This window comes from Oncorhynchus gorbuscha, linkage group LG24 (genome assembly GCF_021184085.1).
Source record: "Oncorhynchus gorbuscha isolate QuinsamMale2020 ecotype Even-year linkage group LG24, OgorEven_v1.0, whole genome shotgun sequence".
Lineage (NCBI taxonomy): Eukaryota > Metazoa > Chordata > Actinopteri > Salmoniformes > Salmonidae > Oncorhynchus > Oncorhynchus gorbuscha.
Window position 1 is genome coordinate 28,500,652 of NC_060196.1, and position 119,306 is coordinate 28,619,957.

Consider the following 119,306-nt stretch of genomic DNA (forward strand, 5'->3'; position numbering starts at 1 on the left):
GGCCGTCATTGTAAATAAGTGATTTGTTCTTAACTGACTTGCCTAGTTAAATAAAGGTTTAAAAAATATATATAAATAAAATCTAGAGTTGTGTTAACTCCAAGCTAAAGTTACTGCTGAATTGCTGTCAAGTGTTCCCCAAATGGGCAAAGGCTTGAATGAATCTGTCTTTAATTTCCCCATGCCTTCCAGTGGGGTTGGAAAAAAAGACAATGCCAGCCCAGAGTTCTATTCAGTGAGTTTTGAAAACTAGATTGTAATATTGCTTTAGACTGATGGCAACATCTTTTATTTCAGTCATGTAGGTAGGCCATTTGATTAATGAAAGACAGCATTCATATAGCACTGTAATTAATAATCTACACATGGCAGTCTACACTTGGACTATTTACAGTTCATATTATCAATAGATTTTCTGTCGACTCAGTTTATCAGTGTTACTGGTTAGGGACATGGATCAAAACATAAGGGGGGCGAGGTTTGAGAACTCATGTTTACCTTTCACCTTTCAAAGTTAACCAATCATAGTGCGACCTGTGCGGAAGTTGTCAATCTGTCCCACTAGACGGGCAGACAGTCTAGCCAGTGGAAGGCAAAAATGAGGATGAAGATCCAATCGCTTGCAAGGGAGGCGGGCCTCCAGTCCATCAGGGCAACAGCGGAGGAGGTGTTCCTGGTAGCCATCTTGGATGTGCGGAGTGATTGTTTGGCGAAAATAATTCATACAATTTAGAAAAATAGCGTGAGGACTTGGGAAAATACGATTTAAAAGAGTGGGGTCAACTAATAAAAGAAAAGCTTAATCGGAAAATCCAGGTAAATGAATCGTACACTAAAACAGAACTAGTTTATATGCCATTTTTTTCTCCCCTCCAATTTGTCTTACACTAATAGCTTAGCCGGTGGTTCTCCATTAGCTGGCTATCATATCCGCTACAGAGACAAATTGACATGGGTTCAGCTGATATGTTTTCCAAGGAAATTCAAGCTTTGCAATAATGCACGGCAATTTTGTAGCCGACAAGTTCTTGTTACTCAGGTGTTGAAGTGGTCTACTTGTTTGCTTATCTCTGACAAATAGAAACAGCTTATAAAGTAATCTATGTTGCTTGTAAACATGTGTTTCTTTAATGCTCACGTTATTAAATAAGCGATCGTTGCCCCCCAAGCCAGATGTGGAGACTAGTCTAGCTCACTTGCTAGATCTGTTAATTAAGAAAGTCTAGTGTGGGTAAGATTTTGGCGAATGTACTTCAAATACACCCTCAACTCACTGGCTGAAGTGATGGTAAAATTGCCTTATCGAACCGTAGTTGCGCGGAGCTGCGTGGACGTTTAACATTGTCGCAAAAAAAGTAGCAAGTGATGCTCAGCAAAGTAACCTCCCTCGCCCATTACATCTTTGAACTCACGTGCACTGTCTGAATGTCAAAGTATCCAGACGCCACTCAGTGGCTACAATTCATGTAGCTAGGCTAGCTAAATCAGTTAGCTGCAATCCACTGCCACTTGTGATATTTACTCTTGTGTTATGGTATCGATTGACAGACACATTCAAAACGAGTCTTGTACTGTACAATAAAACAAACATACACTGAACAAAAATATAAACGCAACATGCAACAATTTCAAGGAAATCAGTCAATTGAAATCAATTCATTAGGCCCTACTCTGGATTTCACATTACTGGGAATACAGATATGCACCTTTTGGTCACATACCTTAAAAGAAAAAGGTAGGGGCATCAATCATAAAAACTAGTCAGTATCTGGTGTGACCACCATGTCTCATGCAGAGACACATCTCCTTCGGATAGAGTTGATCAGGCTGTTGATAGTGGCCTGTGGAATGTTGTCCCACTTCTCTTCAATGGCTGTGTGAAGTTGTTGGATATTGGGGGAACTGGAACACGCTGTCATACGTTGATCCAGAACATCCTAAACATGCTCAATGGGTGACATGGCTGGTGATTATGCAGGTCATGGAAGTACTGGGACATTTTCAGCTTCCAGGAATTGTGTATAGATCCTTGCTATATGGGGCTGTGCATTATCATGCTGAAACATGAGTTGATGGTGGCAGATGAATGGCACAACAATGGGCAGAAGGATCTCACAGTATCTCTGTGCATTCAAATTGCCATTGATAAAATGCAATTGTGTTTGTTGTCTGTAGCTTATGCCATCCCATAGTCCGTAGCTAATGCCTGCCCATACCATAACCCCACCTCCACCATGGGGCACTCTGTTCAAACCGTTGACATCAGCAAACTGCTCGCCCACACGACACCATACACGCTGTCTGCCATCTGCCAAGTAAAGTTGAAACTGGGATTAATCCGTGAAGAGCACACTTCTCCAGCGTGTGCCAGTGGCCATCGAAGGTGAGCATTTGCCCATTGAAGTCCGTTACGACGCCAAACTGCAGTCAGGTCAAGACCCTGGTGAGGATGACGAGCATGCAGATGAACTTCCTTGACAGGTTCTGAACGTTTGTACAGAAATTCTTCAGTTGTGCAAACCCACAGTTTCATCAGTTGGCTGGTCTCAGACCGTACAGCAGGTGAAGAAGCCGGATGTGGAGGTCCTGGGCTGGTGTGGTTACATGTTGTCTGCGGTTGTGAGGTCATTTGGAGCATACTGCCAAATTCTCTAAAATGACGGAGATGGATCATGGTAGAGAAATGAACATTAGATTATCTGGCAACAACTCTGGTTTACATTCCTGCAGTCAGCATGGCCAATTGGGTGCTCCCCTAAATCTTGTGACATCTGTGGCATTGTGTTGTGTGACAAAACTGCACATTTTAGAGTGGCCTTTTATTGTCCCTAGCACAAGGTGCACCTGTGTAATGATCATGCTGTTTAATCAGTTTCTTGATATGCCACACCTCTCAGGTGAATGGATTATCTTGGTAATGAGAAATGCTCACTAACAGGGATGGAACATTTGAGAGAAATTATATTTTTGTGCGTATGGAACATTTGAGGTCTTATTTCAGCTCATGAAACATGGGACCAACACTTCACATGTTGGGTTTTATATTTTTGTTCAATATATGTTTCTGTGAGGCCCCCCTCAGTCATTTTCCCTTTCTTGGAATGGTCAGAAATGCCTTGTTAAAGGACCCATGTCTAAACCCAATTACATGCACCATTCAACCAGGAGATGACAATGTGTAAGATGTCAACAAGTCAGACTGTCAACTATGGTCTATCTACTAAGCCTTAATAACTAGACACTTTGATACAATGTAATGGTGATGCCCCCAGGGTGTACATCAGAGTGTGTCTCATTCAAAATGCTTTTTAATGTATTTAATTTGAGTTGAAAGTCGAATACTGTACCATTAGAAATTAATCTGAGTTATCAAAACTTTGTTCTGTATGCTGGCCGTTTTGAAGCGGTAGCCTAATGTGAAAACCATGTACCTGCGCCGTGCATGCTCTCACTATACATCTTCATCACATTGAGACGTGAGAAACATTCTCCCCAGGTGGAAAGCTGGGTCGTATTCATTAGGCAGCAAACGGTAGAAAGCGGATCGAAACAGGCAGGTCTACCTGAACTTGTCCAATAACAAACGCTCTTTTTAATTTTCTGTTGCTAAACGTTTCACTGTGGTGTGCCTGTGCCCTAACGAATACGACCCAGGATTTCACACTGCTAACTTCACTGCCGAGTTAACATGCTATGAAAAAGTAATGTAGTGTAAAAGGGTTGCCAGAGATGACTGTAATCACACCGTAAGACTTCTTTTTCTCTACAGTGAAAGAAGTAAGGCATGAAGAAAACATCCTAGTCAACAGTCATGGCTGATAAAAGGAAACTTCAAGGTGAGGTTACTAAATGGTCGATCAGAATGGTACTACCTGCCAATCACCCACCACCCAGTCCATCACTACATTCCCTCCCTGCATGCATGTTCTCTCTATGAAGCAAGTCTAGCCAACAAATGAAATGTCACTTTTAATCTCTATCCATTCAGGTAGAGATTTACCTCTTCATTCTAAACCTGTCACTCTACAACGCAGTATAGTGCACTCTGCTTACTGTGATCAAATTGTCCTGCGCGGATGTGATCGCAGTAAGAAAAGTGCTGCACTGTATTACTGAAAAGGGTTGTGACGCCAAAAATAAGAAGCCAGAAGCAACGTTTAGGAGCAAGGCTGCGCAAGGCCAAAGTCAGACTTACTCTGCGAAGACAACCTTCTTAAATGAAGACTACCGTGGCCAGTGCCTGTGGCACTGCATTTTTAACCAGGTTTGGGGTGACACATGTAGCTTTTACTGCATCTATCATTGATGAGCCCGCCAGCCATAGTTGTAAAAGCGGTGTTGCTTTATGGGGAGAGGGAGAGCTTCGCTTTTTGGACTTTACATTATTCATCCTGACGTGATGCGTCGTGAAGTATTTCTTTTTTTTTGAAGCCGTGGCTCTCTTTCCCAAACCCTCCCTGTTATTCTATGCCCTTCCCCAGGTGAAATAGATCGATGTTTGAAAAAAGTTACGGAAGGCGTGGAACAGTTTGAAGACATTTGGCAAAAGGTAACAGCCATATCTCATTTTGAATTTTGAAAGAATGTTTGTGTGATGATCTGAAAATGTGTGCTAACTTGGGCACAGATATGGAAGTTGAACTCTACCTCCCTGGGCGCTTTGCTTGTTGGAATGTTTTGTGCTGACCGTACGAAGGTCCACCAAATTATTCAACGTTTAACATCCATTGTATATTCAGGGCCTTAAATACTGCATCACACCTCGTTTGGTAGGGTTGTAGACATTGTTCACGGGCCGCGGGGACAGAGAAGTAACAGTTTGTTAGTGTGTAAAGCAAAGAAGAACACGTTTTAACGCCACACTCCTGAGTCGGGTGTTTCGGCCCAGTGGCAACCCCGCCACTTGAATTGGTGTAAAGTTGAGGGATGATGAGACTGGAAGGGAATGTAGACTAGTCACTCAAAATGTATAGACAGAGGGCTAAGCTATGGATGCTAGGCTCGACACTCTATGAGATTGAATTTGCCATGCTAGTTTTAGACGTATTGTGAAGCTCTAGGCTACATTGTTTAAAGACTTGATATGAAATATGTTTGGGAAGAGATACTGTTTTGTCTGAGTGTACTCTGTGTGACTGTGCCCCTCCAAACCACAGCTTCACAATGCAGCCAATGCTAACCAGAAGGAGAAGTATGAAGCCGACCTCAAGAAAGAGATTAAAAAACTACAGGTGGGACACAGACAACGCTAGAGTTCTCAACTGTTATGTGGCTTGAGGACACATGGGTTTTGGGATGTTCCTCAAATGTCAAAACAATGTTTACTAGTGTTATATGGTTTAGCCTGCCCACAGGTGTTTGTGTGTGCACACGTGGGTGCGTGCAGACATGCATGTGTTGATTACATCTGATGAGGGTCAGCTCTCCTTAAAACCCAAGCGAAAGCATCTGGGTGTCCACTTTGTGTTTTTGTTTCTGAACGTGTCCATGTGGACCAAACTTATGTGCGTGCGTGTCAACCATACTTGATCTCACAGGGCAAGCCACAGCATGCTTTCACTAAGATAACTTATGTCTCTTTCTCTCCCGCTCTGTCCCCCCCCCCCCCCCCAGCGTCTTCGAGACCAAATCAAGACGTGGGTGGCCTCCAACGAGATCAAAGACAAAAGGCAGCTAGTGGAGAATCGCAAACTCATTGAGACGGTGAGTGTGTGGAACACATGTTCATTAGCCGCATACTGTGGAAACCGTTGGTATAAACACCTGTGCTTAGCACGGCCTACCAAACCACAATGCATTGATGAGGTTATTCAGACAAGCTTCAATGACCGCACCTGCTAACACAATGAGATGTGTCATCTTAACCTCTGGATCTAGGGTCTTGTATCGAAGTGTGTGAGCATCTGAGGTTTTGGTTGACCTGAAATGTGGTGCTACTAAGGCAAAAAATATACATGCGATGGTGTTGAAAAGGACACTTGTATCAGGACTCTTGATGTGACCTTTGTATTGTGGTGATCAGCCAATACAAACTGACAAACAATGGTGACTTTTGATAATATTACCTTTGTGTATGTATTCAAAGCCATGTTCATTGTGAATACTAGATCTCTGTTAGCAGTAAGGTTTATCAGAGGAAGGCAACTAGATTCAGGCGCGAGGGGCGATTTATGTCAGAGCGGGTGGTCAGGAACATAATTACTAGAATTTGTACACTGCAAAATGACCACAACTAAGCCCCAAAAGATTTGATTTGAAAATAACAATTTCATACCTTGATTACATTGAGACACGGTCACATAAAAAAAAATGTCTTTGTGTGAATACTTGGGAACAGACCCCCCCCCCAAACGTTTTTCTTTGGAGGGCCAAATAAAATCACTTGCGGGACGGTCTAGGCCCGCTGGCCACCTATTGCCATCCCCTGGTTTATATTGAGTCTACTGCAGATCTTTAAATCATCTGCATTTCGCACCGGTGAAACTTTGTTTAGCCGAGGGCAATTCCACAGTAACAGATTTACACCATTTCCCCCCCTCCCTTAAAATGTATGCCAAACAAAAACCATTGATATCCAAGTTTAACAAACCACACACCTCTATGCACAAGGACTACTTTGAACAATTTCCAATTAAAAATCTCAGGTTATGCGACCACATTTTTCAAAAACTCTTGAAATACCTGCTCCGAATTAAGATTCAAAAGATGTCTGCAAAAAGAATGGGGTGTCAGCTATGCCATTGAACTACAGTAAGTGAAGTGGCTTTACACCCGGTAACTGAATCACATCATGGGTCCTTGTTCTACACAGAAATGCATAATTCTGGATATGAATGTCATTCTCTTCATGCTTTACAAGTTTGGACAGCACAATAGAGCGGAATTCAGTACAGTACAATACACCTCAGGCTACTTCTCTTTACTGCATTTTACTGTACTGTCCAAACTTGTTAAACGTAAGTCTATGATGGGTTCAGATTTGGTCCAGTCCATCTGTAGGCTTTAACATCAAGGCCAGGGTGGACTGATCAAATTTCAACTACTTTTTAGACGTTCCGGTATTGGCTGATGCTCAGTGGGTGAGGATGCTGGTTAAAGTCAATGGAAAGAGGGGGCTCGTCGGTAGGTGTCAGTAAGATCTGGGAGAGGTGAAATGAACCTGGAGAGGGAGGGGTTGTCTAGGCTTAGACTGTTTTAACCACCAGCCAACAGAGACAGAAAACAGTTATGAGCTGAACATAATTCCATTACATATTTTTTGGGGGTTAATTCCGTTACCAATTTGGTAACAGAATTATGAGTTTTAATCACTTAATTCATAAACAAAAGGGATATCAGTAAAATGACTATACAAAAATGGGTAGGTCTACCATTAAAGGTTACTTCTGTGAACTTTATCTTCACTCGTGAAAATATCTTTAAGAAATTAGTATGTGGTAACATTTCTTAAACTTACAGATGGTAAACAATTTCTCCCAAACAAAAATATAGACTCTTGGCTTTCATTTGAATTTCAATCTATTTAGAATTCTAGGTAGAAATGTTCCTAATTGAAGAGAATTGGAATCAGTGTACTTTCTGAATTGACTGCAAATGAAATGGAATTGACTCCAACCCTGCTATGAATTTCACATGTTGGCGCTCATGGGTCCTTTGATGGAAATGCCTCTAAGCATAATGTGCTTCTCCCCCCCCCCACTTACTGTAATGGGGCGACACCTGTTCAAGGCAGGCAGTTTGCCCCCTTTGTCTCAGTCCCAAATGACAATGGTGTACTATTTAGAATGTCCCCGTCAGGTTCCAGTTCCACAGAGCCCTACCCTGATCTATTTGAAGGCTTTGTCAGTCCACTCTTGAGCTGAGGTGGATTAAATAACCAGGCGGAGATTCCATCCACAGCCAGGCCCCCCTCAGGAGAACAGTTAGCCACATGAATAACATTTAGCAAATAGTCACCGCTCTGCTAAGCGTTCACAGGCTTCATGCCAGGGTTTTAATTTAGCTTCTTGTTATACTGTTAACAGATTAACACAGGGGGGGCTATCAATCTTATATACAAAGGTGCTGCTGGCATGCTCTTGTGTGGATGACGCATATTACTACACTTACTGGGGCTGCTGACTTCTAGGGAAATGCATTGAAGCAATGTTTCCGTGTTAGGCTGGGTTTACGCGCCTCCAAGCATTCTCCTTAGCCAAAACGTCATACAAATTCTGCACCGAACTCTGATTGTGGAAGTCAGAGGTTGTGGATGGAGTCTCTTCTGAGAACACCTAGTGGAGAATATCCAGCATTACTGGTCAAGGAAAGCACACAGGTGTCAAAACTTAGTAATCACTGGTCTAATTGGGAGATCTGTACACCTGCTGCAGTCACTCTGAACCATTCTATTGGAGGATGGCTTTAATTGGTGAGGACTCTGTGTTAATCTCCACCCACAGTGCCCAGCAGGCACATGTTCAGTAGGTCTGAAACGGCAAGGTGTTATCTGAACTTGCCCCCCCACAAAAAAAAAAAAAAAATGCTTCCTTTGGGTGTCCGTTGAATAGCATTTCAAAAAGTTTTGCTATGGTATGCCCTAACACGACCTTATTTTGCTCGCCAACTAGTCCAATGCTTTGATGTGAGCAGTTGGAAACATCTGCTTTCGCAAGCCAATAGTTTTTATTTATTTTTTAAATCTTTGGCATAGCTAGCATGTGGTATGCTAATGGATTCTCAAAGAGAACTTATCACCTGTAGTGATTTATAAACCATTTCCTGCTATCGCCCCCTTTAGCAAATGGAGCGGTTCAAGATCGTGGAACGAGAGACCAAGACAAAGGCTTACTCGAAGGAGGGGCTGGGCCTGGCACAGAAGGTGGACCCAGCCCAAAGGGAGAAGGAGGAGGTTGGCAATTGGCTAACGGTGAGCATTACTTTTGATTGAAAACCTTTGTTTCACAAAACATGAGCTAAATTCTATTGCCATTAATATGGTCTGATGAAATGACATAAATGACTTGGATTTCATCATGCTATCTATGCCTATTCATTGCAGTGCACTTGGATTTCAAAGTACATAAGACTTGTTAAATGTCCAAATCTGAATTTGCTTTACTGCGTAATTTCTAGGGCCAGGACGGTACCAGTGTTCTAATATTTTCTCCATGGCAAAAATGAAAACACCAAGCAGACCAAACTCTTTAGTTCTTTAAAACTTGCTGTATGTAAAATAGTGTGCTTTTAGCTTGGGAAATGTCCGTTTCCCTAAAGAACTTAAATCCGCTTTGTGTTTTGTTTCCTTGCCACGGTAGTGGTATCGTCCCAGCCCTAATAGTTTCACCTATGAATTAGGTTTTGGTGGGGTTTTTTAAAAGTGTTTGCATAGACCACACTGCATAACGACTGGTTCTGGTGTGATCATGTTTAAATCATTTGAATGACGTCACGCCTGTCGTCCATCAGAATACGATAGACACTCTGAACATGCAGGTGGATCAGTTTGAGAGCGAAGTGGAGTCCCTCTCAGTCCAGACTCGAAAGAAGAAGGGAGACAAAGAGGTCAGTAGTCGCAGCATATGTTATCTACACTACATGACCAAAAGTATGTGGACACTGCTCGTCAAACATCTGATACCAAAATCATGGAATATTTAATATGGAATTGGTCCCCCTTTTGCTGCTATAACAGCCTCCACTCTTCTGGGAAGGCTTTCCACTAGATGTAGAAACATTGCTGCTATAACAGCCTCCACTCTTCTGGGATGGCTTTCCACTAGATGTAGAAACATTGCTGCTATAACAGCCTCCACTCTTCTGGGAAGGCTTTCCACTAGATGTTGGAACATTTAGCTGCAGGGACTTGCTTCCATTCAGCCACAACAGCATTAGTGAGGTCAGGAACTGATTTTGGGCGATTAGGCCTGGCTCGCAGTCAGCTTTCCAATTCAGCCCAAAGGTGTTCAATGGGGTTGAGGTCAAGGCTCTGTGCAGGCCAGTCAAGTTCTTCCACACCGATCTCGACAAACCATTTCTGTATGGACCTCGCTTTGATCATAGGGGCATTGTCATGCTGAAACAGGAAAAAGCCTTTCACAAAGTTGGAAGCACAGAATTGGCTAGAATGGCATTGTACGCTGTAGCGTTAAGATTCAACTTCACTAGAACTAAGGGCCTAGCCCGAACCACGAAAACAGCCCAGACTATTGTTCCTCCACCACTAAACTTTACAGTTGACACTATGCATTGGGGCAGGTAGTATTCTCCTGGCAAACCTAGATTTGTCGTCGGACTGCCAGATGGTGACACATCACTCTAGAGAACACGTTTCTACTGCGCCAGAGTCCAATTGCTGCGAGTTTTACACCACTCCAGCCGACGCTTGGCATTGGCAGTCCCGTTCTGTGAGCTTGTGTAGCCTACCACTTAACGGCTGACTCCTTGTTGCTCCTAGGCGTTTCCACTTCACAATAACAGCATTTATAGTTGCCCGGGGCAGCTCTAGCAGGGCAGAAATTTGACGTACTGACTTGTTGGAAAGGTGGCGTCTCATGACGGTGCCATGTTGAAAGTCAGAGTTCTTCAGTAAGGCCATTCTACTGCCAACGTTTGTCTATGGAGATTGCATGGCTTTGTGCTCAATGTTCTACACCTGTCAGCATTTGGTGTGGCTGAAATAGCCCCCCTCCACTCATTTGAAGGGGTGTCCACATACTTTTGTGTGTCTATAGTGCACCTTCTCCATATCTTCCCCTCCATCTCTCCCTCTCTCTCTCTGTTTTCTTCCATACCAAAGTAATTTCTCGTTAGATGATGCCATTCTAACTCTAAATTCATCTCTCATCCTATATATGTCTCTTATTTTCTCGGCACGCTGCATTACCCAATGCACCTAATGTAAAGTAGGTACCATCTGTTTTCCACTTCCATGCCTCCACACATGCATATAGCACATTCTGCGCTGAATGCGTACAACTGAGTTTGAGGCATCAACTTACACGCGCGTCTCTGCTATAGAAACAGGATCGCATCGAAGAGCTGAAGCGCTTCATCGAGAAGCACCGGTACCACATCCGGATGCTGGAGACCATCCTGCGCATGCTGGACAACGACACCTTGCCGGTGGACTCCATCCGCAAGATCAAGGACGACGTGGAGTACTACATGGACTCGTCGCAGGACCCCGACTTCGAGGAGAACGAGTTCCTCTACGACGACCTGGATCTGGAGGAGCTCCGTAAGTGCTGCTTCGCGGTGGTGTTGTCTCGACACTCAGTATCACGCTACTGATAACAACAAAAGGACGGTAATCACGGCAAGGAAACAAAACAGGAAGCAGATAATTTCCTGAGGAAACAGTCCTGAAACGGCCACCCCAAAGTCACATTTTGTAGTAAAATACAAATCTATAGCACACACTATTTTACCTAAAGCCGTTAAAGGACCATAGAGTATTTCCATGGCAAAAGCCATGGAAAGAGTATCGATACTGTGTCAAGACATCACTATTCCATGTATGTGACTATTCCTGAGCGTGTGTGTGTACTGCATATCTTAGACTCCATGTGTGTATAATTTACGATGGCTTGGTTATTGCAATACTGTACGTTCCATTTCTGTACCTGTTGTCTCTGTATAACTGCCCACTTAACGTTTTTCCTTATGCAACTTTTGTTTTTGTTTTTATGTAGCTACCTCTCCCTCTGTCTCCCCCCATCCATCTCTTGTGTCTCTAGCGGGGTCGCTGGTGGCCACGTCCCCGCCGGGCCAATCGCTCCTGGACGACGATCTCTTCCATCAGATCTCCAGCGGCACGCCTACCTCCACCACTTCCTCCTCACCCATTCCCGCCACGTACACTACGGTGAGGAAACCCCTGGTTCTGTCTACTTCTCACCTCAGTCTCCGTTGTGTCCCCTACTTGCTCGCCCATTCTTTAGAACCGCCCACTCTCATGCTGTACTGTTAGAGGATAGTAATTAGGTGTTGTGAATGTTGACTTGTTCCTGGGTTGGAGTGGGTGCTCCGTGGTCCCTCTCTCTCAGATCAGAGGGGGTTTAGAGAAACAAGGATGAAAGCGAGCAGATGAAGTTTGTATTGAGCCTCAATATGAACAGCACTTGATTTAATTTAGTTACAAAACATGTTTTGCGCTGAATTAGAACCGGTGGTCATGGCTCGGTGCTGATTGGGAGATCTTTTGGGGGGGGTTTTTTCTCCAGGAGAACTCTGAAGATGACAAGAAAAGGGGACGTTCGACAGACAGTGAAATCAGTCAGGTAAGATGCATTGCAAAGTAAACCGTGCTGTCTGAGTCACTTTCTTTTTGTTGCTGTGCTGCACCAGAAGTGGTTTTGAAGTATGTATTTTATTCCATTTCAGTCACCTGTCAAGAATGGCAACCCCTCTTCGTCGTTGTCTTCATCGTCCTCATCCTCCTCGTCCTCCTCTTCATCATCTGCCTCTGGCGCCTCCTCGGGAGCAGCCTCTTCCTCGCTGGTCTCTATGGTGAACATCGCCGGAGGTGGCCAGGCCAACGCTGTGGGCAACAACAACAGCCTTCTGGGCAACATGGGGGGTCTCCTCTCCAACTCTGGCAGCTACAGCGACGCTACCCAGCAGCAACTTCAGCAGCATCACCAAACGCAGCAGGCCAGAAACTCAATCCTCTCCTCCAGCCCGTCGAACAACATCCTTCTCCCCAGCCCCTCTGCCTCCTCGCCCGCCATCTCTAGCACAGCCCTCACACCCAACACCCAGCCGCAGGCTCTGTCAAGGCCCTCTCCGGGCTCCACCTTGGGGCTCGGGTTGGGCTTGGGCCTTGGTAAAGGCGGCATGAGTGGGTCACCGGCTGTCAGCCAGATGTCGGGCCTTGGCCTGTCAGGGATGCCGGCGTCCTTAAACACCATGGCCGGACTCCTGGCGGGCTCCACTTCGGCCCCCTACGCCATGGCAGCAGCAGGCTCCGGGACCATAGGAAGCCCCCTTGCAGGGAAAATCAGCAGCCTGAGCACTAGCAGCACTAACTCCAGCGCAGTGGGACCGGTGAGCGGATTCAGCGACAGGTCCACGGGCCTTTTGGGCTCTGTGCCCGGTGCAGTTGGTGTCAGTGGTGGGATCCTAGGCCTTGGCTCAGGACAGTCGACAGTCCAGGGCCCTCCACTGGTGTCCCCCAGTCCCATAGGAGGGGGCCTGGCCCCTGGAAGCAGCCTGGGAGCTATAGGAAGCATTGGAGGGAACTCTGGATCAGGAGCGCCAAACAGCTTGGGCATCGGAGGTGGAAATGCGGCGATCGCAAGGCCACCCAGTGGACAGAAGCAGAATGGTAGCACTAGTAAGCTTGAATTACCATTCGCTTATATCGTTGTTGCTCGGGTTTTATCCATCCATGGCATTTTTTTGTGAATTGTTTGTTTATAGTAGTTGTTCAACCCAGAATTGGGGTGTACAGATTATAAGGTCGACCAAACCAAATGAATATCGCCTATGTACAGTATTGTCAGAGTTCTGTTTTAGTTTGAGAGGGAGGTTTACAATCTCCTCTGTCCCAGGTTACAGTGCTGTAGTAGCAGACAGCACACCAGATTCTGCCCTCAACATTGCCAGCCAATTACAAAGCAGCCAACCCTCGTCTTTGATCTCCACCACCAATCAGCTGTGAGTAAATTCTACTTTTTTGAAGTCCTATGGTATCGTGTATTGTGAATCTCACTGTATGGTCATAATTTATTCAAACTCACTTAAAAACATATCAACCAATGTCTCTCTTACCCACCCAGTAAAGACAGTGGCCCCAGCCTTTTAGGGTCCATGACCCTACCCACCAGCACTCCCTCGCCATCCTACATTGAGAGTAAACCTTCAGGCAGCAGTATGCTCAACGGGCCGCTCTCCTACACACAGGCCTCTGAAAGCATGAAGGTGAGAAACACAAGGAGCTTCGTGTAACAAAATGACCCTGGCCGTAGACATTGATCTAGGATCAACCCCAAATACTAAACTGAGCCATAACGGGGAGGACTTCTTGGGACTCACCCGATGTCAGATTTCCTGATCTCTCTCACACAGTTGGTTTAACTCCTTTCGCACTTTCAGCCCCAGGAGACTCTGAGCACTGTGAAGTCCATGGCCGAACAAGCGGGCCTGGGCTCAGCAATGGAGGGAGAGTTGCCCCCTCTGCACCTCACCACAGGTGAGCAACCAACGGGACATCATGTAGTGTTTCAAGTGATGCTGACTGGGAGACTGTCTTAACACCTTTCAATTATTTACGGTATTGTTACTGGGCGTCAGGTAGCCTAGTGGTTAGAGCGTTGGGCCAATAACCGAAAGGTCGCTGGTTCAAATACCCGAGCCGACAAGGTGAAAAATCCGTCTTCCCTTGAGCAATTTGGTTCCCGGGGCTCCTACTACGGCTGACCCTGTAAAACAACACATTTCACTGCACCTATGTAACAGTAAAACAACCTTTTTGGGGGGGGGAGCCTTCAGACCAGACTCCTTTTTTTTTTCAAATTCTCTTTTCTCTCTCTGTGGCTTCAGACATTTTCCCCAGCACTACAGTGCCTCCAGGGCCTCCCTCGGCCCCCCAGCAGCCCTCGCTCTCGGAGGTCAGCATCCCCCCATCGCTGGGTGTGTGCCCGCTGGGGCCCGTACCCCTGTCCAAAGACCAGCTGTACCAGCAGGCCATGCAGGAGTCGGCCTGGACGCACATGCCCCACCCCTCCGACTCAGAGCGGATCAGGTACGAACATGGAGGCAATCTGAAGCCACAAAGATTCTCCAGGGTTGAATCTCAAGTCTTCTTGCTTCCCCCTCACATTTTGGAGAGGACATGAGTACTCAAGGAAAATACTTTTGAGATTCACCCCAGGCTTACATTTTGGGGGATATCTGTGTCACTTCTCTGCACTGTTGCTTTGGAGACTAAATTGCATGTATTTAATCCCCTATTGTGATTGTTTTGGTCCTCCAGGCAGTACCTGATGAGGAACCCGTGTCCCACCCTGCCTTTCCACAACCAGGTGCCACCCCCCCACTCCGACTCTGTGGAGTTCTACCAGAGACTGTCCACGGAGACACTGTTCTTCATATTCTACTACCTAGAGGTGTGTGTGTGTGTACATGTGACAAAACCAAGCTTTACTGTGTGACTGAGACGCTGATTATTTTTGATGGTTTTACTTTTGATGAGAAAGATGTAACGACACACACCGCCAATCTTCAGGCCGTGTCATGTTTTGGACATGGTTGTGTACATAGAAGTAGCATATTCCCTTCTGTGTTCTCTCCGCAGGGCACCAAGGCCCAGTATCTGGCAGCCAAGGCCTTGAAGAAGCAGTCGTGGCGGTTCCACACCAAGTACATGATGTGGTTCCAGAGGCACGAGGAGCCCAAGACCATCACAGATGAGTTTGAGCAGGTGAGCTCGCGTCCCCCCCCCACACACACACACACTGCAGACTCCTTGGATTGCAATCTTTGTCGTGTTCATTGGGCACCAAACGGAAGAGAACTGATTGAAACAGGAAGAGACTACCTTGACTTGTCCAGTAATGAACACTTGTGTTTTCTGTTGCACGCCCTGTCAAAATATAACCGTTATTTAAAGATTAAGATTTTTGTCAAATTTTAAAGATTAAGGATTTTCACCAACATTGCTGTGCTTTTTCCAATGTCTTTTAAAGGGGACGTACATTTACTTCGACTACGAGAAGTGGGGACAACGGAAGAAGGAAGGATTCACGTTTGAGTACAGGTACCTTGAAGACCGAGACCTCCAGTGACATAAGGCGAATAAAAGAAGGGTGGACTACTGTCGACATTCCTGGATTGAACTGAACACACTGGGAAGAGGGACGGATGCAGACGCGAGACTGAGCCAGTCTGAGAACAACAGAATGCATTTGGAGCTCCTCCCTCTTTGCCTTGCGACGCCACACCCCTACAGTGATAAACCCCTCCCTCTTTTCCCATCAGGCCGTTTTTGATTTAGATTGAAGCTTTTAATCTCTTACCTGAACTGGATCCCTTTCTTTTTCTTTTTTTTTTTGTTGGCAGATAAGAAATCATGATTTCATATGTTCGGTTGATAACGCACTCTGTATTGTTTTTTTTTTTGTGTTTTTCTTCAAAACTCACCTACCACTCATTGACAACCAAAGATGATTGGTCAAATCCGTCTTAATTCTCAGCAGTATGGCAGTCCAATTTAATTAATAAATAAATTAATAAATAAAAATGTTTAAAAAAAAGTGACAAGGCACAGAGAAAGGCCAATCAAATGAGCCCTTGAGGGATGTTGGGTCCGGGGTGGTTCCAAAGCGTTTCACAGCAGTCAGGTCATCGCTGGGTTGTACACAAGCTAAAGACTAGATGGGGAAACGGTAGCAATTCCATGGGGTGACTCCATGTTTTATCCCTAATGAATACTCTCTTCAGGGTCACCAGCCCCGCCCTAATACTAAACTAATAGCTGCCTCTTGGGTACACCCAGCATTGACCACACTGCCATAAAGACTGCTGTAGTACAACATGGTAACCAATTCATTCTTGTCCCACGTTACAACATTACGTTTATATTGCTGTGGTCAACGGCAACAGAAACCACACCAGCACTGAAGTGTCTCGTCTGTAGAGAAAGTTTACAGGTGTTTTTCCACCCCAGAGGCGGGCTTTTACAATAAAACGCAAGACTGCCCTAGTAATAACAAGTCATTATTTTTGTTCCCGTCACTTTGATGATAATGTACAAATCAATTGTGATTGCACTTCCAAATTCACTTCAACCACCAGGTAGATATTTCCTTTTCTCAGGAAGTGTTTGATGGATCATTATGTGAGGAAATATACCGCGTCAGAAGCTCCATCATAGCAGCACAAAAAAAACACACAAATCAGACTGACACCTCCGGGCAATTTTGTTTTGTCTGCCCCAATAAGGCTTTCTATTCCCATTTAATGGCCATTTGTTTCATTTCTATAAGGCTTTTTAAAAATAGTATCCTCCAATGTTTGGAGTGCAATCTTAAGTTTGTCATTTTCATTTGCCTGTGTCATCTCAAGAGATGGAAAGCGTTTAAATTCTAAGGAGTTGAGACCCTTTTATTTTATTTTTTTAAAGAAAATAACTTGTCGGAGCACCATTCACTGACAAGCCTGCTGTTTTTAATGTTATCTTTACCTATTGGGTGAGCGGAAGGGAAGAGAAGTCATCCAGAGGTGAAATGTGAATCTCTCCCCCTCTGAAAGGGTGTTGTATAGACTGTCACGTTCATCCTTTCCGTCGTTGTCTTCTGGACAGCATGACACTTGCAAAGTGGAGCTGAGAAAATTAAGTAAATATGAAGCATAACCATGAATAAAGGATTGTAAAATATTAATAAAATAATTACTTTTCAGAAGTATTGTTTTTTTTAAATCATGTTCATAAACCTTTTGAGCGCCTTAACTTTGGGTAGCAGACAAGTACATTGTGTTATTACTTGTTTATAACAGTAGTTTTACTACAGTTCCTTTTTAGGACCGTACATAGTCTTAAGTGTACTGTACACTGAATACTACATGGGATTTACATTTACCACATGCAAATATTTTAAGGGGCAAACAATAACAAAGCGGTTTCCACGCCACTTTTTGCCCCACAGCTGAGGGGTGGGGCTGGAAAGATTGAGCCACTCTCAAATTCCTAGAGTAATTGATGCCAGAACTGACGAGCCATGAGATCAAATGTATAGTTCTGACCATGTTTGTTTACAATAACATTGTTCACAAACATTGTTGTAAAACAAGCTTGTATTTTGGGTTCTGGTGGAACAGGACCGAACTAAACTCGATGAATCATAAGTTACATTCATATGCAATGGGTAGATAAGTACAAAAACGGATGGAGCAACTGCAGTTTGCCCCGTTTAAAGAGCTTGTTCTTACAAGGTAGTGTGAGTTAAGTGCATGAGCCTAGAGTTAGCATGTCGTGTTCCTACGTCTGGAACAGCAGGTAACTGATCCATGCACACTTATGATAAGTCTTTCAATGCATTATAACTGCACCATAACGCATCATACCTGCTGGTTTTAAGTCAAATGTTACCACTTTGACCATATCATTTTGTCTGGCCCCTCCCTTTCATTGTGATTGCCTACGTTTTCCTCTCCCTGTCTCTACATACCTTATGGTATACGCAACACAACACATGGTTGCTAATGTGTTCAACAACAAGATGGCCGCTGAGGCTCTCTCGGGAGACTGGCTCTGCGTATGCTACTTGATGAAACGATTTCACCTGGTCATGGACTACCGCCTAGAGATGTTTGGGAGCCAGAGGTGCTTGGCCCTGTGTATCTGAAGGTGCTGTGTGTCAAAGTGTGTTTGTGACGCACACCGACTCCATCCTGGCCAGGGGACACTTTGAGTCACCCTGCACTGTTGACTGAGTAGAGGTCTGGCAGGTCTACTACTGAGAGGCCTGCATAGCGATGGCGACAATGCTTCTCTTTTGCCCCTCAAGACATGGAATGGAGGAAGTGACGCAAATGGCGAGGAAGGGCTCCTCATGCCTTAACTTTCTCCCACGTGCGCACACACAAGCACGTCACATCTGGGAGCTTGTCGTTATCGCTGTCGTCATGTGACCCAGATTTGATCCTTGAATGCTAATTTGTTCAACAGTTCATATTGGGGCTGCAGGTAGCCTAGTGGTTTAGAGCATTGGACCTGTAATCAAAATAGTTGCTAGATTGAATCCCCAAGCTGACAAGGTAAATAAAATCTGTTCTGCCCCTGAGCAAGGCAGTTAACCCACTGTTCCTAGGCCGTCATTGTAAATAAGAATGTGTTCTTTAACTGACTTGCCTAGTGAAATAAAGATACGAAAAATATACTGTATACATCCATATGCTTTGTAGTTATGCCATAAAAGGGGATGGGGCCAAAGCCCCTTGAATAATAGGTCAGCCATTACTATCTTCCATTACAATACCTTTTTGACCAACATACTCATTATATCAGTATGTTTTGGCGTAGCCACCAACAGGCTTGTATGCCCTCATGGACTTGCCGAACATTTCTCTTTCTTTGGATCTAAGACTACCAGACAACACATATTAAGAAATTGCCCAAAGTCTACACATTGTCATTGTGAGGTGCAGTCCTGCAACACCGGACACCCTGTCTACTTCATGTGGGTGGACTTACCCATTGACTATAGATACCCCTGAGAATTCTCCATTTCCTGTTCAGGGGGGAGTATTTCCTGTGGCTGGTTCACAAGGGTTCTCTTTTAGCCTGTCCTCAAATGGCTATTATGGAGTGAAACGTGAGTCTCTGGACATTTCATTCAGATGCAATTTCAGAGTTTTCATTTGCGAAGCGTCCGGTCAGCACTTACCTTTGAGGTTAAAATGACTATTGCCATGTTTGTTAGCCTCCTGGAGACAATATTGATCATGTGTTTGGTTAATTCATTGATATACTGACGTTCAGAGTAATCACTGGTGAGAAGTGATGATTTGGACAGTTGCCTAACCGTGGCTCTAAGGGCCACCGTGTACCAAGTTATAGAAGACCATCTGTGGGGCCACAGACCCCATACAGTCCTTCAGTGTGCCTCTGTTCTGCTACACTAATCAATATTGCTGCCCCTGTCACATAATAATGCTTCCACCAATGGTGGACTTTATGGTAGAGTTTGATGCATATTATTTTCTATTCTGCTCTGTTCGGTTCTATTTTATGTAGCCTACAGGGTACTGTAATGTATCTGTCACTGAGGGAAGGCATGCCTGAGAGGATTTGGGAACAGTTTGTGCAACGAATTGAAGTTTTTTTATTTTATATATTTGCATATTTCCTTTTTTTCTTGTGATGACGTCATTTAGTGAATGGGGCAGTGACTGGGACGAAGGAAACAAGCATCTACTAATTTCCATCAAATTCACAATTAGCTGAAATACATGGACATGGTTGTCAAGGCAACTAATGACACTGCATTATCCTAGACTCTTCCCTCTCTATCTATTTACCCATGAAACGCTGTAAAGCAGTGTCAATTTTCCCCCATCACTTTGCTAGTGTTTTAGATGTTTGCATTCCACTGTTATTTGCAGTGAGCTTTGTTGTTTACATAGAACAGAAACATTTGGCTTTTTTGAAGGCGTATGCGTGTTCGCTCCTGGTGCATGCGTTTAAACCATTCCATTCCATCCCCGTTTGTAAACCAATGTTTCCGCGAAAGAGATAGCTCATTGGGAATAAAGCGTGTCACCGATTGGTAGATACTTTTGCTCATTTAACAAATGGAAACGTGAACAAGTAGGCCTACCATATTGTCCTATCAATGAGTGAGCATCGAGTGTGGCGGACCTTTGTGAAAGCAATTACTTTTTATGAATTTCATCAACGCGGTGGAACCTCTATAGCAAAGGGGGGAGCGCAGTGAGGATTATAGTCGCCGCTAAAAGGAAATAGCAATATGTGATTGAAAATATATGTTCTGATATAATTTAGTTAGACGACCTCCCCCTCGTTTAAAAAAAATGTTTTATTATTGTGCGATTTTCTATGTCTATTCGGAGAGAAACATGTCCTTCGAGACAAATTCATTTCATCCTCACCTGGAATTACAATGGAAAATGTAGGCATGATCAGTTATTTTCCGGGAATCACAATTAAGATCCAATGTTGGTGAATGGACTACTATACATCTGGTAAAGCTACCTTTTGAACACTTTTTAATGAACAAAATCTGATTAATGTTCTCCTGTTTGCATAACTTCAAAAGCTTGAAAACGGATTTCCACAGCCTCATTCGAGTGGATAGATAAACACGACTCTCTCAATTTAGGATGGAAGTTAATTATTAATTGAGTGCTGATTTTTCTATTTTTCTAACAATTATTTTTGACCATATGACACACACACAATTTTGGTGTAGTTATTTAATATTTGGAAGAGACCAGCGCATCCGCGTGTGAACTCCAATCTATGGGCTTTCATTGTGATGTGGCATAGTGTAGGGCCATTTTTTACTCAATTTATATTGGAATTATTGTATTGGCAACAATTGATGTGCTACAATATTTTCCCTCCTTGTTTAATTTCAAGGAAACATGGTGACGGGCCCGACGACCGCATCTAAAAATGGACCATCATCTTATTGCCCTTTGAATACAATCAGCGACACGCAGGTAAGTCGTTCCTTCATTTTGTTTCTGATTAGTGCTGCAACGTTGCCCAACGAAACGCGCACGTGAACAGGTCTCGCTCTTTGCGCCTCGACCACGATAACTACCCTCCCATTTTGTGTCTATCTTGTCCGTTTCCCCCCCACAAACGAAGTCATCTAGCAGCAATAGAAAATGGAAGTGTGTGAATTGGCCTAAGCACACAATGACTGTATGACTTGGTCCCGACATGAGCAACGCCACATCAATGCAAATGTCGACACACTAACCGTGCCATCATGCTCATGGCCAGCAAGCCTGCCTAACTTCAATGTGTATGGATATGGTTTTGCTTTGATAACATTGTCACGTAGAGGCACCTGTTTGCTGCCCAAAAACTCAGCCGCGGGAGGCTTATCGATATATAATCTCCCACAAAGAGCCTATAGACTAAGCTCAATGTATGCTACATGATATGGCACATTAGGAAACAGCCACAATAGTTCAATAATGGTCAAAAATACTACAGCGTTTCCCAGTATTAAAGGTAATTAATCGTTAACTTATCAAGGGAGTCGGTAATGGGTCTACAGTAATTAATGATGCCTCTTCTTCGGAGGCCTATGCACGCTGACACCTAATTACAAAGGGCGCTGTTGCTCACTGTCCTAGTGCACTGCCTTTTTGAACCAGCATGCCTCAGTCCAGAGAGAGATGGGGAGAAAAGGTGGGGTAGGGTGGACGAACAAGAGGGGTGGTGGGGTGGACAAACATCTGACACTGAGCCGCATGGGAGGAGGGCGAGATGGAGAGATCCTTGGGAAAGGAGGAGAGGTGACACAAAGCCCATTGCACAACGGAGGGCATCGCTAAGACAGTGGATAGACGGATATGTGTTGATATGGGAGGTGGAGGACGGTGTTGCTCCTTCCCTTTCGTTCCCTCTCTCACTCTTCCTCTCGTTCGATGCTGCAGTGCTATTCTGAGAGAGCCTGCTCCAGCCCACTCACTGGCAGAGAGAGAGAGCGGGAGGGAGGGAGGGAGGTGGGGGGGTCGGTGTAGCGCTAACACGCTGTGTGCCAGCATGTGCGCTGTCTCTTTAAGACCTGTGTGCTCGCGGTAGGGGCCAGGCATATGCAGATGCTCAGACAGCGTACATGTTCGGAATTCTCTGTTCCATATGGAGCCGAACAGACTCATAACATCTCCATATTTGTGGCCAGGCCGAGTGGTGTGTCTGTCGAAACCGATGGGTCTGTAGAAAGCATCACATTAGAGGAGATCAGCTGTTGTCAATACCTTCTTAATTGCTGCATCCAGGAAACGGAATGCAAATGCCCCCCCCCCCCCAGGGCAGTCAGTGATTTTTAAAGGCACCCTTAACTTTTCAGCACAAGAGACTCCACTGTTCGGGCCTCCAACCCAGCTTTGACCCCTTTTCTTCCCCCTCCCATTTCGGAAGGTTACTCCCATTCCGGGCAACCCCCCCCCACTCTGCTCACATCTGTGGCTTCTCCCCTCCTTTCTCTCCTCTCGAGGCCCAGTCTTCACTATGAGACCTACTCTTCTCCCCTGACACTCGTCTCTCGGTGTCAGTACTATCCATATGGTGTGTCTCATCACCACGTCCCATCTAGCTGCTTTTTTTTTGTGTTGAAGTCAAAACATGTCTATTCTCTCGAAGTTGATGTTAACGTAGTGTGATCTCGCAGGTCCTTACCTAACGAAGGACTATAGGAGACTGTAGTCCTCGGGAGTCTATGACTGTGACATTCAAGGTCTGGTGTGAAAGGATGAGCTTTTCCGAATTGTGTTTCATGTTACAGATTTGCTGACCGTATGATGATTAGATTCAATTAAATCGTTGCTTTTAAATGAATGCAACATGCATTGTCATTTTTACACCGTGGATATCACCCAATCTGAAATATGAATCGATTCAGCCAAACAGAGTGAATGTATGCACTTGTTAATTACTGCTTATACCAATCATTAGCCAACTGTTTATGTAGGAGTAATCATGCATGCTTGTTAAGTGCAAAACATTAAGGACACCTTCCTAATATTGAGTTGTACCACCCCACCCCCCCCACCCCACTTTTGCCCTCAGAACAGCCTAATTTTGTATGGGCATGGACTCTACAAGGTGTCAAAAGTGTTCCACAGGGATGCTGGCCCATATTTACTCCAATGCTTCCCACAGTTGTGTCAAATTGGCTGGATGTCCTTTGGGTGGTGGACCATTCTTGATACACACAGGAAACGGTTGAACATGAAAAACCCAGCAGAGCCTGGCACCTACCATACCCCTTTCAAAGGCACTTAAATATTTTGTCTTTCACATTCACCCTCTGAATGGCACACGTACACAATCCATGACTTAAAAATCCTTATTTAACCTGTCTCCTCCCTTTCATCTACACTGATTTTTAAAGTGGATTTAACAAGTGACATCAATAAGGGATCATAGCTTTCACCTGGATTCACCTGGTCAGTCTATGTCATGGAAAAAGCAGGTGTCCTTAATGTTTTGCACACTCAGTTTACATCTTGTACCTAAACTCTCCTAGAATAGAAACACGATGGCTAAACTGTGGACGAGGAAAAGGTCATCCATTGATCAACTTGCTGTCTTCTTCTTTTTGCAGTGTCAATTTAGAATAAGTAAAGACGTGGAAGTTTAAAGAGAACCTCAAACCTGGATTACGTCATCATCACTGTCTTGGCCAGGTGGAACAACTAAGGGGACGTTCCCCCCCCTCTTTAGATCCAGAGGCTGTTTGCTAATTACAACGGACTTTCTACATCCCTTTTTTCTTTTCACAGTATTTTTTTGTTTTTGTGGGGGGGTGGGGTGGGTGGGGGGGGGACCTTAATTTGGACCTTAATTTGCGCTGACTGTTTTTCTTTCTTCCCCTGTTTTGTTTCGAGCGAGACCTAAACCAGTGCCATACGAACTGTGCAAGAAAAATGAAAAAGAACGACAACAACGAAACTACCAAAGTCACGCTTACCATTCATACCTCATGTTTCACTTAGTGTTACCTTGAGTTCACACAGCGTTCAGATTCAATATCAGAATAGTCGTTTTTTCATTTGTCTCCCTAACACATAAAATACACATTTCATATCCTTATTACGTCAAAATAGCATTGAAGCTCAAAGCGTACATAAAGTTATAACATTCTATCAATTAAAAAGTAGTTAGAACCACATTGTGGAGAGTTAGCCTAATGCCTGTAGTTAAATGTACATTTACTGTCCTTCGTCAGTTAAAAAAATATATATAATTTTCTGCTCCTAAAATCTTCCAGATTTGGATGAATAGTGCATTATTGGTTCATTCAACTAATCTTTAATGGTGACCTGTATTTGTTTGTAGTACATTAGTTGGAGAGTGGTAAGCAGTGATAACTCACAAACTTGCTCAGGCTCTGAAAGCTCGGCCCCAGATCGATCAATCGAACTAGGCGTCGACTGACTGAAGGGCAAGACGAGTCACATATAACGTGATACATTGACCTCGCTGCTATTTTTGTCGCTACTTTGCTTATCTCCCTCAATTATATACCTCACATTTTTCTTCTTCTTCTCTCTCAGCTTCCCTCTAGCATTCTCCCATACAGCACATGTAGGCACACCACATCTAACCGTCTGAAAATCCCCCGTTTCCTTTTAACCCGGATGATATTCAAACCCTTGTGTTCCTCTTTTCTTCCTCTCCAAACATGCAACACAGCCCCCCCCTCAGTGTATTGATGGCGTCTGTCAAAGGAGATAACACTTCATAAGCCGTGTCACACCAGCCATTCTATGACCCAACATTTAGATCTACCATCTTACCCTGTTTTAAGACTTCTTTGCATCAACAACATCTCGTATAGTCACTTTCAAATATAGGCGCGCTCAAACATTCAGGGATACAGTGAAGAGCTTATATGACACGAGGATACCATTTCCCACATTCATTTTCAGAAGAAAATCGCTTAGAAAGCTATTCATATTAGATTGTTCTACTTTGTTTTTGTTTAGGTCCCAATGACCATGTATCTGTAGTCATCAGCCCAGGTTAGGTTAGGCTGTAAAGGGACCATATCATAGTGTACATTTTCTCCACATATTCTGCATTGAACCAATGAATCCAGACATTTTCATGTCTGTTCTGTGGGCGGAGCCGCGCTGTCCTGCCAGAACCGGGCCCAAGCCCACCTTCGTTCTATTCTGTTGGGCCGAGTTAAACTCGGAGCAGAGACACTCCCGCAAGGGGATCAAACGCACATAGATCCTTAGCCTCCTTTCGTCCCTCCACCTCCCATTCACCAGTCCCTCCTTCCCTCTCTCACCTTTTCCTAATTCACCAACAAACGGAAATTACTATCTCTGGCTGCCTTTATTCATTTGGTCCATCACTCGCTGTGTTACATCTTAGTTTTCCCTTTCTCACTAAGTTAGGCGTGAATTGTGTGGTCCCAGTTTGTCTCAACTATATATGCTGCTTGGTACATTTCTTCAGTACCCATTTTCACCGGACCTTGTTGACAAGCTTTTGTGATTGGTCCTTTTCTCAAAGCGCAAACTTTTTTTGTGTGTGTGTGGCTTTTCCAACCACTGCATTTAAGTCCGAAATGTAGAATCCCAAGTCTCTCTGAAGGATATTTCCTCAATTGACCACCCCACCTCTATTTCCTTTCTCTCAATATTCAAAGTTTGTGAACAAATAGAACATTCAGTGCAGAATGACACTATCAAGTTAATACTGATAATAAACCAATCTGTTCGAGCACATGTATGGACATGGGGAATTAGAGGCACCTAAAGCTGCCAACACCATTGTTTATAATTCACACAAAGTTTTACATTAAGATTTGCGGGTCAAACGCAGAAAACGGAAGTGCCAATTCCAAGTGATAATACAATTAAGTGTAGGTGGAAAAGTACTCAAATAAAGAAAATGAAGTTTACATGCAACCCTTAATGTTTACAGACTACACCTTCCCTTCAAATAGGATTCGCTTGCTACCTTATCCATAACTTCGTGGGACAGTTCAAAAGAGTCCGACGGGTACGAAACGTTTACACATTGATTTTGTTTACAAGATAATACTGCCTCTCATAAAGAAAGACAACCCACGCTTGCCATTTTAGTGAGGTCTGCACAGTAGAGACCACAAACATTATCATTACTCTTACCATTCCATTAAATAACACTTTATTGACTGATGTTTACAATATTTACATTTTCCAGCATCCTCCTCATCTATTTTGTTTTTGTGTGCTCAGTGGAAGTTGTCGAGACAAACTTCAAATTGTCCTTTCACAAGTATAGCCATAATATAGGCCAGTACATGCTAAGGTCTAGAACGTAGGAATATAGGAATATATATAAAACCTCAACGTTTACATGAGCTGCTTACGAACGAGAATAGATTTGTATTGACAGCTTGAGAGAGATGTTTACATAAATACGTACAAGTTACACGCCACACGCATTGCTTGAACAAGCAAAAAAAAATCACTTTTAAACAACGTAAAAACACCCACCCTAGTGTGTGTTCTGTACACGGAAGCACTAACAAAGGATTAGTTCATCGTATTCCAATTGAAACCTTGAGTAGAAGAGTAGCTTCTAGAGTAGCTTTTTATATTTTTTAGACTTACACGCCAGTGAAATTCAAAGACACTTTCCCTCTTGGAAGAGGACCTCGATATTTGAACACCCGGCGGCGGGCCTTTTAAAAAATACAACTTTGGCTCAGAAACACTGAAACGTTGAATAATGAGGCCAAGAACCTACAGAAGGATGTTCAGCAGCTCCCTCATATTTTCCATTGTGTCCGGCCTCGTCCTTTCCGCCGTCACCATCACCACAGAGCGCCGCTCATCCAACGGCGGCACCACCCTGTTCCTCCTCACCGGCTTTGGGAACAAACCGATGCCGCCGCCCCCGGGGGGGGCGAAGGTGGCGCCTAAAGCGGCTGAGATGGAGGACGCTCACGACGGCGAGCCGAAAGAACCCGAAACGCTCCCCAAGCCCCTCCCCCAGATCAAGCTCCCTCAGAACATGACGGCAGCGGACGCCCTCAAGCCCCCTCTGGGTGCTGCCCAGGTGGCTCCGCCCCCCCGGCGCCTGGTGGATGTGGACGTGTGTCGGGCCTACTACGATGTCATGGGCCAGTTAGACAGCACTTTCAACTGCTCCAAGGGCACCTACATCTACTGCTGCGGCACCTGCCACTACCGCTACTGTTGTGATCACCAGCGTAGCCGCTTGGACCAGGAGTCGTGCAACAACTACAACTCGCCCGGTTGGCTCGACACACCGCAGACGAACCCCCCGCTGTCGGGGAACCGGGGTGACCCAGACTCGGAGCAGCTGCAGCAGCAGAGCAACAGCACGGCGTACGTGATCGGAGGGGTGATCTCCGTCACCCTGGTGGTGGCCGTGGGCATCAAGGTGGCCTTCCACAAGATGTCCCGACGGCCCCGGAACAGAGACATCAACATGCCCAGGTGAGAAAGGAACGGAGAATTGTCTTTGAGCAAACGACCAGTAAACACTGTCTGAATAAATGGCCGTGTGGGTGTATGTGGGTCTGTCAGTGGGTTTTAGTCTTTTTTTAAATCCATTGAGGCCACAAGCCACAGGGGTGATGAAACTGAACCCACGATCAATGAACAAGTAGCACATTTAGGTTGGTGGCCAGCTAAGTCGAATGCTCTACTTTTGAACGGAAAGTGGTTTGTTCTACTCTCTCGCCCTTGTCCGTGATCTTTTTCCGCTCCCCTCCCCTTCTCTCCTCCTTCTCCCAGAGCCCTGGTGGACATCCTACGCAGCCAGGCCAGCCCAGTCCAACAGGGGGAGAGGAACGACAGCAGCGTCCTGACCAACGCCACCGTGGGAGACGGCCTCGGTCGTCCCCCCAAGAGCCCCTACGCCCCGGTGCTCCAGAGCAAAGACAACCGCAGTGAGTGACGCAACAGAACGCATTTGGACAACACTGTCATAGCAATGTTAGTGTCATGACACTAACGCTGTTATTACATTGTAATAACACAGTAATAGCCTGTTTTCAGATGCACACGAACCCTTACAGTGATGATCGCGGACACCGGAGGTGGACGCAGTAGCCTGGTAACGCTGACTGTATGGAGTCGCGCTCAACAATGCTTGCACTCTAAACACGCTCACATAATCCCACCGCACACACTCCACCACACGCGCAAACAATGCTCATGATTCACGCGTACACGCACGAGTGGCTGTACCGTCAGTGTTCGCTGTGCTCTCTTGCAGTTGGCAACTTGCACCACAATTTTATCCAGGTGTCTGGTTCCAGTCCCAAACGCTCGGCTGCTAAGGGTAAGCCTAACTAGCTGACACAGGCGGCGGGGTGTGTGAGTTGGCCTCGTGACCCGTCTGTCTGGTGTTGTACATGTCCCATCGGGTGTTTTTCCCCTCAGCACAGTCGCTGTTTCCTTAACCCTGTGTGTGCGTCTCCCTCGTAAGTGTCTCAGTATGCGCTGTATACATACTGTATCCGTTTGTGGTGTAAGTGTGCTTACTTACACTATGGGCCTTGGCTTGAGTGAAGTCAGTGACCTGAAGCCTGCACGTGTTACTCCACAGTGGTCAATGTCTCCCGTGTGCTCCCTCAGTGGTTATAAAGATATTCTTGGCAGTTATTGCCCATTATTGTACATGGTCAATGGCCAAAGTGTCAGACAATCATATTGGCTTGTTTTATATGTTACCTCATACTAGTCGCCTTAGAATGACTTGAAAATGTACAAATTACAAATGGCAGCAATTCTCTAAGACTAGTAATTTGTAAGGAATTGGCACGTTTCGTCAATGTATATGTACCTTTAAGTTAATTTTAAATACATCTTGGCCCGTTATAAATGTAGCTACCCACCATATAGGTGTTAGGTCCTTATAAATATATGTGTGTATATTAGGTCCTTATAAACGTACTCATATGGTATATATTATGTTAATAAACATGCTAGGTCATTCTAAATGTATCCCTGTGTGTTAGGGCCCTGATTAATGCTCCCGTGTGTGTCGGGTCTTTGAAAATTTCTTCCTCTTCCTCCTCCAGAGCGCGTGCCCCGCATGAACAACGCCCAGCTGGCCTCCACGGGGACCCTCCTCACCAGCAAGCACAGCAGCTCCGGCCTGCACCCGCAACCCCCTTTCTCGCACTCCTTCCACAACCTGGCCCAGCTTCCCCCCTCCTACGAGGCGGCCATGAAACCTGAGATTAGCCGCTACAGCTCCCTGAAGAGGCTCGGTGAGGAGGGGAGCAGTGGGGGAGGGGCTGGAGTGAGGTCTGGGTGGCAGCCGCTGCTGGGGGGGGGTATTGTTAGAGAGAGAGCTCCAGAGATATGTGTGTGGAAGAAGCAATGGCAGGCGAGATGCAGCCGGCCGACGGTGTGTGTCAGACGTATTCCCTTTTGTTGTGCCTTTAATGTAGGCTGTTAGTCTATAGAATGGGAGTTGATAAAAGCTTGTTCGTTCAGAGTAGGTGCCCCAGAAAACTATGTAATAGGGAGGATGTATAGGTGGATTGTAGAATACACAGAGCGAGAGAGAGAGAGGAACCAACGGTTGGCTAATGGTCACATTTCAGTTTGCTTTCAGGGAGCTCAGTCCAGGAAAAGTCTTTAAAGATGAAAGACTTCTTAGGACGAGAAATGTTGGAACACTTTGTTTCACCCGATAATGAATGAATTTCACTAACTGTTATTTCTACATTTGTTTCTTTCATCATCTTTCTTTAAAAACTCAAAACCCCCCCCCTCAAAAAAAACAGAGAAAGATTTGGAGGACTACTCTGGCTACTACTCATCGAAGCGACGACCTAACAACGCCCCTCTGTCGTTCCACTCCTCCCAGCACCACCTCCACTGGGGCGGTGACTACACTCTCGGAGCCAGGGGTACCCTCCCCCTCCACTCCTCCCGGACACATATCCACGTGCCCACATCCACCCCCAACCCCTACCCTCTGCCAGCCCAGTCGTCGGGGTACCAGGCTGCCTTCGACAAGGCCCCGCGGAGGGTCATGTCCCAGGACCAGCTCCTAGCGCTTGGCGAGGGCAACACCCTCTCCAGACTCTCCAAGAACCAGCAGCACCAGTACTACAAGGCCATGACCACCAGCAAGAGCTCCACCTCACAGACGCTTCGCAAGTCCCACGAGAGACTCCTAGTCTCGCCTGACCGTCTGGAGGAGAGGATGGTGGGCATGGGCATGCCAGGGGTAGGCGGTATGGTGGGTATGAGCGGGATGGGGGAATTTGGGGGGATGGGGGTCCCGACAATGGGATGCCTCAGCCACAAGGCCCAATCACAGCAGAACATCTGCGTCACACCCTCGCTGGAACGCCATCACATGATCAAGATGAACTCCCACCCCACATCGGGCCACGAGCTGGAGATGAGTGTGGCGGGCCACCCGGTAGGAAGCTGGGGGGACCCTCATGGACACGGACCAGGGGCCGGGGTAGGGCAAGGGAGCGGGGCGGGGACCATCGGGGGCCACAACGTGCGGAGGATGGCATTCGCCGCCAAGAGGCAGAACACCATCGAACAGCTCCAATATATCCCCGGTGGTGGGGGAGGGGGCCAGACATTGAGGACGGCTAGTAAGAACGAGGTGACCGTGTGAGAGAGTAAAGCCAACAGTGAAGGAGAGATGAAGGTTGTGTTGAGAATGTTCAAGCTGAACGTCTTCACGCAGAAAGGAAAGGGAGAGAAAGATAGAAGAATAGAAGAAGAAACAAGAGAGGCAAGAGCAAGCTGATGAGAGAGAGAAGGATATGACGGGGATACTACGTCCCAACAAGAATGAAAGATGTGATAGAAGAGTGGATGCCATTGTTACCTGTTGCCAGGAAACACAGAAAAGGGCAATGATAGAAAGAAACCTTTGAGAAAATGGAATTATTAGAGGGAATTTTGAATGAAGCCTATTGATTTGATTCATGTTATTGTGAGTCTTGGGAAAGAGTATATTCAACCATATTGTTGAGGAGGGAGAAAGAAAAGGGGCCATGTATAGAGCAAAAAGGAACAATTTCACAAAGTTTTTTGTGCTATTATCCGAGCACATGATGACTTTTACTAGTGGATTAAATGGTTATTGGGTTTCTTGTTGCTCTGACAGAGAGAATGAAACTGTCTTTGAATCTGAACAGACACTGAGATGGAATGCAGAACAATGTGATGGTGGTTTAACTTTTGTACAAAAAAAATATACAAGACTATAAATTGTTGTTTTTTTCGTAAAGAATAAAGCCCTGTTAGACAGTATGTGTATTATGGGGGGGTATCACACAGCTATAGCCTGATGACTTAATGGCTGACAATGAGTGGACATTTGAGTTGCCCAGTGTCACTGTCCTAATTTTTGATTGGACGACTTGAAAATAGACACATTTGGAGTACTGTTGCTAGCTACCACAATCTCACACTACAGCCATAACTTAGTCTGCAGACGTCTTGTATAAGGTCATGTAAGGGTTGAACCTCTTGATTATGGCTGGATTTCTTCAGTTATTATTAGCATGATTTGACACAAATATAACTTTGCTGCATGACCTTTGCACCCTGATTGGCTGGCTGGTCGACGTGATGGCTGTCATTCCCATAGAGACGCAAGTCTCGAATGAGGTCCGTTTCCAAACTGTGGAGCGCTGATTCCAGTTATGTTTATAGTCACACAGAAATGCTTTGACACTGTTATTCGATACACAATGTCAGTCACATTTTTTAAGGAGTTAAAAGACCACCTGAAAGGGGAAAAAAAATAAACAAAATGGTTGACCACATGAGAATGAAAGCTCAGTGAAGATGTGTTCATTTTGAGGGACACTGCCATGCAGAGGATTTATCTCGTGGCTAATGCAAGGGCTTTGTTTAGCCATACCTGCCCATGGGTCTGTCCCTTAAAACAATCTCCAAAACCAGTCAAGCTCCTGCTCCATTGATAATCCTTTCTGAGCTGTTTACCAGGATCGTGAGGTAAAGCATCGATTTGTTAGTAGTTAATATACCAATCACTACTCCGACTTCGCTGAATTCCACATGACTGTTTCTGAAACTCAAGCCGTTCACAATATTTTGAGGAATGGAGGGAAAGGGAGAACAGTAGACAATGGACACAACACCAAGGGCTATTCTGAAAACTCTTTATGTGTGTCTGTGGTCTGTACTATGTTGGCTTTTTCTGTGTCAGTATTGGAGAAGGTTTGTGCAACACTGCAGAAATGACTGACACATTTTGTAAGTTTGAAGAAAACCGAGTCAATGCTGCAAAGCTACTTTGTGCCCTCGTGAGGTTGACATTGAGTGTGACAAAAAGCCATCATACTATTGTCTTTTTTACATTGCAGGGGTGGGGGTGGACCTAATGTCGTATTTTGTACATTTACAAAAGTTTATTTTTTTGTGGGTTTGACAGATTATAAAATGGAAGATGTGGTCATTTTTGGCCAATTTTGAAAGGGTTGAACTCTCAACTTTGACTGAAGGGATAATGAGACCATAGTATTTACAAAATCTTTGTATAGTATTTTGGCTCGCCCCTTTAACTGTGACTGGATAAAGACAAAAATGTATTACTTTCAGCCAGGCAATGTTTTTAAAGCTCTATGATATGTGTTTGTGTTTATGGTCATGATTATGATTACTATAGATTTACTCTTTGACTATTATTATCATCATCACCATGATTATTAGTTCCCTTATTATTATTATTTATTCTCTGTGAAGCTCAATGTTTCCTGGATTTTGAATATTCATCGTTCTAGTGGATTTTAACCTTTTTGTATTCTTGATTTAAAAAATTTTAAAAACCAGATGCAATCAAAGTGAAAAGACAAGCCGCATGAAGATGTCAAAGCCAGTGTTTGCGATGTCATAGTGCTGACTTATGATGTCATGGCGTGTATGTGTAATGTACATGCGTCTGTATTTGTGTGCCCTGGTGGGTATTTTAATTTATTTTAAGGATTACTGAAACTCACATTTGATCTGACATGGGATATGGCAAGTAAGACAATTTTGTGTTTCTCAGAGAATCCACAAACTATTCCAAACCCAAAGCTATGATATTATTATTCATATTGGCTTTTTGGATTCAAAAGCCTAGTATCAGAAAGGACATCAATCAAAGCTGTCCTTGTAAAGTGACATTCACCAAAGCAAATGTAACTAAATCTACTTTTCTCACATTTCAAGGTGTAGAGCAAAAGCTATACAATTCCATTGTTTACTTTTTTTGTGAAAATTTGTGCATTTCATTATAAGATTACATTTGTGTGACCGGAATCTTTACTATTTATTGTAAAGAATGAGGATTTTGCTAGAATAGTTTGGAGAATGTATTGTGACTTGCCTTGTTGTCTAACATGATTATGGATCACCAATTATAGGACTAGAATGGTCCAATGATTTTTACAGCAAGAACTTCAGATTCCATAATTGGAATCTTGTTAAACTTAAACGAAGAGAGGCAAAATATATTTATGTCACAGGAAGATTCAGTTATTTTAAATGTATGTTTTTATTGTACTTTGAGGTATACTGATGTTGTGATTATGTTTTTGTTGAGTACGCCCTCATTAATCTGTGTGCCTGTAAATGTACTGTTGATTAATGTGTGTGTGTGTGTGCCTGCATGCGTGTGTGTGTGGTCTGAGGAAATTATTCCAGGTGTGTGTGTGGGTGGGGGTAAGAGGGAGGTTGTGGTATAAAATGGTTGTTTTGGTGTGTGGCTCGTGGGGTGACATTTCGTGGCGTGAGGTTTTCCAGATAGAAGGAAGTGGAAGTAAACATGAGATAGCTTTATTGGCCCCTAATTGTATTGCGGGACAATGAGGCAGGGGTGTACTCTATTACCTCAGAAAAATGTATAGGGATTAATCTAATAGATAAACCCCATGTCTGTTTCCAAGACTATTAAGTGAAGATCTCACAAGCGTGCAACCCTTATTTTGGTTATTGGTGAATTCTCGCATTTGTAGAATCATACTGTTCAATTGATAATAACAATAATAAAAATCCCAACAATTACAAATGTTTTCTTTCACTGGGTTATTGGTGTTCATCAGATCAACACAAATTATGATTGTGATTATTCTATGTAAATCACTTTGGCTCATTGTTTTATGGGTGGACAGACTGATCAATTATGGATAGGAAACTGTCATTCACTTGTCCCGAATTTAGGTCAGAAATCATGTGAGAGAATGCATTTTCAACAGAATTTTTAATTCATTTTATGTATCTATTGTTTCTTAAATAATACAATTTATCAGATGAATTGAGCAGCCAACAATTGACTTACCCCATCATAACCAAAAATACAAATGTTGTACTCTGTGTTTTGTATCAATGCCTTTTTTTTAAACAAGCATGTATTGCTTAAAAATATGTTGATTTCATGGCCTGTAAAAGTTTGCATCCATATCTCCATGAATTTGACAGTGGTTACACTTCTCCAGCCCAATCCCTCAGCATTATAGCAAATCAAGTGGCGGGGCTGCCATTTGGATGAAAAATGTATTGTGCTTTTGAACTCACTTAGGTAATACCTTTGATGATACAGTGGTAGCAATACATGGTTATAAAATATACAGAAAATACAGAAATGCCAATGGTGGAGGTGCTGCTGTTTATATCAAGAACCACATTCCTATAAAGCTTAGAGATGATCTCATGTTAAATACATTTGAAGTAATATGGCTACAGGTTCCTCTGCCTCACCTAAAGCCTTTTCTTGTGGGAAGCTCTTTTTCTTGTGGGATGCTGCTATAGACCACCAAGTGCTAACAGTCAGTATCTGGATAATGTGTGAAATGCTTGATAATGTATGCGATATCAACAGAGAGGTATATTGTCTGGGTGATTTAAATATTGACTGGCTTTCATCAAGCTGCCCACTCAAGAAAAAGCTTCAAACTGTAACTAGTGCCTGCAACCTGGCTTAGGTTATCAGTCAACCTACCAGCGTAGTTAAAAACCGCACAGGAATGATATCATCAACATGTATTAGTCAAATCTTTACTAATGCTGCAGAAATTCTCTTTAAAGCAGTATCCAAATCCATCGGCTGTAGTGATCACAATATACTAGCCATATCTAGGAAAAGTTCCAGTGGTCATACAAGAATTGTTTTTTTGTGATTCCTATGTTGTTGATGTAAAGAATATTTTTTTGCCCTGTGGTGTGTAATGAGGTGCAACCAGGGGCTGCACTTGACACATTAATGAAATAGCTTATTCCAGCTACTAATAAGCTTGCACCCATGAAGAAAATGTCTGCAAAAAACGGTTAAATCCACGTGGATTGATGGGGAGGCAAAAGGAATGGAAAATAAGTCTGCCTGCACAACCGATTGGCAAACGTACTGCAAATTGAGAAATCATGTGACTAAACTGAATAAAAAGAAGAAGAAACTATACAATGGAACAAAGAGAAATGACATGAAGAATGATAGTAAGAAGCTTTGGAACACCTTAAATGATATTTGGTGCAAAAGGGTCGACTCAGCTCCATCATTCATTGAATCAGATGGCTCATTCATCACAAAACCCACTGATATTGCCAATTACTTTAATGATTTTTTCGTTGGCAAGATTAGCAAATTTAGGCATGACAGCAACAAATGCTGACACTAAACATCCAAGCATAACTGATCAAATTATGAAAGACAAGCATTGTGATTTTGAAATCTGTAAAGTGAGAGTGGATGAGGTGAAAAAAAATATTGTTGTCTATCAATAATGACAAGCCACTGAGGTCTGACAACTTGGATGGAAAATGACTGAGGATAACAGTGGACGATATTGCCACTCCTATTTGCCATATCTTCAATCAAAGCCTACTAGAAAGTGTGTGCCCTCAGGCCTGGAGGGAAGCAAAAGTAATTTCACCACCCAAGAATAGTAAAGCACCCTTTACTGGCTCAAATAGTCAACCAATCAGCCTGTTACCAACCCTTAGTAAACTTTTGGCAAAAATTGTGCTTGACCAGATTCAATGCTATTTTACTGTAAACAAATTAACCAGAGACTTTCAGCATGCTTATAGGGAAGGAAATTCAACAAGCATGGCACTTACACAAATGACTGATGGTTGGCTGAGAGAAATTGATGATAAAAAGATTGTGGGAGCTTTTTTGTTAGACTTCAGTGTGGCTTTTGACATTATTGATCGTAGTCTGCTGATGGAAAAACCTATATGTTATGCAGTGGTGTAAAGTACTTAAGTAAAAATACTTGAATGTACTACTTAAGTAGTTGTTCGGGGTATCTGTACTTTACTATTTATATTTTTGACAGCTTTTACTTTTACTTCACTACATTCCTAAAGAAAATAATGTTAGTTTTTCTCCATACATTTTCTCTGACACCCAAAAGTACTTGTTACATTTAGACAGGAAAATGGTCAAATTAACACACTTATCAAGAGAGCATCCCTGGTCATCCCTACTGCCGCTGATCTGGCGGACTCAGATCAGTGCATTACAGTGCATTCGAAAAGTATTCAGACCCCTTGACTTTTTACACATTTTATAATGCTACAGCCTTATCCTAAAATGGATCAAATAGTTTTTTTCCCCTCATCAATCTATACACAATAACCCATAATGTCAAAGAAAAACAGGTTTTTATACATTTTTGCAAATGTATAAAAAATGTACAACTATCAAAATATCACATTTACACAAGTATTCAGACCCTTTGCTCAGTACTTTGTTGAAGCACCTTTGGCAGCGATTACAACCTCGAGTCTCCTTGGATGTGAAGCTACAAAATTGGCACACCTGTATTTGTCATGTTTTGTCATAGATTGTCATGTCTTGTCCCTGTGCTTTCTCTTCTATTCGTTTCCCCCTGCTGGTCTTATTAGGTTCTTTCCCTCTCTCTCTCTCTCTCTCTCTCTCTCTCTCTCTCTCTCTCTCTCTCTCTCTCTCTCTCTCTCTCTCTCTCTCTCTCTCTCTCTATCGTTCCGTTCCTGCTCCCAGCTGTTCCTCATTCTCCTAACTACCTCGTTTACTCTTTCACACCTGTCCCCTATTTTGCCCTCTGATTAGAGTCCCTATTTCTCCCTCTGTTTCCGCTTCTGTCCTTGTCGGATCCTTGTTTGCTGTACTGTGTTCTTGTTCCGTCCTGTCGTGTTTTGTCTTCATCAGATGCTGCGTGTGAGCAGGTGTCTCTATCAGCTACGGCCTGCGCCAACCCGAAGCGACCTGCAGTCTGTGGCCGCTTCTCCTGTTGTTCCCCTCTACAGACTAGAGGATTTCAGTTATTCCTGTTTGGACATTACCTGTGAAAGAATTCAGGATTAGTCGTTTTCTGTTAAGACTGGAATAAACTCTGTTTCTGTTAAGTCGCTTTTGGGTCCTCATTCACCTGCATAACAGAAGGATCCGACCAAGAATGGACCCAGCGACTACGGATCCTCGCAACTCAGCCGTCGAGATCCAGGGAGCGATGCACGGCAGACACGAGCAGGAATTGTCTGCTGCTCGTCATGCCGTTGAGACCCTGGCCGCTCAGGTCTCCGACCTCTCAAGACAGTTTCAGAATCTCCGTCTCGAGCCACCAGCTACTTCCTGGTCTTCAGAGTCTCCGGAACCAAGAGTTAATAACCCACCGTGTTACTCTGGGCAGCCCACTGAGTGCCGCTCCTTTCTCACCCAGTGTGATATTGTGTTCTCTCTCCAGCCCAACACATACTCAAGAGATAGAGCTCGTATCGCCTACGTCATATCACTCCTTACTGGACGGGCTCGGGAGTGGGGCACAGCTATCTGGGAGGCAAGGGCTGAGTGTACTAACGAGTATCAGAACTTTAAAGAGGAGATGATACGGGTTTTTGATCATTCAGTTTTTGGGCAGGAGGCTTCCAGGGCCCTGGCTTCCCTATGTCAAGGTGATCGATCCATAACGGATTACTCTATAGAGTTTCGCACTCTTGCTGCCTCCAGTGACTGGAACGAGCCGGCGTTGCTCGCTCGTTTTCTGGAGGGACTCCACGCTGAGGTTAAGGATGAGATTCTCTCCCGGGAGGTTCCTTCCAGCGTGGATTCTTTGATTGAACTCGCCATCCGCATAGAACGACGGGTAGATCTTCGTCACCGAGCTCGTGGAAGAGAGCTCGCGTTAACGGTGTCCCCCCTCTCCGCATCTCAACCATCTCCTCCCACTGGCTCAGGTATTGAGCCCATGCAGCTGGGAGGTATTCGCATCTCGACTAAGGAGAGGGAACGGAGAATCACCAACCGCCTCTGCCTCTATTGCGGTTCTGCTGGACATTTTGTCATTTCATGTCCAGTAAAAGCCAGAGCTCATCAGTAAGCGGAGGGCTACTGGTGAGCGCTACTACTCAGGTCTCTCCATCAAGATCCTGTACTACCTTGTCGGTCCATCTACGCTGGACCGGTTCGGCAGCTTCCTGCAGTGCCTTGATAGACTCTGGGGCTGAGGGCTGTTTTATGGACGAAGCATGGGCTCGGAAACATGACATTCCTCTCAGACAGTTAGGGGAGCCCACGCCCATGTTCGCCTTGGATGGTAGTCTCCTCCCCAGTATCATTTGTGAGACACTACCTTTAACCCTCACAGTATCTGGTGAGACCATTTCCTTTTTGATTTTTCGTTCACCTTTTACACCTGTTGTTTTGGGTCATCCCTGGCTAGTATGTCATAATCCTTCTATTAATTGGTCTAGTAATTCTATCCTATCCTGGAACGTTTCTTGTCATGTGAAATGTTTAATGTCTGCTATCCCTCCTGTTTCTTCTGTCCCCTCTTCTCATGAGGAACCTGGTGATTTGACAGGGGTCCCGGAGGAATATCATGATCTGCGCACGGTCTTCAGTCGGTCCAGAGCCACCTCCCTTCCTCCTCACCGGTCGTATGATTGTTGTATTGATCTCCTTCCGGGGACCACTGCCCCCCGGGGTAGACTATACTCTCTGTCGGCTCCCGAACGTAAGGCTCTCGAAGATTATCTGTCTGTTTCTCTCGACGCCGGTACCGTTGTGCCTTCTTCCTCTCCCGCCGGAGCGGGGTTTTTTTTTGTTAAGAAGAAGGACGGTACCCTGCGCCCCTGCGTGGATTATCGAGGGCTGAATGACATAACGGTTAAGAATCGTTATCCGCTTCCCCTTATGTCGTCAGCCTTCGAGATTCTGCAGGGAGCCAGGTTCTTTACTAAGTTGGACCTTCGTAACGCTTACCATCTCGTACGCATCAGGGAGGGGGACGAGTGGAAAACGGCGTTTAACACTCCGTTAGGGCATTTTGAATACCGGGTTCTGCCGTTCGGTCTCGCTAATGCTCCAGCTGTCTTTCAGGCATTAGTGAATGATGTACTGAGAGACATGCTGAACATCTTTGTTTTTGTTTACCTTGACGATATCCTGATTTTTTTCACCGTCACTCCAGATTCATGTTCAGCACGTTCGACGTGTCCTCCAGCGCCTTTTAGAGAATTGTCTCTATGTGAAGGCTGAGAAGTGCCTTTCATGTCTCCTCCGTCACATTTCTCGGTTCTGTTATTTCCGCTGAAGGCATTCAGATGGATCCCGCTAAGGTCCATGCTGTCAGCGATTGGCCCGTCCCTAAGTCACGTGTCGAGTTGCAGCGCTTTCTCGGTTTCGCGAATTTCTATCGGCGTTTCATTCGTAATTTCGGTCAAGTTGCAGCTCCTCTCACAGCCCTTACTTCTGTTAAGACGTGCTTTAAGTGGTCCGGTTCCGCCCAGGGAGCTTTTGATCTCCTCAAGAAGCGTTTTACATCCGCTCCTATCCTTGTTACTCCTGACGTCACTAAACAATTCATTGTCGAGGTTGACGCATCAGAGGTGGGCGTGGGAGCCATTCTGTCCCAGCGCTCCCATTCTGACGATAAGGTCCATACTTGCGCGTATTTTTCTCATCGCCTGTCGCCGTCGGAACGCAACTATGATGTGGGTAACCGCGAACTGCTCGCCATCCGCTTAGCCCTAGGCGAATGGCGACAGTGGTTGGAGGGGGCGACCGTTCCTTTTGTCGTTTGGACTGACCATAAGAACCTGGAGTACATCCGTTCTGCCAAACGACTCAATGCGCGTCAAGCTCGTTGGGTGTTGTTTTTCGCTCGTTTCGAGTTCGTGATTTCTTATCGCCCGGGTACTAAGAACACCAAGCCTGATGCTTTATCCCGTCTCTTCAGTTCTTCTGTAGCTTCTACCGACCCCGAGGGGATTCTCCCTGAAGGGCGTGTTGTCGGGTTGACTGTCTGGGGAATTGAGAGACAGGTAAAGCAAGCACTCACTCACACTCCGTCGCCGCTTGTCCTAGTAACCTTCTTTTCGTTCCTGTTTCTACTCGTCTGGCTGTTCTTCAGTGGGCTCACTCTGCCAAGTTAGCTGGCCACCCCGGCGTTCGGGGTACGCTTGCTTCTATTCGCCAGCGGTTTTGGTGGCCTACTCAGGAGCGTGACACGCGCCGTTTCGTGGCTGCTTGTTCGGACTGCGCGCAGACTAAGTCAGGTAACTCTCCTCCTGCCGGTCGTCTCAGACCGCTTCCCATTCCTTCTCGACCATGGTCTCACATCGCCTTAGACTTTATTACCGGTCTGCCTTCGTCAGCGGGGAAGACTGTGATTCTAACGGTTGTCGATAGGTTCTCTAAAGCGGCTCATTTTATTCCCCTCGCTAAGCTTCCTTCCGCTAAGGAGACGGCACAAATCATCATTGAGAACGTGTTCAGAATTCATGGCCTCCCGTTAGACGCCGTTTCGGACAGAGGTCCGCAATTCACGTCTCAGTTTTGGAGGGAGTTCTGTCGTTTGATTGGTGCTTCCGTCAGTCTCTCTTCCGGTTTTCATCCCCAGTCTAACGGTCAAGCAGAACGGGCCAATCAGACGATTGGTCGCATATTACGCAGTCTTTCTTTTCGAAACCCTGCGTCTTGGGCAGAACAGCTCCCCTGGGCAGAATACGCTCACAACTCGCTTCCTTCGTCTGCTACCGGGCTATCTCCTTTTCAGAGTAGTCTTGGGTACCAGCCTCCTCTGTTCTCGTCCCAGCTCGCCGAGTCCAGCGTTCCCTCCGCTCAGGCTTTTGTCCAACGTTGTGAGCGCACCTGGAGGAGGGTCAGGTCCGCACTTTGCCGTTATAGGGCGCAGACTGTGAGAGCCGCCAATAAACGTAGGATTAAGAGTCCTAGGTATTGTCGCGGTCAGAGAGTGTGGCTTTCCACTCGTAACCTTCCCCTTACGACAGCTTCTCGCAAGTTGACTCCGCGGTTCATTGGTCCGTTCCGTATTTCTCAGGTCGTTAATCCTGTCGCAGTGCGACTTCTTCTTCCGCGACATCTTCGTCGCGTCCACCCAGTCTTCCATGTCTCCTGTGTCAAGCCTTTTCTTCGCGCCCCCGTTCGTCTCCCCCCGTCCTTGTCGAGGGCGCACCTATTTACAGGGTACGGAAGATCATGGACATGCGTTCTCGGGGACGTGGTCACCAGTACTTAGTGGATTGGGAGGGGTACGGTCCTGAGGAGAGGAGTTGGGTTCCATCTCGGGACGTGCTGGACCGTTCGTTGATCGATGATTTCCTCCGTTGCCGCCAGGGTTCCTCCTCGAGTGCGCCAGGAGGCGCTCGGTGAGTGGGGGGGTACTGTCATGTTTTGTCATAGATTGTCATGTCTTGTCCCTGTGCTTTCTCTTCTATTCGTTTCCCCCTGCTGGTCTTATTAGGTTCTTTCCCTCTCTCTATCTCTCTCTCTCTCTCTCTCTCTCTCTCTCTCTCTCTCTCTCTCTCTCTCTCTCTCTCTCTCTCTCTCTCTCTCTCTCTCTCTCTCTCTATCGTTCCGTTCCTGCTCCCAGCTGTTCCTCATTCTCCTAACTACCTCGTTTACTCTTTCACACCTGTCCCCTATTTTGCCCTCTGATTAGAGTCCCTATTTCTCCCTCTGTTTCCGCTTCTGTCCTTGTCGGATCCTTGTTTGCTGTACTGTGTTCTTGTTCCGTCCTGTCGTGTTTTTGTCTTCATCAGATGCTGCGTGTGAGCAGGTGTCTCTATCAGCTACGGCCTGCGCCAACCCGAAGCGACCTGCAGTCTGTGGCCGCTTCTCCTGTTGTTCCCCTCTACAGACTAGAGGATTTCAGTTATTCCTGTTTGGACATTACCTGTGAAAGAATTCAGGATTAGTCGTTTTCTGTTAAGACTGGAATAAACTCTGTTTCTGTTAAGTCGCTTTTGGGTCCTCATTCACCTGCATAACAGTATTTGGGGAGTTTCTCCCATTCTTCTCTGTAGATCCTCTCAAGCTCTGTCAGGTTGGATGGGGAGCGTTGCAGCACAGCTATTGTCAGGTCTCTCCAGAGATGCTTGATCGAGTTCAAGTCTGTGCTCTGGCTGGGCCACTCAAGCACATTCAGAGACTTGTCCCGAAGGCCCTCCTGACTAGTCTCCATGCCTCTGAAAAACATCCCCACAGCAGGATGCTGCCACCACCATGCTTCACCAACATACCTGCTCCTAACTAACCTGCCCCTGATACATGCCAACATACCTGCTCCTAATTTACCTACCCCTGATACATGCCAACATACCTGCTCCTAATTTACCTGCCCCTGATACATGCCAACATACCTGCTCCTAACTTACCTGCCCCTGATACATGCCAACATACCTGCTCCTAACTTACCTGCCCCTGATACATGCCAACATACCTGCTCCTAACTTACCTGCCCCTGATACATGCCAACATACCTGCTCCTAACTTACCTGCCCCTGATACATGCCAACATACCTGCTCCTAACTTACCTGCCCCTGATACATGCCAACATACCTGCTCCTAACTTACCTGCCGCTGATGCACTGCATGGGACCCCTTCCGCGTTGTCTGCAACAGGAATGAGAAGTTTAATACTTGCTGGAAGGGAAAAGGTTGGATGAGGTCACTCAAAAACATACAGAGATCTTTGCATGACAAATGTCAAACTTGATAATGCTTTACGGAAATCTAAACAAAACCAAAACAAAGTGTGATCGACTGATGAAGAAAATGGAGAGACAAGATTCCCCAAAAACAAAACAGCAAATGAAGGGAAAGTCAAAGAACTTTAAAAGCATTTTATTGTTTCAAAATGCCATCATTGCAGAGCTAAAGCAAAAGTATTAAAAAATGCACAGTGCTAAGGACAAACAACTGGCTTCAACAATGCTCAGAGGCAACATCCTGGGAAAGTGTGGCCTGGTCAAAGCCACAAACAGATCATTTGGATTTTCAGCAAATGAAAACAGGCCAAACAAGGAAAAAGCAGCGTAGCAGAATTAGCACAGCCACAGAAGAGAAAATCACTAGATTCTGTGAACGTGATTTCAACAGTAGAGCAACAACAGGGGAAAAGGGCACACTAACGAGGAACAAGAAGACAAAGCTGAAGAGAGAGAGAGAGAGAGAGAGAAACAAAGAGGGAAACATGGAGAAATCCACTGTACATATGACAGTAAAAGAAAAGGTGCGTGGCACACTGCAAATTCTACTGGAGGACTTCTCCAAAGGATCGGAAGAGAATTTGTGAAACCACGTGTACAACGTTAAACACCAATTCTCCAAACAGAGAGAATGTAAAGAGAATCTGGGGAAAGGGGAGTTCATAGTACATTTTGAGACTTTGGTGATTCTCACGAGCAGGTCACCATCTACACTTTGTATTGGATATACCACAAATTAAACGGTTTCACTTTGCTCACTGAGCTCTTCTATGACACCTCTTCTATCCGGGCCCATCTCTCAAAAACAACCCAGTATAGGTCTTAAAATTATTTATACTATCTCTCCACCCTTCCCTTTGAAATGGGCTTCCAGAGAGTCACATAGAATGTCCTAGAAGCTGGACATAGAAAAGGCCCAGCTGATGGGTTAGGAACAGCTGTGAAACGAAGAGCAGTTGGAATTGTGGCACAAGGCAAGGCCCTCCCAAATGGAAGAACTGTTTTTGAGGAACTGTCAAAAGATCAGTCAGCTATCAAGCTCTTATATATCTCAGAGGAGGAGATAGAGACCATCGAGGCCCTCCTACCGGATCACCTGGAGACGATCCGTGAGACAATGAATGGTACACCAGGTAATAGTTCAGGGTTATTTTGTGTCAAATCTCACATTTGTTAAACAAACATATTATCACTCCACTATGTGTCACTAGACTATGCTATCATTATATATTTCGAATGTGCATAGCTTTGAGAATTTCCTGCATTTCCAGATGGTCACCGACAGTTCTCCAGAGAATACTCAGTTGCTTCTGTTCCTTTCCACATCACTGCAGCGGTTTCAGCCCAAAGACCGTGACTCTGGTTGGAAAAACAGAGGCAGACCAAGATGGAAAATCCAACACATCTCACAACGCCTTCCAGCCCGTTGAAGATCTAAGTGAAGCATTGATCGGAAAGTGGTGTGTGGTGGAATATGATCAGGACGTTTACCCTGGCATCGTGCAAGTCGTTCACGCAGAGAGTGTTGCTCTCGTGATAAACCAAGAGTCGCGTTGGCCCCAATCGTTTTTTTTTGGCCGATGAGAGACAACATTATATGGTACAGACCACAGCATTTGCTTGGACTTCTCTCTGATCCTCATCCAGTGACCAAAAGGCACATGGAGCTGGATGCCTTGGTCTGGCAGGAAGTTCTCTTTCTAAGCCTTAGGTACCCTTGGAAACTCACTATACAATGCATACAAAGCAGGACATATAGATACTGTTTATGTAAATATATGTAAATCATACATTAAATACAATATGTACAGCTATCAGCTTTAACTCTTCCCTCAATATATACAGTTGAAGTCGGAAGTTTACATACACTTAGGTTGGAGTCATTAAAACTTGTTTTTCAACCACTCCACACATTTCTTGTTAACAAATTATAGTTTTGGCAACTCAGTTAGGACATCTACTTGTGCATGACACAAGTTATTTTTCCAACAATAGTTTACAGACAGATTATTTTACTTATAATTCACTGTTTTAAAATTCCAGTGGGTCAGAAGTTTACATACGCTAAGATGATAGCTCTGAAAATTCCAGAAAATGATGTCATAGCTTTAGAAGCTTCTGATAGGCTAATTGACATAATTGGAGTCAATTGGAGGTGTACCTGTGGATGTATTTCAAGGCCTACCTTCAAACTCAGTGCTTGACATTATGGGAAAATCAAAAGCAATCAGCCTAGACCTCAGAAAAAAAATTGTAGACCTCCACAAGTCTGGTTCATCCTTGGGAGAAATTTCCAAACGCCTGAAGGTACCACTTTCATCTGTACAAACAATAGTATGCTAGTATAAACACCATGGGACCACACACCGGTCATACCTCTCAGGAAGGAGACGCGTTCTGTCTCCTAGAGATGAACGTTATTTGGTGCGAAATGTGCAAAATCAATCCCAGAACAATAGCAAAGGACCTTATGAAGATGCTGGAGGAAACAGGTACAAAAGTATCTATATCGACAGTAAAACGAGTCCTATATCGACATAACCTGAAAGGCCGCTCAGCAAGGAAGAAGCCACTGCTCCAAAATCGCCATAAAAAAGCCAGACTACGGTTTGCAACTGCACATGGGGACAAAGATTGTATGTTTTGGAGAAATGTCCTCTGCTCTGATGAAACAAAAATAGAACTGTTTGGCCATAATGACCATTGTTATGTTTGGAAGAAAAATGGGGAGGCTTGCAAGCCCGAAGAACATCATCCAAACCCGTGAAGCACAGGGATGGCAGCATCATGTTGTGCGGGTGCATTGCTGCAGGAGGGACTGGTGCACTACACAAAATAGATGGCATCATGAGGCAAGAAAAGTATGTGGATATATTGAAGCAACATCTCAAGACATCAGTCAGGAAGTTAAAGCTTGATTGCAATTGGCTCTTCCAAATGGACAATGACCCCAAGCATACTTCCAAAGTTGTGGCAAAATGGCTTAAGGACAACAAAGTCAAGGTATTGGAGTGGCCATCACAAAATCCTGACCTTGATCCCATAGAAAATTTGTGGGCAGAACTGAAAAAGCATGTGTGAGCAAGGAGGCCTACAAACCTGACGTAGTTACACCAGCTCTGTCAGGAGGAATGGTTCAAAATTCACCCAACTTATTGTGGGAAGCTTGTGGATTGCTACCCAAAACGTTTGTGTCATGTTTTGTCATTTATTATCATGTCTTGTCCCTGTGCTTCCCATTCTATTCGTTTCCCTCTGCTGGTCTTATTAGGTTCTTTCCCTCTTTCTATCCCTCTCTCTCCCCCTCCCTCTCTCACTCTCTCGCTCTCTCTTCTCTCTATCGTTCCGTTCCTGCTCCCAGCTGTTCCTATTCCCCTAATCATCATTTAGTCTTCCCACACCTGTTCCCGATCCTTTTCCCTGATTAGAGTCCCTATTTCTCTCCTTGTTTCCCGTACCTGCCCTGTCGGATCCTCATCTATAATTCACCGTGCTGTGTCTATGTTTTGCCCTGTCGTGTCGTGTTTCCCTCAGATGCTGCGTGGTGAGCAGGTGTCTGAGTCTGCTAGGTTCAAGTGCCTTCCCGAGGCAACCTGCAGTTCTCGATCAAGTCTCCAGTCTGTTCTCGTCTTTACGTGTAGTATTATGCTTTTTGTTTTGTAAAGTTTATTCTGGATTAAATACTCTGTTTTCGCCAAGTCGCTTTTGGGTCCTCATTCACCTGCATGACAGAAGGATCCGACCGAGGAATGGACCCAGCGACTACAGACGCTCGTAACACTGCCGTCGAGATCCAAGGAGCCATGCTCGGCAGACACGAGCAGGAATTGTCTGCTGCTCGCCATGCCGTGGAGAGCCTGGCCGCTCAGGTTTCCGACCTCTCTGGACAGTTCCAGAGTCTTCGTCTCGTGCCACCTGTTACTTCCTGGCCTGCCGAGCCTCCAGAACCTAGGGTTAATAACCCACCTTGCTACTCCGGGCAGCCCACTGAGTGCCGCTCCTTTCTCACCCAGTGTGAGATTGTGTTCTCTCTCCAACCCAACACATACTCTAGAGAGAGAGCTCGGGTTGCTTACGTCATTTCACTCCTTACTGGCCGGGCCCGAGAGTGGGGCACAGCTATCTGGGAGGCAAGGGCTGATTGTTCTAACAATTACCAGAACTTTAAAGAGGAGATGATTCGGGTTTTTGACCGTTCAGTTTTTGGTGGGGAGGCTTCTAGGGTCCTGGCTTCCCTATGCCAAGGTGATCGATCCATAACGGATTACTCTATAGAGTTTCGTACTCTTGCTGCCTCTAGTGACTGGAACGAGCCGGCGCTGCTCGCTCGTTTTCTGGAGGGACTCCACACAGTGGTCAAAGATGAGATTCTCTCTCGGGAGGTTCCTTCCAGTGTGGACTCTTTGATTGCTCTCGCCATCCGCATAGAACGACGGGTAGATCTTCGTCACCAGGCTCGTGGAAGAGAGCTCGCATCAACGGTGTTTCCCTGCTCCGCATCGCAACCATCTCCCTCCTCTGGCTCTGAGACTGAGCCCATGCAGCTGGGAGGGATTCGCATCTCGACTAAGGAGAGGGAACGGAGGATCACCAACCGCCTGTGCCTCTATTGCGGATTTGATGGACATTTTGTTAATTCATGTCCAGTAAGAGGCCAGAGCCCATCAGTAAGCGGAGGGCTACTGGTGAGCGCTACTACTCAGGTCTCTTCATCTAGATCTTGTACTACTATGTCGGTCCATCTACGCTGGACCGGTTCGGGTGCTACATGCAGTGCCTTGATTGACTCTGGGGCTGAGGGTTGTTTCATGGACGAAGCATGGGTTCGGAAACATAACATTCCTTTCAGACAGTTAGACAAGCCTACGCCCATGTTTGCCTTAGATGGTAGTCATCTTCCCAGTATCAGATTTGAGACACTACCTTTAACTCTCACAGTATCTGGTAACCACAGTGAGACTATTTCTTTTTGATTTTTCGTTCACCTTTCACACCTGTTGTTTTGGGTCATCCCTGGCTAGTATGTCATAATCCTTCTATTAATTGGTCTTGTAATTCTATCCTATCCTGGAACGTATCTTGTCATGTGAAGTGCTTAATGTCTGCCATCCCTCCCATTTCTTCTGTCCCCACTTCTCAGGAGGAACCTGGCGATTTGACAGGAGTGCCGGAGGAATATCATGATCTGCGCACGGTCTTCAGTCGGTCCCGAGCCAACTCCCTTCCTCCTCACCGGTCGTATGATTGTAGTATTGATCTCCTTCCGGGGACCACTCCTCCTCGGGGTAGACTATACTCTCTGTCGGCTCCCGAACGTAAGGCTCTCGAGGATTATTTATCTGTGTCTCTTGACGCCGGTACCATAGTGCCTTCTTCCTCTCCGGCCGGGGCGGGGTTCTTTTTTGTTAAGAAGAAGGACGGTACTCTGCGCCCCTGCGTGGATTATCGAGGGCTGAATGACATAACGGTTAAGAATCGTTATCCGCTTCCCCTTATGTCATCAGCCTTCGAGATTCTGCAGGGAGCCAGGTGCTTTACTAAGTTGGACCTTCGTAATGCTTACCATCTCGTGCGCATCAGAGAGGGGGACGAGTGGAAAACGGCGTTTAACACTCCGTTAGGGCATTTTGAGTACCGGGTTCTGCCGTTTGGTCTCGCCAATGCGCCAGCTGTTTTTCAGGCATTAGTTAATGATGTTCTGAGAGACATGCTGAACATCTTTGTTTTTGTCTATCTTGACGATATCCTGATTTTTTCACCGTCACTCGAGATTCATGTTCAGCACGTTCGACGTGTTCTACAGCGCCTTTTAGAGAATTGTCTCTACGTAAAGGCTGAGAAGTGCTCTTTTCATGTCTCCTCCGTTACTTTTCTCGGTTCCGTTATTTCCGCTGAAGGCATTCAGATGGATTCCGCTAAGGTCCAAGCTGTCAGTGATTGGCCCGTTCCAAGGTCACGTGTCGAGTTGCAGCGCTTTTTAGGTTTTGCTAATTTCTATCGGCGTTTCATTTGTAATTTCGGTCAAGTTGCTGCCCCTCTCACAGCTCTTACTTCTGTCAAGACGTGTTTTAAGTGGTCCGGTTCCGCCCAGGGAGCTTTTGATCTTCTAAAAGAACGTTTTACGTCCGCTCCTATCCTCGTTACTCCTGACGTCACTAGACAATTCATTGTCGAGGTTGACGCTTCAGAGGTAGGCGTGGGAGCCATTCTATCCCAGCGCTTCCAGTCTGACGATAAGGTTCATCCTTGCGCTTATTTTTCTCATCGCCTGTCGCCATCTGAGCGCAACTATGATGTGGGTAACCGTGAACTGCTCGCCATCCGCTTAGCCCTAGGCGAATGGCGACAGTGGTTGGAGGGGGCGACCGTTCCTTTTGTCGTTTGGACAGACCATAAGAACCTTGAGTACATCCGTTCTGCCAAACGACTTAATGCCCGTCAAGCTCGTTGGGCGTTGTTTTTCGCTCGTTTCGAGTTTGTGATTTCTTACCGTCCGGGTAGCAAGAACACCAAGCCTGATGCCTTATCCCGTCTGTTTAGTTCTTCTGTGGCTTCTACTGATCCCGAGGGGATTCTTCCTTATGGGCGTGTTGTCGGGTTGACAGTCTGGGGAATTGAAAGACAGGTTAAGCAAGCACTCACGCACACTGCGTCGCCGCGCGCTTGTCCTAGTAACCTCCTTTTCGTTCCTGTTTCCACTCGTCTGGCTGTTCTTCAGTGGGCTCACTCTGCCAAGTTAGCTGGTCATCCCGGTGTTCGAGGCACTCTTGCGTCTATTCGCCAGCGCTTTTGGTGGCCGACTCAGGAGTGTGACACGCGCCGTTTCGTGGCTGCTTGTTCGGACTGCGCGCAGACTAAGTCGGGTAACTCTCCTCCTGCCGGTCGTCTCAGACCGCTCCCCATTCCTTCTCGACCATGGTCTCACATCGCCCTAGACTTCATTACCGGTCTGCCTTTGTCTGCGGGGAAGACTGTGAGAGCCGCCAATAAACGCAGGATTAAGAGTCCAAGGTATTGTTGCGGCCAGAGAGTGTGGCTTTCCACTCGCAACCTTCCTCTTACGACAGCTTCTCGTAAGTTGACTCCGCGGTTCATTGGTCCGTTCCGTGTCTCCCAGGTCGTCAATCCTGTCGCTGTGCGACTGCTTCTTCCGCGACATCTTCGTCGCGTCCATCCTGTCTTCCATGTCTCCTGTGTTAAGCCCTTTCTTCGCACCCCCGTTCGTCTTCCCTCCCCCTCCCGTCCTTGTCGAGAGCGCACCTATTTACAAGGTACATAAGATCATGGACATGCGTTCTCGGGGACGGGGTCACCAATACTTAGTGGATTGGGAGGGTTACGGTCCTGAGGAGAGGAGTTGGGTTCCGTCTCGGGACGTGCTGGACCGTTCACTCATTGATGATTTCCTCCGTTGCCGCCAGGATTCCTCCTCGAGTGCGCCAGGAGGCGCTCGGTGAGTGGGGGGTACTGTCATGTTTTGTCATTTATTATCATGTCTTGTCCCTGTGCTTCCCATTCTATTCGTTTCCCTCTGCTGGTCTTATTAGGTTCTTTCCCTCTTTCTATCCCTCTCTCTCCCCCTCCCTCTCTCACTCTCTCGCTCTCTCTTCTCTCTATCGTTCCGTTCCTGCTCCCAGCTGTTCCTATTCCCCTAATCATCATTTAGTCTTCCCACACCTGTTCCCGATCCTTTTCCCTGATTAGAGTCCCTATTTCTCTCCTTGTTTCCCGTACCTGCCCTGTCGGATCCTCATCTATAATTCACCGTGCTGTGTCTATGTTTTGCCCTGTCGTGTCGTGTTTCCCTCAGATGCTGCGTGGTGAGCAGGTGTCTGAGTCTGCTAGGTTCAAGTGCCTTCCCGAGGCAACCTGCAGTTCTCGATCAAGTCTCCAGTCTGTTCTCGTCTTTACGTGTAGTATTATGCTTTTTGTTTTGTAAAGTTTATTCTGGATTAAATACTCTGTTTTCGCCAAGTCGCTTTTGGGTCCTCATTCACCTGCATGACAGTTTGACCCAAGTTAAACAATTTAAAGGCAACGCTACTAAATACTAATTGAGTGCATGTAGACTTCAGACCCACTGGGAATGTGATGAAAGAAATTAAAGCTGTAATAAATCATTCTTTATACTATTATTCTGACATTTCACATTCTTAAAATAACGTTGTGATCCTAACTGACCTAAAACAGGGAATTTTTACTTGGATTAAATGTCAGGAATTGTGAAAAACTGAGTTTAAATGTATTTGGCTAAGGTGTATGTAAACTTCAACTGTAGGTGCTAGAAGTTATAGTTGTTTCATCTACAGTAAGTGTAGTCAATGACAAAACGTTGTTCTCGTGTTGAAAAGGTGCTCGTTCCAGTGTTTTGGAATCTTACTTTGTCTTATATTAATTGAATGTTTAACAATGGTTGTTGTTCAAAATGTTTGCAATAAAGTATTGTTCTCAGAATTGTTTTTTTTACATAAATGTCCTTTCCACCCCAACTTTTCATTTCCACCCCACCTTGTCATATCCATCACAACCCATATTTCTGAGGTAAATTAGTATATTATGTATAATTTATATTGATTGATTTGTTTTAGATAGGGAAATCATATGGTTGTTATCATAATCTCACAAAAATGTTGGGTGGAAATATCTTATTTTTCATGATAAAAAAATGTTTTCAGCTGTCACCAAGACAGGTACAACCTGTAATTTAAATTGATTTTAATTTAGATTTCATGTAATGGACATACACAAAATAGTTAAAATTGATGAAGTGAAATGAAAAAAAAAAACTTGTTTCAAAAAATTCTAAAACATAAATACCTGAAAAGTGGTGCGTGCATATGTATTCACCCCCTTTGCTATGAAGCCCCTAAATAAGATCTGGTGCAACCAATTAACTTCAGAAATCACATTATTAGTTAAATAAAGTCCACCTGTGTACGATCTAAGTGTCACATGAACTGAGCAGAGTTGGGTTATAAAAAAATATCAGAAACTTTGAACATCCCAATGAGCACCTTTAAATCCATCATTAAAAAATGTAAAGAATATGGCACCTTAAACAAACCTGCCAAGAGAGGGCCGCCCACCAAAACTCACAGACCAGGCAAGGAGCTGACCTGAAGGAGCTGCAAAGCTCCACAGCGGAGATTGGAGTATCTTTCCATAGGACCACTGTAAGCCGTACACTCCACAGTGCTGGGCTTTACGGAAGAGTGGCCAGAAAAAAAGCCATTGCTTAAAGAAGAAAATAAGCAAACATGTTTGGTGTTTGCCAAAAGGCATGTGGCAGACTTCCAAATTATATGGAAGACGGTACTCTGGGCAGATGAGACTAAAATTGAGCTTTTTGGCCATCAAGGAAAATGCTATGCCTGGTGCAAACCCAACACCTCAACACCATCCCCACAGTGAAGCATGGTGGTGGCAGCATCATGCTGTGTGGATGTTTTTCATCGGCAGGGACTTAGAAACTGGTCAGAATTGAAGGAATGATGTATGGCGCTAAATACTGGGAAATTCTTGAGGGAAACCTGTTTCAGTCTTCCAGAGATTTGAGACTGGGACAGATGTTCACCTTCCAGCAGGACAATGACCCTAAGCATACTGCTAAAGCAACACTCAAGTGGTTTAAGGGGAAACATTTAAATGTCTTGGAATGGCCTAGTCAAAGCCCAGACCTCAATCCAATAGAGAATATGTGGCATGTCTTAGATTGCTGTACATCAGCGGAACCTATCCAATTTAAAGGAGCTGGAGCAATTTTGCCTTGAAGAATGGAAAAATTGCAGTGGCTAGATGTGCCAAGCTTATAGAGACATGCCCCAAGAGACTTGCAGCTGTAATTGCTGCGATCTACAAAGTATTGACTTTGGGGGGTGAATAGTTGTGCACGCTGAAGTTTTCCGTTTTTTTGTCTTATTGCTTGTTTGTTTCCCCAATAAAAAATATTTAGCATCTTCAAAGTGGTGGGCATGTTGTGTAAATCAAATGATTCAAACCCCCCAAAAAATCAATTTTAATTCCAGGTTGTAAGGCAACAAAATAGGAAAAATGCCAAGGGGGGTGAATAATTTTGTAAGCCACTGTATATAAGACATGTGTTATAGATACAGCGGTTATCAGATATTGTTTCTAGACAAATCAAAGACAATCAAAATACTTGTAAAATGGTGTTTGAATAATTTTACATTTCTGAAAAATGCAGGACCAAAGTGCCTGAAGATTCAGAATCACCCACACATGGATTTTGTATTATAGATATGTGATAGTAGAGTAGTGGCCTGAGGGAACACACTTCATGTGTTGGGAAAAGTGTTATGAAATGTAATGTCATGAAATATTTTAAATAGTATGTAACTGCCTTAATGTTGCTGGACGCCAGGAAGTCAATGGGGATCCTAAATAAATAAACACAACAAATAAAGTATTCAAACTGGTTGTAAGTTCTATAAATGGCCCTATAATTACACTGTACTCATTTACTTAAAATTCCAGGAATATAAAACTCTCCGGGCCACACGCTCTGAACTAATTATTTCTAATTGCTTTACCTCACATATGTGATGAGCAGCTGTTAAGTGTCTAGTAATATGGGAGTCACTTTGATATTGTTCTTTCAACCTTTCTTATACCAAAACATGTAGTCGTTTGTCCCTTTATTCCCTTTTGTCACCCTTGTGGATTCAGTATGAATGATGTCAGTATATGGAAACTAATCTGACAAAATGTCCTTAAAAAAACATTTTTACTTTAATATAAGCAATAAGCAATCTCAATTGTGTGTAAAATGCATAATTCAACTAAATACATGCATTTAATAATGCATTTGGCAATGGTCATGCAATTGGTTGGGTTATGCAGAAATTCAGAAACAACATGAGCACACAGCCATGTATGCTTTCCAAATACATGGCTCTGCACACTCTAACACGCGCGCGCACACACTCACGGTTGGTTGGACTTCTTAGCCTGTGACACTACCCGGAAATAGAATACAGACCGGAAGCTACCATTTTAACTCGAAGAACATTAGCAGCCGTAGGCATAGTCCATAGACGGGGACATCTAAAATTGACACGGGGCGGAAAATATTTGACCGAAGAAAAATAATGAAAATACGACAAACACTCAAGAAAGGGATAATTTTGGTAAATTCGAAGAGTTAACGATTCAAGCATCGAAACTACCGCTTCAAACAAGGGACATATGTGAATTAGTAGGCCAACCCAGCGGAAATAGTTTTTGTTAACGAGTCGAAAACAGCCCTCCTGGGCCGATGGAGAGGCAGGCCTTTGAAAATATTTGCCCCTGGATGAAGAAAAATGGCTATCTGACATAAATAAGTTTTCACGGCATACCCCGCGCCATTTTTATCCTATGTTTTTTTTATTTTACCGTTTTGACAGGCGATTTTAATGGTAATTATAAGGTTAGCTAGCTAAAAAAAAGACCGCTATCAAGCTATATGTTAGCTTGGTAGCTAGGTTAGCTTAGCATCGGCTACCTATGCAACCAGGTTTTCAAACGACATTTACATTTATTAGCTAACAACGAAATGATTGTAAGACTCCTTTATTCAGATCCAATTTAATTTGTATTGCTGCTTTGGTTGACAACTATACTCAACCACCTATAAAAACAAAGTAATGTTAGCCTGCTAACGTTAGTTAGCTAATGACGAATGCCGCGCTGCTAATTTTGGAATTTTGCCACCACCTGCAATTTTGGTGGGTTTTCAAGTTAGTCTAGCTAACTTATTCACCCACCAGAAGATCAATGGAAGCAGACCCATTCGTTTCTACTTGTAAACACGTTTTGGTCTTCAATCAAGCAGAAAGTGCTACACCAGTCTCCAGCCCATATACATCCCACCAAACCTGTTGGTAAGATGTTTTAAAATTAGTTTATTGTTAAATGGTACGTTATAACCTTGTAGTTAGGCAAGGTCTTCACAGACCAGCAGGACATACTGGGAACGTCACTGGGAAACCTTTTAGCACAGTAGTAGTCTTTTGTAAGTTATATAAAAACACATTCTTTGTTATGGTTGCAAATATCTCAACAGTAGGCTATTGGCACCCATCAGGTACAGGTCTAGACATGGCCATGTTGGCTATCATCCATAGTTTTGTCGATGTATTTTACATAATGATGCACAGCATGTTATCATAAAAATGAAACACTGTGCATGCCAATCAGTTTGCCAATTTGTCACATATTTATATTCTGGATTCTCATATGCTCTAATATATCCACTTTGATTGTAATTCCTTGATTTTATATATATTTTTTATTTGTATTACATTTGCGAAACATTCTACTTCACTGTTGGAGCTAGTAACATAAGCATTTCGTTACACCTGCTATAACACCAGCAAATATGTGTACATGTCCAATAAACTTTGAATTGATTTTACCGAGGCCCAGGCTACATTCTATTTAGGCCTATTTGATTGCCTTCTTGGTACTTTAGACTAATGGCTTCAAGTTCATGGTATATAATTTCATAACTAGCTACATGCATTTAATTTGCATTGCCCCGTAGGCTTCAATCAGCAAATTGTGCATTACATCAAAGAGTGGGCCCCTGAAAAAAGCAAAGGATGGAGAAAACAGAACATGCGTCCCATGTAAATACCTTTACTGGTAGTACTTAGGTCTAGCCTCATCTCATAGAAATTAACTATAGTGCTCAAGGACTCATTCAACGAGAGCAACGCAATTAATCATTTGGACTTGATTTGGCGTAAATGGCCTAAATCATTTGTTTACAAAGTTTCATGACAACAAAAAATAATCTATGGAGTAGGCTACTTGTTTGTTTATTATAACATAAGACAATTGTACCAAACTCCACAAGGTTATATGGGTCATCTATTTATTTGCTTGGCTATTATAATACCTTCCTTGTTTGGTAACAATAGGTTGGGTGACCTTATCGCCCTACAAGAAATGTAATTGGAAAGTTGCCCACAAGACAGAACTGTTTTTGTGTGTCTATTGTTATGGGGAAGGACACAGTGATTTCACTGTAGTTCTCTAGCAGAAGTTTCACCCTGGGGGTCCTGTATTATTTACCTTAAAAGACTGAAGGTTGGGTGTAGCCCAGGGCCACGTTCAGTTGCAAAACGTTCTTGAATGTTGCAGATAGAAATTCCATGAATAGATTCCTTATTTCACATGTCTGTTCTACATAGCATATTTATATCTGAATGTTACGTTACGTCCTGCTGAATGTGGTGCTGGTGTTACCATTTTGAAATGTAGCCTATAATTAGTCTAGGTGAGGTGGTTGTGTAGCTGTGGCAGGCCTCCCATGTCTCTAACCAAGTCAGAAAAGTCACCTGGAAAAAATAAAGGTGAAAGATTATTTAAACCACACCAGTGTTTTTTATTTGACCTTTATTTAACTAGGCAAGTCAGTTAAGAACAAGTTCTTATTTTCAATGACTGCCTAGGAACAGTGGGTTAACTGCCTTGTTCGGGGGCAGAACGACTCATTTTTTAAAACTTGTCAGCTCTGATTTTTATCTTGCACCATTTTGGTTACTAGTCCAAAGCTCTAACCACTAGGCTACCTGCCGCCCACGCTTCCACCGAATATATTTATAGGCGGTTTTGCCCGTACACATCTGCACAGCTCAACTCGACTAATAAAGGACTTGTTGGTTAATTGAAATAGTGCTGAGCTAGAACAAAGTTGTGGTCCCCTAGGACCAGGATTGCACACAATTAACACACTGAATTCACGTCTCTCCTGTTTTTAAAGCAAACCTGAGGTGCATGTGGAAGTATGATTGGCTGAACTAACAGCTGAGTTGTTCCATATGATTTCAATAACTTTTTTTACTGAACCCCTTTTGATTTGAATGAAATCTTCCATGTTTTCCCATGGTGGAAGTGGTCAGAAAGTGACATTTTGGATCTGAATATTTTGGCATTTGAAAATAGGAGAGACATGAATTCAGCGTGTAACCAAAAAGGGTGCAAGATCGAATCCCCGAGCTGACAAGGTAAAAATTGAGATTGCTCAATTTTGACCCAATTTGCAAAGCCCACCCTACCATGAGACTGGTTGAGTTTGATATAATTTGAAAGCTTACTAACAGGGTTATTCAAATCTTTTATGATTTGTTGAAATACATTTTAAAAAAATAAAACATTACATTTTGACATCAATTATCGAAAAACATGTAAACTCCGATTTTGTTCATATACACTGTGTGTAAAAAACATTAAGAACACCTGCTCTTTCCATGACATAGATGTACAAGGTGAATGCTATGATCCCTTATTGTTAAATCCACTTCAATCAGTCTAGATGAAGGGGATGAGACGGGTTAACCCTCTAGGTTCTAAACTAACATGGAATTGTTTTAAGATGACCATACTGAGGATAATTTAGCCACCTTTTACCGCAGATGCAGAATGGCGATATCGACGGATGCGGGGGAGATTACCAACGGGATATAAAACTCTAATATCTTATGTTTCACCGAGTCGTGGCTGAATGACGACATGGATAACATACAGCTGGCGGGTTTGAATCTTTTTCGGCAAGGATAGCACAGCGGCCTCAGGTAAGACAAGGGGTGGCGGTCTATGTGTATTTGTGAACAACAGCTGGTGCATGAGGTAGAGTATCTCATGATAAGCTGTAGACCACACTATTTACCAAGATAATTTTCATCTGTCTTTTTCGTAGCTGTCTATATACCACCACAAACCGATGCTGGCATTAAGACCTCACTCAATGAGCTATATACGGCCTTAAGCAAACAGGAAAACGCTCATCCAGAGGCGCCGCTCCTAGCGGCCTGGGACTTTAATGCAGGGAAACTGAAATCCGTTTGACCTAATTTCTACTAGCATGTTAAATGTGCAACCAGAGGGGAAAAAACTCTAGGTCACCTTTACTCCACACACAGAGATTAGTTCAAAGCTTGCCCCCCATTTGGCAAATCTGGCCACAATTCTATACTCCTGATTCCTGCTTAAAAGCAAAAACTAAAGCAGGAAGCACCAGTGACTCGGTCAATAAGAAAGTGACCAGATGAAGCAGATGCTAAGCTACAGGACTATTTTGCTAGCACAGACTGGAATATGTTCCGGGATTCTCCTGAGTGCTTTGACGACGTTGTGACCGTACGTACATAACCATTAGCCACTGAAAATTATTTAGCAGAAAATAGTAATGTACAGTGAGTTTATAGAGTTAGAAAGTAGCTTTCTTACGTCAACTAATGGTTGTCTTTAGTCAGAGAGCCATGAGCAAACGAGTGGAGACTCGTTGCTAGGCTACTCAGACTGCAGGGAGCTGTGGGAGACAGAGTAGCAGCACTAAGTAGCTACCAAAAAAGTTTCCCAGCATTTATCTTCTGTTCTATTGGTTTTCATATCAATGTTGTTCCTAGTTGTTGCATATTTACAGTTGACCTCTTTCTACGTTTCTAATGGAGGTTTTCATTTCAGTCACATTAAACGGCTTGCGTCAGGAGCGGCTTTTAGAACAGCGTTTTCCCGCAAATTGCTTTTTGGCAAATTATGTATTACATTGTCTGCTTCATCACAGTAGTTTCATGTTAAATAATGAGACCACATGCTTGCTATTTATTGTTGCATGTTTTTTAAGCTCTTAACCTGTGACATTCGGGATGGTAGCGTCCCACCTCAACAACAGCCAGGGTAAGTGCAGGGCGACAAATTCAAAACAACAGAAATCTCATTAAAATTCCTCAAGTATTTTCCACAATTTTAAAGATAAACTTCTCGTTAATCCAGCCATTTGTCCGATTTCAAAAAGGCTTTACGGCGAAAGCGCCACAAACGATTGTTAGGTTAGAGCCAAATCATTGAAAAACACAGCCATTTTTCCAGCCAAAGAGGAGTCAAAAAAGCAGAAATACAGATAAAATTCATCACTAACCTTTGATGATCTTCATCAGATGACACTCATAGGACTTCATGTTTCACAATACATGTATGTTTTATTCGATAAAATTCATATTTATATTTAAAAAATCGGAGTTTACATTGGCACGTTACGCTCAGTAGTTCCAATACAACCCGTGATTTTGCAGATAGCCACATCAATTTACAGAAATACTCATCATAAATTTTGATGAAAATACACGTGTTATACATGGAACTTTAGACAAACTTCTCCTTAATGCAACCGCTGTGTCAGATTTCAAAAAAGCTTTACCGAAAAAGCACACCATATAATATTCTGAGTACAGTGCTCAGACAACAAAACAGCCAAACAGATATCTGCCATGTTGTGCAGTCAACAGAAGTCAGAATTAGCGTTATAAATATTCACTTACCTTTGATGATCTTCATCAGAATGCACTCCCAGGAATCCCAGTTCCACAATAAATGTTTGATTTATTCAATAGAGTCCCACATATATGTCCAAATACCTAATTTTTGTTGGCGCGTTTAGTACCCTATCCAAGTCCATGCGAAAGTTCAGACGAAATGTTAAAAGAAACATGTCAAACGAAGTATAGAATCAATCTTTAGGATGTTTTTATCATAAATCTTCAATAATGTTCCAACTGGACAATTCCTTTGTAGAAATGCAATGGAACGCAAGCTAACTCGCACGTGAACGTGCGTCACAAGCTTATTGCACTCTGCCAGACACCTGGCACAAACAGCCCTTATGAGCCCCCACTTCACAGTAGAAGCATCAAACAAGGTTCTAAAGACTGACATCTAGTGGAAGCCGTAGGAAGTGCAATATGACCCCATAGACACTGTTTTTGAAAGGGAATGAGTTAAAAAACTTACAAACCTCAGATTTCCCACTCCCTGGTTGGATTTGTTCTAAGTTTTTTGCCTGCCATATGATTTCTGTTATACTCACAGACATCATTCAAACCGTTTTATAAACTTCAGAGTGTTTTCTATCCAAATATACTAATAATATGCATATATTAGCAACTGGGCCTGAGTAGCAGGCAGTTTACTCTGGGCACCTTATTCATCCAAGCTACTCAATACTGCCCCCCAGTCCCAAAGAAGTTAATGAAAAATATCTGTTCATTTTACCCATGCATAATATTTTCTCTTGATCAGGTCATTTTACTGTTTGGAACAAATTTAACCGTTTGTTAACCTGTTCTTGGGGGTTGGTTAGTCGGCAGCAAAATTGACTGAAACTTGTATCCCTGCTCCAAATCTCTCTGCCCAATAATGGCTAGTTTTCAGTTTTCCCTCCCCACTCACACCAATTGGTGTTTGTTAAGAAGCTGTTTTTGTTTCTTTTTGGTCCTTTTAATTGAAAACAATCACAGGAAGGTACTTCATTGTTACCTAGAAATTATTTTGTTTTGAGATTAAAAGGTTGCATTGGACCTTTTTTAAACTGTCAATCTTCCATTGGAAACCTATTGAAATTATATAGATAATATATTTCCATTCAAGTTGACATTCGACAGTGGGTGGACCAGCTGCTATCTTACTGGTAGTAATTGGAAGTTAGCTTCAATTCAATTGAAATGTCAATGGTGTACCAGATAAATTGCAGGTGTCTGAAGGGATAGGTCCATTCTATGAATTCTATTTCTATGATTGAAATGATACCCACCCTGCATTCGAGTATGCTGTCTCAACCGATGACTGGCACAACACAAATGCTTCCAATGTAAAATAAGGTCTAAGGTAGGGCTGGGTGATATACCGTATTTTACAATATACCGGTATTGATGCACAGACCGTTTTTTTTTTTTCTTTACCTTCTATAATGGTATTTGAATGTAATAATGTTTATGTGATGCGGCATGTGTAGTGTAGGACTGGCCAATATATATCAAATTCATTTTTGTTTTTATGAAAGTTTATGTCCGCATGTTGTCTTTTTGGTCTCGTCTTGTTCTTTCCTGTGCTCCTTCCCATTTATATCAGGGAGTTGTATATAATGAGGAGATGCTCACTTCTCCACCCTAACAATGGGAGTCATTGTCCCAAATGTGAGAAGGCAGGCGACAAGCTTAGGTTCAAGATAAGCGCATAGAAATGCATTGGGCTTTTTTAATTATTTTTTTTACAGATTTTGGCGAGAGGGAAACCTCATGCTTTTCCTCTTTCTCCAAAGATGAGAGATCACTTCTTTCTCTTTCTCTTTACAACTTAAGTATAACAAAATGTAGAACAGCATTAACAAAAATCTCTTTGTTGCATTTTATGGCAACTAGTGAAAGTAGTATTTGTACTGTAAAAGTGCCCACTATTATATTCTAACTATAGAATTAGAATACTAATTATATTTCCATGATTCTAACAGTTCACCCAAGTGTTTTCCTCTAAATTGCAATTGCAACATTTGGTTAAAAATAAGGCCCATATTGTTTGCCCATATCGTGCAGCACTACGTGGAAATGATCTCAAATGAGTGCAGGAAAAGCAGAAATGTATGATAATGCTGAGAAATAATTTTTAGTTGAATTGAAGAGTATGAAACAATGCAGAAAGACCCAATGAAATCGCCTAGAATGTTTGTGTTGCCACCCTAGGGCCACACTACTCATAAAGCAAGTTTATAACTTTTATTATTCAAAAACGTGAAACAAAAATATATTTTAGCCATATCACCCAGCCCTAGTTTAAGGTTGGGTTGTAAACATTAAACCATTTAAATGAAAATTAGGATCTTAAAGTTAAGATAGATACATAACTGAAAATGTTTTGTTTGTTTTTGCGTAGATGCAGAAAGAACAACAATATAGTGGGTCAATTTCCGCATCAACTAAGGCTCAACCTCTTAAAGCGAACCCGTGCTCATGCACAGATACTACGAGATTGAAGTGTTGCGTCTAGCTCATCTCAATATCCTAGCCTATTCATTGATGTTAGGCCCTGCGTTGCTGAAGTTGTGAGACATTGCATGCCAAGAAATTGTGATATACAGGATTCCATTGTGAGATACAGCTTTTGATTGCCATCTGATAGGCCTAGTGCACGGTTCTGTGTGTCTGGCGGCTGACCTCCCTATACTGTCTCCCTCCGTCCCTCTCTAGATCACGGAAAATTGTGAGCGTTTGTGTTCTTGGAGGTACGGCAACTAGTCAGTCTCCTGCGTTCCAAAAATAGTCTTCACACTCGACGTGCAAGGTTTCGAGGAAACAATTATTTTGGAGTCGACTCTCCACTACGTCATTGTTGTTAACAGTTGGAAAAATGACAGAGAAAGGTAAGTGACCGCAGCGAAGTCTTGTGTGGCAATACTTTGAGAAAATAAATGAGAAAGAAAATCTAACTTGAGTTGAGGTACAGTAATGGTAGTACAGGTGCAATGCTTTAAAAATAAAATTCCACCAAACCACTCATTTGCATAACACTAATATGTGAGAATAATGTTTGGGGGTGAACAAATGTTTCATTTTGTTTATAAGGTTGGTAGCAACATGTGGAAATCTGTTGCTGCTCAAATCAACTACAAAACCCGCAATGCTGTCTGTGGGCTGGCTGGCTAGGTAGCTAGCTAGCAAATGTAGCTACACACAATAATACCAAAGTCAATATCAGCCTGTGAAGAAGAGAGCTGTAAAATCACCTAAACAAACTGCACTAACTATCGATTTACCAGTCTACAATCTCACCATGTTCAACCTGCAGATCGATGCAGTCTGACATTCACAACGGCACCATGCAATTCACCCTGGACTGAAGAGGCAGACAAATGGGAGAAATGTGTTAAACCCTTTTGTTAAATTACACATTTCTCTAGGTATTTAAATCATGGAAATATGATCAATGGCTCAGAAGACAATCTGACATGTTTCTCAGATCTAAAAGTTGTATTCCTGTTTAACTTCCAGTGTGGTGAGAGCGGCTTTATCTTAACCTCTTGGTCATACCTGGCACGCAGGCGTCCCATCTAGAGCTCTGGAAATGCAAATGCACTACGCTAAATGCTAATAGTATTAGTTAAAACTCAAACGTTCATTAAAATACACATGCAGGGTATTGAATTAAAGCTACACTCGTTGTGAATCCAGGCAACAAGTCAGATTTTTAAAATGCTTTTCGGCGAAAGCATGAGAAGCTATTATCTGATAGCATGTAACACCCCAAAAGACCCGCAGGGGACGTAAACAAAATAATTAGCATAGTCGTCGCTACACAAACCGCACAAATAAAATATAAAACATTCATTACCTTTGACCATCTTCTTTGTTGGCACTCCTAGATGTCCCATAATAACTATTGGGTCTTTTTTTCCGATTAAATCGGTCCATATATAGCCTAGATATCGATCTATGAAGACTGTGTGATAAACGGAAAAAAATAGCGTTTCATAACGTAACGTCATTTTTTAAAATCAAAAAAGTTGACGATAAACTTTCACAAAACATTTCGAAATACTTTTGTAATGCAACTTTAGGTATTAGTACACGTTAATTAGCGATAAAATTCATCAGGAGGCGATGTCAATTCTATAGGTGTCTGTTTCGAAAAAATGTCTTGGGGAGAGCTCGACCAAAACATCCGGTCGGAGACCGGAGGGAATCGATTCCCTTGATTCGGTTAGACCAAGAATCAATTGCGAATCAAATGACAAGACTCTAGACAACGTGTGGAAGCTGTAGGCACTGCAACCTCAGCCTCATTTAATTCGATTCACTTTTTAACAATTCCTTGAAGTCGCGGATGGATATTTATTTCCATTTTCAGTGATCAGATATTCCTGCACTTTTCGATGAAACGCACGTTCTGTTATAGTCACAGCCGTTATTTAACCAGTTTTATAAACGTCTGAGTGTTTTCTATCCACACATACTAATCATATGCATATACTATATTCCTGGCCTGAGTAGCAGGGCGCTGAAATGTTGCGCGATTTTTAACAGAATGTTCGGAAAAGGTAGAGGGTCGACTTAACAGGTTAAGGCTACGTCATACCAACTGAATTTCTACCTGCTTGAATGGCAATATCTCAGATACACATTAAAACATGAATTGACCCAGAGAATCAGGAAATTGCTCAGAGATGCACAAAAACAATATAACATTCAAAATGGTTGTACCTTTACTTTAACTCTCTGAAAGGGATGCACGGTGAGACCCAAACCGTTGCTGGCAGCACAGCTGCATTGTAAATTCACATGGAATTTTGTGAATAGTCTTCTCTTTTAAAAAAATGGGAAACCGTAAACTTAAAACATTTTACGTTTACATGTTAAGAAAAATTGTCCGTTTGTCACATTCCTTATCCAGGGTACATTTGTGAAAATGAGAATCTGGGTTTAGTTATATATATTTTTTTTTACGTAAAAAATATAGTTTGACAACTAGTGATGACATCGCATGGTAGGGTGGGGTATGCAAAGTGGGTAAACTTCGAGCATCTGATTTGGCATTCAGGTCCAAAAAGTCACTTTCTGACCACTTCCACCATGGGCAAACTTGTATGAAGATTTTGTTAAAAGCGGTGCAGTTTGAAAGTGATTGAAATTATATGGAACGACCCAACTTTAATTTCTACTTGACCAATTAGTCCGAGTGCAATTGGGGTCTAACCTATTCTGTTTGACATAATGCAAGCCAAATCGCATTGAAAAAACTTGCTGCACGCCCTTGATCACTACTGAAGCAAGAAAACACTTATTTCAATATAAAATGCAGAGGTGAAATGGTTTAAAATCCAGATTTTATGGTCTGCATTTTGAAAGTGCAGATTTCTAAAAGCTAATGCGACCCCTGCTTCTGCCATGGCCAAACATGTTTAGAAATGTTTGTTCAAGTCAAGAGGTGCGGTCAAAAAGTGATTGAAATCAAGTGGAACGACTCTTGGGTTAATAAGCAAGTTTGGTTTTCAGGCCAGAGTCCTTTTTTTTTCTCTCTTTCAAGTAAGTTACTGATTCTGAATTCTGACCTGGAAATGTGGGTCCTTTTGTGTTTCAATAACTATTTTTGTTAAATAATTGTCCATCCTTAGTAATTGCATGAGGCTATGTTACAGAATGCACCGTTAACAGAGTTGATGGCTGCATCAGTCTAGGCAATACAATTATTGTAAATAATCACAATTTTAAAGGCACAAACGCTTGTTTATGTTTTGACAAATCTTAAGTTAGACAATGAACATCTCCTGAGTTGGGTCTAGTGGTAAGTGGTTATGTATGCCTATACTGGGAGCTTGAAATAATTTGATATGATGCTTTGTCAATTCTCAGGATCAAATCAAATTTTATTGGTCACATACACATGATTAGCCAATGCGAGTGTAGTGAAATGCTTGTGCTTCTAGTTCTGACAGTGCAGTAATATCTAACAGTTTTCCCAACAACTACCTAATACACACATCTAAAGGGAGGAATAAGAATATGTACATATAAATATATGGATGAGCGGCATAGGCATGGTGCAATAGATGGTATAAGGTACAGTATATACATATGAGGTGAGTAATGTAAGATATGTAAACATTATTAAAGTGGCCTTGTTTAAAAGGACTAGTGATCCATTTATTAAAGTGGCCAGTGATATGAGTATCTATGTAGGCAGCAGCCTCTCTGAGTTAGTTATTGCTGTTTAGCAGTCTGATGGCCTTGAGATAGAAGCTGTTTTTCAGTTTCTCGGTTCCAGCTTTGAAGCACCTGTACTGACCTCGCCTTCTGGATGGTAGCGGTTTGAACAGGCAGTGGCTCGGGTCGTTGTTGTCCTTCATGATCTTTTTGGCCATCTTGTGACATTGGGTGCTGGAGGTGTTGGAGGGCAGGTAGTTTGCCCCCGGTGATGCGTTGTGCAGACCGCACCACCCTCTGGAGAGCCTTGCGGTTGAGGGCGGTGCCGTTGCCGAACCAGGCGGTGATACAGACTGACAGAATGATCTCGATTGTACATTGATTGTAAAAGTTTTTGGGGGGGTTTTAGGTGACAAGCCACATTTCTTCAGCCTCTTGAGGTTGGAGGCGCTGTTGCTCCTTCTTCACCGCACTGTCTGTGTGGGTGGACCATTTCAGTTTGTCTGTGATGTGTACGCCGAGAAACTTAACTTTCCACCTCCACTACTGTCCCTTCGATGTGGATGGGTGGTGCTCCCTCTGCTGTTTCCTGAAGTCCACGATCTGTGCCTTTGTTTAGTTGATGTTGAGAGAGATGTTGTTTTCCTGACACCACACTCCAAGTGACCTCACATCCTCCCTGTAGGCTGTCTCATTGTTGTTGGTAATCAAGCCTACTACTATTGTGTCATCTGCAAACTTGATTATTGAGTTGGAGGCGTGCATGGCCACGCATTCATGGGTGAACAGGGAGTACAGGAGGGGGCTGAGCACACACCCTTATGGGGCCCCAGTGTTGAGGGTCAGCGAAGTGATCGGCCCGTCAAAGTCCAGGACCCAATTGCACAGTGCGGGGTTGAGACCCAGGGCCTCCAGCTTAATGATGACCTTGTAGCCTTACTATGGTGTTGAATGCTGAGCTGTATTCAATGAACAGCATTCTTACATAGGTATTCCTCTTGTCCAGATGGGATAGGGCAGTGTGATGGCAATTGCATCGTCTGTGGACCTGTTGATGCGGTATGCAAACTGAAGTGGGTCTAAGGTGGCAGGTAGGGTGGAGGTGATATGATCCTTGACTAGTCTCTCAAAGCGCTTCATGATGACAGAAGTGACTACTACAGGACGGTAGTCATTTAGTTATCTTTGCCGCCTTGGGTACAATGGTGGCCATCTTGAAGCATGTGGGGACAGCGGACTGGGATAGGGAGCGATTGAATATGTCTGTAAACACACCAGCCAGCTGGTCTGCGCATGCTCTGAGGACGCAGCTAGGGATGCCGTCTGTGCCAGTAACCTTGCGAGGGTTAACATGTTTAAATGTCTTACGTCGGCCACAGAGAAGGAGAGGAGTGGGGGCTGCAGTACTTGTTAGCGGGCCACGATGGTGTCACTGTATTATCCTCAAAGCGGGCAGAGAAGGTGATTTAGTTTGTCTGGAAGCGAGGCGTCGGTTTCTGTAACGTGGCTGGTTTTCTTTTTGTAGTCTGTGATTTCCTGTAGATCCTGCCACATACGTCTCGTGTCGGAGCCGTTGAATTTCCGACTCTACTTTGTCCCGAGGCGCAATCAAGCTCTAGGCCTATTTAACCAAGAGACTTAACCAATGTTTCTGTTTTTCCCCAGTCTTCAAGAGTGTGGCATCAACGGGCAGACAAAGCAGTGGAACGCCTGTTCATCCTCCTCCACCCCAGCTGGATGCTGACAGCTTCACATTTTTTGTGAAAAACAAGACTACCACTGTACAAGAAGGACTCTACAAACACTACATAGACTGCATACTATTTATACGTTGTATTTCAAATTAGGAACCACATTTATTTAAAAGGACCTTTACCTGCTCTTCTTGGTTTAAAGTGCAAGCACTAGGCATTCATCTGTATAAGAGGGGATAAGGGATTGATTGGTAGAGGTGAGAGTCATTCTAAGTTGTTCAAGAAGCATTACTTCCAGTAGCTGTGGCTATTGATGATTATTGGTGCGATATTGTTGTACTTCAACAGTAGGGTGAGTGACCCAGGAAAAACCTCCCATTAGTGAGTGGGAGATGTTCCAGTTCAGTAAGTACCCCTTGGACATTCTAGATATGCTAAGTGGACACCAAGCCCACCAGTTTAAAGGCCTTGGATTGGAAAGACAGTTGCAGCACCAACAGCAAGTACAACTTCAGCATCAGCAGCAGCTTCAGCAGCAGCACCAACAGCAGGGGGAGTCGTCAGGGGCTCTTCTCTCTGGGCTTGGTCTGGGGTCTCTTCAGGGGTCTAGAAGTAATGCTTTTGCTGATTCTTCATCGATATTTGCCAAAATGAGTGCCCCACCTCCACCAATATCACACCAGAGCCAGTCCTCATCCTCGCATAGTTCACGGAAATCCAGTAAGATGAGTAGTAGTGGGAGTTCTGCTGCAGGATACCCACAATTCTTACGTCCGTTTCACCCTGCAGAAGCAGCGCTAGCCCAAGAGCAGCTACACTCGGGAATGGGACGTTTTGACTTTGGTGGGAGTAGCAGTGGAGGGTCTGGTGTTATTGGAGGAGTGGTTACATCGGCTCCCCCACCGCCACCTTTACACCCTGGCCTCTCTGTTCCCCAAGCCTCACCTGGACCATCCTCCTCGCCCTCCCCGTCATCTTCATCGTCCACCAGTAACAACCCTGGCAGTGCAGTGTCCTCCCTAGGGCAACCACTCGTTGGGCAGTCTGATCCACGTAGCTTACATCAGCAGTTCAGTTGCATGCTTGCCGCCAATCAGTACTTTCTTTCTGGGGTCCCGACTAACAGCAGTCTGGAGCAGTTTCTGGTTCAACAAGGGGGTCATAACCATCTTGGCCTGGGTTTGGGCCAAGGAGCTAGTGACTCAAACTCAGCCCTTGCCCCACCTCCAGCTCTTCACTCCTCTCACAGTCATAGTCACTCCACTCCCCAACCTCAACAGCAGCAGCAACCATTGGCACCCCATGCTTTGTCTCACCCTCACAGCCATACCCACCCACACCATCCTCTTCACCCAACACCTCAGCCGTCGTCTCTGGGTGGTTTTGATTTCCAAGGTATTCCAGTTCTCTCCTCCAATCAGTTGGCTTCGTTGATGCAACAAGAAGCTAGTGGTATGCCTCTCCCTCTACCACTCCATTTATCACTTTCGAAAGATGAAGGGAAAGGAGACAGTGGATCTGGGTCTGGTGGAAGTGGTGGTAGCAGGAGAAAGAAGGCTATGGCTGGCTACCTTCCTCAGAGAAAAGCAGATGGCACTAGTCACAGCAGTAGCAGTGGTAGTAACTGCCACAGCAGCTCCACTGAACACAGTCAAAATACAATCATTCAACCGGGCCTTGTAGGAGGAGCCATAACCAGCCTTGGTAATAACCATTCATCAGTCCTCTCTTCATCAACACAGTCTTCCGCAACTGTCTCCTCCTCTTCCTCCTCAGCCCCTTCCTCATCCACAGCATCGGTGCTGGTAGCTAATGATTCACAGCTACCTAAACCTGCAAATCCCATGGCCTCCATGCCTTGTCAACCTGACCCTGAAGCCATCTACCACTGTGGTGAATGTGGAAAGACCTTCAGTCATCTTACAAGCCTTCGAAGACATCTCCGTAGTCATGGTTTGACTTCTGAAGATGCCAAGCCAGACACTTCAAGCGAAGACAAAACGTTCTGTTGCACCGAATGTGGAAAGGGATTCAAGAAAAGAGGGCACCTCCTCCAGCATGGTGTTATCCATTCAGGGGCTCGTCCATTTGCATGTGGTGTCTGTCAACGGTCTTTCAACCGCCGTGAGTCCCTCACTAGGCATGAGAAGATCCATGATGATAAGCCTTTCCGATGCCCTGCTTGTGGTCGCTGCTTCCGAGAGAGCACCTCTTTGCTAAATCATGCTGCGTCTGGCACCTGTGGAAAGCCTGGAAGGAATTCCCGGCCCAGACCAAGCGGTAGTGGTGAAAATCAAAGCTCATCAAGTGCAAGTAGCAGCAAAACTGAAATGGTGGCTGGAGGCAGTGGTACAGGTGATTACCAACGAGATGGAGCGAGCAAATATGGCACAGATTATTCAAGGAACCGGCCATCCTACCAACCATCCTACAGTGTGAATGACTACCGACGACAGCAGGCTAACCAATCTTGTTATTCTGGAGAGAGCTCCCATAGCAGTGAGATGTCAAGCCAGACACTTAGAAAAGCACCCTTGGCTCCTACCTTACACCCACACCCTCAAAGTCAACAACAACAACACCATCTCCATCAACAGCAGCCTCACCTTCCTCTTTCATCTCTATTGGATGACTCTGAGGATGAGGTCACTAGCAGTGCCATGTCTGCAATTGCAGCAGCTGCCGCTGCCTCCTGCGACATTAGTACTGGCGAGAGTCGAGGAGAGGAGCGAAGAGACATCATTGGAGGTTTGCTTGGAGGACTTGGCTTTGGGAATATGGGAGTCTCACCAGGTGGTCCATCATCTACATCTGAAATCGACAAGACCTACAGAGCAGGTAGTGGCTCTACCATGCCTTTAACCCATCCAAGCCAGCAGATGATGAATGCTAAACCGAAAAAGCCCCGCAAGCCTCGGCAGAAGAGAGAACCAGGACCTGATGGAATCATAGTTAGACAAAGAAGAAGTCGTGGAGAGGGAGAACGGCCATATTCATGTGGAGTATGTGGTAAAGGGTTCAGGAGACGTGAGACCCTACGTCGGCATGACCGTGTTCACACAGGTGAAAAGCCACACCGGTGTGATGTTTGTGGGAAAGAGTTCCGGGAGTACTTCCATCTTACTAAACATTCCACTGTGCATTCTGGGCAGAAGAACTACAAATGTGACCTATGTGGTAAAGAGTTTGCTTATGCTCAGAGCTTGGTGAGACATGGAAAATTACACACAAAAGGAGAATTGGATGGTACACCAGGAGGGAAAATTGCTAAGGGCCATGGAGGGGTTAATAATATAGATGGAAATCAAGCAAACTCTCAATCTTATTATCCATACCCTCAAGATAAGTCTCAGGGGTCCAGCTCGTCCACTCAGCCCTCTCAGAAGCTCTATACATGCACAACATGCTGGAAATCCTTCTGCCATCAGTTCCACCTAACAGCCCATCAACAAACTGTCCATGGTGGTGGAATAAGAGGTGAAAAGAATTTCTGCTGTGAGGTATGCGGGAAGGCTTTTGCCTATTCTAACAGCTTGTCCAGGCACAGGCAATCGCAGCATGGATTGGGCCGCACTGGTTCGGCAAACCCACCAGCTGGTGGAACCCAACATCCTTCCCAAGCAGCTGAGTACATCCCTCTTTTTGAATCAGGCCACCCCTCAACTTATCCGTCTGGCTCCTACATGCCAAACCAATCCACCCACAGTCAACACCGCCCTTTTCAGTTCCAGTCCCAAGAAGGATGGGTTGGTGGCAAGAGAAAAAGAGAGAAAAAAAGGAGGGTTGAATATCAAAGTATAATGAGAGGGGGGCAACTAGTAGGGGTTGCCTTGAATAAGGCCACGAGCAGGAGACTCAAACTGATGAAGCGGAAAAAAGGAATAATGCATGAGAAGCTTAAGCAAAAGAAACTGCTCGCCCAGCTCCTGAGAATGAGAGGAGGGTATAGAGTTAAACAATGGTGCGGAGGTGTGGTTAAGGTCAGTGGGCTGTCATCTATGGAAGTCCCCATAAAACGTTTTCCATGCCAGTACTGCCCCAGCACCACATTCGCCAGTCAGGCCAAACTTTTGATCCATCGTTGTGTGAGGCACCCTTCAAGAAATAACGGCCACCGGGCCCGTCTGAAGTGCTCGGTCTGCGGAAAGCGTTCTCGGACGTTACGGAAAGCCCTCATTCATCGTGGACGTCACCTTTCCCAAGGGCGGTTCTCATGTCCCAAATGCCGCTCCCGCTTCTGGAATGGATCTCTCCTAGAGAGGCACAGGGTTGCTTGCCGGGGTCAATCTCTCTTAGGCAGTGGAAGCTGGGGCTTGAACGTGAACCCAAGAGAGGTTGTTGAGAAGACAGCGGAAGAAGCGGTTCAGGAGGGCCAGCCTGGGAGAACAACAGTGGTGACTGAATACAGCCACTAATTATTTTATAGTCTAGGATTTTTAAACTAAAAAGCAAGCAAGAACTAGCAAGTTTTAAAGATGTGGGCAACAGGCTTAGTAGAAATAACATATATCCCATTCATACAATCCTTACTATAGCAGAGATGTTTGTAAGATAACATGGACTTTTTAAAGGTCAACATCAATGCACCATCCATCTGTCTTTGCTTCCCCAAAGCGGAGAGAGGATTCTAGATCATGTGAGTGTTTCAGTAGCATCTCTTTTCTTCTAAAATGCATTCAACCACAGTATCATTTTTGTTAGCTGTGTTTGGTCTGGGATTATGAATGCATACTAGTAAGAGTGAAGTACCAAAAGTACTGATATTTTATGTTTTCTGTCATTATTCACAGTTAAACAGTAATAGTATTTGTCTTTTGTTCTGTACTATGTGTTTTTCTTTTGTTCCCTGTAGAGATTTTTTTTCTCGTACAGATGTTTGGCCCGAAGCAAAAATAAATGTCTGGTAAGCAAGCCAGTCTAAGAAGCTATTTGAACAGATAAAAGATAGTTGTCAATTAGTCACTCCTGTTATGAAACTTGACTCACTGAATTGAATAATCACTTAGTGTAACTAGACGTATCTTGTCAAACAATCGGTAAAATTGTGCAAAACTGGCTAGATGAACAGGTTAGAATGGATCAGAATGGAATGAGACCATTTTTCTGTACACTTCCATCATATATAGGGGGAAACAATGCGACTTTGGTGTCAGGAATGGATAATGGGAACAACCGGAGTGTACTGTACAATTCGTATTATATTTTATTATATATTGATTATTTGCTGTTTTTTTTTTACTCCAAGTATCATTTATTTTGTCAATTGTTGCTATTGTATGGGTGGGTGGGAATATGTTTTGGGACTATCTTTGTAAAACAATGGGAGGATGATGAATATATGTATCGGTGTGACAATTTGTTTTTCCTTCCCTACCCCATTTACCAACCCTATGCCTTAGTTAAGCCCTATCCCGTAACACGTGTACGGACACATTGTTCATTACTTAGGTCCTGTCTCCCAGGTGTTTTCCTTTCAGTAAACTAAAACATGAAATATTATTACAAAATAACTATCGTTTTCTTTGCCTAAAGTGAAATGTTGAATCCCTTAAAAATTAAATAAAAATTTGTAAAAATGTCATCATGCTTTCCCTTCCTATTATTTAAATTGATGGTATTCAAAGTCTCCCCCTCGTGGGGTTGCGGAGGAAATGCAGTGGGCAAAAATTACAGATTATTTTTGGGACGATATGCAAATGTTATTGAGAAAGATCATTTAAAAAATACATATACTCATGTTAATGAGAAAGATAATTAGAAAAATAACATTTGAATGAATGAATGTGTATTACTTGATTCTCTTAATTTTGATAGAAATAAATGTAATTAATTGCAGGCAATTTGTTGATGTGACAATCAAAATGTACAGATTTATTTAATTTAAAAAAGTGAAACATTTTAAGGTTGTAATCAGATTTAGGATGGGGGTCGTCAAATTCTGGCAAAGAAAATGGGGTCCCCGCTGAAAAAGTTTTGAATACCACTGATTTAAATCTAGAGCAATTCTGAACTTTTCTTTTTGCCAATGCACAAATGATCGCTCCTACACATTTCACTGTTTATATTTACTTTCCTATATGTTGATCATTTAAGTAGGTTCAAATAAATGGCTGCAAGGTGTTCCACACAGAGCGCTGTACTTACCTTACACTGCAGAGATGTTTACAGCTCACGTGTTCGCACATGCCCTTTGCAGTGCCACACTCAATTAGAAATGGAGGATAAAAAGCCCAGTAGATGAGTACGGATGTTTAGTGCCAAAGGCTCACAACCGGCTGCTCTGAGAGTTTTCCTCTATCCGGAAGATTGTATATATTGGTGCATTTGCTTGAATTCACTTGTCAGAAAGTCCTTTATTTTATAATATACTGTATTTCGTCACCAGTTTGGCAGGGCCTGCATTTAACACTTCAGATAGATTATCATAGGGTCAGTGGTGTGATACACATTAAACTCTAAGTAACATTTGATTTCTGTTGAGGATGGGCAGGCATGCAGATGTGGTTGGAAAATAACTGGGGTAATATTATTCAGTGTCCTCTAGATGGCCATGTGAGGCCCTTTTTATGAAGGCTTACAGAAACCTAACCAGAGAGGGAGGGGAATATTTTGTGTGAGAGAAACATTGCAGTTTACTTTTTTTTAAACGAAGTTATGCATGCACATTAAAAGTATCCGTGCTATAACATATTTGCACCATATTCACAAATCAAGGGTTGATTCATCTGTGAATATTTGTCCGTGTTTTAAATGTGTTGATTGTGTCATTGGATATTTTTGTTCTTAAAAACCGCACTATTGCCTCCATCTAGTGGCTTTGTAGGTCTAATGCATACATGAGTGTTTTTTAGCACTTTTTAAGGTGGCACATCAAATAAGCTGTTGTACTTCTGAAGTGTGACTCATAAACGGTAAATTATGATTATGAAGATAATTTAACTTTAACTTTCAAAGAAAATATTAGCTGGAGGGGTAGTATGGAGAAGTACATTTTTAATATATATATATTTGAGGTATTGATGCTTATTAGGCTACATTGTATTATTAGTAAGGCCAGGTATTAATAGCCTATTGTCATTACTGGAAAGCTATAAGGAAAATTATCAAGCCAAACTATTACACTGTGTGGTGGTCACCAACTAAATACTTTAATACATGTCAAAGCAAATTCAGTATCTGGATCTTGCTAAATGCAACAGTAATCCGTCCAATCTCTCTGGCCTCACTTGCCGCTTTTGCTTCTGTCTCACGCGGCCCTAACATGGGGAAGTCTTTGGGTGGAGCCAATGACCTATTTCTGTCCAATAGCGTTCGGCAAAGGGCAGAGACTGACCTAATTTGGACCAATCGCAGCGAGGCAAGGCTGCCGGTAGGCACCACTCGAGCGTGCCATGGCCATGTGCTCGCTTTGGAGAGCAGGAATCGTTCTTAAAGTGGTTGGGAGATGTTTTGTTGCGGCCATAACACTGACTTTTTGGACCGAAGTAAATGTGATAATATTGATAATGATGATTTTGAATGATCTGTAACTGTCACACAAAATCACGACAGGGATCCGAATCCTTTAAATGACAGAGATAGCCCACACACCAAGTAGCATACAAGGAATTTATTGGTAAAATCTTTGAAAATAAATTAGGCTACTGAACATTGCAGGGCAATTCCATTCTTGTGTTGATTTAGGATTGGCTACAGGACCTGTGATCATAATCAATTAAACAGATATGTATGTTGGTCCACTAATCTCGTGGTTACTGGTTTAGCTTTTTGCCTGACAGTAAAGTCAACCACGTGTTCCAACGGTTCCATCACCAGAACGGCCATTGCAAGTTATGCAGCAGGCGACTTGCTGTGGTGGTTGGGGTTTGAGAAGAGTAATCAACAACTCCTTCTGTGACTGTTTTGCGTATGAAGGGGAGGGGCTCATTAATGCTGTTTGGGGCGTTTTAGTAGGTGTGGATCATGAATATTGATCAGTTTCTCCCCCAGCGCCAATCCACGGTGAGCGGTGATGTCATGGGAGCGGCCCGTGTTCATTCCAGCTGACTCTAGCCGCGCCGCGCTTGGTTGCTTCCTTGCTGGCAGTTTACAGAAAGGGAGGGAGGGAGTGGGTGAAGGTGAACGACAAAAATAACGACAGAGAAAGAGGGAGGGAGAGAGAGAGAGCGCGACTAAGTGGGGAGAGGAAAACAAGGGACATCAACATCTATACTACTCTCATGTTGTTGGATATTATTTGACGAAGCCTTTTTCCCCCCTTATCACCCCCCACCCTTTACCCCCCCCACCCCCAAACATACACTTCTTTTCAACTTTCTCTATTATTGGATTTCTTTGGAGTTTTGAGACTTTACATAGGACTACACATCCAATGCTGTCCGTTATATTATAGCCATTTCTCCAAAATCCATTTCAATTATCATTTTTCGCGGAATATTTTTGTTCAGGTCAAGAAGAAAATCAACTCCGCGCGATGCCTATTATCCTCAAATAAACGGACATCATCAAAGCAAGGTATTTTTCGCGCAATCTGAGCGCTGTCCAACTCTGTTTATCTCAAAAATTGAGCCTGGGATAAGAGATTTATTAAAGGGCCCATTGCATCTGGAAAGATTATTGAATCGAACACTTATTTGACCATGGACATTTCTTTGAGGACATCATTTTCACTTTTGATTTCTTCATGGACATTTGGAAGCGCAATAGTTTATTGTTGATGTCAAGTTATATTTGATATGTCGAATGTCACTATTATTCTCTAGCACGTTCTTAATTCATATTTAGATAAACTAATTCGGTGTTCGAATGAGGTAAATAACAGTTGGTGTAGCAGTGTGTATCCAGCCGTCCACTTTTTTAATCGTCACGTCACTGTGTTGTGAACCCGCTGACGGCCAGTCAATCGTTTGTGGATTAATCGGATAAATTCCGCGTTCCTTCCACGGTGGGAATCAGCGGCGTACCAATGTCTAGGCCGCTCACGCAGCTCCTACCGCCTGACCTCCCGGCCGGAGCGAGCCCACAGTTTAGTACGGGTAACCTCGCGGGCAGTGTCCCGACCGGCGGACACTTGAACTCCATGGCCAGCCTCAAGACTCTCCTACAACTGCCCATCAAGGCTGACCAGCGAGCGAAAGACTGCTGTGCAATGAAAGGTGAGGTTTGTGTGTGTGTGTGTGTGTGTGTGTGTGTGTGTGTGTGTGTGTGTGTGTGTGTGTGTGTGTGTGTGTGTGTGTGTGTGTGAGGGAAGGAAGCAGAAAGTTAATGCATATTAAATGTTAAAATTAATAAACACACGCACACAGTCTGGCCTGCAATCGTTGTTTTCATTCTGTTGGCTTGAATTCATGTTTATAAATATAAAGTGTATAGGCTTGACAATTATTGCTTTGACTTGTATCATGCATTACTTATGGAAATAGGTTCATATTAAGACCACACAGCAACAAGACCACACACATACACAAGGCGTTGAACATGAGTGCTTTATCCTTCAACAAATAGATTCAATAAGGTAGCTCATGATATTGATGTACACTGAGTGTACAAAACATTAGGAATGCATTCCTAATATTCAGTTGTACCCCCTTTTGCCCTCAGAACAGTCTCAATTCGTCAGGGCATGGACTCTACAAGGTGTCAAGTGTTCCACAGGGATGCTGGCCCATGTTGACTCAAATGCTTCCTACAGCTGTGTCATGTTGGCTGGATGTCCTTTGGGTTGTGGACCATTCTTTTTACACACAGGAAACTGTTGAGAGTGAACAACCCAGCAGCGTTGCAGTTCTTGACCCACTCAAACCGGTGCACCTTGCACCTACTACCATACCCCGTTCAAAGGCAATTACATTTGTCTTGCCCAATCACCTGCTGTATGGCACACACACACACACACAAACTCAAAACTGAAACATTCTTTTTTTTTACCTGACTCCTCCCCTTAATCTACACTGATTGTAGTGACATCAATAAGGGATTATCACTTTCACCTGGATTCACCTGGTCAGTCTATGTCAGGGAAAGAGCAGGTGTCTTTAATGTTTTGTACATTCAGTGTATAAAGATGTCTAACACCAGTTCTCAATCCAACAAACATTGATTTTCACACTAGAGCCATTTTAAGTGGTCAAATGTTAACTAAGCGCTGCTGTTGTTAAATGTAAAATACACATTTGAGATTTCCGCCTAAATAGACATACCCAAAAGTATTATTTATGATAAGTGCCATAAGAAATACCTAGTAATTCTTATACTGCCAGAAAGATTAAGGTCTCCCTTTTCTGGTAATTATTTTTTCTAAATTGCTGAGGTGTAGTTACTTTTGAGGACACAAACTCAAATTTGCAGTACATTTATGATAGAAATATAAAAAATCATGTATCATTTTCTTCCAATTCACGGGTTGCATGTTTCGTGACGATATTGTTTTGAACGTTCGCTTTGTACTGGTACCCAATTGAGCATTCTACTCAATGCATCGTCAATGAGCGCTGATGAAGATTGAATCAAAAGTGCATTACATTGGCTTGGAAATACAATGCAATTCAAAGGGAGGCAAATCATTTGTAGGAAAACCTTTTGTCATTTTGATGTCGCCAGATTGATTTTAGAGGCAGTACAACGTTAGCTAAAATTGAGGGGGAGGTCACCTGATTTGAGCTACCTAAAGTTAATTTGCTATCTTTTTTTGGGGGGGGGGGGGTGAACTTTGCTAGCTAAAGACAACATTGCTATCTGTCTAAAATAAAATTTGGCGACATGACAATGCTGGCAAAGTTGTTTCCTACTAAACATTTCACTACCTTACCAATGCCATCGTATTTCCAGGCACTATATTGTAATTGACACTAAACAGTCGTTAGCCTCTGTCCAGAATGACTGGGCTTATCACGATTTTAGGGCCCCACTATTGCGCCGCTGATAAGAGGACGGCTTGAGAACATTCCTGACCCTATAATATTCCACCTTTCCTATAACTGTGAAATAAATATGATCACACTTAGTGACAGTACAAAATTGGCACCATTTAATATAAATGACTACGTACAAGTTTCTGCCCAGCAAAGCAGAGACGCCATTTAAACGCCCGCTAACTCGTTACAAACTTCAAGCTATAAGCACAAAGTTGCTCTTTGAGCAATTGAAAGTGGCCCTGTTTTTAAGTTCTACAAAATTATTTTGTAAGTCGCAGCGAGACGCTACTGCTTTTACTGCAACCGCTAAGGCTTTCCCGTTTCGTATGTCGTGTTCATTGGAAGTGGAGCTCTTACAAGGCTCACAGCCAGAGGATATTGATCCTTTGTCTGGATAGGCCAGAACATGTGACGTGTCGCTCCCTAATGCAAATGATGGTGTTCGGTTTTCACATACTGCATCTCAGATGAGAGTGGAGAGAAGCATGCGGAGCGGGACAACCAGAGCTTTCATGGAGTGCACAGCCATTGATGTTACGCCGTTCACAGAGTGCTCTGTCCACAACAATGACGGGCGGAACCGGTCCAGAACCACGCAAAACCGTTTGTTGAATGGATGTCACAACCTCAGTCAGCTTGTCTGGCTAACATCCTCCCCCTGGTGGCTATATAGTTGAACAACGTCCCTCCACCATTTACATGGATGGTCTTTGTGTGAGAGATGATGCTGATCAAGACTGACAGCTCCTCCGATGGAGTCCGAGCACAAAGGGCCTACCAGCATCAAGTTCACCATCAGAACATGCATAGTCGTGGTGCATCACTAATATTAAGGGATGGAGAAGGGTCTTATTACATGAGATGGAGTCTTGAGTCTCTTTTGCATCCGAGAGAGTTAGTTGCCTTTGGCTTCAATGCATGATACATATCCCTTAAAACAAGAAAAGAAAACGCATATTCCTCTCCTTGGCATGCATTGTTTTTCGCCCTCGTATACACCCACACGCATCCCTCCTCTCTCTCCCTCGTCTATTCTCCTCGCCATCCTCTAGCACGTTTACCATATCTCCTCATTCACTCCTCTAGCACTTCTCACATCTCCCTCACTCCCCCTTCACGTCTGTCTCTTCTCATCCATATTTTTTTATTTTGCATTCCACATCTCTCTCTCTGTTCTCTCTCCTCTCCCATTATCACCCCTCCTCCAATTTGCACTCCCTCTTATTTCTCTCCTCACCCTTCATTATCATCTGCTATATCTCCTCTCATCCCCCAATATCGCCCTATCAGCCATCTCTCCTCCTATTTGAATCTCTTTAATCTCCACTCCTCTTCCCTTTCCTCTCCCTTATCAACCCATCTCCTTTTATATTCATTCCCTCTGTCTCCATTCCCTGTCATTACTCCTCGGTTCCTTCTCCCCCTCTCTGATTTGACGTTGCTTTCCCTTCCCTTTCTCCCCTCTCATTTCTCCTGTCTTTTCTATCCTCTCTCTTGTCACTCTTTCTTATTTTGCATTCCCTTTTTTTCTCTCTCTTGCATCCTACATGTCCCTCTCCATGTGTGTGTGGTGTGGTGTGGTGTGTGTGTGTGTGCGGACAATAATGTGCTGTGCTGTCCAGAGCCACCAGTACAGTCCCGGGTGTGATCGTCAGGCCTGTCACCCTTTCCCCGACCGCTTCTACCTTGTCTCTGTGACATCCTCTACCTAGCTCTCAGCGGGGTCACACTGATGGTCATCCTCCATTTTTGTGCCCCCTCTCCTTGCTCGTTAATCCGATTGCTCTCGCCTCCCCTTATTACCTCCTCCAACTCAAGGGGTTGAGGGCTGAGACGCCAGACGATGCCACTTCTGCTAATAGTTTTAGTATAGCATCTCATTCTTTCTTCATAATGTTAGCCTACCATCTCACTCTTGCCTCGTTATGTTAGCATATCATCTCACTCTTCCTTCATTATGTTAGCGTAGCATCTCACTCTTTCCTCATCATGTTAGCTTAGCATCTCACTTCTTCATGATGTCAGAGTAGCATTTCAGTCCACCTTCATGATATTTGCATAGCATCTCACTCCCTTCCTCACATTATTCTGCCAGCCTGTGTGTGAAAAAGAAGACTGCTGCCACTGTTGCTGATGCATCCATGTAATGGCGGTTGGTTGCCTGCAAAACTGATAAGGGCACGAGGCTCGCAGGCAGATTATGTGATGATAAGAGACATCAGTGATGAACACTGAAGAGGCTGGATTGTTGCACTCAATGGCCCTTCTCTCTCTCTCTCTCTCTCTCCTTCTCATTGTTCTCTCTTTTATTCCCTATTTTTCTCTCTTTCTTTCATGCTCGCTCTCTCCATCTCTCTTCTCTCCATCTTTTTTACATTTTCCTCCCAATCTCCCGCTAACAGACAAAGACAAGCCCCAGGACTCGGACACCATGGGTGGGGGCCCAGGTGGTCGGCCTTCCCAGTCGGCTTTCCTGGGGCCCCATCTGTGGGAGCGCACGCTACCCTGCAGCGACGGGGGCCTCTTCCAGCTGCAGTACATGGACCTGGAAGAGTTCCTGACTGAGAACGGCATGGCCATGCACAGCAAAGGTGGCAATGGCTCCAGCGCCAGCGCCCAGGTGCCCTCGCAGAGCTCCCTGCAGTCGGCCGTGCCCAACCAGAGCTCCCAGTGCCCGCCGTCCTCCCCTCCGCTATGTTCTTCTTCATCATCCTCCATGTCCTCCTCATCTTCCTCCTCCTCGCTGCTGGGCCTGGACAACGGGCCGGCACCACCAAACGGACTGCCAGGCATGATGGGAGGGCCCGAGTGCCTACGTGGTTAGTAGTGTGTGTGGTTAAAGAGGGGAGGTTGTGGCGGGGGGTCCAGGTATGTGTGTGTTTGATTGTCTCCATGCGAGTGTGTTTTGTTTCTTTTTGACCATATGTTTGCATGTTTTGCGTTGGTGTGTCAAATCAAATCTCATTTTATTTTGTCACATACACGTGTTTAGCAGATGTTTTTGCAGGTGTAGCGAAATGCTTGTGTTTCTAGCTCCAGCAGTGCAGTAATATCTAATAAGTAATATCTAACAATTTCACAACAATAAACGCACACACAAAACTGAGCAAATCTTGCGTGTGGAAGATCGACAATGTTGCAAGATGACTGGAACCGTCATTGCGGTAGTTGCACCCTCCTCAACATGACCTAGGTCGGCATTGGTTGGTGGGGGAAAACACAGCAGTTTGTGGAGCTCAAAGGCAAAAGCAAGTATGTAGGAGAGCCAGTGGAACGGCTTTGTGTTTCATTTGTCTAGTGTGAAATTGGTGGCATGATGCTGGCGGAAGATGTTATATTAGCAGAAGCTATATAAAAAGACAGGGTATCGTCTCAAGCTAGTCTAATAGACACTGCCCTTTAATTTTGACACTCTAGCGCCTTCTGGTGGCATTTTCTAAACGACGCATAATATTGAATACTACCTTCATAAAGTACATTGAGTTTTCAAAACTACAAGCACATGCTACAATAACCATCAAGGTGTACCCTTTCCATGCATACTAAATGTTTGCACTTTGACCTATATTGCAGACTCCATGGGTTGCGGGGGCAGATTCTTATGACATTGCCAGCAGTAAGATTTTAGTTAGATTTTCCAAAAAGACAAGGACTGTAGCCCTCATAGTTATGCTACTTTCTATTTTCTGACAAAACATTATTGCCCAATCTTGGTACTGGGTCCACAACAACCGCTCAGCAGATCTGTATTTGTAAACTCTAAATCAGTGTAACACAAACACACTACATTTATAAAGAGAACCTACACAGATTAGTCACAGAACAGGAAAGACCATCAGAGTTACACCGTAGCTTAGAGAAATAAACAAATGCATCAATCGTAGAAATGGTGAGGTTAACGTAAGAACTCTCCTCTTTTACCACATTGATTCATTTGAATGAAATGTGGAGATGAAAGGGTTATTTAAGGAAGACTGCAGTACCGTCAACAGAGAGAGAGAGAGAGAGAGAGAGAGAGAGCAAGAGAGCTGTCATTTTTCGCTCCCTCACTCTCTCCCCTCCCTCTCTCACACGCTTGGGCCATGTGCAGGCATCACGTCACGTGCCGATGCAGAGAGCAATGGAGTGAGAGACTGGAAGGGTGGGGCGTACGAAGAGGGAGGGGTTGGAGGGAGGGATAGAGGGGGAGTAAAGCAGAGAGAGAGAGAGAGAGAGAGAGAGAGAGGGAGAGAGAGCGATAGATAGCATTGCATAAGACTAGCCTAGCATAAAGAAGCAGAGTATTTACATTGCAGAGATAACGCCACCATGTCGCCATACCAGTGTCTTTACACACTGAGCAACATTGTGACATAACATTTCAGAATTTCATGTTGTTGACAAGGACTGAGGGAAAGACTGCTGTGAAATGAAAGGTGAGGTGTATTGTTTGTGTGTGATTGGGGGGGGGGGGGTAGTTTGTCCTATGGATACTTAGGAAGGAAGAATTCTGTGTAATTTTTAAAATAAGGTAGAGGGAGGTGGTGGTATGTTGGGTGGGGTGGGGGTTGGAGGGGTATTGTAGGGAACTGTCTTTGTGGTGGCTATGGAGCAAGGGGACTGGGGAATGGATTTCATGTAACACACTTCCTACATTCCATTTCAGCATTGCATTTCCTCAAGTGTTTTTGAAAGACAGAGCACAATCAAACAATTGTTGCCAACAAGACTGATTTCCCCAGAGAATGCAATAATCAATAACACCAAGACCAATATTTAATTGAAATGTCAAATGAAATGGCTATGTTACAGCTAATTAATGGATGTATAGGGAATGTATTTGTTGACTTCCAGAGAGCAGCTGGTCTTGATTAGGCCATAACCTTGACAAAAAGCTGCTGTGGCCATAGCTATAGCTCATATTACACCTCAGGGAAATAAAACAATGTAGCGAAGGACTAATAAATTGCTGTCTAATTTCACTGGTTAAATTGGAGTGTGAAAAAGTACTTATAAATAGTGTGTTTTGGATTATGAACGCTTTAAAATCCTGCTGAGAAGTGTTACCTGGAAAATGAACATGTGTTGCTATCAAATGTATATTAAAGGAGTTGGTTCACTATTTTACAACTTGATGATAGATGGTTCCTCACCCTGAAAGTGGTCTATGGGCCAGGAGAAACTGTAATCAGGTTTCTTTAAACAGCCACAACAAACTTCAGCTAACTTTAGACAACACAAGCTAACAATCAATGGAAGTAATGGGAGCATCTGTGTGTTTTTTTTAAAATTATTTTCTATTATGGCAAAATCCCCTTTAAGCAACAGCAAACTAAATATGGAGTGGATTTTAAACTGATTTCAGGGGATTTGGACATTAGTTTTTGTAAACATGCTCACATGCCCCCCCCCCCCCCCCATCACTTCCATTCACTCTTAGCTTGAGGTGACTAAGGATAGTTGAAGCGTTTAGTGGCTGTTCTAAAGAAAACCAAACCTTGGATTACATGGACTACTTTCAGGGTGATGAACCATCTTACATCAAGTAAAATATTGAACTACTCCTTTAAATATAACATATATTTTACTAACTGAGGGAAATATAGTATGACATTGATCAAAGGTTAGAGGGGAGAGCGAGAGCAATGGCCATACGCAAGCTCAGTGCTATGTGTAGAAGGTTGTTTACACAGCAGCACTGTTCTTGGATCAGTTTCAACTTTTTTGCCCAAAATGGTTGTTATTAGGATTGGGCTTTGGTGTCGTCTTATCCTGGATCAGCCAGCTCAACCACATGACTGACTGATTGATGTAGCCTATGCTTCCACCTGGTGGACGATCTGTATCACTGTAGCCACCATGCAGCAGCCAGTTTATAAACGAGTGACGTTGCCATATACACAGAAATAACAAATCCCCTTTACCTTGTTTTCGGCATGCTGGAGGCTTTGACCCTTCACCCTCGCCACGGTGTGAAGCATGTGACCAACCAAAAGTTTTGCTTTTGTTGGCCTCTCTCATTATAGGTGGCCAGGTCATGCCTCCAGACCTCTCGCCCTCCTCCACCACCTCCTCCTCCTGCCTCCCTGGGCCGCCAGGAGGCTCACTGGTCGCCAACGGCACCGCTGACGTCATGGTGAACTTTGACCCGGACCCGGCGGACGTGGCGCTGTCCAGCGTGCCGGGCCAGGAGGCCTTCGACCCCCGGAGGCACCGCTTCTCGGACGAGGAGCTCAAGCCACAGCCCATGATCAAGAAAGCCCGCAAGATGCTGGTCCCAGATGAGCAGAAGGTACTACATTTCTTGCGATTTTTGGCTTTAAACGTAGTTTTCCCCTAAGAAGCTTCAAGGTAAAGTTAGCAATATGATGTCATACGTAGCGGGGGCAACTTCCTACTTACTCAAGTGAATGACAATGGGGGCATGCCTCAAGGAAGGGCACACATTGGGGAGGGGCAAAAGTGGAAAGTTTGAATTGGCGTGTAGATATGCACGCAATAAATAACGAGGTAAGAAACTCATATTGCTATCTGTGGAGTAGCTAATTGTGACGGCATTGTTATTAAGGAAGACACTTGAATAAAAATATTTCTGTACAGTTGAAGTCGGAAGTTTACCTACACTTAGGTTGGAGTCATTCAAACTCGTTTTTCAACCACTCCACACATTTCTTGTGAACAAACTAAAGTCAGTTAGGACCTCTACTTTGTGCGTGACACGAGTCATTTTTCTAACAATTGTTTACAGGCAGATTATTTCACTTATAATTCACCGTATCGCAATTCCAGTGGGTCAGAAGTTTAAGTTGACTGTGCCACTAAGTTGACTGTGCCTTTAAACAGCTTGGAAAATTCCAGAAAATTGTCATGGCTTTAGAAACTTCTGATAGGCTAATTGACATAATTTGAGTCAATTGGATGTGTACCTGTGGATGTATTTCAATGCCTACCTTCAAACTCAGTGCCTCTTTGCTTGACACCATGAAAGAATCTAAAAGAAATCAGCCAAGACTTCAGAAAATAAATGGTTAATCATTGGGAGCAATTTCCAAACGCCTGAAGGTACCACGTTCATCTGTACAAACAATAGTACGCAAGTATAAACACCATGGGATCACGCAACTGTTATACCGCTCAGGAAGGAGAGGCGTTCTGTCTCCTAGAGATGAATGTACTTTTGTGTGAAAAGTGCAAATCAATCCCAGAACAACAGCAAAGGACCTTGTGAAGATGCTGGAGGAAACGGGTACAAAAGTATCTATGAACCCAAGCATACTTCCAAAGCTATGGCTTAAGTACAACAGAGTCAAGGTATTGGAGTGGCCATCACAAAGCCCTGACCTCAATCCTATAGAAAATGTGTGGGCAGAACTGAAAAAGCATGTGCGAGTAAGGAGGCCTACAAACCTGACTCAGTTACACCAGCTCTGTCAGGAGGAATGGGCCAAAATTCACCCAACTTATTGTGGGAAGCTTGTGGAAGGCTACCTGAAACGTTTGACCCAAGTTAAACAACTTAAAGGCAATGCTACCAAATACTAATCGAGTGCATGTAAACTTCTGACCCACTGGGAATGTGATGAAAGAAATAAAAGCTGAAATAAATCATTCTCTCAACAGTTATACTGAGTTTAAAGGCATTTGGCTAAGGTGTATGTAAACTTCAGACTTCAACTGTACATGCTTAAAGTGTGCAACTACAATGCTCAGCAAAACTGACCCTTCTTGCCCCCCCCCCCCCTCCACAACACGCCTCTACTTTGCCGTGACTCCCGCAGGACGACAAGTACTGGAGCCGGCGCTACAAGAACAACGAGGCGGCCAAGCGCTCACGTGACGCCCGGCGCCTCAAGGAGAACCAGATCACGGTGCGCGCCGCCTTCCTGGAGCGAGAGAACGCTGCTCTCAGACAGGAAATGGCCGACATGCACAAGGAGCTGGGCCGCTGCCGCAACATCCTCAACAAGTTTGAGAGCCGACACGGAGACTTGTGAGGAAGAAGAAGATGAGGGGAAGGGCGGAGGGGGGGAGAGGGTTAGAAGGCAGCCACAACATTGGCAGCACTTTAGTTGAGGGGGTGCGCGTACGGCCTACGTAGACGTGACGTAAGCAGTGTATGACACCTGGCGTAAGCATCCGTGTTGTGAGTAACCCGGAGTGTTGTAGTGAGTGCAGCCTTCATTTTGTGTATCTGTGCTATGCTGGTTTCACTTCCCGTGTCTCTTTGACAGGTTGCATCGTGATGTCATTCAGTGTTTTATCAGGTGCCTTGCAGTGTTTTTTTTCCCTTCGGGGTAATGCTCAGGCCATACGCGCACCCATTCAGGTGTGTTCAAATCATACAGATCACAGACAACTAATGTTTTTAAGCTAAAGGCAAGGAGACAAGCCAGGGGAGGACAGATGTGTACTTTTTTTCTATGACTAAACATGTGTATCTTAACTGTACTGAGCAGGGAGGGAGGCATGGGCCAACTAGAAAACAGAGGATGAGCTATAATCTAGAGGAGGATGAGGAGAGGCAGAAGAGAGGAAAGCAAAGAGATTTCAACATAGGAAAACTGTATATTTTTATATTTGCAAAGACCGCTCAGAGGAGAATTTGGAAATAATATTTTGTATATTTTATATATGGGTGAGTTTAGTAGAGAGATGGGGGGTCTATATGAAGATGTTTTAACAACTGGGTAGATTGATAAATTATATATTTTGAATTTAGAAGCAGTTCACAACCATCCCGGTTTAAGGGTCATTGATCCTGAAGACTTTTTTAAGATTGACCCTTCTGAGGTCGTAATAGAGAATGTATAATGGTTGTATCCAGGGATAACATGGTGGCGAGAGAGGAGATGCATCTTAGTAAATGATTGTGGACATGAACAGGTCGAAGGTTAAATAAACATTGTATAGTTTAAATAGTGTTCTTGTGGGTTTGTTCAATCACTTAAAAGAAGTTTTTATTTATTTATTTTTTTCACTCCCAGCACCACCTCGACATCAACATATGTGAAAATGGCGTGTTTCTATGTTTTGGAGTAAAATAAATAGTGGAAGGTAAGTGTTTCCAATTAGATCATAAACCAGTTAGTAGGAAATTAGCAGGCAATACCTGCTCATAATTGTTTAAAAATCACACAATGCACACCTGAAGATGTCATTGGAGGAGACACTTATCTTAGAAACACGCAATTTTCACATGTTGATGTTGATGTTGGGGTGGTGCCGGAGAGGATGAATATGAAAAGTGGCGGACTTGTTATCTTCTCTTTGATTCCTTTCTTGAATGAAATCTATTTAATTGTGTGTCTGGCAGTGAGAGAGAGAGAGAGAGAGAGAGAATTTATTGAAACGCTGCACTCAGTGATCCATCATGAGAACAGCTGCATACGCACTGATGTTTGTGAATAAATATTGGTCAAATGTGTTGCCAGGTATTCATGTCGATGGGTGAATATGTTTGGCTCTGGCGCAAACACAGACAGACACACACCACAAACAAACATGACTAGACAAACGGTGCAATAACCTGGACCAGTGACTAGTTATGCATTTTCACATTACACACACACACATGCACGCCTGCAAGTACGTGCGCTCCACACACACTTTTATTTCAAATCAAGTATAAAACCCTTCTTACATCAGCTGATGTCTCAAAGTGCTGTACAGAAACCCAGCCTAAAACTCCCAAAAGCAAGCAATGCAGGTGTAGAAGCACGGTGGCTAGGAGAAACTCCCTAGAAAGGCCAGAACCGAGGAAGAAACCTAGAGAGGAACCAGGCTATGAGGGGTGACCAGTCCTCTATTTGATCCTGAAAGCAAGCTGGACCTCGAAACACAGGGCTGGTGTACGATAGCGCACAACCAGTCAAGGCAAAGAACACTTCATCACTTTCCACAGCATATGCTGGGAATTTGTCTCGCTCTCTCTCCCTCATCCTTGATCCATTGTGAAGTGTGAAACGGGTTGAGAACGGATTGCCCAGGTTAAGTTGACAGTGTACAGCATGAACCGGAGCATGCTGCCACTTAACACACCCCGAGTTTGATGATAATGATGATTATTACTGTGGACTATATATGGTGCTCAACCTGTTCCTCCATCTGAACACACACAACCCAACACAGTAACTGAACTGCCTATAGCCTTTTATTTATTTTGTATTTATTCTTTATTCTGCGTGTCGTATTGTAAGAGTAAGTCCCGTATAGAGTGACACACAAAAGAGTATGTCTATACCTCTCCTAAACAACTGAACCCAGTGAGACGATGCACCCTTATGCACCATACACATGTACAATCAAATACTACAGCTATTCTCTCACTAGATATGTGTGTGTATATAATATATCCTTGAACATATAATATGATATATCCGTGACTATAGATGTAATAATACACATAGCTTAAATATATAAATGCAGTATAAGATGATTGGAATCATTGTCAATTTCTCAGGCATTCTGGGGGACAAAAAAACAACCAACAAACTCTTACCGTAAATCTTAATTGATGTGATTCTTACTTTATTTTTTTCTCTCCGGGTCGTCCGGATACATTTTGGCAGTAGAATTATGTAGAGTTCGATGGAAATCTACTGCGTACGACCATCTCACCTTGGGAGGGATGTTCTAGTTCAACCAGTTCTGGATTTGAAGGTCTTTGTTGATTTCAGACATAGCATTCAATGTTTTTTTATTTTTTATTATTCTTATTATTACAGTTCTGATTGCTAGTATTATCGTTGTTGTTGTTGTTGTTATTATTACTCTTATATTTATTTTCCTTGCTACAACTCTTAAGGGAGAATGTAGTTCTCATTTAATCTCCCTTTTATTTTTCAAAGACCATCTTTACTCTACTGTATTTTCTATGAGCCTGTTCACTATCGGCACCATCCAATGAGACTGTACAAAGCTCCAGGTGCACTGTGGGGACTGTAGGCTTGTCCGTGTGTTTTGTATTTGAACAAAAGCTGAAACAACCACAAACTATGGACTTGAAACCCTGGAAGAATTTGAACTACATCTCCCAGCAGCAGGCTTCTAACACAGTCCATCTTTTGATGGACAAAGAAGCAACTTTTTGATACCTGGAACTAGTTGCAGAAACAAACTTTTGACAGTGATATTTTTCTATGTGTCTGTATATGCATACTGCAACTTTTTGTGGGCATTTGTAGCCCATCATCACAGTGATGGTATGCTACTAAACGGCATTGCGGGTAATGTGCACAGGATATTTTCCCTTCCCCATGTGGATTACAAACGACTCCCTGTTGTGACTGTTATAAATAAACTACAAGTCACATGAGAACATCACTACCCATTTGCCCCAGTAATGTCTACTTATTCTGCCTATAAGGATGCTGAGGAATGTGATCTGGCTTTTCCCGAAAACACCAATAAAGACTCATCCTTACTCATTGAGAAAGCTTTTGTGGTGTCTTGTATGTTGTCGTGATTTTATATCTTCTCTCTGTGTGAAACTGCAGTGAATCGAAGTCACACAGCATCAGAAAGTACAACAGAGCTCCAATGGGGGGCACTAAGGCCCATTTAACATGGCGCTATTCTCCAGACCAGATTAGACATCATAAAATGGCGGCCCGACTCTCCCAGTGCCACCTGTGACCAGTGGGCTGGTTCAGCTGTTCGTCGACATGGATTGCGTCAAGCAGTCCCCCACGTAACTCCATCTGCCATCTGTCCAGTCAGTAGCAGCAGCAACAACATACCACCACACAGGTGTTAACTAACATGGGTTCAAATGATAGATCCACACGGACTCCCAGAGCATCTGTTTTTCTGACCACAGTACCATTTCACCACGGAAAGTTTGCTAGACTTTGCTAGACTTTCGGGGCTCAACTTGATGATAAGATGATAAACCTCCATCTGATTTCCCAGGTGAAGTAAATATTAGGTTGTACATAACCATTTCGGATGTTTGTAGTTCCTGAAAGACACTAGCGCAGGTTGACTTCACGTGTGACGACAAGGAACCGTCCACAACCACTGGATGCCATTACATTACAATGATGTGATGGCAAATGCAGACAATGTCTGAGTAGGAAAACAGTCTAGACTAAGTCATTGATCATCTAGCAGAGCATGTGTCACAGTATCACTATCGCAAGGTAGGAATGCAAACATATGAGGCTATTCGATAGGAGCAAAGCCAAAGGCAAGTTTGTCCCTCAGAGCAGTGATCATTGAGCGGTGATGAAGTGGCGGACACACTGCAACCCTTTCAATGACCAAGGCCTCATAGTGTCCTTGACAACACTGCTGGGGGGGGGGGGGGGGGGGGACAAACGGGTTTCCTTCCATTGAGTGGAGGGAGGCGACTGTGAGTGTGTCCCATATGGCACCCTATTCCCTTTTTTAGTGCACTACTTTTCCCGAAGACCCTCTTATCCAGGGCTCTGGTCAAAAGGAGGGGACTATAAAGGGAATAGTGTGCCATTTAAGACGCATCCAGTGTTTTGACCGCGGTATCAAGGCCTCGGCCTGCCACTGAGTAAACCAGTACGGAGTGTTATTCAGATGTTGTCACTGAGCGCTGTGTGAAAGAAATCAGAGATGGTAGAGAACAGGAAGATTACTTGAGGGATATAATTGTACTTATTGTTTTACTGCAAGGAGGGATGGGTGGAAACTGTTTGTGGGGGAACCTTTGAGAAGACAATTAGTCTAGTAGCTTACAAAGAGAGAATGTGCGTGTGCAAGTGCAAGAGTTTGAGCCGGAGAGAGTTGAAGAGGGAGACAAAGAGCTCTTGCTTGAGAGTGTTGCAGTGTAATGTCTCTACTTGTTGAATGTCTATCTCTGCGCTCTTCAAAGCCTCGCTCAGCTCCCTACGGAACTGGAGGAGAGGTTCCCTTCATTACGGCTGTGTTATGTGCCATGCCTCAATGTAAGGTCCCTCCCAGCGGTGCCCATCTCTTCTCCACCCTCTCACTTTTACATTTAAGTCACTTAGCAGATGCTCTTATCCCAGAGCAACATACAGCTGCAAATAGGGTTAAGTGCTTTGCTCACCGAGCCGTCTCAGGGACTTGAACCAGCGACCTTTCGGCTACTGGCCCCACCTCGCTATCTCTCTATGTACCCCCACCTCCTTCCCCCTATTTTCCTCCCTCTCACTTTTCCCCAATCCTCTTTCTCATGCTCTCTTTTTCTCCCATAGTCAAAACCCCACAAACACCCGTCTCTCACTTTCTCTTTCTCTCCCCTTGTTTTTCACTTTCACTTTACCCCCTAGCCTACTGGACACCCCCTGCCCCCCATTAACTCCTCCTCACCCCCCCTCTCTTTCACCCTACAGTTTTCTTCAATAACCATTTTGACAGCCAAGGAAGACGGATTGTACTCTCCTTACCTCCTCCCCTCCCTTCTCCAGACTTTTCCATCTCCCTGGCAAACCAACCTGTAACGCTATAGGATTGGGTGTGTGTTTGTTTGTGTTGGGGGTAGGGGGTCAAGCTGGGTATCCTGTCACATCATAGCCCAGAGACTCAGAGCCGCCGCACAAGAGTGTCACTCCAAATTGTCTCGGCATGGCCTCGCACACAGACACCTCCTACCCCCTCCTCCCACTTTCTCCTCCACTGTAGCCGAGCGTGCCGATGGCCTGAAGAGCGGTTCTGCGGCGGTGGCACGGGAGGTTGGCATATCTGACAGGTCTGGAAAAGCTGTCTCGATAATGAGCGAGCCAAATGTCACGGGCATACTGATTACCGAATCATCCTTCTAATTGTTTCCGGGTGGTATCGAGTTCCGTGCGCAATCAGATTCGAAGGCCGCCCAGCATTAATGAGCGACGGTTGTAGTTGGAGACATAAATCCCACTGATGATGTGTGCCTTTTCAATCCAGGCTATAATGTAATTAAGGCAGTGTGAGTGATCACCAGTGTGCTGGATATACATGGTGCAAGCCTGTCTGACGTGCAGGATTGTCAAGAAATATGACCCCTGACCTTTGTAGTTTAGGTTGCAGTGCAGAGTTGACAGCAAAGTGAGCGATGAGTAATGAGGGGTGGGATATAGAAGACACTGGTGAATAACCAAGTGACACGGACAGGAAGGTCATACGCTACTTATTAACTGCTATAAGTAGTTTATTAACCATTAGTAAACTGTTTGTAAATCATTGCGAATCCCTTTCTCCTGTAAGTATCAACACGATTATGTACATCTATACTGCAGTAAGTTAAAAAAAGGGCAACACACTCCATAATCTCTGTTGCCTGCAGTTACGGCAAATGTCTCCATTTGCTTTGGAGGTTGCGTTGCGATATCTATGGAGAGACACGAGTGATGAAATAGGACTTAAATGTGTTCTCAAGTTCACCTTGATTGTACAGTTCAGTTTCAAGCTCAGGCACAGCATATCAATGCACTGGTGTGGAGCACATCAATGTATAAGTATCATTACTCCATTGCTGTATACAGGAGTGCAACTTTCACTGGGTCGGGGGGGACCCCACATTCTGAAATAGTTATATCACTGGAATGTGATACAAAACGAGGCAACGGTGTGCTTTAGGACCATGCGGACGCTTCCGAGCGGTCGGGTAGGCTGTTTGGAGTGTCTATGCATGTAACGGATCTCGTCCTCCTCTTCTGAGGAGGAGTAGCGAGAAGGATCGGAGGACCAATGCGCAGCGTGGTAAGTGTCCATAATGTTTAATCAAAACACAACAGAACACTGGAACAAAACAATAAACATGAATGAACAAAACAGTCCCGTGATGGCAACAAGCACTGACACGGAAGACAGAAAATAAACACCCACGAAACACAGGTGGAAAAAGGCTACCTAAGTATGATTCTCAATCAGAGACAACTAAGGACACCTGCCTCGGATTGAGAACCATACTAGACCGAACACAGAAACCAACATTGTTTGTTTTTCTGACTGCCCAACCCAACTCACGCCCTGACCATACTAAAACAAAGACAAAACAAAGGAACTAAGGTCAGAACGTGACAATGCAACTAGACAAAATAACATCTAATAATAAGTTATGTCCCTCCCTACTTCTAAAACCGAAGTTGCACCCCTGGCTATACACAACAAAAAATAGTGGGACAATATAGAGGATGCGTCACATGTCAATGCACACTACCGTTCAAAAGATTGGGGTCACTTAGACATGTGCTTGTTTTTGAAATCAAAACATATTTTTTGTCCATTAAAATAACATCAAATTGATCAGAAATACAGTGTAGACATTGTTAATGTTGTAAATGACTATTGTAGCTGGAAATGGCAGATTTTTAATGGAATATCTACATAGGCCCATTATCAGCAACCATCACTCCTGTGTTACTCCTGTGCACGTTGTGTTAGCTAATCCAAGTTTATCATTTTAAAATGGCTAATTGATCATTCGAAAACCCTTTTGGAATTATGGTAGCACAGCTGAAAACTGTTCCTGATTAAAGAAGCAATAAAACTGGCCTTCTTTAGACTAGTTGAGTATCTGGAGCATCAGCATTTCTGGGTTCGATTACAGGCTTCTAGGCAGAGTTCCTCTGTCCAGTGTCTGTGTTCTTTTGCCCAACTTAATCTATAATTTTTATTGGCCAGTCTGAGATATGGCTTTTCTTTGCAACTCTGCCTAGAATGCCAGCATCCCGGAGTCACCTCTTCACTGTTGACGTTGAGAATGGTGTTTTGCTGGTACTATTTAATGAACCTGTCAGTTGAGGACTTGTGATGCGTCTGTTTCTCAAACTAGACAATCTAATGTACTTGTCCTCTGGCTCAGTTTTGCACCGGAGCCTCCCACTCCTCTTTCTATTCTGGTTAGAGCCAGTGTGCGCTGTTCTGTATAGGGAGTAGTGTACAGCGTTGTGCGAGATCTTCAGTTTCTTGGTAATTTCTCGCATGGAATAGCCTTCATTTCTCAGAACAAGAATAGACTGACGAGTTTCAGAAGAAAGTTCTTTGTTTCTGACCATTTTGAGCCTGTAATCGAACACACTAATCCAGATACTCAACTATTCTAAAGAAGGCCAGATGTATTGTTTCTTTAATCAGGAACAATTTTCAGCTGTGCTAACATAATTGCAAAAGGGTTTTCTAATGATCAATTAGCCTTTTAAAATGATAAACTTGGATTAGCTAACACACCGTGTCATTGGAACACAGGAGTGATGGTTGCTGATAATGGGCCTCTGTACGGTGTGGCAAACCTCTTCAAGGTTAGGAGCGTTTGTCACAAACTAAGTGGTAAACTGTCACCAAATCACCCAAGAATGAGAGTTCTTTCGAACAGGACAGTACCTGTGTGTTTGTTTCTCCGTCCTGGTCCACCCAGGCCTTAGGCGAGGTCAAGGATAGCAGGGTTCGGTACACGAATCGGGTTCTCGGTAGGTCCAGGTCCAAACGCCAACAGGTAAGTCCAAACAATCCAGCTCATACACGGTAAATCCAGCCAATCTCTATAGTCTCTTTCTCTATTGTTCATAGCTCCTTCCAGCCCTCTCTCTTCCTCTTCCTGGTTTCTCTTGACCCTTTATCTGTGAGTCGGCTCCACCTTCTGAGGGTTCCCCTTGCTTCTGGGACTTGTACTTTTGGCGGTCGGCCATTTTGTGATCTGTAGTTCTGACAGGGGTGGCCATTTTAGTGATCGGGCAGAGCCCGTTTACTAGCTCTGCTCTCACATATCTGCCACTTATCACTCGACCCCCTTCTTTGCCACATATCTCTCCCCCTAGATCCGACCCCCTAGGTCGGGCTACCGCAGCAAAATATGCGTGCATGCGGGATAACCCATCCACGTTTCCCATTTCCTTCCCTGCTCTGTGTTTCAAGTCAAAATGAAACGGTTGGAGACTCAAAAACCACCGCATCACCCGAGCATTCTTCTCTTTAGCCCTATGCATCCAGGTGAGTGGGGCATGGTCACTGATGAGGGTGAAGTGGCGCCCCAGCAGGTAGTACTTCAGGCTTTCTAGAGCCCACTTTACTGCCAGCGCCTCTTTCTCAACGACTGAGTAGTTGGTTTCCCGTGGTTCCAGCTTCCTGCTTAAAAACAGGATGGGGTGTTCCACCCCTTCTACCTCTTGGGATAGCACTGCTCCCAAGCCGACCTCTGAGGCATCCGTCTGAACCACAAACTCTCTCTCAAAGTCTGGTACCACCAGCACTGTGTTACAACAGAGAGCCTCCTGTAATGTCCTAAATGCTTTGGTGGCCCTTTCATCCCATTTGACCATGTTTGGCCCTCTGGCTCTAGTCATGTCGGTAAGTGGGGCGGCCACTGTGGCATAACTTGGGATGAACTTCCGGTAGTAACCGGTCAGCCCTAGGAAGGCTCGGACCTGCTTCTTATTTACTGGTTTCGGCCATTCTCGAATTGCCTTCACCTTCTTATGTTGGGGTTTGATTAACCCTCTTCACACAGTGTATCCCAGATACTCTGTTTCCTCTAACCCCACATAACACTTGGCAGGGTTTGCCGTGAGCCCTGCCTTTCTAAGGGCATCTAACACTGCCTGTACCCGGAGTAAGTGGGATTCCCAATCTGGGCTGTAGATCCCCACGTCATCTAAATAAGCTGCGGCGTATGCCTTGTGCGGTTTTAAGACTTTGTCCATGAGCCGTTGAAAGGTTGCTGGGGCCCCGTGTAAGCCGAATGGCATGACGGTGTATTGAAACAAACCGTCAGGTGTTGCAAAGGCTGTCTTTTCTTTGGCCCTGGGGGTCAGAGGAATTTGCCAGTACCCTTTTGTCAGATCAAGGGTCGTAATGTACCGAGCATGACCAATTTTCTCCAGTAGTTCATCTACTCGGGGCATGGGGTAGGCATCAAACTTCGAGATTTCATTTACCTTCCGAAAGTCGTTACAGAACCGCAACGACCCATCGGGCTTGGAGACCATCACAATTGGGCTAGACCACTCACTATGTGACTCTTCAACCACTCCAGCTGTCAACATTTTCTCAGTCTCTGCTCTAATCGCGGCCCGTCGAGCCTCGGGTACCCGATATGGCCTCATACTCACTTTTCTCCCTGGTAGGGAAACGATATCATGAGCCGTAACCTCAGTTCGGCCAGGTACCTCTGAAAACACATCTCTGTTTTTCTGGATCAGGGTCTTTACTTCCTGTACTTGCGCTGGGGACAGAGTGGGTGAAATATTTACTTCGGCTGTCTCCTGAATGTGTGTGGGGTATGTGACCATTAGTGTTTCTCTCTCTCTCCATGCTTTTAACAGGTTTATGTGATAAATCTGTTCCTGGGGCCGTCGACCAGGCTGTCGGATCCGATAATTGACTTCTCCTATTCTCTCCAGTACTTCATATGGCCCTTTCCATGTGGCTAGTAGTTTACAGTCTACTGTGGGGATCAGCACTAACACCTTATCTCCCGGTTGAAATTCCCTCAGGGTAGCCTGCCGGTTATAAGTGTGCCGCTGGTGTTCTTGTGTTTGTCTCATGTGCTCTCTGACGATGGGCATGACTGTGGCTATCCTGTCTTGCATTGCCGTGATGTGCTCTATGACACTAGTATACGGGGTGGATTGGTGCTCCCAGGTTTCCCGGGCGATGTCTAAGATTCCCCGGGGATGCCTCCCATATACCAGCTCAAAGGGAGAAAACCCCAGCGAGGCTTGAGGAACCTCTCTAATGGCAAACATCAGATACGGCAACATGCAATCCCAGTTTTTCCCATCCTTATCGATTACCTTCCTGAGCATTGACTTCAGGGTTCGGTTGAATCTCTCAACCAGCCCGTCCGTCTGAGGATGGTAAACCGATGTCCTCAACTGTTTCACCTGCCACAGTTTACAAAGGTCCGCCATAAGGCGGGACATAAAGGGGTCCCCTGGTCGGTAAGGATCTCCTTTGGAACCCCTACCCTGGTGAACAAGAGCACTAATTCCTTTGCGATATTTTTGGAAGTCATCGTCCGAAGGGGAATGGCTTCTGGGTAGCGAGTGGCATAATCTAGAATGACCAGAATGTATTGGTGCCCTCTGGCGGATTTGGGTAGTGGGCCCACTAAATCCATCGCTATCCTCTCAAATGGCGTTTCGATTATGGGGAGTGGCACTAACGGGCTTCTAAAAGCTGGTCGGGAGCTGTTAACTGGCACTCCGGGCACTCTCCACAATGCCGAGCCACTTCAGCTTGAATTCCTGGCCAGTAAAACCTCCTTACAATCCGGTCTCGCGTTTTATCGATACCAAGGTGTCCACCCAGAATGTGCCCATGAGCTAGATCCAGTACTGTCCTCCGGTACCGAGTGGGAACCAACAACTGTTCCACCACATCAACCCCTATTTTCGAGACTCTGTACACCAAACCCTTTTTCATGATGAAGTGGGGAAAACTATTAGGCATCATCCCACCATTTATGGGAGTACCATCTACGACCTGCACATCTGCTCTGGCTTGTTGCAGGGTTGGATCCTGGTTTTGGGCCGTCCCAAAATTAGTCAAGGACTCTGCCAGGTCTGCTGGTTCTATATCGTCGTCCTCTGGATTCAGATCAACCCCAGCCCCACTAGTACCGGGCTGTTCGTCATCAGCGAGGTTTGTCACTTCATCCTCCTCCTCCCCTACTAGCACCTGTGATGTTGTCCCCTGGGAGACCTCTTTTCTTGGCTTTGGTTGAAGGCCCCATGCTTCTTCCTGCTTGGTCAGGGTTGTTGGATTCTCAAATATGCCATTCTTGTGGCCTAACTTCGCAAAGTTAGGAAAGTCTCTACCCAATATTACATCATATGGCATCTTTGGGACCACGCCGACCTCATAATCCAGCAGACCGTCCTCTGTTTGTATGCTCACTAAGGCCGTGGAGTACAGACGGGTATCCCCATGAATGCATGTAACACTGATATCCTGTCTTGTATCCAGTTTATGATTCGGCACTAGGCCTGCAACGACCAGGGTTAGCATACTGCCGGAATCCAGCAGTGCTTCAACCTCTTTCCCTTCAATCTTCACCCTGCACATATGTTTGTTTCTTGATCTTTCAAGTACAGTGGTTACAACAGGACATGCATACCGTATATCATCTTCATTTTCACCGAGGTTACATTGCATCGGCTCTTCTTTAATAGGGCAATAGGCTGCAATATGTCCTGGTTGATTACAATTGTAACAGATAGTAGGGGTTCGGGGAGACCCCTCGACACCCAGTCCCGGTTTCCGTTTTTCCCTTAGTGTCTTGGCCTGAATCTGATTCTTTCCTCATGGCCACACGCTGCTCTCTTCCCCCTCTATATGTTGGGACAGCCTTACCCTGTCCGCTGGTTCGCCCATGCCTGGGGAACGGGAATCTTTCCTCCTGTGCATGCTCAGCTGTTCTTGCCGTACAATACCGTTCAACCAGGCCCACGAGATGGTCGGCGGAAAATACCTCGTTCTGGCCAACCCATCGTCTCACTTCTTGGGGTAGACCTCGCTGAAACTGGTTGAATACGATGGTCTTGACAATCTCGGCGGATGACCGGGTCTCTGGTCGCGACCATTTCCGTGCCAGGTGAATCAAGTCGAACATCTGTGTTCGTGGGGGTTGTCCCGGTCGGTAGGACCACTGGTGGAAGCGGTGTGCCCTCACGGTATCTGTCACTCCCAGTCTAGTCAGGATCTCCCCCTTTAGTTTATCGTAATCCTGTGCTTCTTTCAACTCCAGGTCGAAATACGCTTTTTGAGCGTCCCCTGCCAGGTATGGTGCCAGAAGCCCTGCCCATTCTTCTTTCGGCCACTTCTCCCTCTCTGCCGTCCTTTCGAAGGTGGTAAGATATGCTTCCACATCATCCTGCGCTGTCATTTTTTGAAGAAAATGATTGGCCCTCCTCTGGGTATTTGCAGCTGGTAATTGAGCCCCAATTTGGTCCGCTAGCCCCTTTAGGCCTTCTCTTAACTCCCGGGTGTTTCTCTCTTGCTCTTCTATGAGCAGCTGGTTGGTGCGATGCTGGATCTGTAACGTGTCCTGATACATTCGCATTGCATCCTGATGAACTATTTGTTGAGCTCTAGTTGCCTCTTGTTGGGCTGCCGCCGCTTGTAACAGGGCCTGTATGGCTCCCTCCATACTCATTTTCCTGAAAAACTGTCCTAACCAAACAAAGCCAAAACAAAAAAAAAACCTGACTCCCCTTGGAGTGCTAACTGAACATTTATTTATTTTTTCCTTCTAGCTAACCAGTGGTATGTTAGTCCATACCTGCATCCTCCACCACGTGTGGCAAACCTCTTCAAGGTTAGGAGCGTTTGTCACAAACTAAGTGGTAAACTGTCACCAAATCACCCAAGAATGAGAGTTCTTTCGAACAGGACAGTACCTGTGTGTTTGTTTCTCCGTCCTGGTCCACCCAGGCCTTAGGCGAGGTCAAGGATAGCAGGGTTCGGTACACGAATCGGGTTCTCGGTAGGTCCAGGTCCAAACGCCAACAGGTAAGTCCAAACAATCCAGCTCATACACGGTAAATCCAGCCAATCTCTATAGTCTCTTTCTCTATTGATCATAGATCCTTCCAGCCCTCTCTCTTCCTCTTCCTGGTTTCTCTTGACCCTTTATCTGTGAGTTGGCTCCACCTTCTGAGGGTTCCCCTTGCTTCTGGGACTTGTAGTTTTGGCGGTCGGCCATTTTGTGATCTGTAGTTCTGACAGGGGTGGCCATTTTAGTGATCGGGCAGAGCCCGTTTACTAGCTCTGCTTTCACATATCTGCCACTTATCACTCGACCCCCTTCTTTGCCACAACGGCTATGTAGATATTCCATTAAAAATCAGCTGTTTCCAGCTACAATAGTCATTTACAACATGAACAATGTCTACACTGTATTTATTTTGTTGTTGTTTTTTTGTTGTTGAATTTGACCCCTTTTTCTCCCCAATTTCATGGTATCCAATTGTTTTTTTAGTATCTACTATCTTGTCTCGTCGTTACAACTCCCTTACTGGCTCGGGAGAGACGAAGGTTGAAAGTCATGCGTCCTCCGATACCCAACCAAGCCGCACTGCTTCTTAACACAGCGCGCATCCAACCCGGAAGCCAGCCGCACCAATGTGTCGGAGGAAACACCGTGCACCTGGCAACCTTGGTTAGCGCGCACTGCACCACCCGGGAGGCCCTCCACACTGTATTTTTGATCAATGTTATTTTAATGGACAAAAAAATGTGTTTTTCTTTTAAAAACAAGGACATTTCTAAGTGACCCCAAACTTTTGAACGGTAGTGTACAGTACCTTTGCAAAGTATTGATGCCCCTTGACTTTTTCCACATTTTGTTACATTACAGCCTTATTCTAAAATTGACTAATCAACAATCTACACACAATACCCCGTAATGACAAAGCAAAATAGGTTTTTAGACATTTTTACAAATGTATTAAAAATAAAGAACTGAAATGCCACATTTACATAAGTATTCAGACCTTTTACCCAGTACTTTGTTGAAGCACCTTTGGCAGCGATTACAGCCTCAAGTCTTCCTGGGTATGACGCTACAAGCTTGGTACACATGTATTTGGGGAGTTTCTCCCATTCTTCTCTGCAGATCCTCTCAAGCTCTGTCAGGTTGGATTGGTAACGTTGCAGCACAGCTATTTTCAGGTTTCTCCAGAGATGCTAGATCAGGTTCAAGTCCGGGATCTGGCTGGGCCACTCAAGGACATTTTGAGACTTGTCCCAAAGCCACTCCTGCGTTGTCTAGGCAGTGTGCTTAGGGTTGTTGTCCTTTTGGAAGGTGAACCTTTGCCGCAGTTTGAGGTCCTGAGTGCTCTGGAGCAGGTTTTCATCAAGGGTCTCTCTGTACTTTGCTCCGTTCATCATTTCCCTCGATCCTGACTAGTCTCCCTGCCCCGGTTGCTGAAAAACATCTCCACAGCATGATGCTGCCACCATCATGCTTGACCGTAGGGATGGTGCCAGGTTTATTCCACACGTGACACTTGGCATTCAGGCCAAAGGGTTTAATCTTGGTTTCATCAAACCAGATAATCTTATTTCTCCTGGTCAGAGTCCTTTAGGTGTCTTTTGGCAAACTCCAAGCGAGCTGTCATGTGCCTTTTACTGAGGAGTGGCTTCTGTCTTGCAACTCTACCATGAAGGCCTGATTGGTGAAGTGCTGCAGAGATGGTTATCCTTCTGGAAGTTTCTCCCATCTCTACATAGGGACTCTGGAGCTCTGTCAGAGTGACCATCGGGTTCTTGGTCACCTCCCTGACCAAAGCCCTTCTCCCCCGATTGCTAAGTTTAGCCTGGCGGCCACCTCTAGGCAGCATCGTGGTGGTTCCAAACTTCTTCCATTTAAGAATGATGGAGGCCATTGTGTTCTTGGGGACCTTCAATGCTGCAGACATTTTTTTGGTACCCTCCCAGAGATCTGTGCCTTGATTACAATCCGGTCTCTGAGCTCTACGGACAATTCATTCGACCCCATGGCTTCTTATATAGACAGGTGTGTGCCTTTCCAAATCATGTCCAATCAATTGAATTTAGCACAGGTGGACTCCAATCAAGTTGTAGAAACATATCAAGGATGAGCAATGGAAACAGGATGCACCTGAGCTCAGTTTCGAGTCTCATAGCAAAGAGTCTGAAAACGTATGTAAATAAGGTTTTTCTGTTTTATTTTTAACACATTTGTAAAAATGTCTAAAAACTGTTTTCACTTTGTCATCATGGGGTATTGTGTGTAGATTTATTCAGATACATTTTTTTTTGTTGTAATCCATTTTATAATTAAACAAGTAAAGGGGTGTGAATACTTTCTGAATGCACTGTGACTCAAATCTATTGTCCTATTGCAGCTTCTCAATGGGATGGTGGAAAACGAATGGAAGGGGAAAGGGGAGATTCCTAGCCAGTTGTACAACTGAATGCATTCAACTGAAATGTGTCTTCCGCATTTAACCCAACCCCTAACGCGAGGGAGCGACTCTCAGTTTGGTCCCTGAAACACTGAAGCGTCAAAGGAGGCCAAGTTTCCAGGAACACCAGGAAATTCCCAGATTCTGCTGGAATATTGTTGAAAGGACGTGTTGCTAGCTTCAACCGTACAATCTCTATAACCATCCCTCCATAGGCCTGCTGGGTCAGAGACACTTTCCATACTCTCGGGATGACATCACCATTTTACTTCGCCTACACACAGGCCAGGATTCTATCAGATGCGTTGTCCACAAGCAAACCGCATTGCATTCACAGAGATTGCATTCACAGAGATTGCATTCACAGAGATTGCATTCACAGAGATTGCATTCACAGAGATTGCATTCACAGAGATTGCATTCACAGAGATTGCATTCACGGTGAAGTAAATTCAATTACCTTTAAAAGTAAATTGCAGTACGCTTGTCACACTGCGCTTTAATTGATTCCTGGCAACAGGCAATTTGACTAAGTGGTGGAAACCAACTCTTTCCTAAGGTCATGTGCTTTAGGTTCTGACTATAATCTCTGTAATGTTTACCCTGAAGGAGGTATAGGCTGTCTACACTACAGAGGCCTTCACAACATGCTGACGGTAACGTACAGTGTAGGCACCTGTGGAGATTTGACAGTTATCCAGTGGTGTGGGGTGTGGAAGTGAAAACTGTTCTACCTATCCCGCAAAGCTTCACGGCAACCTCTCACTTCTACACCCCAAGAGCTCCTCTTCTCGCCTCTCTTCTCCCGCTCTTCTGTTCGGGTTAAATTTGACCTCTTTCTTTCTGGCCCCTACCCCAGAGCCTTACTCCCCACCTTCTCCCCCCTGCTTCCTCATTCTCCTGCTCCATATTTTCCTGCACCTCTCCTTTCCTGGACTTCCTCTGCCAGTTCTGCTTCGAAGATGACAGACCCCCCCCCCCCCCAGCTCTGGATTGGCTGTCGCTATGGAGACTGGTGCTGGAGTGCTGTGGGGAGGGCTAGTGATGTGAAACTCGCTCATGTGTGAGAATGTGTGTGAAGTGTGAAGTGTGTGTGTGTGTGCATGCATGCTGTGTACAATATGTTTGTACGAGAGAGAGAGAGAGAGAGAGAGAGAGAGAGAGAGAGAGAGAGAGAGTGTGTGAGTGAAGTAGAGGCGGTAATGAGGCTCTTGCTTGTCAGCTGGTCTAGCTGCCTGTTCTGGAGGGCATTCTCCACACTCCTAGTTACCCAGCAATGTGTACTATCCGTTGAGTGTGTGTTACAGTTATATTTCTGTATTCAGCCCACTGTACACATGCCTTTTGTTTAACTCTAATCATATGTCTGCAGGCAGGCAGGCTACAGTGAAGTGAAGTGGCGGAGTGTGTGTGTGTGTCAATGTGTTTCTGCGCTGTGTGGGTGGCAGCTGCAGTGGAGGCGAAGCTTCCTGTGTGACTGCTCCTTTTACACACTGGAGAGCAGCTCAGCTCATCTGGAGCCCTGGCTCCTGGCTGCTTGCAGGGGGAGTGCACCCCAGCACCCTGGATTTGGCTCCTCTCCTGGAGCACAGCTCAAAGTCAACAGGCACAGGACTAGGGAGAGAGAGAGGGAGAGAGAGAGAGAGAGAGAGAGAGAGAGAGAGAGAGAGAGAGAGAGAGAGAGAGAGAGAGAGAGAGAGAGAGAGAGAGAGAGAGAGAGAGAGAGAGAGAGAGAGAGAGAGAGAGAGAGAGAGAGAGAGAGAGAGAGAGAGAGAGAGAGAGAGAGAGAGAGAGAGAGAGAGAGAGAGAGAGAGAGAGAGAATCTGCACAGAATCTGTCAGGGCCCTGACAGTAATAATGGTGTTCCAAAAAAGGTCCAGTTGCCAGGACCACAAATACAAGTTCTATCAAGACACCGTTGCCCTAGAGCACACAAAAAACGATACGTACCTCGGCCTAAACATCAGCGCCACAGGTAGCTTCCACAAAGCTGTGAACGAGCTGAGAGACAAGGCAGGAATGGCCTTCTATGCCATCAAATGGAACATAAAATTTGACGTACCAATTAGAATCTGGCTAAAAATACTTAGAACCCATTGCCCTTTATGGTTGTGAGGTCCGCTCACCAACCAAGAATTCACAAAAAGGGACAAACACCAAATTGAGACTGCATGCAGAATTCTGCAAAAAAATCCTCTGTGTACAACGTAAAGCACCAAATAATGCATGCAGATCAGAATTAGGCCGGTACCCGCAAATTATCAAAATCCAGAAAAGAGCCGTTCAATTCTACAACCACCTAAAAGGAAGAGATTCCCTAACCTTCCATTACAAAGACATCACCTACAGAGAGATGAACCGGGAGAAGAGTCCCCTAAGCAAGCTGGTCCTGGGGCTCTGTTCACAAACCCAAACACACCCCACAGGGCCCCAGGACAGCAGCCAATTAGACCCAACCAAATCATGAGAAAACAAAAATATAATTACTTGACACATTGCAAAGAATTAACAAAAAACAGAGCAAACTAGAATGCTGTTTGGCCCTAAACAGAGAGTACACAGTGGCAGAGTACTTGACAACAGTGACTGACCCAAACTTAAGGAAAACGTTGACTATGTACAGACTCAGTGAGCATAGTCTTCCTATTGAGAAAGGCCGCCGTAGGCAGACTTGGCTCTCAAGAGAAGACAGGCTATGTGCACACTGCCCACAAAAGGAGGTGGAAACTGAGCTGCACTTCCTAACCTCCTGCCAAATGTATGACCATATTAGAGACACATATTTCCCTCAGATTACATAGATCCACAAAGAATTCAAAAACAAATCCAATTTTGTGTGAAATACCACAGTTTTTATTTAACCCTACCGGGGAACAACTGCCTTGTTCAGGGGCAGAACAACAGATTTTTACCTTGTCAGCTTCGTGATTCGATCCTACAACTTTTCGGTTACTGGCCCAACGCTCTAACTACTGGGCTACCTGCCACCGCAGAGTCTGCCATCATATTTGTGACCTGTTGCCACAAGAAAAGGGCAACAAGTGAAGAACAAACACCATTGTAAATACAACCCATATTTAATTTCCCTTTTGTACTTTAACTATTTGCACATTGTAACAACTGTATATAGACATAATGACATTTGAAATGTCTTTATTATTTTGGAACTTCTGTGAGTGTAACGTTTACTGTTAATTTTAATTGTTTTATGATCTATTATCGAGAGAGAGAGAGGGAGAGAGAGAGAGAGAGAGAGAGAGAGAGAGAGAGAGAGAGAGAGAGAGAGAGAGAGAGAGAGAGAGAGAGAGAGAGAGAGAGAGAGAGAGAGAGGGAGAGATGACCCAAATCGAGGGGCAGAGGTCTGTTGGAGACAGACGGCTGATGAACATCCTAAAATGGACACTGTAGATGTGATCACGTAGGGCCTATATCTTAAATCAATAGGGCCTATTATATAAGTGCACACTGTATTGCAGTGCATTGCAGTACACCGTTCCAAGTTCTACAAAAATATCATTTATTTGTATAGCTGTGGATATCTCTCTGTACTGGTCTAATACCCCCATTTAGAGCTGTCGCAGTCATTACAGTCATTGGGAGTTGCATGCATATCCCAGTAAATGATTGTACAGTAGAAGTTGGCTCCAGGTCATGATGTCTTTTTGCTACATCAAAGGAGTAGTGCTGTAATAGAACTGTACTGTTTGCTACCACAGTCGGATAGCTAACGGCCACAGAATTTCCCAAAATGCTTGCTGGCGATCGAATATACTTTTAAAGGAAGAGCCACTGTATCACCCCTCGTTGGTAGGTCTTTACGGACTGTGGTGGTTTGTTGAGTTTTTAATGGCACAGAGTCCGAATCCGATCTGGGCTCAAACACGTTTTGTAAGGGGCTATTTGAAAGCAGCTTGCTGTGAGCGGCTTAGCAGTTTGTTGCCATGCTGGCTATAACCAGCTATAACCAGCTATAACCAGCTATAACCAGCTATAACTAGCTATAGCCAGATGACCAGTAAGCCACATACTGTGAAATGAGAAGCATTTGAAATCGATTCAGATTGCATATCATAAAATTGTGGCAGCACGTAGAACATTGACCTTTAACAGCACGTAGAACATTGACCTGATTATCTAAAATCTACCGAAACACCATTTTGCCCATTTTAGTGAGGTATAAACAACAACAGTGGTTTTAGGCTTTACAGAAAATGTCTGAAAAGGAAAAGATATTTCACAAACCTTCCTCTTCTCTCGACTGTACATAAAAACCATCTGAGAACAAACATGACCCTGTTACAGTTTTTCATTTCTGTTTTTGGAGCCAGGAAAAGACAGTTTAATTCATTTTAATCTGTTAAATTGCAGACTCTAAGTGCTATATTTAGATTCCTGTAATGTTGCATATTTGAAATAAGCCAGAGGGAACCCTTTCAACCTCCCCCCCTTCACCCCCCCCCCCCCTCGGAGTATCAAAGTATTATTTCAACCATGTAGTCGTTAGCATCTCTTTGATATCTCTTTGGCACGGCATGTAGCATTGACCGCATTCCTGCTCACTGCTTTTTAATTGGGCTATGCTACGCTATGCTACGTTAGCCTCGTGTGACTGCCTTGTGCCTGTTCATGTGGCTGGCTTGCTGGGTTTTATACTCAGACCTGCTTAAGCGAACAACATCAACATTTTGTTGTTGAGTGATGGTGGGCTGTGGGCGGTGGGGCCTCTCCTTGAATCTTTCGAACAGCACTTATCTTCAAAGTGCATTCATTTCCTTTTAGATTACTTCACAACTCTCTTGTATCTCTCCTTTCCTTTCCTTCGTTCTCTCTCCCTCTTCCTCTTTCTCTCCTGCACACTCATTTCCGGTCCCCGTCTCTTTCTCTCTCTCTTTCTCCCACCCTCTTATATGTCTGTTTCTGTGTGAGTGCCGAGAAGATTCGTCAGTAAGGCTGTGAGTGTGCCCCGCTATTGCCAAATGAAGATGCCGTGTGGAGGGTATTGCCCAATGTCTCCAGATGTGTCCCTAACCCTCTCGCACAGCTGTGCCGTGATTGCTCACAATGCTTTCGGACATTTAAACACACGCCTGCACGCACATGTACACATACACACACACACACACAAACACACACGTACCGACACATGCCCGCCTGCATGTACGTACATGTACACGCACACACACTCTAAAATTATCTCCTTCCCTCAGGCAGAGGGCTTGGACAGATTTCTCTCATATCGGCGTGTGTGTGTGTGTGCGTGTGTGCGTGCGTGTGTGCGTGCGTGTGTGTGTGCGTGCATGTGTGTATGCGTCAGAGATAGAGCCAGTCAGATCTGATTCAATGTGATTTGTTTACCTTCACTCATCATTACACTAATCCTTTAAATGCCTTTCATGCTATTTTCCAATCCTATCATGAGTAATGCCAAATCTCACTGCTTCATACCTGATCCACACACCCAAAAGGATTGGAATCACACTGAAAACATTGGCAATACTGTAGATTGGTCTTAATGTGGTTCATTAAGGTTTTAGAAGAAAAAGGAAATCCTGATATTGACAGAGAAGGAGAAACAGAGACTCCTTTCCGCCTAAACAGACACACACACACACACACACACACACACACACACACACACACACACACACACACACACACACACACACACACACACACACACACACACACACACACACACACACACACACACACACACACACACACACACACACACACACACACTTTCCCATTTTTTTTTTTCAATTGAATGGGGAAAATGAAGAAATGTGATTTACATGACTAATCTGAACACAACAGGACAATAGGACTATAGGACAGTCTAATATCAAGCTGTAGCAGGCTAAACTGGTTGGTCCCTGGGATATACTTTACAGACAGTATGTATTTTCATAGAAGTATGACTTTCGATAACCATACAATGACTAAAAGTTGACAAATTAAATATATATATATATTTTTTTACAGTTCCTCTGCATCTCAACAGGGACACACATTTACTTTTTTTGAAATAATTTGCTGCGACAAGCCTTTGACATAAAATTGGGACTAATGCTGACTAGAAGCTTGTGTATTATGACCATTTTGCTTTTTTCAGACCCAGACAGCCTTCGTCATGCAGAAGAGCTCTCAAAAATGCATATTTGCATGTAAAACATTCAACACATAAACGAGAACGTATTAGCATGTAAATTATCGCTCCTCGTCGCCCACTGATTTGCATTGCTAACTGTGCAAAATAAACATCTCGTGAATATGTCACCAAGGTTGTCATTTCAAAGCCATTAGCCAATCGCTAAACACCTCTTGATCCCCCCTCTCTCCCTGCTCTCCCTGCTCTCTCTCTTCTATATATCTCTCCCTGCTCTCTCTCTTCTATATATCTCTCCCTGCTCTATATATCTCTCCCTGCTCTCTCTCTCCTATAGATCTCTCCTTGCTCTCTCTCTCCTATATATCTCTCCCTGCTCTCTCTCTCCCATATCTCTCCCTGCTCTCTCTCTCCTATATATATCTCTACCGGATCTCTCTCTCCTATATATATCTCTCCCTGCTCTCTCTCTCCTATATATCTCTACCTGCTCTCTCTCTTCTATATATCTCTACCTGCTCTCTCTCTCCTATATATCTCTACCTGCTCTCTCTCTCCTATATATATCTCCCTGCTCTCTCTCTTCTATATATCTCTCCCTGCTCTCTCTCCTATATATCTCTACCTGCTCTCTCTCTCCTATATATATCTCCCTGCTCTCTCTCTTCTATATATCTCTCCCTGCTCTCTCTCTCCTATATATCTCTCCCTGCTCTCTCTCTCCTATATATCTCTCCCTGCTCTCTCTCTCCTATATATCTCTCCCTGCTCTCTCTCTCCTATATATCTCTCCCTGCTCTCTCTCTCCTATATATCTCTCCCTGCTCTCTCTCTCCTATATATCTCTACCTGCTCTCTCTCTCCTATATATATCTCTACCTGCTCTCTCTCTCCTATATATATCTCTACCTGCTCTCTCTCCTATATATCTCTACCTGCTCTCTCTCTCCTATATATCTCTCCCTGCTCTCTCTCTCCTATATATATCTCTACCCGCTCTCTCTCTCCTATATATATCTCCCTGCTCTCTCTCTCCTATATATATCTCTACCTGCTCTCTCTCTCCTATATATATCTCTACCTGCTCTCTCTCTCCAATATATCTCTACCTGCTCTCTCTCTCCTATATATCTCTACCTGCTCTCTCTCTCCTATATATCTCTCCCTGCTCTCTCTCTTCTATATATCTCTCCCTGCTCTCTCGCTCCTATATATATCTCTCCCTGCTCTCTCTCTCTCCTATATATATCTCTCCCTGCTCTCTCTCTTCTATATATCTCTCCCTGCTCTCTCTCTTCTATATATCTCTCCCTGCTCTCTCTTTTCTATATATCTCTCCCTGCTCTCTCTCTTCTATATATCTCTCCCTGCTCTCTCTCTTCTATATATCTCTCCCTGCTCTCTCTCTTCTATATATCTCTCCCTGCTCTCTCTCTTCTATATATCTCTCCCTGCTCTCTATCTTCTATATATCTCTCCCTGCTCTCTATCTTCTATATATCTCTCCCTGCTCTCTATCTTCTATATATCTCTCCCTGCTCTCTCTCTCCTATATATCTCTCCCTGCTCTCTCTCTCCTATATATCTCTCCCTGCTCTCTCTCTCCTATATATCTCTCCCTGCTTTCTCTCTCCTATATCTCCCTCTCTCTCGCTCATCTCCATCTTTCTCTCTCTTTTCCTAGTCTATCTGTCTGTCTGGGGTCTTCTGAGCCCTGTGTGTCACCATCAAATCCCATCCTTTCTTCCTACTCTCTCTCTCACACATATCAGATTGTTGGACTCTGTCAGGGGACCAGGATCTGGCAGTGCCCTCGCCCCATCTGTTAGACAGAGACTGATTGAGTGAGAGAGCGAGGGGAAGAGAGAGGGGGGGGGGGCATGTGTGAATATGGGATGTGTGTGTGTGTGTTTGTACAGGAATGTGTAAATGTGTCTGTGTGCATGAGAATTTACGTTCGATCATGTCTGTGCAAATGCACGTGCACCCATGTGATCTTTAGGGTAAATGGAAATACCTGTGTATTTGTGTTCGGGACTTTGTGTTAGTGTGTGTATGGCCCATGGGAACTTATGTGTGAGCGTGTATGTGGCCTGTGTGAGCGCGCATGTATGTGCATTTATGGATGCCTGTACAACATGTGAGATCGCGTGTGCGCATAAACATTTATACATGTATGAGTGTCTATGCGGTGAGTATACGCCGGGAGATAGAGAGGGGAACTGTGTCTGTGTGACTACATGAAAGCCCATGAGGGGCCACATAGCTCCACTCACTAATCAAACGCTGAGAGGACAGCCTGCAGGGCCCACCCCAAAAAACATGTTGCAACACAGTGCTGCCACCTGCTGTTCACCAGCTGTAACTGTGGCCTGATACAGTAAGTGCAACTGCACTGGTGCCAACAGACTGCCAGAGGCAGACAGGGTACACCCTGTCCTCGGGATATGGACTGCACTGCTCTGCTCTGCTCAGAGAACTGCAACCACTGGCCCCGTTCAAATTCTTTAAACATGCATCCTTCCTTTATCCTGTCCCTGAGGTGCCAGCCCCGATTAGAAATGGAGTGTCAGGTGAACGGGGCCTGTGTGTATCAGCGAGGAAGAGGAAGTCAAAATACAAGGTCCATATTTGGTCGATATTCCAGTGAGGCAAAAACAGGTGGGAAAAAAGGTGTAAGATATTCAGGCTGTCGTATCTCAGAAGAGTTAATACACATACTCTGTATGCTGGAATTCACTCCATATGATCACATAATCAGTGCCTAATTCATCCAAGATACCCAACAGAGCCAGTGGAATGCAAATCAGTGTGACAGCAGCAATGTTTAATTCCAATTTAACTCAAACAGCAGATGGGTTTGACTGAGATGTGAGGTGGGAGATAGAAAGGAGAGCCGAAGATTCTCTTCGTCCAGAAATGAGATCATCATCCCTAGATAATGTCCATTGCAAATGAATTGACTCCTGGTTTGTCTCCACATTCACCTTGAAGGAAAAAGGAAACCGCACACTGCTCTTGATAGTATCCCCGATCTTTAATAAGCTGACGTATCGGCCACACGGCCTCCGTCACATTCCACATTCACGTACCATGAAGATCAGCACATTTCTGGGAATCCTAAGGGAGGAACGTAAAAGCTCCAAAAAGTTATTTCCCGAAATAGTTGAGAGTATATAACGTGTCAACCTTCTGAATCGTTTTGTAAGCGCTCATTTAACAAGAACGTTGTCACATGAAAGCATGAAGTGAAAATGAAATGAAACAGTGCCCCTGACAGAAATGATTAAACCACAAAAATAATGTGCTAAAGTATGTACTGTACTACGTTAGCACACTGTATTGTGCTAATAATTGCCTATTATGCAGTAAGCTTTAAGGCTGCAGCACCATTGTTTGCTATTAAGAGGGATTTCAGGGGTGTATTCATTAGTCGGATTCTGTTGCAAAACGTTTTGCAACGGAAACTGCTTACCATATACTCTCGGAACCAAATGGAAGCATGTACAGCAAACACAATCAAGCGGGGAGGGGCCTACCTGAATTTGTCCAATAGAAACTCTTGTTTCCGTCGCAAAACATTTTACAGCCGACCAAACATTTTTGCAACGGAATCCGACTAATGAATTAACCCCAGCGGTCTTTTCTCTAGATTCCACACCTCTTTAAGCGGAGAATAGACAGAGTGGTTCAGAGCCATCCACATCCCATGGACCTTACGTGTTCTGGGATTACTTATTTTGGGTTTTTTAAAGGGTTTTACCTTTGGATTACAAATAGTTCTTGGAATTTGGGACTTTTTCCCCAATACTACATTTTTCAGTTACATTGTGAATTTGCTCATTGGGGTTTGTGTCTGTGACAAGACTATTCATTAGTTGAATGAATCATTGTTGAGGATCATTATTGTGCTGTTTATGTGGAACCATTTTGATTTTCCTCTCCGTACAGAAGTATTACACTGACCTCAGTAACATATCAAGTTTGAGGTTCACAAAACTTTGTTACGACATATTAGCTCTAATAGTTCTATAGAAGACAAATCCTCCCATCCCCATCCATCCAGTGAGAAAAGAAGTGATCTGATTGAAATATAATTCAACACAACAGCTACTGTAGGTCACCTATACCGGAGTTGAGACCCTACCAAAGAGTGTCCTTGAACACAAAATACCATCATTTTACCACAAAGTCGACAAACATGCAGAGAAATTCCCGATAGCAAACCGAAATCATCATAGTCCTAGAAATGTAGTGTCATGGAACTATGCACTAGTCACAAAACCATAAAATCCATGGTATTCAGGAGACAGATACAATTGAGGTTCTACGTGATCTTTTATTTTACCTTTATTTTACTAGGCAAGTCAGTTAAGAACAAATTCTTATTTTCAATGACGGCCCAGGAACAGTGGGTTAACTGCCTGTTCAGGGGCGGAATGACAAATTTGTACCTTGTCAGCTCGGGGATTTGAACTTGCTACCTTCCGGTTACTAGTCCAACGCTCTAACCACTAGGCTACCCTGCCGCTCAGTCTCTCCTGAGTTGCGTTCTGGGAGCCCCCTGTGCACACTGGTATTCATCCTAACTTTGATCTGTCAATGAAGCAAGCGTACACTGCGTATACAAAACATTAGGAACACCTGCCTCATATGGAGTTGAACTGCCTTTTGTCCTCAGGACAGCCTTCATTTGGTCGGGACATGGACTCTACAAGGTGGCTCATGTTGACCCCAACGCTTCCCACAGTTGTTTCAAGTAAGCTGGATGTCCTTTGCGGTGGTTTCGTGATACACACAGGAAACTGTGGGGCGTGAGAAACCCAGCAGCCTTGCAGTTCTTGACACAAACCAGTGAACCTGGCACCCACGACCCCCACCCCGTTCAAAGGCGCATACAGTTGAAGTCGGAAGTTCACATACATTTAGGTTGGAGTCATTAAAACTCGCTTTTCAACCACTCCACAAGTTACTTGTTGACAGAATATAGTTTTGGCAAGTCGGTTAGGACATCTACTGTGTGCATGACACAAGTAATTATTCCAGCAATTGTTTACAGACAGATTATTTCACTTATAATTCACTCTATCACAATTCCAGTGGGTCAGAAATTTACATACACTAAGTTGACTGTGCCTTTAAACAGCTTGGAAAATTCCAGAAAGTGATGTTATGGCTTTAGAAGCTTCTGATAGGCTAATTTACATCATTTGAGTCAATTGGAGGTGTACCTGTGGATGTGTTTCAAGGCCTACCTTCAAATTCAGTGCCTCTTTGCTTGACATCATGGGAAAATCAAAAGAAACCAGCCAAGACCTTGGAAAAAAATGGCCTCCACAAGTCTGGATCATCCTTGGGAGAAATTTCCAAACATCTGAAGGTACCACATTCATCTGTACAAACAATAGAACGCAAGTATAAACATCATGGGATCACGCAGCCGTCATACCGCTCAGGAAGGAGACACGTTCTGTCGACTAGAGATGAACGTATTTTGGTGCGAAAAGTGCAAATCAATCCCAGAACAACAGCAAAGGACCTTGTGAAGATGTTGGAGGAAACCGGTACAAAAGTATCTACAGTGGGGCAAAAAAGTATTTAGTCAGCCACCAATTGTGCAAGTTCTCCCACTTAAAAAGATGAGAGTGGCCTGTAATATTCATCATAGGTATACTTCAACTATGACAAACAAAATGAGAAACAAATATCCAGAAAATCATTGTAGGATTTTTTATGAATTAATTTATTTGCAAATTATGGTGGAAAATAAGTATTTGGTCAATAACAAAAGTTTATCTCAATACTTTGTTATATACCCTTTGTTGGCAATGACAGAGGTCAAATGTTTTCTGTAAGTCTTCACAAGGTTTTCACACACTGTTGCTGGTATTTTGGCCCATTCCTCCATGCAGATCTCCTCCAGAGCAGTGATGTTTGGGGCTGTTTCTGGGCAACACGGACTTTCAACTCCCTCCAAAGATTTTTTATGGGGTTGAGATCTGGAGACTGGCTAGGCCCCTCCAGGACCTTGAAATGCTTCTTACGAAGCCACTCCTTCGTTGCCCGGGTGGTGTGTTTGGGATCATTGTCATGCTGAAAGAACAAGCCAGGTTTCATCTTCAATTCCCTTGCTGATGGTAGGCTTTGTTACTTTGGTCCCAGCTCTCTGCAGGTCATTCACTAGGTCCCCCCCGTGTGGTTCTGGGATTTTTGCTCATCGTTCTTGTGATCATTTTGACCCCACGGGGTGAGATCTTGCGTGGAGCCCCAGATCGAGGGAGATTATCAGTGGTCTTGTATGTCTTACATTTCCTAATAATTGCTCCCACAGTTGATTTCTTCAAACCAAACTGCTTACCTATTGCAGATTCAGTCTTCCCAGCCTGGTGCAGGTCTACAATTTTGTTTCTGGTGTCCTTTGACAGCTCTTTGGTCTTGGCCATAGTGGAGTTTGGATTGTGACTGTTTGTGGTTGTGGATAGGTGTCTTTTATACTGATAACAAGTTCAAACAGGTGCCCTTAATACAGGTAACGAGTGGAGGACAGAGGAGCCTCTTAAAGAAGAAGTTACAGGTCTATGAGAGCCAGAAATCTTGCTTGTTTGTAGGTGACCAAATACTTATTTTCCACCATAATTTGCAAATAAATTCATTAAAAAATTATTTTTCACATCTGGTTTCATTTGCGTTAATTTCTGTGTGTATAATGGTAACCTGTTGCCTGCCTAGGTTTGTTACGGGATTCGTCTTTTGCTGTGAGGTGCTCGGTTCGGTTCCCCCGTTATTTGTTTTCACGGGTTCTGAAATACATGAGTGTCGGAACTTTGTTTGTTCCTCCGTGCCCTGCAGGGCTTCTCTGTGGTCCAGGGCGTTGTACCCGTTGATTGTGCCATTCCTGTGTTGGTGGACTTTCTTATTAAAAAAAAAACGCTTCTCAGACATCCCTTCTCACCTGCGTCTGACTCCTACACCTACCACCTAGACGCACATTGTCACAGATTGAAGTGGATTTCACAAGTGACATCAATACGGGATCATATTTGCTCGTGGATTCACCTGGGCAGTCTTATGTTAATTATACTCAGTGTACATTCAGGATGTGATACTGATTTTCACATTGGATCTTGATAATGATCTCACAGTCATCCTATGAGAGTCCTCCCGCCTAGTGTGAATAAAAACCAGCAATGTACAGGGCATCTCACGACCAGGTTTGGGAGTAGCTAATCTAACTCAAACTACTAACGCACCCATAGGCTAAACACACTACATACATAGTTCGGTACATTGACTGTAGGTCATTTCAGGCCACAGTCCAATATCGCTGGTGGCGAACGGAAAAGTCCTCTGACTCATGACAAAGAACTCTGGGATAGTTTTGACCAGATGTCTGATTAGACTTTTCTTTTCTTTGACTTCTCTACATTGTTGGCCATTTATATGGGTCTGGGGAATAGATGGAGATGTACTCCGGTTCACAGGTGCACAGAGGTAGCCTCTATTGGTTCCATTTGTACATGATGTTCATTATGATTAATGAGCAGAAAACCCGCCAGGAGATAAAGGCTGTCCAACGATAGAGTCAACCATGCAAATAAAAAGGAGGTTGTTGTGGGTTTGTGGCACAAAGATTAGACTCACCGAGACTATAAAACTGGAGAGGATTACAGTTTCACGCCACATTAGGACCCCCTCGCCAACTGAGTGGGGGGGGGGGGGGGGGGGGTCAAAGGTTATCGGCTGTATTTACAGAGTTGCTGGGTGTCAATTGGTTCTTTCTCAACCTGTTTGTCTCTCTGACTGGCTGACTTTCTTTTGACCTGTCTACCTCTTTTTTACCTGTCTGTCCATCTGTCCGTCTGTCTGCCTGCACTTGAAAAAAAAACCAGGGCTACAGAATTGATACGGTAAATGCATATTGAATTATTTTTTATTTCAACATACATTCAAGGGATGGAGACACTGATTTGACTTTTGGTGAAATTTCTATTTCAGATCGGGAACCGAAGAAATTGCAGGCTCCCTTATCAGGGAGATGTTGAGATTCTGCGATTGGGAGGTCTGAAAAATGGCATTTCAATGATTGGTTGTGGTAAGAAGCAATTCCGGATGAATGAAAATAATGTGACCTAATCACGGAGAGGGAATGTATAAAAGTGATCTGCAGAAAGCAGACAGGCTGAGATTCCTAAAGCTTTTGCAAAGTTAAGCTAATCGTTAATATCCGTTTTGTTGGCCAAAAACCAATGTTGCACTAAAGCTGATAAATAAATTATATATATATAGTGACCGTCTCAAGGTGAATGCTGATGTGTTATTCCAATATGAGATATTCAGTATATTTTAACAAGCTTTTAAGACTGTTGTGTTATATGAAACACTCACGGGTTTACATTGAACTTTAGTAATGATGCATTGTAAATGTGCGTAGCAAGTGGTGCATAGCCAATGCTAAACCAGTGCTAAAACACAGTTTCAGCACCTTGGACCAGTCCTCATATGTATATTAACGCTGTACTTTGTAGCAACACACTTGAGCAATAATGACTCATAAAATGTGATGCCACATTAGAAATATTTCAGCACCATGGAAAGAGAAAACCCACTAAAGCCTTAAAGTCATTTTAGCTTGGACAGCGCCTCCATAGAGCTCTTAAAGAGAGACTATTTCTCACAGCTCTGCTGGGCTGTGGTTATAGGCTGGAATGCCTGCTGATAGATAGACTGTCAATTGATTTGTTATTTTCCCCATTCCCCCTAAACTTCGAAGTGTTCAACTCTAGGTAATAAATTGAATGTCATTGGACATACTACTCTCGGACTTCTTGCAATCTCGCTACAGTTGTCAACATAGCAGACCTGGGTTCAAATAGTGTACATTTTCTTTGAAATACTTTAGCTGTGCTTGTTTGAGCTTGCCTGGTGCAATGGATTCAATGGAATTGTCCCAAAGGGGCAACCACCCACCTGACACACCAGGCAGGGACCCCAGACGCTAGAAGTAAACAAGATAAAACGATTAACGAGTAATGGGTGGGTAGGGTTAAGGTTATGCAACATAAACACACATCTTCATTGGTCTTCTTATACTGAAGAGATGCACACTTACAACAGAGCTCACCGTGGACGGAATGTAAAGCTTGTTATAGGAACAGTGAGCGAGTTAATGAGCCAGGGAATGAGTGAGTGAAGGAAGGGATCTTGCTCTTTTTGTTGTTGTTGCTTAATTGTGTCATTAGTAACATGCATGTCATCAGTGAATGCTCCTATCAAGGCTTTACGTGTTCGGTGTATTGCACATCTCCATCGTTAAGTCTGCAGAGATACTGACATGCCGTGGATGTCGCAGTCTGGGCGCCTCTATTAGGTTCCCTCTCACCAAGGCTGGGAGTTTACAAATCATCCTCCCAATGATCTGGCAATGTCTCCTGCAAAAATGAGCTTCGAGGCTTCCTTGACCTGGCCAAGTTGCAGATCTGGGTCTACATGATATTTGGTGGTGAGAGAGACATGTTTGGTGAAAATGCACTATTAATACATTCTGATTAGATTAGATTAGTTTTTCAGGCGACTTTCTGTTGTTGTTGTTGCTTAAAATGGGTCTATTTTCGGGAACAAGGAGTGTCACAAGACTTAAAGTGATAGTTCGCTCCAAAATCAAGGTTTGCCAGATGTTTTCAGAGCTCCACAGTGGGTTAACGGCTCCGTGCCATCTGCTCCAGCTTTATATCCATATTCAGCTATATGCGCCTCGATCTCTATTTTCATCGCCTCTATTTACTTGGGATTGACGACTCGTCTTGACACCAGACCACTATTGAGCTCGGAAAGCATCTGACAAACTTTGAGTTAAAGCCTTGTTAAGTAGAAAATGGTATCGTCACTTCACTGTATTCAGTCAAGCTACCACTTCATTCATGTCTTTTGTCTCAACTTTCCTTTTCTGCCGTGAGGGGGAAAAATGAACGTGTCAATTGCTTGTGTTTTTTTAAATAGAAAAACTCAAGGCAATTAACTCCATTGTATTCCCAGTCAGAACAGGGAAAGGGAGAATTCTGACATGAAATTTTTATCGTAGACTAAATTAAAAGTATGCCGTCATATTTCTCTGAGAATATCGCTTGCTTTTAAACTAAGTTATTAACAAAGAATGAATATGCTGCTTTAATTGTGCCATTCCAGTACTGAGGCACCGCCTTCAAACGTGTGCAGAAGTGCAGTGAATTCTTCATGGCGGCTTTCCAATACAATTTGCCTGTAATTATTCTCTAAGATGAATAGATTGGTTGGCTTAGGAGGATTTGGTCAGCTTTCGGATCTCCTTGAGGTATTTAATGACACACTCAGAACCAGTGACTGTACAGAAATGATAGAGCTTGTAGGGTAACAGCCATGTGGTTTTATAGCCACTTAGTACTGTTTTACCTTTGGCAGCTTGTTTCAGCTGTTCTACGATTTGTAATAGATTCAGGAAAAGGCTCCTTCAGGTTCCTATCCCTCACCACAACATTCCTCCTATTACTCTCGCTCTGACCTCACGACGAAGAGGTCAGTGCCCTGGTCTTCCAATTACAAAACAACAGGGTGACCAATCAAGACGAGTGTCCACTTTTACGGTTAATTAGGCACTATTTTTTTTATGTTTCACAGAACCGATCGGCGGCGTGGCAGCTCTATATTTACGCAGGAAAACAAGCCTCTAGAAAAACACCAGTGGTTTCACAGAGAATGTGGATTCACTTGAAACGTAACTGGAGACATAGACACAGAAGGCAGAGGCTCACGCACGCGCGCGCCCCAGCACACACACACACACACACCATTTCTCTTAATGATTACATCAAGATAAGAAGGACGTGCATGGTACAGAGGCGCATGTCTTCTCTTCTTCTCTGCTACGGTCAAACATTTTATGTCCAGCATAGAGGACAAAATGGCTGGTGCTCAGCAGAAAATAACAAAACAGGCTTTCCCTTTGTTATTCCCGTAAGGGCTAATTATAGCACCTATTTACAGAAGTAGAACAATTGCAAAAGCCTAATGTTGTGACATCAAGTAATTACCAGATCAACGCAGACAGGATTACAGTAATTGAAAAACACATTATCCTTCGAAGGTGTGTCTCTAACATGTGCATGAATAAGTTATT

At 44.2% G+C, this 119,306-nt stretch overlaps 4 protein-coding genes and 1 long non-coding RNA gene across 11 annotated transcripts; all 5 read left to right on the top strand.

Annotated features, from left to right (window-relative positions):
- The first annotated feature begins 652 nt into the window (after window positions 1-652).
- On the top strand, window positions 653-17,381 carry LOC124012128 (CCR4-NOT transcription complex subunit 3-like). Of its 4 annotated transcripts, none has more exons than XM_046325574.1 (18): window positions 653-816; window positions 3,770-3,836; window positions 4,482-4,549; window positions 5,157-5,231; window positions 5,614-5,703; window positions 8,780-8,908; window positions 9,448-9,543; window positions 10,999-11,218; window positions 11,673-11,845; window positions 12,204-12,260; window positions 12,364-13,315; window positions 13,533-13,638; window positions 13,761-13,902; window positions 14,077-14,173; window positions 14,524-14,725; window positions 14,957-15,089; window positions 15,278-15,403; window positions 15,669-17,381. In XM_046325574.1, the coding sequence occupies exons 2-18, from the start codon at window positions 3,812-3,814 to the stop codon at window positions 15,765-15,767; spliced, it is 2,790 nt and encodes a 929-aa protein (XP_046181530.1). In that variant the 5' UTR covers window positions 653-816; window positions 3,770-3,811; the 3' UTR covers window positions 15,768-17,381. The 4 variants fall into 4 exon arrangements, with proteins under 4 accessions (XP_046181530.1, XP_046181531.1, XP_046181532.1 ...); XM_046325575.1 differs by having other exon boundaries at window positions 11,005-11,218; XM_046325576.1 differs by lacking the exons at window positions 653-816; window positions 3,770-3,836; window positions 4,482-4,549; window positions 5,157-5,231; window positions 5,614-5,703 and adding an exon at window positions 8,449-8,571.
- A 3,027-nt stretch (window positions 17,382-20,408) lies between these two features.
- LOC124012297 lies at window positions 20,409-23,961 on the top strand. Its single transcript, XR_006834691.1, has 3 exons — window positions 20,409-20,685; window positions 21,083-21,165; window positions 23,790-23,961. It is a non-coding gene; the product is annotated as an uncharacterized LOC124012297 (long non-coding RNA).
- A 62-nt stretch (window positions 23,962-24,023) lies between these two features.
- LOC124013418 (protein shisa-7-like) lies at window positions 24,024-34,219 on the top strand. Of its 2 annotated transcripts, XM_046327764.1 has the most exons (5): window positions 24,024-27,651; window positions 27,952-28,106; window positions 28,436-28,501; window positions 29,244-29,435; window positions 29,958-34,219. In XM_046327764.1, the coding sequence occupies exons 1-5, from the start codon at window positions 26,918-26,920 to the stop codon at window positions 30,812-30,814; spliced, it is 2,004 nt and encodes a 667-aa protein (XP_046183720.1). In that variant the 5' UTR covers window positions 24,024-26,917; the 3' UTR covers window positions 30,815-34,219. The 2 variants fall into 2 exon arrangements, with proteins under 2 accessions (XP_046183720.1, XP_046183721.1); XM_046327765.1 differs by lacking the exon at window positions 28,436-28,501.
- A 19,930-nt stretch (window positions 34,220-54,149) lies between these two features.
- LOC124012142 lies at window positions 54,150-72,894 on the top strand. Of its 3 annotated transcripts, XM_046325603.1 has the most exons (3): window positions 54,150-55,029; window positions 57,568-57,726; window positions 67,285-72,894. In XM_046325603.1, exon 3 carries the CDS (start codon window positions 67,706-67,708, stop codon window positions 71,726-71,728), a length of 4,023 nt encoding a protein of 1,340 aa, XP_046181559.1. In that variant the 5' UTR covers window positions 54,150-55,029; window positions 57,568-57,726; window positions 67,285-67,705; the 3' UTR covers window positions 71,729-72,894. The 3 variants fall into 3 exon arrangements, with proteins under 3 accessions (XP_046181559.1, XP_046181560.1, XP_046181561.1); XM_046325604.1 differs by lacking the exon at window positions 57,568-57,726; XM_046325605.1 differs by lacking the exons at window positions 54,150-55,029; window positions 57,568-57,726 and adding an exon at window positions 62,214-62,342.
- A 2,530-nt stretch (window positions 72,895-75,424) lies between these two features.
- LOC124012535 (hepatic leukemia factor-like) lies at window positions 75,425-88,064 on the top strand. The gene is made up of 4 exons (XM_046326270.1): window positions 75,425-76,468; window positions 80,629-81,045; window positions 84,232-84,497; window positions 85,984-88,064. The coding sequence occupies exons 1-4, from the start codon at window positions 76,279-76,281 to the stop codon at window positions 86,197-86,199; spliced, it is 1,089 nt and encodes a 362-aa protein (XP_046182226.1). The 5' UTR covers window positions 75,425-76,278; the 3' UTR covers window positions 86,200-88,064.
- Window positions 88,065-119,306: the final 31,242 nt, after the last annotated feature.

Bases quoted from the DNA above. Each gene is read 5' to 3' on its own strand.
- LOC124012128 (XM_046325574.1), top strand. From the start codon at position 3,812: ATGGCTGATAAAAGGAAACTTCAAG. The intron at 5,704-8,779 runs GTGAGTGTGTGG...CGCCCCCTTTAG, and splicing joins ATCGCAAACTCATTGAGACG to CAAATGGAGCGGTTCAAGAT. The intron at 9,544-10,998 runs GTCAGTAGTCGC...TCTCTGCTATAG, and splicing joins AGAAGAAGGGAGACAAAGAG to AAACAGGATCGCATCGAAGA.
- LOC124013418 (XM_046327764.1), top strand. From the start codon at position 26,918: ATGAGGCCAAGAACCTACAGAAGGATGTTCAGCAGCTCCCTCATATTT. The intron at 27,652-27,951 runs GTGAGAAAGGAA...TCCTTCTCCCAG, and splicing joins AGAGACATCAACATGCCCAG to AGCCCTGGTGGACATCCTAC. The intron at 29,436-29,957 runs GTGAGGAGGGGA...CAAAAAAAACAG, and splicing joins CAGCTCCCTGAAGAGGCTCG to AGAAAGATTTGGAGGACTAC.
- LOC124012535 (XM_046326270.1), top strand. From the start codon at position 76,279: ATGTCTAGGCCGCTCACGCAGCTCCTACCGCCTGACCTCCCGGCCGGA. The intron at 81,046-84,231 runs GTTAGTAGTGTG...CTCTCATTATAG, and splicing joins AGGGCCCGAGTGCCTACGTG to GTGGCCAGGTCATGCCTCCA. The intron at 84,498-85,983 runs GTACTACATTTC...TGACTCCCGCAG, and splicing joins TGGTCCCAGATGAGCAGAAG to GACGACAAGTACTGGAGCCG.
- LOC124012142 (XM_046325603.1), top strand. From the start codon at position 67,706: ATGTTCCAGTTCAGTAAGTACCCCTTGGACATTCTAGATATGCTAAGT.